This window comes from Chelonia mydas, chromosome 27 (assembly GCF_015237465.2).
Source record: "Chelonia mydas isolate rCheMyd1 chromosome 27, rCheMyd1.pri.v2, whole genome shotgun sequence".
Lineage (NCBI taxonomy): Eukaryota > Metazoa > Chordata > Testudines > Cheloniidae > Chelonia > Chelonia mydas.
This window is the reverse complement of record NC_057860.1, coordinates 14,752,922-14,878,435: the sequence shown is the minus strand read 5'-3', so window position 1 is coordinate 14,878,435 and position 125,514 is coordinate 14,752,922. Positions and strand designations below refer to the sequence as shown.

Below are 125,514 nucleotides of genomic sequence, written 5' to 3'. Positions count from 1 at the left end.
GAAGGAGAATTTGGTCTGCATGGCGCATGCCACGTTCTCTGAGTGGGCCTGGAGCAGGGAGGACTGGGAGCCAGGACTCCTGGGTTCTATTCCCAGCTAGGCTACTGAGTCACTTGGGCTGAGTCCATTCCTTGCTCTGTGCCTCAGTTTCCCCCTCAGTGAAGAGGTGCTACAGGCTCTGCCCATCTCCCAGGGGTGAGGGAGCATCTCTTCATTAATGCTGGTACCAGCTGCAGGGAGATAGATGCATCTGCTGGTGGAGGTGCTGAGCAGGGCCCAGCATCCCGGCAGGGGCCCAGGGGAAGAGGAGGAGTTAATGGTGTTTTGTAACTGCTTCCCACTGGGGTTCCCAGGAAATTCAATAACCCTCAGGGAAGGTGCCCTGGGCAGGTCCAGGTGTGCCGCAGATCAGAGAGTGAAATACCCAGAGAGGCTCCCAGCGGAGTCCGGCCCTGCTCAGCCTGGCCCATGTGCAGCACCCTCGGGGCTCGCCTGGCAGAGCTGCTGTGTGAGGCTCTGGGGTCCAGTTCAGACAGGACTCGCCGCGGGGTGGAGTTTGGGGAGGTGCTTACCCTGCCTGTGCTGACTTGTAACAAGGCCCTGGGGGAACCTCACCTCCCCCGCAGCCTCTGTGAAAATCTATTCTGTCCCCAGCCGGCTCCGGCTGGCCACACGGACAGGACTGGCGCTTGGTGCATTCTGCACCTTCCTTGGTGGCCCACGTGGCTTGAGCTGGGGGGGGCCTCATTCCAGTTTCTTGTAGACATGAGCCCACGCCCCCTGGGCTGGCTGGGCCCCGGACACTGTGCTGGGGAACCTGTCCCCGGCCCGAGGGTGCCCAGAGACCCTCCGTCTCCAGGGCTGGTAACCCAGCCCCCGCCCCCCCAGCAAAGCCCCAAATGACTCCAGCAGACTGAGGAAAGTCCGGGCAGGCCCTGGCTGGGGCGAGGCCGTTGGGTAATTAATGCTGATTAACATTGTAACGTATGGATTCTTCTCCGGTAACAATTCCCCAGGGTGGGTGCCTGCTGCTGCCCTGCTCCGGGCCTGTCTGTGGGGCCGGGAGCTGGGGCACCTGCCAAGCCAGCCAGGGCACCGTGGGGATGGCAGGGCAGCCATCGTCAGGGCAGAGCATGCTTCTCGTGGGCTCCGTGCTTCGCCCTGGGAGCGGCAAAGGCTGAAGTTACCAGCCGGGGCCGGGAAGCAGAGCGCAGGGCTCGGAAAAGCCTTGGAACACGGCCCCTTGCCACCCAGAGCAGCCGAGTCCTGGCTGGTGTCAGCCGGAGGGGCAGGATCCTCACGCAGCCTCCTCAATGCATCCAAGCCCCCTCAATCCTGACCCGCAGCCCCCTGCGATCCCAGCCCTGGGCTCCCCCCAGCTCTGCTGGTGCCCCTGAATCCCAACCCGCAGCCCCCCCTTGGCTAGCCCACACACTCCCCGCCGGTGCCCTTAACATTTGGGTTGAGGGAGACATGCCTGAATTGTTGTTTCCGCTGGGAGAAAAAGTATTTTCTAGCCTGAAGGTCCCTCCAGGGTCAGGCGGGATCCCGTTAAACCCCCAGCACAACAACCCCCACTCGTAACTCATGGCCCTTCTTGGCTGGGGTGCTCAGCGGGGCGGGGGCAAACAGCGCATCTCCTAATGCTCCGACCACAGGGCCCCTTCCAGCCAGCTGTGCCCCCTCCCACCAATTCCAGGGGTGGATGTTGCATTATGGGGGCGGCCTTGCTCCTAGGGAAGGGCGGCAGCTGGGCGGCCCATGGGAAGGCTGGCTCCAGCCCCAGGCAGCCTTGTTCCCATGACCCGGGGCCGGCCGCTCCCTCAGGTCATTCCTGGCAGGGCTCTTATCAGTTTGGCCCCCTGCCTGCTGGGAACACAAAGGCTGGGGGGCGATTGCCATCTCAGAGCTGGGCTGGGGACACTTGCAACGGCTCAGCCCCCCCCCCCCCCCGACACGCCCACCGTATCGCTCCCCAGCTCCCTGCGCTATGGTGGTGGGAAATGCACGCCCTAGAGAGGAACACTGTGACCCCCCCCCCAGCTTTACCGCCCAGGGATTGTTTCCTCTCTGAGCTGCCTTTTCCTGACTGATTTACCAGCCAGGGTGAGGTCACCTCTTCACCCAGCAGGATTGGGGAGGGAACTGGGAGGCAGGACTCCTGGGTTCTATCCCCAGCTCTCAGAGTGGGACAGGGTCTAATGGGTTAGAGCAGGGGGCCTGGGAGCCAGGACGCCTGGGTTCTATCCCTGGCTTGCGCACTGGTAAGTCAATTTCTGCCCTGGTGTAGACAGAATTCCTCCGTTGACCTGGCTCCTTCCTCCTGGGGAGGTAGGTTAGCGATGCTGATGGAGAGTCCCTCCCGGGCACAAGCCATGGCTGCATAGTAGTGCCCCTGCCCTTCAAATGCTACAGTGTCTCTGGGTCAGTCCAGAGTCAGGGCTGGGGATGGGGTGTGATTCCAGAGAGACCAGGGCCATAATGTGGCCTGTGGGCTAGTCCGGGCCCATGTCAACCCCCCTCTCTGCGTCCCTTGTTTGGAGGGTACAGGGACTGGGTGGTGGGGCCTCGAGCCAGGCTCCCGGGGGAGATTTGTGGAACCAGTCCCATTTAGGGACAAAGCAATGTGGCCCCAGGGGAGGGGGCTCCCTGGGGAGAAGGGGAGGGGGCTGTGCCGGGGGCAGAGCGGTGGGCCAGCCAGGAGCCAGTTACCACTGCACTACCCCCCCCACCCCCCGCCATAAAACATGAAAGAATTCAAGTGGAGAGGCTTTAATGAGATTTGGGGCAAGCATGCCAGGCAGGAAATGCCTAAGCATTGCCAGGGGAATGCTGGCCAGCTCTGAACCCGCCAGCTCCTTCCACATGAAGAGGGGCAGCTCAGGCCTGGGGCGCGAGACTGAGGCCAGGGCTGGCCCCGGCCCTGCTCTGGCTTTGGAGCAGGAGCTGTAATGGGCTCTGCTGGGTGCCCTGTCCCAGCACCGGCATTGCCCACTCAGACCCAGGCCCACGGGGCTGAGCCCCCATGGCAGGCAGCACTGCCTTATGCCAGCCTATTCCTGGGCACTGTGAGATGGGGCTTGCCAGGGAGTCTCTGCTCTTTGTCACCCCAAGACCCAAAGGAACCTCTTGCCCCCGGTCAAGTTACAGTCTGGGCATTTCCATCCTAGGCAAAGCCCCCCAGCTCCTTGTGCCGCACCACTGCCCGGCCGTCACCCCATGTCACTCCTGTGCCTTCACGCTGCTCCTCGTCACTTCCCGGCCATCACCCCACGCCACTGCTGTGCGGTCACACTGCACCGCGCTGTTTTGCGGATGCCGTGTCCCACCCCAGAGGCAGCTTGTGATGGGCCATCAGCCTCCAGCACACGCCCTGGTGGCCCTGCCAGTGCCAGGCCTCAGCTCCCTGCTGGGGCTGGCAGTCCGATACTCGGACTAGGGTCTAAGAACAAGAGGCCTCCTTGGTGGGGTTTCATTAGTTAACTCCTTTTACAGGGTACAACCCTCCCCCTCATTAGTCCCCCGACAAAGTGAGCTGTAGCCCATGAAAGCTTATGCGCTAATAAATGTGTTTGTCTCTAAGGTGCCACAAGTCCTCCTGTTCTTTTTGCAGATACAGACTAACACGGCTGCTGCTCTGAAACCCCTCGATATCCAGCCCTTCTTCTGGCTGGGGGCTAATGGCAACAAGTATCACCTCCCACATGCAGGCCTTAAATCCTGTCCTGCCTCCTGCAGAGCTGAGTTTCACATCAGGCCCTCTCTAGTCCTCAAGCAGCTTGTGTCCCTGCCCCTGCCCCTGCCCCTGCCCCTGCGTACTCACTTCTCTTCACCAGCCAGCAGCTCCTGCTAACGTCCCCAGAGCTCTTATCCTTGTGAGCCCCTCCTTTGGCCGCCACCTGGCAGCCTTTGCCAGCCCCAAGTCCTCATTAGGCAATGAGCTGCCAAGTGGCCCCCTGGCCAGGTCATTGCTCACAGGTGGGCCAGGATGGGCTCCAAGGGGTGGCTACATGAGACACGGCCGCATTACGTGGCAGAGGGAGCGACCCTGCATGAACACAGCCCGGGCCGACCCTCCTGGGAGGGTGAGGGCCCATCCTCTGGCCGCGGCAGGGGACCCCTCAGTGCATCACTTACCCCAGGTCAATGAAGTCATCAAGCAGCATGTAATAAACCCTTTAACGAGCCCCGTCGGAGAGCAGAGCTAAACTCCTCCAGTCCCCAGTTAACCGTCATTAAACCCACTGCCTAATCACCCCAACACGAGCTGAGGAACCCCACGGCGGTGCTGGGCCCTGATTACCGGGTCCCCACCCTTCTAAGTGATCCAGAGCGGATCCCAGCCACCAGATCCCTGGCCCCAGTGCAGGCCCCTTGGCTGGCTGTCGGCCTCCAGTCCAGATGTTTCTAGGGGACGAGGGAGCATTTGTTTCCCCATTTGGCGCTGACCTCACAGAGCCAGATTCTTTATGGAGCTTTATCCCCCTGCCAGGCCCCAGGCCATGACTCTGCCCCGTGGCTGCTATCCGAGGCTCCACGGCTAGTCCAGGGCAGAGACTCCCCCTTTTCCTTCACGGCTGGACAGGACCATGACTCTGGGGTTGGCAGGGGCCTGCTGAGCCGCCCAGTCCCTTCCCTCTCCCTGCTGCACAGGGACTGTCCTCTCCATGGCCGCGGCTCCTACCAGCTGGGCGGGGGGGTCCCCAGCTGGGATGGGCTTGGTGTCTCTTGATGGGAGCTCAGACCCAATGGAACTGGGCCTCGCAGCCTGGCAGCAAGTTCCCTGCATGGCCCAGCGCCACATGCCAGTGGGAAAAGGGGCGGGGGGGCTGGAGCACTGCGCCATATGTGAAACAAGCCCGTGGGGCTGTATTGTTCCCTTCCCTCGTCGCAAACGAGTCCAGACAGGCAGCTCCGTCTGCAGCAGCAGCCACTCACCACAGAACTGCAGGAGAATTGTACTGAGCAGCGATGCCAGCAAGTGTGCGGGGCACGGGGAGACACTGGGGTAGTGATCCCAAGGCTGCTGGCTGTCCCTAATGCTCCTGCCCACCACCATGGTGTCACGGCCCCCGCTAGCTGCTCCAGGCCCACAGCTGCTCAGTGACACCAGGTTTATCACCATCCCTGATCGGTGCATCGAGAGACAGCTCTGCTGCTGGCTCCCACCCCTCCCCCTGGGGCTACTCTCAGGACGCACGGGGACGAGTCCATACGAAGCTCTGGGTAAACCCAGAGTGTTCCTGAAATGGGTTGATCTGGCTCCACTGGTTCCTGGTGGAAACCTGTCCACATCACAAAACCACCCCACAGCTCAGCCTGACGGGCAATCTGCTTAGGGCAACCCCGGGCTGGGACAGCGGGGGGCTGTGGGTGGGGACTGGGGGACAACCAGCAGAGCTGGGGGTGGGAAGCTTGCAGAACCCTGAGCTGCATCCACCACTATCAGTCACTGATCAAGATTTGGCATTGGAAGCCGGGAGTGGCTGGTAGGGAGCTGGTGATAGGCAGGGCCCTGTGGGGCTGGGCCATGGCCCATAGCGTGGTGGGGCAAGGCTTGTGCCCTCCCTGCTGGGGGGACAATGTTCCCATCTCCGGGGCCATCCATCAGGCACCAGCACAATGCTTCTCCCATGATCCCTCCTCACTGTGGCAGGTGAACATGGGGAGCCCCTCTTCACAGCGTCCTGCCCCCTAGCAGCGGCCGTGTCGTGCCCCAGAGGTGGGAGCATTCCACTGACGGAGAAGGTGGGCGCTGTGCATGGTAGCAAAGCCCTTGGGGAGCCAGGTGTTCTAGAGATGCCAGGGTGATTCTCCACCTGCACCTCTGGTTGGCTCCTTGCTCCTCTCCAAGGCATTGCAGCCAGTCACAGCCTGAGAACCAGCCCCTCTGATTCCTGCCAACCATCCCCTGGCAGGCCTGGCACTGGGAGGCAGAAGCTCAGATGGTAACTTCCCCAGCCCCAGTGGCCTTGCTGAGGTGCTAAGCAGCAGCGTCGGTGCTGAGAGCAGGTGGGCAGGGCCCAGCCAGGTCCCAGGGAGCTCAGCCTGTCCCCAGCGGGGTGCGCTGTGGCTGGAGCTGGGCAGAGCCTCGCTGGGGACAGTTAGACCATGTGGCTGCACTTTGCTCTGATAACTTGACTCAGGGAAGCCAACGGGTGGGGCCTGGAGAACTGGAGGCAGCCGGTGGGATTGTGGTGGGAGGATGCCCCAAAGAGGAGCCAGACTAAACTCGGCCCCTTGCCTTGCCCACTGGCGCTTGGCGTGGCCTCTCTGGATCCAGATCCTCCTGCTGGGCCTCACTCTGCACTGGCCAGCTCCCCTCTGCAGCCTGGGGGCAGTGCTGACCCTGTACACTCCTGTGCGGGCTTCCCTTCCAGCAATGCTTGGCTGGGGCCGGAGGAGGGCACAGGGCTTGCATGCAGAGCTCTCACCCTGGGCACCAGACAGACGGGCCCACGAGATGCCCTATCACTCTCCCTGGGAATTGGGTAGTTACTCCGCAGGCTTCTAAGCAGCAGGAAGGCCAGGTGGATCCCAGCTGGGCCTGACCAGGGCCTCTCCGAATGGGGTCACATCTGCGGCGGATTGGCTGAAGCCACAATGACACCATGCTAGGTGGCTGAGATGGTGCCTTGCAGAATGACATCAGAGCAAAGCAATTGGAGGAGGGATAGCTCAGTGGTTTGAGCGTTGGCCTGCTAAACCCAGGGTTGTGAGTTCAACCCTTGAGGGGGCCATTTAGGGATCTGGGGCAAAAATTGGGGATTGGTCCTGCTTTGAGCAGGGGGTTGGACTAGATGACCTCCTGAGGTCCCTTCCAACCCTGATATTCTATGATTCAGGGTCTGGCTGGAGCTGGTCCCATCTGTAGCACTGCAGTTAATACATTCCTGGATTTTAAGGGCAGGAGGGACTGTTAGATTGTCTAGTCTGGCCTCCTGCATGGCACAGGCCAGAGAATCCCCCAGCTCGCCCGTCCTGAGCCCAAGAGCTGGGGTCTGACTAAAGCATCACCCAGAAAGGCACCAGTCAGGACCTGTAGACCCCAGGAGATGGGGAGCCCACCAGTGCCTTGGGGAGCTTGTTCCAGTGCTCAGTCACCCGCCCGGTTACAAACCGCTGCCGTATTTCTAACTGGAATTCGTCTGGCTTCAGCTTCCAGCCGCTGGGTCCTGTTCTGCCTTTCCCTGTTCGAGTAAAGAGCCTGTTAGCACTGGGAATTTTCTCCCCGTGAAACATGCCGTGCTCGAGTCCCCGCTCAGTCGTCTCTCGGGGACGCTAACCAGCTTGAGCTCTTTGAGTCTCTCGCCGTACCACGTTTCCTCCAAACCCCCTGAGTCATTTCGTAGCTCTTCTCTGCGCCTTCCCCAGCCGCGCGTTCGTCTCATAACCAGGCCCCCCTGCAGCTGAGCTGTCGGCATGAAAGAGCCCAGAGATCCCAGTGCTGGATGCCGGATCCCGCGACGCTGCTGCCCCAGTGCCTGTGTTTGCAGCGCTGGTCGATCGCAGGGGGTGAGGCTGTCTCTCTCACTGGCGCTGCTCCACCCACCCAGCCCCCACTCGGAGTCATTTCCTCTGTTACATCGCAGCTCAGAAGCATCCTTCTCCCTCACAGCTCTGTCTGGAGCAATCCCAGGCAGTGACAGAGCGTTATAATTATAATTGGGATGACGTCCCCACGTCCTGTAATTAACTGTGATCTACAGGGGTTCCCAAGTGTGGTGTCAGGTGCCAGTTTCCTCATGGATTAGTAACCGGGGAGGAATTCTGAGCAGACGGGGTGAAATTCACCCTGGGTGTAGGGCGGGTGGCCAGTCTCGGTTGAAATGCAGTGGCAGCTGTCCCGTGGGGGCCTGCTCCAGACCCCTGCAGCCTGTCAGGGCTTTGCACACTTGCCTCATGGGGGTTCTCTGCGGCAGCTCATTAAGCACCAGGATCGCAGAGCCAGAAACACCTGGGCAGTGCTGCAGGGGGTGGGGATGGGGGAGAACCCAATGCAAACCTTGCCCCACCTGTGCACCAACCGCTCCCTGTCCCCAAGCTCCATTAGAGCACACAGGAGAGGGAGCCTGTGTAGCTTGTCCTGGAGGAGAAGGTGAAGAGGGCGCCGGTGCTTGTTCACGGTCTGTTTGGATGCTGCTGAGGGCACCAGAATTCCTCTCTGGAGGAATGTCTGTGAAACCTCCCTTCTTACCTCTGGCTTTGTCATTCCTCTGGCATGCTAGACCGCAAGTGTCCCACGAGCCTCTGCAATGCCTGACTCTAGTGGGGCCGGGGCCGGGGCCTGTTACCGTAGTACATACTCAATAACAAGGGTTTGTTATTGTAGGGTCCACTATAACACACCTAACAAACAAGGGTTTGTTACTGTAGGGCTGCTCCTGCCTGCGGCCTTCAGGCCTGTTTCTGTTTTGTATGGAGGCAGATACCCGGTCCTGGGTTGGGGAGTGAGCTGGGGGCAGGGGCAGGTGTGGGGGGCGGGTACCGGGGGAGAGGGGGTGCTTCTGCCTCTGGCCAGTGCTGAGAACTGTTACTACCGGGGCTGCCCCCAGCTCCCTGGGGCCAAAGCAGCAGCCCCCCCCCCATTTGCTCCCCAGCCCAGGAGGGGGCGCAGAGCTGCCCCTCCCCAAGGAGGCCTCACCTGGGTGCCCACGTCCAGGGTCCCCAGGTGTGCCCCGTGGCTGGGGGGGTCTCTCGTGGGGGCCCGTCGCGTCCCACGCGCTGTCTGCAGCACGGACCCCCCCATCCCCACGAGCAGCCGCCGCCGAGGCAGGGGGAGGGACCGGGCCTAGAGCCGCCCCCGGGAGGAGGAGGCGCCGACGGGGCTGAGCGGCCCCCCCTAGCCAGACTTCGCTGCACACCAGAGCGGCCCCCGGCCTCGGGACCGACCCGTCCGGAGCCGCTTCCCCCGCCTGGGACGGGGCCAGCACCGGGACCCGCGCGCCTCGGCAGCGTCCCCTGGGCGCCCCGTCCGGCATGAGCCGCCAGGGCATGGCCGCCCCCACCCAGACCCGCATCCGCACGGAGCGCTTCGCCGACAGCTACACGCTGCTGGGCCGGGAGCTGGGCAGGTGAGCGGGGGCTGGAGGGTCCCCATGGTGCCCCCAGACTAGGGACCGCTCGCCCCGCAGTCACGGCCCGCAGCAAGGAGAGGGGGGCTGGGTCTGGCAGGTGTGTGTGTGGGGGGGTGGGTGTGTGACTGCCGGTGTGTGTGTTTCACTTTGTACGTGTGTCAGTGTGTGAGTGTGACCGCTCAGCTTGTGCTTGAGTTGGTTGAGCAGTGTGTGAATTAGTTGGGGGGGGGATGTGTTGCTGTGTGTGAATGGCACGGATGTCACTGTGTGTGTGTGTCAATGGCATAGATGTCGCTGTGTGTGTGTTGCTGTGTGTGAATGGCCCGGGTGTCACAGTGTGTGTCTCGCTGTGTGTGTGTGTGAATGGCCCGGGTGTCGCGGTGTGTGTCTCGCTGTGTGTGAATGGCCCGGGTGTCACTGTGTGTGTGTGTGTGTGAATGGCACGGATGTCGCTGTGTGTGTGTTGCTGTGTGTGAATGGCACGGATGTCGCTCTGTGTGTGTCTGTGTCAATGGCACGGATGTCGCTGTGTGTGTGTGTTACTGTGTGTGAATGGCCCGGGTGTCGCGGTGTGTGTCTCGCTGTGTGTGTCTGTGAATGGCCCGGGTGTCTCGGCCTGGGGACGCGTAGGCCAAGCGCTGTTTTGGGGCCTCGCCCCCCGGCTGCGAGCGCCCGCGGTGGAAGTTGGTAGCAGGCTCCAGGCCCCCGGGGGGGCGCGATGTGTGTGACCTCTCTTGGGGCCGCGCTGCTGGCGCCCACGTGCGGGGAGCGCTGAACAAAGCTGCCCCCGTGGGCGTCACAGCCCAGGGCCACTGAGGCAGGGGACAGGCCCTGAGCCCGGGGCCCTGCAGGTTGTGGCAGCAGCGCTTGGCTGAGAGCCGGGGACGGGAGAGGAGGTGGTGGAACCGCCAGATGCCGCCGGGCCCTTGGGGTTTCTCTCACTCTGCCGCCTGGAGCAGCGGTGGGGAGGCCTCCTTGCAGGCACCGCCAGTGTCCTCAGCTGACCCCTGAGCCAGGCTTGCAGCAGGGAGCCGGGCACAGCACGGACTGGGGGGTGGGGGAGATGCCACTGGGATCCCCCTCCCCTCTGGGGCCTGAAATAACCCGTGGGGAGCATGGAAAGGGCCTTTCCTGCCCATCTCCTCGCTTCGCTGGTGCTTCTGGCACCAACCGAAAGTGCCCAGGTCGGGCTGCGGCGTCTGGGGGAGGGGAAGGAAATACAGCAGCTTCTGGTGAAGGAAGAATCTCTTGTCGCACAAACCGCAGCCACACACGGGGGCAGAGAGCCCTCCGCTGGTCAGAGAGCCTGTAACCCTCCCCCCGCCCCCAGGCAGGGAGCCTGTAACTGTCCCTCCCCCCCCACCCACGGGACAGAGAGCCCTGCACCCCATCTCTCTGAGACCTTCCCCCTGGCGCCTGGCTTTGTTTCCCGCCGCTGAAGTGCCGTTTGGCTGTCGCTGCCCGGGGTCAGGCCGGGGGAGCTGGTTGCAGGGAGGCTCCCCAGCATTTCAGTGCTCTGCAGACTGTCGGAAGCCGAGCACGGTGCGGTTTCTTGCTCAGAGCAAGTCCCTTGCTACCTGCTGAGTTCCTGCTAGCCAAGAGGAGGCCAATCTCCCTGTGGCGTGCGGCTCCGCACAGAGCGGAGTCACTGGGTGCTGGGCAGGTGGCGTGCCCTAGGCATAGCACGAGCAGCCACCGGCATGGGGGAGCTCTCTGTGTTTAGCAGGCTGCTGGCGCTCTGAAAGCAGCCCTGGATTCCCCAGGGCTGAGGCCGGAGCCGGTACCCACCCTGGCTATCTTTAGCAGCACAGTCTGCCCGGGACAGACGGCTGCAGCTGGGTTCTTGTGGCGGAGGCTATTTCTGAGCCGGATGCCCTCGCGGCCTGGGCCAGGACTTGGCATCTCACCCTGTCTGAGCCATTGTGCCAGCCGCCTCGTGCCCTAGTCCACACTGGCTGCTGCCTGCCCTCAGCAAGGGGATGGTAGCACAGAGGCTGGCCCCCACCTTCCGACCCTGAGAACGTCACCCTGGGAGCAGCCCGCAGGGCCTCCTTTCCGTCTGTGCCTGTGGCCCGGGGGCCAGTGCGGCCCTGTTTCTGGCAGAGCCACGAGATAGGCCCAGCTGCCCCACCCCAGTGTCTGAGCCTCACAATCACTGGTGGATTGTGTCCCCCCAGCCTCCCTGCGAGGAAGGGAACAATCATCTCCATGCCACCGCCGGGGACTGAGGCCCAGAGAGATGAAGGGACGCAGCCAAGGTCACACGGGGAGTCTGTGGCAAAGATGGGAACTGAACCCAGGTCTCCAGTGTCCAGCCCAGTGCACAGTCCTTGTACCGCCGGGACGAGCCGAGAGACCCCTAGTGGGTGGCTGTGTAGCCCCTCCCCGCCCCTCAGGGAGTGGCGCCTGTTCTCCTTATGATTTTTTTAAAGAAGAATTTAAGCATGAAGTTTCGAGCTTGTGAAAGTGAGAGACAAACTGCCCATGGCTGGAGCCAGACCTGGTCCTGGGCAAGCTTCCTGCAACAGCTCTGCTGGTGCCTCTCTATCCCGACCTGCAGCCCCTGCTACTCACCCGGGCTCCCTAGACACAAGCTCTTCTGGTTTCCCACAGTCTTGACCGACAGCCCCCTCTCCCACCCCCCCAGCCATTCCTGTTCTGGGTCTCTCTCGAGTGGGGTCGGCACATCAGGCTGGCCTAGGAGGTGCATAAGGAGGAGCCAAGATGAACCAAATCCAGTCTGATGGGGAAACACCTGCCCATTGGGTGGCACCTGTGAGCCCGGAGTGCTGGGTTCAAAGCAGCTGAGCCCTGCTGGGCTGCACAGCCCCCATGCCCATCCCCTGGCACTGTCTGATCTGAGCAACACTTCGAGGACCCACCCAGGAGTCCAGCTGAGCACAGAGCTGGGAGCTTGCTGGTCCCTGCATTTCCTGGGCACAGAGGGAAGCAGAAGCGGGGGGCTCCTTTCGGGCACCTAGCCCCTGGCCTGCTCCCTGCACCATCCTCAGGAGCTCGCTGGCTGCGGCTGCCCCTCTGGCTTTGGGAGCACAAGCCATGGAAGCAGGTGGCTCATTTCCTGCAGGAGGAGAAGTGGCTCCAGGCGGAGCCTGTCTCATCTGCCCCAGCTTAGCACAGGACACCCTGGGGACGAGCCCCACAGTGTGGGTCTGCAGAGTAGGGGCTGGGGTCTCCTTCAGCTGCCCTGGCTGTGGGGTCCAGTGAGGAGCAGTTGGGGTGGGGGGGTGTCGACTCGTCAAGCTGCAGGGAGAGAGTGAGATGCTGACCCGCTGCGGCATGAAACGTTCCTGCAGCACGACGCACTCGTGTCCAATTTCCGCTCGCTCAGGGGCAATGAACAGGCTCCTGGGGACGGGAGGCCGTGAATCCTGGGTCAGCCCAGGCTGGGCACATGGGGGAGACAGCTGGCCAAGCTCCTGGGAAGGGAGCTCCTCTAGCTGGGTGGTGGCTGGAGCAAAGGGCTCTGGGGCTGCTGGGAGGGAGGCAAAGGGCATCCCCCTGGGCTGGAATTCCAGTTGCTGCTCCTGCCCCACTTCTCTGTGCACCTGACCAGGGAGGCCAGGGGCTCCCAGCTTACCCCATGGTCCCCAGGCTGCATGGCAATAAACTGGAGGGTTCATCCTGGAGGAAGGCCCCCCCGCACAACTGCTTGGCCCAGCCCAGGAGGGTGCAGAGCGGCTGCTGCCCATGCCTGCTGCAGGGCGTTAATGACCCGCAGGAGCCCCGGGCTCAGAGAGGGGAGTCCTGCCATGCTCCTGCCAGGTGCCATAGTGGCTGGGGCCAGCTGAACAGTGAATTGGACTAGCCCACGCCCCAGTGGTCCCTGGAGAGCCCTGGGACCCAGGGCAGGTTGTGTGCCAGTGGAGAGCCAGCTCCCAAAGGGGGACTCCCCGCTGGGACCGAGCTGGGGTGTGAGCAAAGGGCACCAGGGCTGGGCTGGCAGGGGACTGCGGGCAGGACTGAGGGGCCCTGGCAGAGCTGTGGGGGGGGGGGAAGCTTCCTGGCTGTGTACAAGCAGCCACCCAGAAGCTGTCAGAATCTCTCGGTTTTGGGCCAATGGTCTGAGTCGGTGCCATTTCCAAACGTTCTGGGGACGAGCGGCTGTCGCCAGAGGTGGCCCTGAGAACAGCCGAGCGGCTTGGGGCTGGGCAGGAGCCAGCTCTCCAGTTCTGTCCAATGGTGCAAACGGGGGAGCAGCCGGGTGAGGGGTCTGTCATCTCTCGCTAGCCTCACCCAGGCCACTTGTCTCTGGAGCCCGGGGACAGGGGATGGGCTGCCTGCCTGAGGGGCCAACTCCCTAAAAGGGCCTTGCTAGGACAGGCCCCAGACACTGCGTGTGGCAGGTCGGGCCTGGCTGGGTGGCCTGGCCTGTGACGCGCCGATTGACGCCCGGGGACAAGGGCTAGGTCCCTGGGTGGCTCCGGCTAATTGGGAGCAATTTGCTCTGGCTTCCTCCCACTTTTCTTCGGGGCCAACGACACGAGACAGGGAGAGACTCAGGCTGTGCCAGGGCCAAGGTGCTGGCTGATGCACGGTTTCCTGGCACGGCCCGGCACAGCGTGGGGCAGCTGGCAGGGGTGAAGGGCCATGCTGGGGGCTGCTTCGTGCCAGGAGGGGGTGGCCTCTGCCAGCCGGGAAAGCCCTGTCTCTCTCTCTCTCTCGTAGCCAAGGGGCAGTTTTGGTAGGGCTGGGCCGGGGCTTCGCCTGGAAGCTGGGTTCTGCTGGGGCTTATGGGGTGGTTGGAGCCAGAGCTGGGGGGCCAGGGTGAGGTGGCTGCGATCCTGTGCAGGGTGAGCGCTCGGCTCCTCTGGCTCGCAGGAGGGGCTGCCGCTGTCTGGTTGTGGCTGGAGCCGTGTGGGTCGGTTGGGACCCACGTGTATGGCATGAAGCAGCCTGTGGGGGAAGCGCTGGCAGGTCTCTGAGCTCCTGCTGGCTGCTGCCCCAGGGTCTCCTGAGGCCTGGTGGGCGCAGTGCAAGTGGGCCTGTGCCCGCTCTCCTTGGGGATGTGGTCGCGGTGCCCTGTGCACTGGGGTGCCCCCAGCTGCCGCTCGCTGAGGAGCGGAGTCCGGTGCCTGGGACACGTGGTTCCCCTTAGGCGAGGGGTTCCTGGAAACGGCAGCAGGGAACCTCTCTGTTTACACGGTGAGATCCCGGGATCCTGGCTCCTCCCTGCCCCGCGTGACCCTTCTGCCTGCAGGGCGGGAGCTACCCCTGCCCCTGCTTGATGGCTTCTTCCCCCCGGGTGCAAATCTGCAGGGCGCTCCCCTGGCAGGGGGATGGGGGCGTCTGAGTGACTCTGGGGCTGGCCCTGGGGGAGCTAAGCTGCAAGTCGTGCTTCCCCACAGGGAGGGGGCCCTGTGGATACCGCAGGTCCCAGAGGTCCCCAGCCAGGCTGTCACTCTCCAGCCCCAGAACGCAGCTGTGGATAATGGGGATACCGGGCCGTACCCCTGCTCAGGGGGCCACAGGGGAGCTGTAGGATCTCCGCAGTGCTGGGGGCCGGGTTGGCAGTTGGGGTGCATGACACTGGGGAGGCCTGTGCACCCTTCTCAGCAGCTGGGCTGGTGCCCTGAGTAGAGCCATCTCCGCCCTCCCTCGGACCCAGGCCCCTGTATGCCCCCCCCGCCGGGCCCCCCTGCCAGCGCCCGCCCTGGGCCTGGCACCGCCGGTGGGTGCAGGCCATGGCAGGGGAGGCTGAAGGTTCCTTCACTGGCCCGAGTGCCGCTTAAACCCTTCGGGCCAGCACCCTCAGCCTGGCTGCTCCTTCACCTCTGTGCCCCCAGCTTCCTGCGGGAAGCAGGGGCTGGGGCATTTGCACAAAGGGGGCTGCTCGGTCACAGGCGGGGCAGGGGGGTGTACCCCCATGGGGGAGAGGAGCATGGGCCCTACAGCCTGTGGGGGACGGGCAGGGGGTTGGGCCCAGGGCTGGGGGCCCAGGGCTGGGGGGAGCTGGTCCCTGAGTCGCGGAAGCTGCACCTTGTGGTGACTCTCACAGCTCAGGGGCTCGCCGGGGCGGGGGCTGGCTGCGAAGAGATGGGGAGGGAGGGCAGGGGGGCCTCGCAGCGTGGGGAGGGGGCGTGGTGATGGAGGGGCCGGGGCCAGCCCCTGCTCAGTTCCCTGATGGCTCCTCTCCGCAGGGGCAAGTTCGCGGTGGTGAAGAAGTGCCTGGAGAAGGCCACGGGCCGGGAGTTCGCAGCCAAGTTCCTGCGGAAGCGGCGCAAGGGCGAGGACTGCCGGCTCGACATCATCAACGAGATCGCCGTGCTGGAGCTGGCCGCCCGCAGCCCCCACGTGGTGGATCTGCACGAAGTCTACGAGACGCCCGCCGAGATTGTGCTGGTGCTGGAGTGGTGAGTGCCGGACGGCGGCTCGGGTCGGGGCTCCTCGCCGCCATGGGCCTGGGCAGACAGGGCCCCCTGCCCCTCACGCCTCGGCCCCACGCTGAGCCCAGCAGGGGCCTCACGTTGCCTCACCTCTTTGCTGGTCTCACGGCCCCAGCCCTTCCGTACGCGCCCCTGGCTCTGCATCGCGAAGGCTGCAGGCTGGGCCCATTCCCTGGTTCAGCCAGTGGGGTCGGTGGGGGCAGGACCCTCTACAGAGCGGGGCATGGTCTCAAGTTGCCGTGGGGGAGGTTTAGGTTGGATATTAGGAAAAACTTTTTCACTAGGAGGGTGGAGAAGCGCTGGAATGGGTTACCTAGGGAGGTGGTGGAATCTCCTTCCTTTGAGGTTTTTAAGGTCAGGCTTGACGAAGCCCTGGCTGGGATGATTTAGTGGGGATGGGTCCTGCTTCGAGCAGGGGGTTGGACTAGATGACCTCCTGAGGTCCCTTCCCACCCAGAGATTTGAGGATTCTCCTTGGTGCTGCAGGGAGGTGTGTCTGATCAGGGCCCTGCAGCCTAGAAAGTGCTTCCCAGGGTCCTAGAACAGCCTGTCCATGGAGTGCGGACCGGGGGTACCTACAGGCTGCGGTGCAGCCGTGTCAGGGCACCAGCTCCCTGCCCTGCCTGGCACCTGCGCTTGAAACCTGCTGCCTCGGCTGGCTGCATGGCTGGGGCTGAGCGCAGCAGGAAGTGACTTAACCAGAGCGTGTCTGAGAAACAGCCTCAGCCCCGTTTCTCAGCTCTTTTTCCGGGCAGCTGCTGATCTCGGGGCCGCATCCTGCCCGCATGGCTCCACCACAGGGCCCTGGCTGGGTCCCCAGAGAGCGTGGCTTCCTGTCTGGGGCCGCTGCACGAACCAGGCCAGGCTCACTTACCGGGAAAGGGACCCAGGTGGGGCCGGGACAGTGACGTAGGGACGGGAGCGGCAGGAGACAGGAGTGACACACCGCAGGGCTGAGGGGACGGAGGGGCTGATCATGGGGTGGAACGGAGCAAGGGGGACCCTGTGCTGTTGGTGGGGGAGGACTGGTTCTATGGGTCCGGCAGCCCCCTGCAATGGGAAAGGAGCTCTTGCTACTGGCAGGGCCTCTGGACGGTCCCATGCTCTGCCCTCCAAAGGCTGGTGGGTCGGGGCGGTGTGTGGAGGGGAGCCAGCCCAGCCTGCCTGGGGAGCACCCTCCCAGGGAGGAGGGAGAGCTCGACCTTCATGTCCCTGTAGGGACTGGACGGAGCAAGGCCTAGGGGGTATTCCTCACTCAGGCCGGGTCGGAACCAGTGACCCAGAGGTGCTGGGACCCTCCTAAGTACCCCCCTCACTGGTCCTGGAACAAGCGGGAGGGGCTGGGCTGGGGCTGGCTGTTGCCGGCACGATGCCATGGACCCATGAGGCAGGCTGGGCATCTGGGTAACGAGCATGTTGGGCATGGATGCTACCCTGGGCCCCTTGCCCCAGTATAAACACCAGCTAATTACACAGCCCTTGACGTGGTGCTGGCAGCAGGCACCTGCCCAGGTGGCTGGGGGACCCCATGAGACCTGGGCCTTCCTGGCAATTGCACCCCTCCCCGCTGGGCACGCAGGCGGAAACAGAAGCTTGCAGCTGCTCTGGGGATTTTCTGAAAGCACCTCGCTGGCCCTGTGGGTCTGGGGTCCACTGGAAAGGCGGATGGATTCTGCTCCCCAGCTGGCCCCTGCCCGCTGCCGGCGCGTTGTGCGGCCGCTGGGAAAGGTGTGTGGGTGGCAGTCTCTGAAACGCGGCGCTAGCTCGGCGTCGAGTTCCCAGAAGCAGCCAGTGGTTTTGTCCGTGTTTTCTGCACCCAGAACGGGGCTGTGATCTGCTCTCGCTGTAACCACAGCATGAGGTGAGCTAAGCAAACCTGCCCGTCGGCACGCTCCCTCCGCTCCTGCAGTGGGACTGACAAGCCGCATCCGAGATCAGGGCCCCCAGTGCGCAAATGCAGAGCCTAGCACAGTCCCTGCCCTACAGGTTTCAAGCTGACTAGACAAGACCGGGGGGGAGGGGACCAGAGAAGGGAAGGGACAGGCCCAAGGTCCCATGGCAAGTCAGGAGTAGAACCTAGATGTTCAGACACCCAGTCCAGGGCCCTCACCACTGGGCCTTGCTGCCTCTGATGTCCCCTAGAAAGTCCCCCCAGATTTGGGGAGCAGCTCAGCCTGGAGTGACCCCTCCGTGGCCTTGCCCACACTGGGGACTGGCCCCAGTTCCTGCAGTCACAGAACCCACGGCTCCCTGCCTGGGCCAGCTGCTACCTCGCCCCTGTGCTCAGGTGCGCCGAGCGCACAAAGCCAGGGCACCAGGGGCAGCGCCCTGCAGCCCCAGAAAGCCACGATCTGCCCCCTCCCTTCCTGGCTTCCGGCAGGGGCCACAGGGCGTGGCTACCTGCTAGCCTCCCGCGCGGCTGAGCGTGGCACGGCAGGCACTCCCGGTCTCGTGGGCTCAGCCCTCCAGCTGACTCCCTCAGAATTCAGTCCCCTTCCAGGGTAACAAACCAAGGCTGCTTTCACCCCACTTGGGCTCCCTTCGGGCCAGTCCCCTCAGAGTTACCTCCCTGCCTCCAGACTAGAGCCCCGCGTCCCAGGCACCTTCCCGGAGCCCCCGGCAACCTGCTGCAGCCCCTCACTCGGGGCCGGGGCTGGGCCCAGCCCAGCTGCTCGCTGTGGTTCCTCTGCTCAACCTGAGGTCTCAGCTCCTCCAGCGCCATCACCCCTCTGATCCCAGCCAGCTGGGGCCAGCAGCCAGCAGCTCCCTTTAAAGGGCCAGCCAGCCTGCGCTGGGGTTATCTGCCACGATGCACATCGCTGGACTCCAAAGGGGAAGTCTGGGAAGAGGATCCTGGGGTGGCAGGGCCGGGGATGGGCAAAGACCCACCCATCCCACTGGGGCACCTAGACTGGGGCCTGCTCTGAAGCCGTATCCGACCCTTCCTGCCCTCACTGGTCCCATGGGTGCAGGCTCCCCAGGGAGGTTTCTGGCTCTCCCAGTTCCTGCAGGCCAGCCCCTGGCTCCCTCCCAGCCTGTGCCTGCCTGGCACTGTGACCCCTTGCCAGGAGGCTGGGAACAGACACCCCGGGCGAGGAACCAGCCCGGCGGGAGCCCAGGAACATGTGGCATCCTGGCTGTTTGGGGGCACCTTGGGGTCAGCAGCGTGGGAACGAGCAGCTCCATGGGGACGATGCCGTGCTCCCTGCGCCCCCTGCCGGGGCTGGGCCTGGAGCCGGGCGCTGGGGCAGGCAGGGCCTTGCCAGGCTGCGTGCACGGCCCTGACCTCTGGGCGCTAGGGCTGCTGCTGCGGTGACATAACCAGCGAGTAGCAGGCTGGGTGTTGGCCCTGGCGGCTGGGCCAGGAGAGTGAGCTGCTAAGAGCCGTCTCCTGGGATCCCGGCAGGAGGGGGCCGGGGTACGGGGCCCTGGGGGCTCTGTGCTGACGCAGGGAATGGGGGTGGAGCCCTTCCCCGAGGGGTCCCCGCCTGCCTGCCATTTGTGAAACGAGCAGACAGAGTCAGGACGCCTGGGTTCGACTCCCAGCACTGGAGGGGAGCGGGGCCGAGTGCTTAGCACCAGGGGTGGAGGGGGAGGCTGGGAACCAGGTGCCAGAGCTGTGCCTGCAGTGGGGAAAAGGGGGGGGTTAGCGTGTGCTGGGGGGGGTTAGCGTGTGCTGGGGGGGTGGGGGTTAGCGTGCGCTGGGCAGGGGAGCACATGCAGGTGCTGGCGGGAGCATTTGCTGGCAGGGCTCTGTCCCCGCCTAACCTGCCGTCCCCCCCCAGCGCGGCCGGTGGGGAGATCTTCCAGCAGTGCGTGGCGGAGCAGGACGAGGCCTTCACCGAGCGGGACGTGATCCGGCTGGTGCGGCAGATCCTGCGCGGCGTCGCCTACCTGCACCAGAACAACGTCGTCCACCTGGACCTGAAGGTACCGGCGAGGCCGGGCGGGGGAGGGCGGCTGTTCCTGCCCGAGGCGGGGCTGGCACCCGCCTTGCTGGGGGCGTCCGGGAGGGCGGTGGGATGGACACAAGCTTGGAAAGGGCTGGTTCTCCCAGCAGCCTCCCCTCCTCCCCTTGCCCCGGCACCAGGGCCCCTGCCCTCGGCTCACACCCTGCCCCTGCCCCGCAGCCCCAGAACATCCTCCTGACCAGCAGCAGCCCCCTGGGCGACATCCGCATTGTGGACTTCGGGCTGTCGCGCCGGGTGGATGCCGTGCGGGAGGTGCGCGAGATTCTGGGCACGCCGGAGTACGTGGGTAAGTGGCACCACGGCTGGCAGCAGAGGCCGGGGATGGGCAGGGGGAAGGGGGCGGGGATGGGGGGACGGGACCATCCCTGTCGGGCTGCAGACAACGGCCGTGCACTCACGCGGGTGAATCTGCCCCAAGTGCCTGGGTTCTGGGCCATGTGCCCAAGGGCCCTGGCACCTCACTCCAGCAGAGACGGGCACTGGGCATGGGTCCCGCCACCCCACCCTGAGCCGGTTCAGCCCTGTGCTGAGCTCGCTGCGCAGCTGCTGCCCCCTCCAGTGCCCCCCACTGCCGGCCTGGGCGCCCTCCTCACCCTAGGGCAGAGTCGCTGGCAGAGGCTGGCACCAGCGGCAGGGCCCGTAACTCCCGCACGTTTCCCTTTGCAGCCCCTGAGGTCCTGAGCTACGAGCCCATCAGCACAGCCACCGACATGTGGTAGGTTTCTGGGGTCCCTTTGCCCTCTCCTAGGGGCACGCGTCAGCTCTGGCCCGTTGTGGGTCAGGGTGGAGGGTCTGTCCTTTCTCCTGTGGGGCGGGGGCAGGGTAACGGCACACGGGGGGGCCAGTGCTAAGAGGCGGCTGGTGGCGTCCCCCTGCCACAGGTCACCAGGTAGCTGCAGCATTTGCTTGCGGTGCATCATCGGCAGAGCTGAGTTCCTGCTTGTCCTGGCATGGGGCACCCCTGGAGAGGGCGCGAATCTCCCCTGCCCCTGCAGATACTCTCCCCCCAGAAAGCGCTCTGCCCTGCCCCAGTGTCCTCAGCCCCTCACCCAGTGGAGGGGTGCAGTGCCCACTTGTGGCATGACCAGTACTGCAGTTGGGGCCGGCTGGGGGGTGTGTACAGGGCTAGGTCCCCTCCATCGGCCCCCCCAGCTCTGGGAAGGACTCTCAGCCCATGGTTGTGAACCTGCCAGCGTCCGGCAGAGGCGTGAGGGTGCCAGGGGGCTCAGCCTGGGGAGGGGCCTGGAGGTGAGAACAGCCACCGAGTCTCATGGGTCTGGCCTCGGCTGCGGGCGGTGTGCCACCCTGTTGGCTGCCGCGTCTCCTCCCGTCACCCACAGACCAGGTGGCTAGTGCCGGTGGGAGCCAGGCCCTGGCCCGCTGGGCTCCCCGCAGGCTCTGACCCCAGGGCCTCTCCCCAGGAGTGTCGGGGTGCTGACCTACGTCATGCTGACGGGCGAGTCGCCGTTCCTGGGTGACACCAAGCAGGAGACCTTCCTGAACATCTCGCAGGTGAACGTGCAGTTCCCGCCCGACGTCTTCCAGGGCATCTCTGCCCAGGCCATCGATTTCATCCGCTCCCTGCTCGTCAAGAACCCCAGGTACCTGCCGCTGCCCCCTGGCCTTGTGTCACGGCGTCCCCGGGTGATGCTCTGGAACTGCTCCCTACGAAGCCAGGCAGGACTCTGGGGCAGTCTCCTTTCTGTGAGCAGCCTGTCTGCAGGACACACAGCTCACCCGGCTTCCACCTTCCTGGGTCTGACCTCGGAGCATTCAGCATCCTCTGCCCCTCCATGCGCTTCCCACAGCCAGTCCACCCAGGCAGGGTCCTGGGGAAGCCAGAGGGTCCTGCCCCCCAACTCCGCAGTCAGACGGGACTCTCAGCCAGCCAGTAAAACAGAAGGTTTATTAGACGACAGGAACATGGTCTAACACAGAGCTTGTAGGTGCAGAGAACAGGACCCCTCAGCCGGGTCCATTTTGGGGGGCAGTGAGCCAGACAACCCCGTCTGCCCTTCACTCCATGTCCCAGCCAGCCCCAAACTGAAACTCCCTCCAGCCCCTCCTCCTCTGGGCTTTGTTCCTTTCCCGGGCCAGGAGGTCACCTGATTCCTTTGTTCTCCAACCCTTTAGCTCTCACCTTGCAGGGGGGAAGGGCCCAGGCCATCAGTTGCCAGGAAACAGGGTGTCGGCCATTCTCTGTGTCCAGACCCCTGCACACACCTGCCCTCTAGGGCCCTGCAATGATCATACACCCTTACCCCACCACCTAGAGACTTAAGAACTGCATAGGGGAAACTGAGGCACCCCCAAAATATTCAGAGGAAACATTAAGAACAGTCCCACTTTGTCACACCTTCCCACGCCAGCCTCAGGCATGTGGCACCCGGGCCAGAGCCTCCTGCCAAGTACGCGCTCCCGGCACCTGAGGAGATCAGCCCTGGAGCTGGCCTCGCTGGTGTCCCTGGGGAGGGGGCTCGTTGCTTGGCTGTCACCCCTGATGCGAGCACGGTGCGGGAGGAAGGCTGGGCTCTCGGAGCTACGGGAAGGCAGGGCAGCCCCGGGGCAGCAATGCGGGCCGGGGGCAGTTGCAGGGGTAGGGCCGAGGACTCCTGGGCTGAGAGCACTAATCCCCTCCCTCCTGCCCGCAGGAAGCGGGCCAAGGCCGAGCAGTGCCTCCAGCACCCCTGGCTGGCCCCGGCCCCAGCCCCGGCGGTGGAGCTGGTGTCCCCGGTGCGGGCTGAGACGGAGCAGGCCCCGGCGAGCGAGGGCAGCAGTGGCCCCGAGGAGGACAAGGAGCTGGTGCTGGTGGCCTCCTACACCATGCCCTGCCCCTGCCGGCAGCTGGGGGGCCTGGAGGGGCGGGAGACAGAGCTGCCTGGGGTGCGGAAGCCGTTCCCAGCCCTGCAGGAGATTGCCCAGGAGCTGGTGTGCTGAGCCGGCCGCCCGCGCCCCCTCTGCCTGCTGCCTTGGAGAGCAGCACATTTCCGAGCCTGCCCCGGACTCGGGAGGGACGGACCCCTGGAGGGGTGGCCTCCCTGGGAGCAGGAGCAGCTTCACCTTGGTCCCGGGGGAGCCAGACGGGCACCTGGGTCGCTCTGCCCCGCAGCCGCGGCTCCTGTGTACATAGCGCTGCGGGGGAGGACGGAGCCTGCCAGACGGGATAGGTTGGGTCACTGGGGGGGAGGGGAGCCCCCCACTGTCAGTGATGGGGGACAGGAGCACCCGTTACCAGCAGGAGCTTGCTGGGGTCACTGCCCCACAGAGCTGGACCAGGCAGCGGCTGCAGGAGGAGACCGAGCCCCTGTGGCCTCTATGGGAGACAAACACCTTGGAAAAGCCCTGGGGGTCACCCCTAGATCCCCACAATTCAAACAGCAAACCGAAATCTGCGGCAGCTTCCCCCGGAGTTGGGCAGAGCAGCTGCCGGCGGGAGCACAGGGCCTGGCGGGGAAGAGGCTGCTTCAGCTCCGAACCCGGGAAGCTCCATTTGGGGGCTACAGCACAGGGATGCCCCCCGTCCTGGTGTGGGGCATGGAAGGGCCCCACGGCCTGGCCCCACCTCACCCAGCAGCAGACCCAAGCTTTGCCTCTTGTTTCTGAATTAGCAAATAATGTACTGGTCCACTTGGGCCGGGGGGAGGTCCACTGGGCCGCAGTGACTCACTGTTCTGTGCCAACGTGCTGGACACGTGGAGAGCCCTGGTGAGGGCAAGGGGCAGGTGGCACCAGGAGGTGGCAGGGCCACCAGATTTCCACTGACACTCCAGGTGCTGATTGCAGGGGAAACTGGAGCAGCCCCTGGTCTGCCTGCGTTCACACCTTGGCATCAGGCCGCCAGGCAGGGACCGAACCGGGAGCTCCTGCCAGCGGGCGCCTGGCCCAGCAGGTGGTGCCATTGGGCTCCCGCTCAGGGCAGCCCGTGGGGCAGCAGCCAGGGCCTGGCGCTCCCAGCTGCAGCCGCGCCCAGCGCTGGGCTTGGCGGATGCCGCGGCCGCCCTGCCCGGTGCTGCCGCTTGCCACGTGGTTGCTTCATGGCTTTGAAATAAAGGATTAAAGTTTCTCTCTCTAAAAATGTTACAGCTCCTCCCCCAGGGGGTTCCCATGGGCCCCGTGCCCCGCAGGGGCCCCACACACTCACCCAGGCAGGCACAGAGCCTAGCTAGGGCTGGCACAACCGGCCTCTGCCCCACGGCCACGGCCACCCCAGCAGGGCCCACTGCCTGCCTCTCCCCGCCAGATGCAAGCCCGGGCTCCATGCGAGCAGTTTGGGCAGGGCAAGGGCGGGCTGCCAGTGCAATGGGACGGGGAGGAGCAGTGTCCCAGGCCCCAGTGACCTGCTGACTCTGGCCTCGCAATCCCTGGCTTTGAAGTGAGCAGGTTGCAGGGGCTCCCCCAGCCGCTGAGGCCCCATCGGGGCTGCAGTTCCGGCCGGCACAGGTAGGCTCAGCCCCCGCGGTGCGTAGGACGGGCGGTGCGTTCCCCGGTGCGGCGAGCTCCTGGGAGCCATGGCAGAGCAGACGGCCATTGACTCGTAGCCCCCAGTGCCTGCGTGGCAGGGCTGGGCCAGGCAGCTCCTAGCCTGGAGGGCCGAGCACCTGACTCCCTGCCAGGGCCATGACAGCAGCCCAGCATCACAATCCCACCTGGGCGGCACGGTGCTGCTGGGCTCGGGAGCCACCCAGGGGAGCTCAGCACGGTTTGCTGCTCTGCCAGGTGGGCACCGGTTCACCCCTTCCCCTGGAATGCACCCAGGAAATGCCCCGTGGCTCTGAGGATGTGCACATGGCAGCACATGCCCCCGTCTCAGCCGGCGTAGCTGGCACTGGTGGTCCATGGCCTGACCCATGCCCAGCCCTGCGTGTGGCTGCACTGCACAGGAGCTGGGACCTAGGGCAGAAGGAACAAACCCGGGCACCCACCTCCCCATCCTCCCTGGGGCTGGCTCTTTCCTCCAGCTCCCCTGCCTCAGCTCCTGGGGCACGGGCTTGGTGGCCGAGCCACCTCCCCCCAGGTCGGCGGGCTTGCACAGGGCAGCTTCATCAGTCTCTGCTCCCACATAAGGGGCAGTGAGGAGCTAAGTGGCTCCAATTTCCCGGAGCCCTGCACAGCCCCGGCAGGCAAGTCCTGCTAGCACCCAGTGCCTGCCGGGCAGCCCATCTCCATGCACCCAGCCCCCGCCAGGTACATGCAGCCCAGGCACCCAGTGCCCCCCCAACAATCCAGGCTTCCTGCACGGGGGTTGTGCCCCACAAGGCTCTCATGGCCACGTGCCCTGGATGAATGGCCAGCCCCCCCGCCGCGCCTCCCTGGGGCCTGTGGCCGAGCACAGGGGCTCTGACCCACTTTGGGGCTTTCTCACCACTTGGGGGGGTTCCACATGGCACCAATTGCCCCCGAGCACTGCAGCTGCCCCTCGGGGGCACCTGTCTGTGGGAGCTCTGCTCCCGCCCCATGGACCCCAGCCGCGTGGCCACGAGCTGATTGGCTGCCTGCCCGCTCTGCCAGGAGGGAGGCTGATGCTCGAAGGGGCAGGCAGTGTGAGGCCCTCAAGCCTCCCCAAGATTTAAAAATCCAAGCGAGCGAGGACTCCCCTGCTCCAGGGAGCCAACCCCCGGGAGCTCCACTCAGCAACCCAGGCTTTGCCCAGCACTGTCTGCACTGGGTCTGGGTCCCAGCTGCCCAGTACTCCCTGGGGTGAGTCCCCAGGAGCCATTTTCCCCCCATTCCTGCCCTGCAGCCTTTGTGCTCCCGCTGTGATCTGACCCCCTGGCTGGCTGGGCTGTGAGCCCCTCAGGGCAGGTCCCCCTGACCCAGGCTGGGGCCCTGGCCCCACTGGGTGTGGGGCAGCGCTGTGCCCAAGGGCCCTTTGCCCATCCCAGCTGCAAGCACAGCCCCAGGGCGGGCAGGCGCCAGCGCTAGGCCCTGCTCTTGAAGAGGCTGCACCAGTCCCGGTCTCTGCTGTCACCTAGCGAGCGCGCGGCAGCATGCACGGGCCTGATCCCTCCCCGCGGAGCTGCTTGTCCCTCCCCGGGGCCAACAGCCCCTCGCACTCGGGCCTGGCCTAGCTCTGTCCTGCTGCCAGGGCAGCCGCGGCCCCTGGGCCCAGCCGAGGGCGAGGGGCTGCAGCCGGGGAGCCCGGTGCAGGCAGCCGGGAATGGAGGCTGGGGCTGGCCAGGAGAGGGCAGTGCGGCACCAGCGGTGGCTGGGGCCCTGGTCCAGGCTGGGATGGGGAGCAGGCAGCTCCCCCCTCTGCCCCTTTTCCTGCTGACTCTGCCCTGGGCATTTTCAGGGGCACCTGCAGGGGCAGAGCTGGCAAGGAGCCCACCCCTGCCCCCCTTCCCCCACCTGGTCTGTATGTCCCCTGGCACCCAGCCCACACCGCCCCCGAGCAGGGGAACCGCGGGCCCCAGGCAGGAGCTGGCACGGAGCGCTCTGGGCTGCCACTATTCCAGGGAGGATGCCAGGACGGTGGCCACGCCTCGGCCAGAGGAAAGGCCAGGCTCCTTGCTGTCTCCCCGCACAAAGGTCAGGGCTGGAGCCTGGGGCCCTGCTCAGGGCTGTAGGTGCATGGGCGGCCGGGTGCCATAGGGCGGGCAGGGTAAGCTAGCCGACGAGGCATGCCCGGGGGAGGGTGAGCAAAGCCCCCCCAGCTGCCCCTGCATTTACAGCCTCCTTAGCTCCATGCCACCCGCCTGCCTCCCCCTTCCCCCAGCTCAGGCCCTTCCTCCCCCCGGAGCTCAGGCTGCAAGGTGGGGCCCCGGCCCCATCATTGTTTAGCCCACAGGGGCTCTGAGGCGCTGGCCAAGGTTGCCCCAGGTCTTGTCCATCCCCCTCGCAGTGTGCAGGGTCCCCCAAGCCCTCCTCCGCCCCAGCCTGCCCCGGCTGTGCCCAGCCCGCCAAGGGGCGAGGAAAGGTGGATTGAGCAGCCGGCCCCAGGGGCCTCCCTTCATCTCCGCCTTGAGCAGCTCTCTTAGAAACGGGCCCCCAGTCGCAGGTGAGGAATGGGGTGGGGGCTTCCCCCGCTCGGCCAAACCCCTTCAAATGGCAGGGCAGGGGTTGAGGCGCAGGAAAAGCCCCTGCAGCCGTTAGGGGCTCCTGTCCCCTGTGGTACTGCGGGCAGGGCAGGGCAGGGCATGCACCCCACCCCAGCATTCGTGGGGGCAGGGGGGAAGGGATGGTGCTGTTGCCCCGTTCAGAGGAGTGGGGAGCAGGGTTGAGGGCATGACAGGGGGCAGGGTGAGATGCCAGCGCTAGTGGGCGAGGGGCACTGTGCTCCAGGGGAGGGGCCCGGGTGCAGTGTGTCCTGCCAGGGGCGGTGAGCCTCGAGAGGAGATACAGACTGTCCTGCTCTCTTCCCCGCCCCCGGGCTGCTATTTCCAAACCCTGGGCTCCAGGCCAGGGGATTCCTCGCGGTCCCAGGCCCTGGCCAGTGCCCGCACTGGGAGGAACGCGAGACCTGAGGACGGAGCAGGGTTTGGCGCAATGGCCCAAGAGGCTGCTCTCGCCCACAGCTCCTGGGCCCCAGGAAGTGGCTGAGGGGGCTGCTCACCCAGCCCCATTGCCCGGGGGCCTGGCCGGAGCAGAGCTGCACCTGGCTGCCATGAGGCTAATGCAACAGGCAGCATGCCCAGAATCGGGGCAGGAGCCAGGCTAGCCCTGCCCCCTCCCCTGGCAGCTCCCCCCATGAACACCCCAGTGCAGCGGGTCACTACGTCTCCAGCTGTGCAGGCCTGAGGGCTGGCCCGGCGATGGTGGGGTCTCGCCCAGCCCAGGAAGGGGAAGGCGCTGCCCAGGGCCAGGCCTAGACACACCCGTGCACGCAGGGCCTGCCGGCGGACGCTGTTCTACCGAACGCAGCATGTGGAGCGGGCCCAGTTGGTGTGGGGGGAAGGGCCCCCAGCAGCTGGGTGTGTTGGGGGGGGGCCACGGCCTGCACAGTACGATAAGCGATGGCCCTGCAGGGAGCTCAGCCTCTGGCTGCGTGGGGCCCGCGGTGCTGAGAACGCGGCCCAGCAAAGGCGGGGCGACCGTTGAAGACGGATGGGGGCACGCCCTAGGGTATGGGTTAATCTGGGGGCTCACAGCTGCGCTGCTCCTGCCTGCAGCCAGCAATCAGCAGCCACGAGGGCTGGTGCCCCTCAGGAGAGCAGTGGGGGAAGGGTCCCCATTTGCTCTAAGAGCAGAAAACAGCAGGAACAGAGTAAAATTAAGCAGGATCCGGCCCCGGGGAGCCGAGCACTGACCTGAGACCGCAGGATGTGGGTGAAAACCCCAGTCCCATGGGGCTAGCAAGCACCAGCCACGCTCAGCCCCACATGCTGGCCCTGCTGCGGCAGGAGGGCGAGGCAGTGGATGCAGACAGGGTTAATCAGCCTAGGGGAAGCAAGTCCCCAGAAAACTGCTTGCCCCCCTTTAGCCAACTCCCCATCTCTGGCCAGCAGAGAGGGGGTTGCCCAGGAGAGGCCCGCTGGCCAGCAGTCTCCTCAGCCAATAGCCGCGGCAGGACCTGCTGCATGTGGGACAAGAGCCGATGGGGCTGGGCTTGGAGCCCCCAGGCCCAGAGAGGAGGACACCCAAGAAACAGCAAACCTGGGGGGGAGGTCAGGGCTCCCTCGTGGTACCGATGGGCCATGTCTGGCTGCAATAACCCAGGGCGCACTCAGGACAGACTGACCCGTTCCACAGGCAGAGCCCTGGCTGGAGGCTTCCCTCTGGCTTTCTGAACAGCTGGCTGCGGGCACAGGCATTCCTTGTGGGGGCGCTTGGTTAGACGAGTGCCCTTTGATTAATTAGCTGCATCTGTCATCCCCCGCTTGGGTTCCATCGCTCACTGCGGGATGGAGGCAGAGCTACCCAACCGCACCTCATCGACCCTGCCATGGGCCAGCAAGTGCCTCCTGGCCTCTGCCCACCATGTCCAGATAGCAGAGAGCAGCTCCAGGCTGAGACGGCCTGCTCTGCTTAGGGAGGGGAAGGCCCAGCCTCAGAACCATGCTCAGTGGAAGGAATAAATGCAGACAGCTCAGGTTACACTCAACTCCAACACTGTAATGTGTACCGAGCATCACAACAAGGCCAGCAGGGTAGTTAGTGTTACTGCTTCGGCTGCAGACCAGACTTCATTTAAAACAGGATTGTAAACATACAGTAAAATCAACATGTAAACAGAATCAGGCTCAGTGACTGCAAATCCGTGTGCACATCCCACACCTCCCACAATGCAGTTCCTCCCTGTGGGATATTTACACAAGCTGTGGCTAGAAAAACCCAGCTGTACCTGTCTGCCCCACCCCAGCCTCGCTCAGACATTCGGTCTGTTCCTTTTAGTGCTTGCTGCACACTTTTCTCACACCACTTCGGAGGATCCTGCATTTTCAGGCATTTTCCCACTGGATGGCCAGTTTTAAAGGATTCCAGTCACTGTTTCATTAGTATCTATCCCACCCCCACCTCCCCATACAGTGCATCGATTACAGCTGACTGTGCAACACAGACGGCTTACGCACGCTTCGCTACTCCTGAGGCTATTTCCAACAGGGAAGGCAAGCGACTATTCACACCCTGCACAAGGGGAACAGGCACCTGCTGCCCCCGAGTGACCCTATTTCAATCCTGTTCCCACAGAGGGCATTGCAATGAGTCCCAGCCTTTGCTCCCTTCACAAGGTGACTCTTCAGACAGGCCAAGTGCGGCTGTCAGGCCAGACAGTGTAATACTGGCCGCGCTTGTGAGGTTCTCTGGGGCAATTATCTGCCGTCTAACGCTTGATCTGATGTCAGATTGCACAGGAGTTACTCAGCATGGCCAACCCTCGGAGTCCGTGGAATATCGGATTTTCCTAACTTCATTAAGCAATAGTCAGAGGTGCACAACTGATGGCTCAGCAGCCCAGAGCCTGTCCTTTAGCCACACCAAGCCGGCAGGGAGTGCGATGCCCACGTCTCGCAAAGTGGCTCCTACCACACCCCTCCACTCCACTGGGAGGGGAAGAATGGGGAGTGTCACATGGTTCTGGTAACGTTACCAGCCACCCTTGCCCTTGGTGTCCAAGTCCAAGAGACACAGCATCACACAGTCCAGCCCCAGAGGGGCGGCACTGATATAACAACAGAATTTTCTGAACAAAATGCCAGGAGTTCACTCTCCTTGGTTGCATGATTGCTAAGAATAGGACAGCGTTGGCAGAGGAAGAGATACTGACACTGACAGACACAATCACAATGGAGCCTCTGAGACCAGAAAAATTAGACAGCTTCCATGGTAGCAGATGTGGTTATCAGTGCACAGGTACATACGGGACAGAGAAGGGAGAGAAACACCTTCATGACTACAGACTGCAGCTCCAGTAGGGACCAAACACACCCAGTATGCCCCGCTTCTACCACTCCAGTCCATTATGGACTGACATCACTGACATCTGACCAGCCCTCCCACACCACACAGACCGTCACCAATTCAAAGCATGACTCTGGCACTGATCTAATCACAAGGACTCTGAATCTGGGCCTTGTTCTCTAGATCAGCCAGAGCTGGGAATTTTGTGGAAGCCCATTGTTCGGCCCTCGAGGGAACTTAATACCCAAAGGACCCTACCGGGTTCCCCACTTTGCCAGCAGCCCGAACAGCACTGACTGATTCTGTGGGGAAGGTCACCGACCCCAGTCCCAGAGAGGAAACAGAAAACACCCCCTGCCCCACTGTAATAGCTCTGGGTTTGTTTGGCTTGCATGCCTGGAGAGCACGTGGATCTCGGCTGTTGGAGAGTTACGGGGAAGCAGGTAAGTTCTCTTTGCACAGACAGCAGGGCAGACAAACTGCAGCCCCCAAGACAACACAGAAGGTGCATGTTGCAGGGTCGGGCTGTGCCAGGGTAAGCCGTTCCCGGCTGGTGGCCTCTGCAGGATGCTCCCCCAGTTACAGCTGAGGATGGCTGCTGGGTGCCATTTTAGGTAAGTTAGGTGCAGACCATGGTGGGCAAATTCTGAGCACGTGTCTCAGTGTCCAGTCTGAGAAATGCTGGGAAATTGCTGAGGAAACAAGAGACCTGACTCCATGGGCTGAGTACAGAGGCAGGGCTGGAAAGTGTGAGTGGACCCTTCCGCGAAGAGTGTCAGAACCCATCCGCCCAGCTCCCCCAGCACCAGGCAGCGGGAAGGAATGCTGCAGGCTAGAAATTGCAACTGCAGATGGAAGGAGCCTACAGTGAGTTGACAGCAGCTGGGGGAGGGAAGTGTGCTCTGTTGGCCCCCGGGAAGCACCCAGCTGTATGTGTGAAGAGAGCACCATTCACAATCCGTGAGAACAGCTCACTCAAGCACAGTAAGAACACTGCACGTGTGGAAGCAAGAGGGAACTGCTCTGGGTTGCACGTGGCCCCAGCTTTCCCCAAGACCCCTCTGTGCATCAGTGGATCTCAGTTTGTTTAAATGAGGTGGCAAAGACAGACTCTTCCCCCTAAATGCTTCCTTCTCAGATTAGCTGGGCTATGGGCAGGCCAAAGTTTGCACATCCTGTTCCTAATGCAATAGGAGGCTGTATTTGCCCCAGAGTGCTTTACGGGAATCTGCCAAGGAGTTAATTACTGTACAGTATCATAAACCAATACATGATTATATACACCAAGTCTAGACATTTCCTATGCAACCCCCACGGTAAACACGCACAGCACTAAAGCTGTTTGCTTAGGGCGGAAAGAAGTGTCTCTGAAGCGATGTCAGCTACGCTTGCAACAGTGATGTCACAGCCCTCCACTTAACAGCCTCAGACAGACACTTCGGGCAGCTGCAATGGGAGTCATTTTCGCAGAAGCAGCACATCATGGCAGGGGAGCTACACACAACTTCACAACACAAACACAGAGGGGACAAGGGCTAACCACAGCACAACACACCAGCATTCGAGTCTAACACTGCCCAGTTAGGCCGAGGGACGCTCTAATCGTCCAATTTTCCTTCACGGATGTTGTCAAATGAGAACGGGAGGAACTTGAATCCAGTGCCAACGTAGAACTTATTCTGGAACTCAACCCTGCAAAAGAGAGAGAGCGAAAACAATCATTCCTCCAACACCAGCAGCTATTTACAGTGTCAGAAACGAAGTGGGGACTGGCTACAACCTCGTTAAATCTGCATATCGGGACAGGCAGATGAAATGAAGCTTTCAGTAGCACAGTCGGGATCAGGACCCAACTGAACAATTACAGATTTCTCCTCTCCCCCAGCTCCTGGGCAGAATGGAGAAAAAACTGTCAAAATGCTGCTTTCGTGGAGAAAGATCAATTTTACATGAGCAACAAACATGGGGAGAAATCCACGAAGCTGGTGTCACATGGAACTATTTAGAGGATAATGAAAGGAACATGTGTCTCCTACAGGATATTGTTTCTATAAAAATCACATTCTACAGATTATACTTATAACTAACACATGATCATGATCTCTCATGATCTTATGCTGGTGCTTCCCATGGCAAAAAGACACCCCAAAACCCCACCAGAACGCTGAAAGAACAAACAAGTGAAAGTATCAGCATCCGCTGTGCACGTTTGCATTTCCTTGGGCTGAGGGCTGTAAGAATGCCTGCGGTCCTCATCTCTCTCACCTTAGTCATTGCATTTTTCTTGAAAAATTAAAAGGAGAGATTGGACCAACACTCGGGGGCAATCTAGAGAACCCCTCTGCTCCAGCCCTTGGGAAGGGCCAGGATGGTTCTCGGCAGAAGATTCTTGAGGGCTTTGCCCAGTTACACATTAAAACATCTTGTGCAACTGAGTTTCCACCAACTTACCTTGGAAAACTGATGGCCCACACCATTAGGATATAATCCCCAGACAAAGTGGAGATGATAAAACTCCCTCCTCACACCCTTTGCCCATCTTGGATGGAGCCCTGCGCCCAGGGGGAGCCTGCTATAGGATCAGGGCCTTAGACCAAGCCTGGCACAACGGGGCTCTGATCTCAGTTGGGGCTTGGAGGTCTTGCAGTCTTTGACCTGAACTAGTGGTTTTCCCAGAAATCTGATCTAGACCTGCCCAATTTAAGCTGCAAGCCGCTGTATTGGGAGCCCTCACAAGCTACAGGCACTGTTATCACTGAAGGCTCTGACACGGTCCCCAACCCATTATAAAATGCAGTCACGTGGAGCAAAATGGCCTTTCTGGGTTCTGACACCCTCCCGTCGGAGCATTTGGTCTCCCACAGATCGACGCCAACATTCCCTAATGCCACTAAATCCACATGACCAATGGTCGCTCTTGCTAAAGTCCTGGTCAGGATTATTTCAAAATGGTACAAATGGGGACAGGAAATATTACACAGTCCCCTTCTCCCCCAAAACTACAGAAAAAGTGTGCTACACTGAATGAAACATTTCAAGTTTTAACTTTTCTTATTAAATGCTTTAGAACTTCCCTCTCCCTCCCCTGCACGTTCTAGAGCCCCCTCAGAGTCGTCTGGGTTTAGCTGTTGAAGAACATTTTCCCTGGCCCTCACTGAGTGCTCTTGGAGAAACAGAGATATGCACATCATCTCAGAACCTCGGCATTAACTTTGCTTTTTCATTTGTTTTCCATAATAAATTAAATTGGAAAGGAATGACCCTGGACAGCTGCCTGAGGGTCAAACACTGCGAAATATGGAAAGAAAAACCATGATTCATAATAAAAACAAGTGCATGTTTCTGCGTGCCCCATGAGAAACCCTTTCCATTCTGCTGTCCGCTGGAACCAAATTGGCACTCTGAGGAACCAGGTGTCTCTCTCAGGAGCTCTAGCAGAGTAATTTTTTAGCATTATTTTAGGACACATTTTGCATTATGAATAATTTTAAAATGGAATACACTGAAAAATGTCACAAGGACACTGGGAACGTTATTTGGAAAGCGACCAAACTCGAGAAGTCCTGAGCGACTACCACGACACAGCTTGCAAAGTCACTGACAGCCCAGTCTGCAAAGATGGCACTCTCCTGACACAGCCAAAGAGTGAAGCGTTCAGACAAACAACATTCTGCTGATAGATTCTCCTGCCTGCCTGTGCACACAGGGACCGAGCTCCCTGCTAAGGAATCCCTGGGATGAGCCAGGAGTTTCCGCAAGGGAGCGAAAGCTTTATTGCCAAGGTCATGTGTTTTGCAGGAACCCTGACAATAAGCACCCTGTGACTAATTCCTACTCTGTAAGCGAGGAGAGCGAGGGGAGCATTTCAGTCCCACACATTGTAACCATGACTGCCGATCTTTCGGATCCACCCTGCTCAGGCAGCTACTATCAGGTGTGCTCACAGTCCTTGCACAACCTTAGGTACCCTAAGTCTGAGAGAAGCTGCTGCAGCATGGAAATAGCGGGGTTAAGTAGATGATGATACCAGGTCACTTTCATTTAACAGAACTCCAAAATCTAAGGAAAGAAAGTTCCTGCCATGCTTCTTCACATTTGCTCCCAGGAAGATCCAGAGCACATTGCTCTGCTTGGAGCAGTGGATGCCTGCTGCTCCCAAGAGTGCTTGCTTCACTGCATAACTTTGTAAAGTGTCTCTCATTTCTGATCAAGTGCCATGGAAGAATTCATGAAATCGTTAGCTCTGCACTTCAAGTAAACAGGGGCTTAAAAAGGATTTTTTGGTTTGTGCTAAAGCCCCGGACCTTCCCTCTCAGGGTTTTCATATTAACAGGCCTCTCCAACCCACCTCTGCTTGTTGGCACAGCACGCCTGGGGATTTTCCCATGAGATCCCCAGGAACTGCAGGGTCACAGGTAAAGTGCTTTCCCCAAACTGAGAGCATCTACAAAGTCAAAGTCAAATTTTCATGCTTGTGCATAAGCAGCAGTGCACCATCCAGGTGCCTAAGTGGGTGCTGAAGTGTTGATTTGGGAACCCAATTCAGGGCCTGCCCTTGAAAGAGGTGCCTCCTTCGCTTTGAAGTCAAGTGGCCCTTGCCTGTGGTTAGATTCTTCAGGATTATTAGGCTTCCCCAAATATTCAGCCAGGTTTTATCTTCAGCATGGCTGATCGCCCTTCCCACGCGTAAATGAAATGGCGATACCCTCGCTTATGGTCACGAGATTTGCCTGGAGCTCAGGGCCTTTTACAAACTAAAAAACAACAAATAGTTGTGAACCAGTGGGCGGGGATCTGGGTCTCACTACACCCACGTCTGCCCACTGGATTCCAAGCCCATCCATGCCTCCTAGGAAGGAATACTCCCCCTCTGGCGACAGAATGCCAAGAGCTTCACAGGGCAGTTGGTGTGCGCCTGTCCATCCATCCTGATCTTAATTCTCAGTTTACAGCTCAGAACAGCTGGCCACAAAGCAGGACATTAATATTCCTTTTTATTTGTTTTACACGGCTGTTTGCAGCTTACCACGTTTGCTGTGTATGAAGTTTATTTTGACATCACCACCCAAAACTGCAACCCTCCCCCCGGGGACCCCACCATTTGGAGTGATCCAGACATCGCGTGACTTGGAAGCAGTTGCATGCAAGAAATTAATGCTTCACAGCCAAAAGGGATATTTAAGATCCATGTCGTTGCCCTCCAATGGCCGAGCAACAGCGCATTCTATGAGCATTTGTGAATCACTGGCATACAGCTCAGACAACACAGAGCAAGAAAAAAAAAAAAAGCTCTCCACATGCCTGGAAGAGAAGCACCCTGAGCTGCAAGCATCTGCCATCGGGGTTGTCTTATGCACTCAGAAAAAAAGAATGCAGACTAAAACCTTCACCAAAGTTTAGCAACAGCTGCCAGAATGCCATAATTCACTATTAACCAGCTGACCTTCCTCAACTTGGACTAGTGTATTGTTGGGGTGATGGAAATGGATCTGGGAGTCCACCATGGAAATGAATTGCAATTAGCTGCTAAGGCAGTGTCTGGTCCTTTCACTGAGTTCCCGCAGCACTAACAATTAGGCAGGTTAAATATCACTCAGAGAAAAAGTCTGCATAGCTGACTCCATCTTTAATCGGGTTTCCTACAATAGTTGTAAGGACTTGGAACTTCCCTGCTCTGTAACTTTAACAGTATGTTTTAGATGCAGATGCATGGCAGCCGGGTAACGGACGAGGTGCACCATTCACAGGGTGCTGCGTGGGGTTAATTCACTGGAGTCAGGGATGGGTAACAGGTTAGGAAAAACTGATGCTTGAGTGACCTGAGCCAAGTCCGAATTGTACAGTTCCTCTGGAACACTTGCAGGTTGAGATTCATTAGTTCTAGTGCTTCTCACACCCTCGGCCTGAAGCTGACAGCGTGGCTGCAGAGATAATCCTCTCCCCGGCAACAAATGCCAAGCCAAACCTTTAGCCTCCATGAGCTGACCTATGTCTCCTGTCTGACACATGCTGCTACCCATCCGTTCCAAGCAGCACCCAAGGAGTGCTCCTAACCCCGGTCACAGGGAACTTCCACACATCCCTCCCAACTGGAGCACACCAGCAACCTTCAGTGACTTCCTGGCCAACTGCACAGCCACCCCTGTCATTCTAATGGGTGGGAAAGGGAAGCTCTGAGTCCCACTCAGCCCTAGAGATCTGTTTGGAGGACTGTTTCCCCCGAGAAGGCAGCTCCACAAACACTCAGAAATGCAATGCCAATTTATAAATGTCAGGTCCATGGGGGTCAGCTGATCACAGACCCGTGTCACTAGATAAGCTCTGTCTCTCTCCAAGGGGTAGGAACTGGGGTTTCAAGGAAGTGAACGACACGCCTGGCTGTGTTTAATTCAAACAGCGATGCCACAAATTGTATTAATGAAAAGCAAATACAGAGATAAAGGAGATTTTTAAAACAAGCAGGCAAGTTACTAGCCAAAGGGAAACAAAAGCCGTAGCCTGCATTTCCAGTACAGCTGGGGCTGCAGCTTTTCATCTTGCAGCAAAGATCTGTTAAGGGGGAACTAAAGATGTGCAAGGACGAGGCCACTGCCACAAGTAATGTTTCAACAGGTCGTGAAACATTTGCCAAACCCACAGTCCAGGTTACTGATGGAGGAAGCTGTATTTTCTGAAAAAGTACAAAATAAATCTTCTCCAATGGGGTGTGACAGGCAGACCTCACATTCCTCTGATTTCCACCAGCAAGGCACATGTTAAATGACTCCTCTGTTCCACGAAGACTGAGCCACCCACCCACCCCATAGCATTCCAGATTGGTGACTCCTCATCCCCAGCTACAAACAGCCAACTAATTGGACACAACCCTCTTCCAGAGCTGCTCCTCAGAGAACAGCTGCACGTGGTCCTGTTGTTCTTTTGAGTTTTCATGTTAAAAAAGACAGCACTGGAAGTGCGAGGATTTCATGGTTAGACTACAAAGAAATGCTAAGAGAAGACTGTTTGGAGACCAAAAAAACTTATAACTAACTGTTCCACAGGGATAAGAGTAACCCAAGTGACAGTCTCAGCACAGTACTTGAGATCTCATTCTATCTTGCTAAATTGCTTTTCCCATCGGCAAACTTTTATGAGCAGATTTACTCTTACGGAGTTTACAGGTTTGAGGCACTTATGTTTAGGGGAAATATGACTTCACTCTTGAGTTATGCTTCTGTAGTTTCCCAGTAAATGCTCTGCAGTTGTTCTACACAACAAGTGTGTTCCATGTTGTTACGGTCATTTCTTGGCTCAAGAAGTCCCACTGTCTTCTGTCAGCTTGCCTCCCACTGGGATGGTGCCACCTTCCCTGTAGTGTTTCCATGAGCTTAATATTTTTAAAAATTGTGCTTAAAAATCTGGCATTGTGCAAAGCTTCTCCCTAACAGTGAACGTGCACTTTCAGCTACGATGTGGACCATATAAATCACACATGGCCTGACCCACTGATTGCAGGTAGCTTTGAATCAGGCCCCTGTATATGTACGGAGGCTATGACTCTTTAGCAGAATAGGTGTATATTTTAAAATACACCTGCTTCATTTATTTCAGTCCATACTTTCAGAATATTTTTCTTGTGAAAAATCAGTTTTTTAATTTTGAAGGAAAAAATTGTAATTTTTTTTTTCACATTTTTGCAAATATGTGATGGAATGTTGCAGCTCAGACAGGAGACTTAGATGGCCAGCTACTAATTCAAAGATGCAGTTAAACATCTGAAGAGTAGGAACATCGTATACAAGTTGATGCACTGTTCACTGTCTGATGAGAGATAACTCACTACAGTGGGGGCAAGATCAAAGTTCTTTTCACTGGACTTTGCTGTTACATACCGCCAATGACCGCTGTGTGAGGACAAGGAACTCCAGCTAGAAGCAATGGGCTCTAACATAACCAATGTGAAATTTTCTAGGCTGGATGCCAGGAAAAACAGAAACACCATCCAACAGCCATTTTCAGGAGTTGCAGACAACTGTAGTAGAGATCCCCTCCCTACATAAGATGGCTACGCTTTAGAATTCCTGTATGAATCATGACTTTGTGGTTTGAATTCTGAAGATCCCGGAGCATACTGGAAAGCTTCAATATGCACCTGGAAACTGTGCCATTAGGGGGTGCAAAAGGACTAAGTTTTCATCCCAAAAAGAAATCAGAGTAAGTCCAAAAAGCTGCAGTTGTCATTACCACCACATTTTATTTCTTACTGGAAAAATATACAAAAGACTCCACAGAGTTTTATTTCTTCTCCTGGTCTCAAAGTCGCTCTGGGTTTGGCTTTCCAGCCGCAGGACTGCCAAGGCACCCAGGACAGAAAAAATGGTGCTGTTTATTTTCAACGAGCGCCTAAAAGAGCCCTGCGCTCCTACTTTCAGACTGTAACTGGCACGTTTCACAAAAGAAAACGGACAGAACCACAAGTAGGTGAGCTCAGAGCAGGACCAAACACCTCACAAGCTACATTTGCTATTTTGCTTCATGCTTTCGGCCAACCATGAAAAACTCAGAACTGACTCAATAGATTACTGGAGGAGATGGGCAAGGAGGAGAAGAGAGTTACTCACAGGCTCTCCTGCCTAGTTCTATGTGTAGTTTGAGGGGACCCAAAAGCTAGCTAAATCAATGCCTTTTTTTGTATTGTCCCTTTGATCACACCAGAGAGATAGCCAGCCACACTGGAAGTCAAAGTGGAATAACTGCTCTTTAAAAACAGGGACTAGGAACTCACTCTGGGCCTGGGTGGAGAGAAAGTGATTATGCTCCACTGAATAATCTCACTTCTCTTCACTTACTGACTCCCTGAATACACACAATCTGAACTACCAGATGAGCGGGGCTAACCAAGAACGGTGGCCAGTGGGTCTTCTTTAGACACACAGAAGAGTAACATTAAGGCTTTGTCTACACTGCGCTTTCGTTGGTAATACTTTTGTCATTCAGGGGTGTGAAAAAACGCCCCCCTGGAAGAGAAGAGTTTTACTGACAAAAAGCGCCGGTGTGAACAGCGCTTTGTTGGTGGGAGAGCTCTCCCGCCGACAGAGATACTGTCTGTCATGGGGGTGGATGTATTTGGACGTCGGGAGTGGCTACACTGCGCACCTTTTAGCGGCACAGCTGTGTCGCTAAAAGGTGCATAGTGCAGACATAGCCTTTATTTGTTCTACGCAAGTTAAATGTAAGGAAGGGTGTGACGTGAAGAACAATGGACAAATCATTTGATATCTAAACAGAGGAAACACCAAAGAGAATCTGCTACACTGGCTGTATAAAACCTCGTCACTGGGTTGGACCAATGGCCTAGAGCTCAGAGAGCTCCTAACATTAGACTTTAAAAATGCAGTTTGAGTTCCAGGAAGAAAGTTCCAGATTCTGCCTTGAAAGCCACAAGGCAGGAAGAGAGTAGTCAACACACCGAATACAAGAATAAACTTTCTTAAGACAGCCAGACCCCAGTTTAAAAAGCTACTTCACTTTCCATAAAAAAGGTTGAAGAAGCAAATCTGAAGCTAAAGGTCTCTTCCAGTCAGGGCTGACTGTGACCCACTAGTGTAGTTTGCTGCTGGGAGTAAGGTGAATATCTACGATAACCAACAAGCTCCCTGAAAGAGAGAAACTCCTCCAGGCTCTTCGGCTGCAACCCTCCGCATTTGTTAACTGCTACACAGGGATCAGTAACAGCCTTCTTCATTCCACCCACCCTCACTGGCTGCTGTCTAAGCAGGGCTTTCTTTCACTTTAAGCTGAACTGAGAGGCACATAATGAGTTACTCAAAGAATCAGGGTTTCACCGTGACCTCTGCCCAGACCACTGGTTTAATCTCTCATATCACAAAACACAGCTGTCCTTTCTGGAAACAAGTCTACTTCTCTTGCAGAATACAGACAGTTCTCTTGACCCCAGCACAAGATCTGGATCACCAGATCTCGATAACTATCACCCCAGGCTGAGGTGTAACTGCTATTGTTCTGTTCTGCTCCATTTTCCTGAGAAAGAATGGACTAACTAGATAACCGCAGTTCCATGTGCGGCCAGCAATCAGTCAATCACTATGTAACATCATTAAGGAGACAAGAGGAACAAATGCCATAATCAGGCAACACAGCAAAACAGAGAAACTGCTGAAGGGCCCAAACTTTCCATACCCCCAAAGCAGGCTCCTAGAAAGGTTTAGCTGGTTTCAGTGGAACTTTGTTGTGCATAGAACAGTTATGCCAGCTACTCTGAACGCACGCCTAGTGACTTACCTGTAGAGGATGGGAATGAGGAATATTACTGGGACCACCAAAGCAGAAAATAAAGTCCCTAACCTTCATGAGGTTTTAAAATCCTCTTGCTGCCAGCCATAGGACAAGCACCTAGTTTAGTTACACTCAGTGCACCGTCCGAGCAGCACCAGGCAATGCCGGTTTCAGCACGTGATTACCAACTCTCTGAATTTTATAACTGAAGCCTAAACTTTGCTTGGGGTGGGGTGGGACGGGACAGGACAGCAAGCACATACAGCTTTCTAGGAGACAGCATTCAGAGTGGTGGTGAATTATCTTGCTTATAATAGCTTTAAAACCTCTACATTCCAGTAAACTTACCAGTGCAAGCGGAGTGCATGAAGGAAAGCTGACAGGCCCTCCATGATCAGAAGGATTGCCACAGTCAAGGTAGCGAAAGCAGCAAATATGAAGAACAAAACAAAACCTCCAGCCAAACTTCTCACACTGAGGCCGATGTGAATCACCATGGTCCAGAGCACCTCGGAAAGCTCTGCAGGAAGAAGAGCAGGAAGAATACTGCTTATTTCAGGGTGGTTGTGGTTTATTTCACTGAGAGTGGGCTTTAGGTAACCTTCCGAAATAGCCCGTTCCCACCCTGCTGGGACTGTTTCTAGCACTGCAGGAGCTGGAAGGATGGTTCCGCTTGGGCTGCTTGTGAAGAACAAGAAGTGCTTGCAGCCGGGTAACTCAGGACCTGAAGTCCAATTCCTGGCACAGGCTTCAAGGCCAGAGCTGCCACTTACTCAGTGCTTTAAATTCCATCCTCTTCTCCTGAGCCCAGGATGCTCTTCATAAACACAGCCTGCATAAGCAGACCCTGGGCAGCAACCACTCCTGCCTCTTACTCCAGACACAGTCACCCACACCAGAATGGAGCAACACTGCAGCTGCCGCACTACATGAGAGCGGCAAAGAACTTACCAAAAAAAAAAAAAAACCAAAAAATCCTTGGCCAAGTTTAATGGGTAAGCTGAACAATTCTAGTCTACGAAAACTAACACATGAAACTGATTCTTCACACACAGACCATAACACAGGTTGGCCAAAGCACAGCCCATGAGCCAAAGGTGGCTGCACAGCGATCTGCAATGGATTCCACTCATCCAGCGTGCAATACTCCATCCTGGTCTGTGTAGTCTAAAGAGATTGCAACTCTGCGTTAATGGCGAAGGCAGCTGCAAGCTGCTCCATGTTATGCAGATTCCTTTGGGCTCCTGACAAGTTACTACTGCAGCTCCCACCGCTGAGCTAAACTTGGGTGCCATTGTCACAAGCTACCACCAGTCTATACACACTCTTTATGACACATTGAGGGTCAATGACAAGCAAAGGCTAAAATCCTGATTACCCCAGTCAATACTCCCTGCCAACCCTGAGCCCAGCACAGCCTGACCCTACCACACTGACCAAACGCACTCCTGTACACTCACCCTCCATACGAGTGTAATGGTCTTTGTACAAAATATGCCTTGTGAGGGATCATTTGAAAAACTTCTATCATGATGAAACATACACAGCAATATTACAGATAAAGTCATGAAGATGAGCTGAAATGACTGAAATATGTTTACCAGACAAATCTGGGGAAGGGGTAAAACTGGTTTCTCAAAGACAAAATACAAGGTGACGCCTCTCGCCAGGTGTCAAAGTTGATTAGACATCACCAGGCAAGTGGCCTTGCTTTGGCAGTAAAGTGGGGCAGGAACCAATCAATTTTCATTGTAACAAATGACATGAGACTCCATGCCTCCATCCTTGCAGCTGGAAAGAACTAGGGACTTTGTGAAAGATCCTGACTTGAAAATTTGCAGGGAACGTGGTAAGGGTTTTACCTTGAACCAAGTCTAGTTTGTCAAGTCTTAGCTACTAGGAAGCAGAGTAACAGCTGTGTTAGTCTGTATTCGCAAAAAGAAAAAGGAGTAGTTGTGGCACCTTAAAGACTAACCAATTTATTTGAGCATAAGCTTTCGTGAGCTACAGCTCACTTCATCGGATGCATACTGTGGAAAGCACAGATCTTTTTATAAGATCTTCTGTGCTTTCCACAGTATGCATCCGATGAAGTGAGCTGTAGCTCACGAAAGCTTAAGCTCAAATAAATTGGTTAGTCTCTAAGGTGCCACAAGTACTCCTTTTTCTTTCTACTAGGAAGCGTTATCTTTCTTTCTCTATTTCTGACTTTAGCACCTAATACTTGTACTCACTTAAACCATCTCTTTGTAGTTACATAAACTTGTTTTTATTCTTTAATCAAAATGAATTCAGTGTTGTGTTTAAATAGACTGTTTGGTAACTCCGATCAGAGCAGCAGACTGTTGTACACTGACCCCTGACAGGGGCAATGGACCTCCAATATCTGAGATCTCCAGAAGGCTGGGCAATGCAGAACACATTTTGGGGAAAATCTGGGACTGAGAGGGTGGGGAGATCACCCTACAGGTAGTAACCAAGGCTGCCGGAAGCCAGAGAGTAGCTGGTGTTTGCTGACAGGCTGCTGGGGTCAGAGTGGCTGGACCAGGACTGCAGCTATACACAGACACTCAGGGTGTGACCTGCATGCTGTCTGGCTGTTTGTGAGTAGACCACACCGGGGGCTACATCAGCAAGTCACTGCGAGGCACCTAACGTTGCAAGGCATGTGGTGACAACCCCTCACTGGTCTGGGACTGCACCCCAGAATACATGACACACACACCAGGGTAGTTTCTCTCTGTGGCACATACACACATGCCTAGGCCACCTCCCCAGGACCTTTTTGTCCAGGTTGATCTTGAGATGCTGATCAAACCTCCAGCTTTGGGAAAGATACTTACGTGCATGAGCCAGGCTGAGAGCCCAAAGCCGCAGGTAGGACGCTGTGTTGGAAATGCACCCCAGACAATACTCAATGGTATGGATGGCCTGATGTACCACCGTATCCCCAAAATCAAACTGCAGAAAGAACAACAGAGCAAAGAGAAATTGAGACCATCTGCAAAGTAGTTGCAATGAGCAAGGGTTGGCAGATTAGGGAAGCGGCACCACTGTCTGGGGCTATTACAAGGGCACCGTGTTTGTAGTTTGGGCTCTTACTGATCATTTCTTCTACTGGCCCTTTGGACATAGACCATTTAGGAAGACTATACCAAATATAATTTCACAATTGCAGTGAAAGTTGACACTTTTTGCTAAATCTGAGAAACTAATCAGAAATAATCATTCAACACTGTAATTTGTAGGCTTAAAAAACGTCTACTTTCACATGACAGGCAATGAAAACAGTTATGATTGGACCCAGGATTTTACCAGGAAAAGACTGTTCAGTAAGAAGCGATTCCGTATGAACACACGGGTAAGGGGTATCTATTTCTACAAAAGAGGAGAGGGATTACAAGTACAGTTTTCCCTCTCCACAGGAATGAGATAAATGTATGAAAAAAAATCAGAAAAAGCCCGAGACAATACTGCATCTTCTGCACTGCTGTGGGAACAATGGAAGCAATCTCTCTGTGAAAGAAGAAATAATGCACAAAAAGTTATTTTGAAAATCTCATCTCTGCTTCACTTTTCCATCTGCAGAGTCTCTATGCCTTCCAAACATTTGGGCAATCAGTTCAAAATGATTTCAGAATAAATGTAGGAAAGTTTGCCACATTGCAGCTTGGAAAAGAGAGTCCGATGTTTCTGCATCTTGGAGTTAATCCATGCTCTGTGAACTTCTCCAAAGCACGTTATTAAAGGGGATGCAGAATTTTATGACACTGAGTGATCGGTGTTCCGAAAGGAGTATAGAATGCTATTTTTATTCTTGTTCCCCCCTTAAATAGCCAAAGCAATAAACATTTCAAACAACTATGTCAAACTAGCTGTTGAGAGCCCAGATCTCTCTTCACAGGAACATAAACTGCAAGAATTCCTCAGTAAAACCTGCTCTGTTTACCAGTCCTCTGTTCAGCACACACAGCAAGTCAGCGTAAAACAAACTGAATCCGACAAATATTTAAACAAGAAGGACAGCGCTTGGCAGAGTTAGTGAATAACTGCCAGGGAGACGACCACTCCTGTGCTTCAACCCAAAGACGCTCATGGGACGGCTTTAGCAGAGTTCTTGTAGCCTGATGGGTTATTTTTCACTCTGCTTAATTTAAAAAAAAAAAGAAGAAGTGTTTATGGGCCTGCATAGCATTCAAACGCAGCCAGACTGATCTGCATTACACCTATTTCACCAGCTCTAGGGCTCATCCCTAAGGGCAACAGCTCTCCTAAAAGATTCATGTTCAGGAAAATTTACAGAAGCAAAAAAGTGTCTCATGGCAATGTTTCCGCAATTCCATGGCCTCTATGCACGCTGACCGTGGTTTCAGAATTATGCATTCCAAGTTCACCATCACACAGCTGTTCCAGTTCTGAGGTGCTACCCTCATGTGGCACTACATTAAAAGCAGCAACTTGATAAAGGGGAGATTTGAGAGTACACCATGGTGGTATGTTTAAAATGTCACCACACTTTGGTCTCGGAGACTTCGCTCCACTCAACACATTAAAAATTCACCTCAGTGATGCACCTGAGATGGATAGGACAATATTCTGCTTCTAGTTACATGTGTGAACTGCACTGACATTACTGGGGTTACACACGGGGAACTAGAAGCTGAAATCTGACCCTCTAGGTCAACTCTTGAAACAAGCCCAAAAGTGCTAGAGTCGGGGGAGGTTACCCACTGAGGCTTCTCTGCTGTATCGTTTGGCTGAACTGAACATCCTTCTTCTTGAGGATTGAGAAGACCTCTACAGTTATTTCACCATCAGACCAACTTTTATCATTGTATCAACACAGTTCCCAGAGCCGCAAACACTACAGGGCTAAATAAAAATGTAACGATCTAAAGGCCTTCTGGGAACTGGAATGGAATAGGAATTTGTATTTTTCTTAGCTGTGTGGAGACAATGGAGCTACACTAGCGCATGCTATCATCATTTGTTGCCATGAAGACCATGAGGAAAATCGCCTCGATTGTGAAGCAACCTATATCTTTATCAGTGTACGGATCAGCTTTCTTGTTTCACTTAAAGGTAAAACAAGGACAAACAAAGCACCTGGTACACCAACAGCACAGACCCGCGAACAGAACAACTGCTCTTAAGGTTAACATACGGCCTCCAGAGATATGATCTGTTACCTTGGCACTGCTAGAGTCTAGAGAGAGACCCACCCGAAGAGAATAACTTACACCACCAACTCTAGGACCCCAGGAGGTAGGAAAAACATGATGAATAATGGTCTTTTGGTAGGAAGAAGAGCAGAGAGGCTGGTTAGATTTCACAGTCTGTTCCAAAATGGTATTTTATACTTCTCCAACTCTCAGAGAATCTAACTATTTGTGTCTGAATATGAGCAATTCTCACCAATAAACGCCCCCTTTTAAAGAGAAAAATATTGATTCTCTGGTCATCAGCTAGTCCAATTTTGTATGTTCCAATATTTGGCTGCATTTGTTTCGGGCAACATTCAGTCAATAGAATACCTAGCTCTGGATGACAGCTAGGGAAAAAAAAAAAAAATCTATAAAGTAGTTTGCAAAAAACCCCAGACGTTCCCAGAGACTGTTGTATCTGTTTTGCAAAGTGTTAACAAAGACAGAGTCTTGCTTCTCCAGCAACTCTATATTATAAACATTTAGAAGCCCCTTGTAGATCTTTTGATCGACAGCTGTGCAGGTCAACTGAGAAGCATTTGCAATCTAAAAATCAAGGGAGATAAGAAAGCAAAGCACAATTTAAAGAGATGAAGCAATTCAAACAAAGGTTTTTTAAACGGAGAGGATATTGTATGGAGTATTAGAAATGGCTCATGACACGTAAATAGCTACAGCTAATGGGAAAACAAGTCACATGGCACGGAAAAAAGGAAATCATGTGTTAATTCAGCAGGTGATTTCCATCAATGGGAAATGGTGCAGATACAGATGAATGCAAAGCCGGCTGTCATCTTACCGCCTCATCCTCTGCAGGCTTGTAAACATAAATTTACATTTAGTGCAGAGTCCCACAGTCATAACATTAGTCACGAACACAAGGTTAATAAATCCCTTATTAACAGGGCACATTTAAGTGGTAGCACTTAGCACACATTGTGCAGGCAGCGTAACGCAGAGGAACAGCAGTCCACTACCTGTCCAAACAGGCAGCAGAATGTCCCCAAGCTGATCAATACTATCACTTTCTCTTTTTCTCCCCAGGTGTGGTAGGAAAGGCAGGGCAGTTCGGAAAACATGTTAAAGTGAATTTGAAACAAGAGTTGAGTACTCAAGTACTACGGCACAGGCTTATAATGCCAGACAGATAAATAGAGTAACTCAAATAACAAAACACACAATTACCATCTCAACTGGAGAGTAAACTGGGTAAAATGTGTCTGTGGCAACTGCCTAGATTTTACTGTTCAGCCTAAGGGGGGTGGGGGGGAGCTTGCCTGTCAGGTGCCCATTCTTTGGGATAAGAATTCAGAAAAGGCCACATATGTTCCTTGACCTGTGCAGAGAACTTTCACTGATGTTAATAGTCATGAGGATGAGTGGAAGGCAGCATGAGGAAGCAGGAAATTAGAACGGATCTTAATTTCTGCTGTTCCCGCTCCACTGGCAAGGTTGGTACCGAGTTAGGATCCTCGTAACTAGTAAATATATTAAGCAGGAAATAACCCTTTTCACTGCCAACTTTACAGTGGGGAAGTGAAGGACGATCAGCAGCTCACCTCATCGCCGTCTTCAGAATGGGTGGAAAGCTGGTCATGCTGAATGATCTCTGCATCCTCCTCAGTTGGTCCATTGCCCACCCGGATCCCACCGAAGTTGTGAGTTCCCTAAAACGTGCACAAAGAGAAAGAGCCAAGTGTTGCTGCGGTTTAGTGCGACATTTGCGGAGGGGGTCAGAGACTGCATTTCGGACACCTCCAGAAAGAAGCAGCAGCTCAAAGAAAACCACACACTAAATGTTCAGAGTCAAGGCACAATCGTGTTTCACAAATGGAGTACACTGCTCTTCCTGACTGAGTGGAAAACACGTGCGTATAACTGCTGGGTCTGAAAAACAGTGAAACCAATTTTGAATTCATTTTTGATGTTATAAAGCTTTACACAAAATAATTTCACCTTTGACCAAGAGCCACGTTCTCTCAAAGTGACACACAGGCTGAAATTGATGGGTTTTGTGCAATGATTTGTTAAAAGTTTCCAAGAGTTTTCGGAACTCCTGGAATCTTTGACAGAAAGGCAAGTACTGGTGTATATTAAATACACCACTTACCGGCAAACAGCAAAGCAGCATTATCCCACATGCTAACAACAAATATATATGCTTGCTCTGCACCAGTCTGTACCAGGCATGCCCACACCACACATTGGCAGGGATGGGGTTGGGGTGGGAACCAGACCTTCTCTTACATGGAAGTTCTGAATTCTGCAAATGATTCCTTTTATAGGCATTTGTTTAGACATTCAGTACTTAAGACACAACTGTCCTTTGGTTCCTCCTCAAATATTAAAGGTCATACTTGGACTCTGTTCTAACTTCACTTGGTCTTAACTGATCAAATGAGTAAAGTTAGGGTTGCTTCATTTTGCAAGTAAAGTGTAATCATTGTTCAGTTACATTAAACCTGCTACAGGCTTCATACTCCAAGTAAACAGCTAACACCATCAATAATGACATATCGAACCTGTCAAGCAGTGAATGGGCTCTTACAATAGAGCTTTCATGCATTGTAAGTGAAATTTAGAAAGACAATGAAAATCTAATTTGCACTTAACCTTATTTTCAGGATTCTAAACTGCCAGCAACCAACCTTTGCACACTGTAGGCAGATTTCTCTTATTTTCATTCAAGAACACTCAATAACATGGAGTAAAATACTTATTGGCTATCTGAGACTCTACTTTATATGCTCAGAACTTTAAAACCTGACAGACCTAAAGGGTGCAAATCTAAAATGCAGTGAATATATGGTGTGACCTACAACATTAGCATCTGCCCTTAGATAATGATGCATTTAGCAGTTAGAGGTGTGCATATAGTAAAGGTGATTTTGGAAAATTCCCATAGAACAGATAACAGGAAAAGTCAGTTGAACAGGACTTATTTAGCTGCCTCTCTCTATAATACCTAGGTGTCAGAAGCATTTCAGTGTTACCCCAAAAATATTTGTTTGTGTCATGGAATGTAAACATGGCTTTTAAATTCAAAACTTTAAAACATTATAATTTAAGGATTAATATGAAAAACAAAGAAGATCAAACTTAGTGTCCGCCATCTCTGCTTTCATAGTTCATCAGGATTCTGGTGATACAGAGCAATAGTCTAACATGCTTGCTTTTCTCACATTAATGCACTGATTATTAGAATAATGCATTTATAAACAACAGGCTGGTTTTCAAAGCCTTGTTTTTGTCTTGATATAATTTATTGTTAGGCCAGGCGTCAAACTTGGAACGGATTTATTTAATGCTTGTCAGATTAGCTCCAAATACACTCCAGACATCTTACTTTAATAAAAACATAACACAGAAAAAAGTGACATACATTAAGATAGTAAGAAGTATACTTCTAGGTAAGAGCGATAAGGCTAGTGTTTGGATTCTGTTTTTGAAACTGGTGTCAAAGTGGACCAAAACTGGGAGTGTTCGGTGGTGTTCTGCTAGTCACATTCTAGTCACTGGAGATTTGTGGTCATGAGTTATTTTATCAAACACATGATTAGCATACAGCTTTTTCTCATGCACTTGGCTAATGTATATTCTCTTTGGGCTGGTGTCAATTGCTTTAGCTCAACTCATATCAGTAGAGCCATGACATTTTCCATCACATGGGGATCTGGCCCTCCGCTGTGCGTTGGATAGGATTGTGTTAGAAGAGGTGTGTAAACAGCCTCATTCACAGCTGGCCTTTTTACACGCTTAATACATTTGATGGATCACACACGCGCACACACACACAAAAATGCAATTTGCCAGATGTTTCTTAACACTCCTGAAAGCTTTTTGTAAGGCTATTAAAGATTTGTTATGGAAATGTTTAATATCTAAATACTAAAGCTGATTTTCAGTTGGTCACTTAGTAATAAGACTGAGTGCAAAATCCAATTCAGATAATTTATTTGCATGATTTAGTCTCTTTGGAGAAAGAGGCCACATTTCATGAGTGTGACAACAATTTGAAATATGTCCTTCTGGTGAAGCAAGCCATGAAGGCTGCTTCACTCACTAGCTGGCAGTGGACTCTGGACATGGATGGTAGTTCATAGATTTACACACAGCTCTGTTTGGACACAGCCATTTCACTGTAACATCGGGTTCTGCAAGTCCCCATAAAGAAGCAGGCAAAAAATCCATTAACTGTTGAGGTGAAGCCACAGGGTTAGTGTTGCTGAGAGGACCACACATACATATGACTTTTTGGAATATGGAATGTAAACAGAAAGGTTTCAAATAAAAGAGGTCAAATCTAGTTTATAAAAACAAATACGCGAGAACGTAAAACAAGGGGGTTTTATCTTGGAGGTCTGAAGACCAGGCATTCTTGTGGGCTAGGATCTCCCCAGCACTTTTCAGCATTACAGGGTCACTTTTAGTTATTCTCCTTTATTTGTGTGCATGGCTATTTAGGAATGCTTCACAATTATATTGTGGCTACTGGAATTTATCTTGCCGAGACAGAGACTGCTTCACCACAGGGGGATCTTATTACCCACTTAGGAAGTGCAGATCTGTATATATAATATTCCAGAGGTTATGGAGTGTAATTCCAACGCCTCGTCTTTATCTCCGTCACGTGATTTTAAAGCCGCTCACTGTTGCAGCCGCTGCTGCCCCAGTGCCTGCTCGTTCTGGACTGTGCTGCCTTGGCCCTCCAGGGGTTGCCCTTCCTGATCGGGAATGGAAGAAAGAAGGGGAAAGAGGAAGAAAAAAAAAAAAAAAGAGAAAGGGAGACGAATGGAGGGGACATGGGAGGATGGAAGATGGTCAGAGAAGGGAGAGGGAGTGTCTTTAACTGAACTGTGCTTTGACAGACTGTAACATCCTAACCGTTGTCTGCCATACATGCAAGGAGAATTTTCAAGTAGCCTCAGTGCATGTATGGCAGTGCATTATATATATATATTTAGGTACAATTGCATAGCCACAAAAGACAAAGATACCCTAAGAGATAAGCTCCCATATTCACAAGCAAAGATTAGTCTCATTTTTAGATCCAAACTCCTTTAATCAGGTTGATGATATTACTGTCGACCAATTCACTATTAATTACATCTCTGCTTCTGCGCTTTGGCCACCAAGGAAAGGCACAGAAACAAATCCAATAATCGATAGCTTCTGTGCTCTTACACGGTCTGACAGTACCCTGCAGGGTCCTGCACTTAGGACGGAAGAATCCAATGCACCGCTACAGACTAGGGACCGAATGGCTAGGCAGCAGTTCTGCGGAAAAGGACCTAGGGGTGACAGTGGACGACAAGCTGGATATGAGTCAGCAGTGTGCCCTTGTTGCCAAAAAGGCCAATGGCATTTTGGGATGTATAAGTAGGGGCATAGCGAGCAGATCGAGGGACGTGATCGTTCCCCTCTATTCGACATTGGTGAGGCCTCATCTGGAGTACTGTGTCCAGTTTTGGGCCCCACACTACAAGAAGGATGTGGAAAAATTGGAGAGAGTCCAGCGAAGGGCAACAAAAATGATTAGGGGTCTAGAACACATGACTTATGAGGAGAGGCTGAGGGAGCTGGGATTGTTTAGTCTACAGAAGAGAAGAATGAGGGGGGATTTGATAGCTGCTTTCAACTACCTGAAAGGGGGTTCCAAAGAGGATGGCTCTAGACTGTTCTCAATGGTAGCAGATGACAGAACGAGGAGTAATGGTCTCAAGTTGCAATGGGGGAGGTTTAGATTGGATATTAGGAAAAACTTTTTCACTAAGAGGGTGGTGAAACACTGGAATGCGTTACCTAGGGAGGTGGTGGAATCTCCTTCCTTAGAGGTTTTTAAGGTCAGGCTTGACAAAGCCCTGGCTGGGATGATTTAACTGGGACTTGGTCCTGCTTCGAGCAGGGGGTTGGACTAGATGACCTTCTGAGGTCCCTTCCAACCCTGATATTCTATGATTCTACCCAAGCAGGATGTATTTATTTTACAATGGTATCTACACGTTTTCTAATGCAGAATCAGAGCTAGATCCAGATCTCAGACGCAAGCAGGCATCACCTCGTGTCCAGTAAAACCCACTTGTCTTTCTGTGTGCACTCACACAAAGGGGTTTCAGAGGTCATGTCCCAGTGTGAACCGATGTATCCAAGATCAAGATAGAGCCTTTTGAACTACTAATAGTTGTAATCAGAAATACCAAAAACAGTCACCCACCAAATGCTTTCTCCTTAAATACTGATGGCGAAGGACCAAGGGTTTAACAACCAGCATCCATGGCACACACAGCAGCGCAACCACCACCAGGAAGCACTGAAGCCCTAGCTGTGGAAAAAACAGAGACACGGTACGAGGTGATGCAGTGCATGTTCCATTCCTGCTAAGGTGCTTCACAGAACAGGTCTCATGCACATTGAAACTTTCAGCTGTGAATAACCCCCACATACAAGTGTTTCCCTGATATGACAGGATCTGAAGGAACTGTGTAACTATAACTTCCCAAACCAGCAGACTGAACTGTTCTTATTGTTTGTCTAAAGCTGCATCACCTCAGGCTGTGTTCGCATCAGATTGTACACCCTAAGCAAGGGGAGATGTGATCACTCGAGTTAGAGACCTCTAAGGGAAACCTAAGTGGATTTGCAGGAAGAGGCCGTTTGGCAGGTGGCACTCTCTCCTGAGTCTGTCCTGGACAAGTGTCTTAGAACAGAGTTAGATGGCACTATGCTACTAAAGTGGACATAAAAAAGGAAGTCCTAACCACTTCTGGTTCCTTAAGAACCCATAGTACTTTGTGACAAATAGGATAGGGTATTTGGTGTCTTGATCATGCCCAAGATCTGATAGTTACTTTCAGGAAGACCTGGACTCCTCCTGGAGAGGTTACTCTTTGCTTCCCTTCTTGAGAACATTGTGTAATGTTTTGGTTCAAAACTGTTTTTGTGGCGATTGTTTTCACTCCCAGGGTAGGAACACAAAGAGCCTCTCTAACACCTCAGGATGCTTCAGGATAAAGTGTGCTACCCTAAATCACGAGGTTCTTGTTTCGTGTTTTATTTCCTCTGCCATATTTAAGCTCTTTGGAGTGAAAGCCTCTCTCATATATTACAAACCATCATTCACCCTGTACCACTGTAGCGAGACCACATACCTGTCCTTTATAAAGCATCTTGTTACTGGGATCGGCATAGGAGAAAAGAAACATGTTGATAAAATGGATTAGAAGGCTTGGCGCATCCTTTGAAGTGTGAGCATCATAGGCCGACCACTTGTAGAAAATGAGGATAACAAGGTAGCCAAACAATGACGACATGAAAATCATTTCAGGAATAAACCCAAGATAGATGTTCAGTGGTTTCTTGAAATATCTGCAGAGAAAGAATCATTAGAGAGTTTGACATATATGTTAGAGCATCACCACATCTGACTGGAGTTAGATAAACTTAATGCAGGCTAAGACAGTGAAATTAACTTTTAATGGATAATACAAGAGGAAGAGTCTTTTAAAACAAAGGAATTGTGAGTTTCTGCATTTCTAACCATCTGTAGAGCTAATTTTTGAGAAGAAATATTTGATAGGCAAATATAGTCTCACAGGATGAGAAACCACCATAATGAAATGTTTCCTGACTAATGAAATAACTCATGTTGAATTCTCTCCATCTTAAAAGCTGCTGCAAGATCCAGGGTGTTAGAGGCATACAGAGTTAGATGCGAAAACCGACAGGCATGGCTACACAGGAAACTTCAAAGCGCGGTCGTGAGAACGCTCCCGCGGCAGCGCTTTGAAGTGTGAGTGTGGTCGCGCGCGAGTGCTGGGAGAGCGCTCTCCCAGCGCTCCTGGAAATCCATCTCCACGAGGAGATTAGCTCCCAGCGCTGGGAGCCTGTCTACACTAGCGCTTTAAAGCACTCAGACTTGCTGCGCTCAGGGGGGTGATTTTTCACACCCCTGAGCCAGAAAGTTGGAGCGCTATAAAATGTAAGTGTGGACAAGCCCTAAGAATCTAATCTCATCCTGATAAATCTGATACAGACATTCTGCACTAGTATAAGTGTGTCCTGGTAAAAATGGAACACAGAGCACTCACATGTGGTTGAGAAGGCTCAGTGTGACACCAAAAAGCATGTGGATGATGCCAAGAATCACAGACATCTTCATCTTAAAGGAGTTAAGGAAGTTCAGCTTGTTGCTGGCAATATTCCAAATCTGTCACAAACAACATGGATTCAATCCGAATTAAAGAGCAAAAGGAAGACAGATGAACCAAAGAAGCATTTACCTATGTTACACTGCACAGCACAAGATAGCTAACCAGGAACAGAAAGTAGGCACAGACAAACACTATAAATTTTACAAACACATTTTAAAATAAAACATTCAATCATCTCTTGTTTCTTCACTTACCAGCCAACCTCAAATTCAGGGATTGTGGTTTCCCTTGTAACAGCTGATTTTAACAGTACCTAAGCAGAGCAAGGTCTGAGCCTTGCTCACTTTCAAGGTGGCCAGCTGTGGCAGGAGAAAAACTGAGAACTCCCATCTGTAATGTTGCCTGAGAAAGAATCTTGCAGCTCCCTTTTTGAATAAAGGGTCTTCTGGCCCTTAACACCAGCATACCCCTCTAATGTCAAACACAGGATAAGTTCAAAAGCAAATCAACTCTTCAAGGCAGTTTTCTGAATCTAGGTAGCTTATAAAGAGATAAGTCAAATGGTGTTACCCAGAAATACACATTTCCAAGGCATGTGGGTGGCTTTTAACAGAAGAAGATATAACAAGTTTACTAGGAAATGTATGACAGGCTCTCAAGCCTAATGCCAAACCTAAGTCCAGTGCTGTGGGACACTGCAGCTCTAAATAGCTAGGTAAAGGGGGTCGACAAAAGAGATCTTCAGAACTCCTACTGGTCACCATTTCAGTACCCAGAAGCCATTACACTAATAGGTGACATATCAGAGATAAGTAATGGAACCCACTTCACCATCCATCTCCGTGTTTTCCTCAACAGTTACTGCCCCACGTTTGCTAAGAGAACACATACACCTTTAGCTTGTTTAACCATGCACCAGAAAGTTAGTTACATAAGCCAGAAAAGTGTCTAAGGCCACGTGTATCGGAAGGGACAACACTTACTGGGTCGATGCCAAATGGATATGGTCCACCAAAGACCCCTGCAACGGCAGGGTCCAACTGCAGGACAGGGGTGTTCTGAAGCAACTCTTCTCTGTTTGGTTACATATAGATATAAAGCTTTACAAACTGTAAAAATTGTACTCAACAAAAAATATGAGAACACAGAACAGCTTCCTCCTGATCCGTGAAGGGGAAGCGCATCTCAGTACAATGAACGGGCGCGTTAGTTATCCTTGTCCCACTTGGGAACCTGCCTAACGAACCAACGTTTCAGCCTCCATGTGCAGTTCAATGCCCATGTGAGACTCAGGGGAGGACCTTCCTGCATGAATCTGAATAACCAGGCTCTTTGGCAAGGCAGCTAAATAACTATTTTGGGCGGAAGGGGATCACCGGTGAAGTGCACATACAGGAGGAAGGGAGGAAAACTACAGACAATTAGCTTCTTTCCATGCATTTTAATAGTGCGTCTAAGGCTCTGTTGGGGGAGCTAGACCAGGAAGACCCAACTGACACCCAGTTTATCCAAAGGCATTTGCACTTAAACATCTGCCGCACTTTGTATTTCTTTACATCGCATGTGGCTTCGCCCCCCCAGGAAACGTTTCCTAAAGAAACAACACTGCTGAGGTTCCTGCCCTGCATACATTCCTATGCAATTACAAACTCTGAAAAACAGATTCAGGAACTCAGCCCTGTAGTTTTACTTCTCAAGCACCTAATTACTTACGTCCAGTTGCCTCTGAAGAACATCGGCCGCACGCTCCATGATGAGCCGAACATATTAAGTGCTTTGGAGAAGCAGTCATTGTAGATAAGGCCGGTGTACATGGAGAACACTCCCATTAGCAGAATGATGTACCGACCACTAAAAATGGTGTTGAACATCTGTTTAATAAAAAAGGCAGTGAGGACAAGCACACACAAAAACAGAGGCTGAAAACACCCAATTCTAGGGCCCAGGCTGCCAGTCCTGGACTAAAGCCACTGAGCCTTTATCATTCGATGGCAAGAATTAAGGATGTAGGGTTTACAACCGCAAAGAGGACGCAAACTGAGCCTGGAGAACAGATGGCCAGCCTACCAGAGTGGATTAGGTGGGACTGTCTCACTTTCCAGCTCAGGGGACGTACAGAAAATATCACATTTGATGAAATTTTCTTAAAATTTCAGTGTGACCAGGTGCCGGGGAGATAGTCAGAGCCTGGACAGGTGCTGTAACAGCTTCCCCCATGCTCTGCAACGTGTTTCAGTCCTGAGTTATATCTGTTCATCAATCCAAGACCTTAGCAAGCACAACCAATTTAACCAAGCTGCAGGGAGGTTTAGGACGGTGGGCCGTGAGCGAGAAGACGTTTGATTGCAGCTTAGTCTCTGGTTTACAACAACCTATCACGGGAACTGGCACCCCCCGCGGTGAAAACCTCACAGATTAACCATCAAACCACCGTCTGTCTGAATCATTGTTTCAGACACAAACTGCAAACCAAAGGAATCCCCACAATTCTGAGAAAGGACATTACTCATCATCTTGTGGTCTATGGACTTTTGTTTGCTCTTAGTTTGTTCACGTTCTCGACAAACTGTACGTGAAAACAATAGTTGTACTATCGGCAGTTGGGGGGGGGGAGAAATCAATTTAGAGTTCTTTGCTTTAATACAAAACTGAGCTTGACCTAGCACGTTACCTCATTGTCATTCTTCTGTGACAGAATGCGACTTTCCCGAACCACCATCCACACGGCAATTAACGTCATCAGGGTTCCATGACCAAAGTCTCCAAACATCACAGCAAACAGGAATGGGAAAGTGATAATCGTGTACGGAGCTAGAAGGGAGGGGAAAACCGATCAGACCTCTCTCTGTTTGGCGCTCTACTTCCACTTATTCTATTAGCAATACAATTCATATATTCATTCCCATCTTCCAAACAGGATCAACCTCCACTGGAGAAACTGGAAAAAACTACATCACCATCATGAGACTTATAAAAGCAGCTCTGTTCATGTGTGGAAATAAGCTTCCAGCAACATTTAACTAAATTGAAAAGGAAAGACATTTATATCCCCTCTGATGTTGGCAACTGCTAGCCAATCTCTCATCCTCCTCAAATCTCAGTCAGCATGGGCACAGATCCGCTTCTTCTCTCCCAACACATCCATGATTTTTCACCTTAATAATCTTCCCTGTGGAATCAGTGGATACACTGACGGTGTAGCAAGTAGTAAGACTTAAGACAGGCACTAGAAAACCCGTCTGGAACAGCTGTGTACTGATCCCTAGCCTGGGCTACGCAAGAGAGAGACTGGACTGTGTGTAACCTCAATCATCTTTGCCTTCCTCTCAATGGTAAGAAACGCTTTTCTCTACTCTCTGGTCCAACTGCTTCCCAGATGACCTGACTGCAAGGCCTCATTTTGAAGCCTTTTACTTCTTTAAACCTGATGCATTAACAAGTGTAGTCAGTTGCTAGAAAAACTAGGTGTGCTACTTCTAGGAGATCATGGAAACAGATCGAAATTGCCACCTTCACACAAGCCTGCAGCAGCTTAATGGGATGCAGTTGCTCAAGTGCACAGAAGCTACAAGGTACTAAAGCTTTCAATCTAAAACACAAAATATGACTACAGGACATAAGAAATTAAGTCATTCACACCTTTAATTTATAAATTACGACAGATTACTTTTTTGGAATACCTTTAACTATCAGGAATGCAAATTTAAAATTATTAAACTTTAATTTTTTTTAAGTGCTCCAACGAGCCCTATCAGCCAGTGCAAAAGGCCAAGCACCTATTTATACTCTATCATGTCTCTGATGATAAGAGCAGGTTAGACAAACACCTGTCAGGGATGGTCTAGACAATGATCAGTCCTGCCATGAGTGCAGGGGGGCTGGACTAGATGACCTCTTGAGGTCCCTTCCAGTCCTACGATTCTATGACCTATTTCTACCTACTGTTATATTCTGATCTGCTAAATCCACACCTGCCTTGAGTCTGCATTTTGTGGCCTAGTACTCTCGTAAAGTGACCTGCTGTGACGAAGCGGGACTGTTCTTAATGTTTCCTCTGAATATTGTGGGGGTGCCTCAGTTTCCCCTAGGCAGTTCTTAAGTATCTAGGTGGTGGGATAAGGGTGTACGATCATTGCAGAGCCCTAGAGGGCAGGTGTGTGCAGGGGGGTCTGGACACAGAGAATGGCCAACACCCTGCTTCCTGGCAACTGATGGCCTGGACCCTTCCCCCCCTGCAAGGTGAGAGCTAAAGGGTTGGAGAACAAAGGAATCAGGTGCCCTCCTGGCCCAGGAAAGGGACAAAGCCCAGAGGAGGGGGGGCTGGAGAGAGTTTCAGTTTGGGGCTGGCTGGGGATGTGGAGTGAAGTGCAGATGTGGTTGTCTGGCTCACTGCCCCCCAAAATGGACCCAGCTGAGGAGTCCTGTTCTCTGCACCCACAAGCTCTGGTTTAGACCATGTTCCTATCGTCTAATGAACCTCTGTTTTACTGGCTGGCTGAGAGTCATGTCTGACTACAAAGTTGGGGGGCAGGACCCTCTGGCTTGCCCAGGACCCCGCCTGGCAAGCGCACGGAGGGGGAGAAAGGATGCTGAATGCTCCGAGGTCAGACCCAGGAAGGTGGAAGCTGTGTGTCCTGAAGACCGTCTGCTCACAGAAAGGAGACTTCCCCAGAGTCCTGACTGGCTTCATAGGGCGCAGTTCCTGAGCATCGCCTGGGGACTCCGTGACAACTGGTGGCAACGGTGGGATGTACTGCACCCCGTGGATGGCACTTCCTGCAGTAAGTGACTGGGGAACAGTAAAACGAAGGGGGATTGACGGGGACCAGGCATGCTGAAAGCTCAGAGAGGAGCGGTTTCGGGGGACGGTTAACCCCTGGGAGTGTGTGACCAGCAAGAAGGACTGTGCAGTAATGGGGTCCCCCTGGGGACTGCGGTGAGCAGTCTCAGGGGCGGAGGAGCCTGCGGCTTGGCCCTGGGAGAGAGAAGGACTTTCGCAGTAACAGGGTTCCCCTGGGGATTGCAGCGAGAGGTCCCAGGGGTGGAGGAGTCTGCAGCTCGACCCTGACAAAGAGGTGGAGACCTCGAGAAGGACTGGCACACTAGGGGTTCTCCCTGGAAACCGTGGGGAGCTGAGAGCACACAGGCCTGTGAGTCCACAACAACTTGGGAACAGCGTAGTGATGGCCTATCACCATCTCCTTAAGAAGGACATTGTAACCCTGTGCAGAAAGAGAGGGTTGTGCATTGGGAAGTTCACCAAAGCACAGTTCATCGTGTGGCTGGAGGAGGACGACCGCTCTAAGGAACAGATTCCAGACCCAAATGGGGCTATAGCAGGATCTGGGAGCAGCTGGACTAATAGCCAGGCATCGCCAAGACTCCTGTCCCCGACCAGACGGGGGTCTTCACGATCGGGTTCCCCATCCGGGGATCGGAGACAGACGGGATTGGAGCTGAGTCCAAGAGGACTGTGAGAGACAGCGAGAGCCTGAGAAAGAGCTGCAGAAGCAGCAGCAGCATGAACTGGCGGTGGTGGAGCGGAGAGGCCTAGGGGACCTCCCCGGGGTGAGTGGGGATAGACCGCGGAGTGCCAGTTCGGCAGGGAACCTCGAGACTAAATTGCTGCCCCTGGTTAAGGACGGGGGGGATGTGGATGCCCACCTCACTGCCTTTGAGCAGTCTGGTGATTTGAACGAGGGGGATCCTGCGGTGTCTGGCCAGCTTGTTGGGGAGTCAAGGTTGTTGAGAAAGGAATGTCTCCATGCTAGTTCTGTAAGTGAACAGTACGTGGCCCAGGTCAAGATGGGGGCTCTTACCCAAGAGAGCCCAAATTGCAGCCCTCCAGACTGGAGCGCTGGGAGAAGACCCGATCCCAGTTTGACCCCTGGGGGTTTTGGGGTGGCAAAGGGGCACGGGCTGCATAAACCTTCCCACACGCGGCATGCGAGTGCATTCGACCACCCCGACCTAAGGGAGGGCATGAAACTGGAAGGGCCTGGTGTAACTCCCACCAAGGAACGGGAGAGATGCTGGGGCATCCATGGGAACGTTGGTGACTTCGAACTTCCCCAGGTCACTGGCTAAAGTGACCCCACTCAGTTTGGTCTCGAAGGGGAGAGAGATGTGACAAAGCGGGACTGTTCTTAATGTTTCCTCTGAATATTGTGGGGGTGCCTCAGTTTCCCCTAGGCAGTTCTTAAGTATCCAGGTGGTGGGATAAGGGTGCATGATCATTGCAGAGCTCTAGAGGGCAGGTGTGTGCAGGGGGGTCTGGACACAGAGAATAGCCAACACCCTGTTTCCTGGCAACTGATGACCTGGGCCCTTCCCCCCTGCAAGGTGAGAGCTAAAGGGTTGGAGAACAAAGGAATCCGGTGCCCTCCTGGCCCGGGAAAGGGACAAAGCCCGGGGGGGGGCTGGAGAGAGTTTCAGTTTGGAGCTGGCTGGGGACATGGAGTGAAGGGCAGACGTGGTTGTCTGGCTCACTGCCCCCCCCAAAATGGATCCAACTGAAGGGTCCTGTTCTCTGCACCTACAAGCTCTGTTTTAGACCATGTTCCTGTCGTCTAATAAACCTTCTGTTTTACTGGATGGCTGAGAGTCACGTCTGACTGTGAAGTTGGGGGGCAGGACCCTCTGGCTTCCCCAGGAGCCCGCCTGGGCCGACTGGCTGTAGGAAGCGCACGGAAGGGCAGAGGATGCTGAATGCTCCGAGGTCAGACCCAGGAAGGTGGAAGCTGTGTGAGTTGATTGCCCTGCAGACAGCCTGCTCCCAGAGAGGAGACTTCCCCAGAGTCCTGCCTGGCTTCGTAGGGAGCAGTTCCAGAGCATCGCCCGGGGACTCCGTGACACCTGCCTGCATAAAGCAGACTACCATCGTGACAATTTAGCCTGAAATCAAAGCTTTCTGATAAGACTGATCTCTCAGAGCGCTTCTGCATTTGCCACTCAAGGAAATGCATTTTACAGGTGATAGGGAGTCGTCCTTGCTTTGAAATCTACCTATCTTGGTTTAGTGCCCAGAAAATAGCTCTTTGCCGGCAAGAGTTTATCATTAAGACACTTTTGAGCGTAACGGGGGAGATTCTGCATCTCCCAGAACACGCACTCAGTCAGTACACACTGATTTTGCAGCACTGGTTTGTCATCAAGATGACATCATCAGAAGACTCTGTGAAAGTTTCGGAAAGATCACACTCCTCCTACCCAGCACCACTTGCAACATGCTGCGAAGGGAAAGTGGTGTGTTGTGCAGCGTAACCATCAAAACTTGAAAAGGAAAAGCGAAACATTCCTACTATTCACTCTTCCTACAAAAAACACAGTCAGTGCGGAAGTGTCAGCTAAGATCAGCTGGCCTGTATGCAGAGCTTTGGGAAACTGTAAACAAAGTGAAGCAAGCAGTAAGTACTGGGGGGAATTTCAGCACGAGAAAGAATTTTACATTACATGGGGGTTATTACAACTGATCTAGGTAAGTCTAAACCAAACAGCTGGGTGTAACATTCTTGCTCAACAAGACTCTCTCGATCTCTACTAAAACATGAACAAAACGTAATGCAGGGTGTATGCTAATAAGTCAAAGAGTCAGATATAATTTCGTGAGCAATGAAATGCAGGCCCAGCTTTCCTCTTCAGTCCCTTTGGGCTAAGATCCTGATTTCCCATGCAAAGTACCTGTCACCTGCAAGCAACGCGCCAAGGAATTAATGTACAGATGACTGGGCCTCTGCATTTTCAAAAATAGCCAGCAATAATGTTTGTTTTACAATTCACGGTAACACAGGATACACTCGCTCAGATAACTGGGTCAATCCTGTGCAATGGCTTTGAATATCAGGAGAGAGACCAGGCCACCCAGTCACTAGATCAGAGGGATGAACAGGTAGATTGCGTGTTTACCTGGATTTATCTCCCGATAAGTTCCAATGCCATATGCGTCTACTATATTCTGAAAGCCAGAAGTGAACTTGTTGGTTTTGTTGTAAGTTGGCGGGGTCTGATTGGTTTGCATCCTATTCAGGATGGATGGAACGGTGGATCCGCTGTGCTCCTGTTTTAAAAACAAGCAGACAAACTGAGGTTAGAGACTCCTCCTTCCCAAGGCAAGCGAAGTACAGAGGGGCAGGTTTGCCTCTCATTGGCATCAGGAAAGCTGCAGGGAACTTGCATGTTTGTGGTCCACTTGCACAATGCAGGAACACACTGCAGCCCTAGGATAAAAGTTCCCCCTGCCTTTGTGAGCCCCCTGTGTGCCCCCACTCCAATATTCTCCCCCATTCTGATTTCTCCTGTCTGGGACATAAGTTACAGGTGTTAACATTTAGGAACTGCACTGGGAGGATGGGCAGGGCTGAGGTGGGGGCATATGCAGGAATCTATTAATGACACCCATCAATTAGTTCTTTGATCTGTAGCCAATTACAGAGGTGGCTGCAGCTGCTGGCTCTGCTAACCAGATGCCAGGGACTCTGTGTGTTCCCCATTTCCCCCTTCTGGTTTTCCAATTTTCCCCAAAACCAATAAGGTTCTCTCCACTGATGCCTAGAACATTGCCTGAAATTTTGGAATTGATTGGATGGACAGTCAAAAGTTATTGCATAGCAGAGCAAGAGAAATGCTGTAAGAATGGAGCTTGGCCAGACAGGTCTGTAGGAGAGTAAGTGTGCTACTATGCCTGACACGCCACTCATCATGTCTCATCAGCTGGGAGTCGAGCACACGGGTCCCAGTTTTCACCACTCAGACATGGCAACTACACAACATCTGACTTGCTTAAGAGGCAGATCTGACGGACGAGCCATTATTTGAGGCTCAGTGCCTGCTGCTAAGAAGCATAAAAGCATCACTTCAAAACTGTGTCTAGCTGAGATAACAATGGAAAAGCATGTCTATATTGGAAAATGATTTTGCGCAGAGGGTGTGTTCCTGTTTTATCATGAATCGAGGCAAGTACTCTAGTCATATGAGCACAGAGAATACAGGAATCTAGATTAAAGATCTTGTTTACTTTTATGGTTGAAGGACTTCAGATCAAGGAAAGACGGTGTGAGTATGGGGGAAGGATTCAGACCAAGGGGAGCCAATCATTCAGGGCCTGATCCTCAAGGAGTTCAGAACCCAAAAGCGTGTTACGGTTTTGCAGGAGGGAGACCTATAGGTTAGCAAGCAGTTCAGCAACTTATGGGGAAGGTGGGTTTCATAAAAATCTGACGAAAGGAATCGTATTTCACAGGTGGACTTTGTATCTCCAAGGAGGGACGTGCCTACTGTGCCAGCTGCCAAGTTCCCTCCAAGCATTTCTGGAGGGCAGTTGGTAGGTAGGCTCCTTATTGGCTGGGCTTGCCAACTTGCAGAGCTCTAGTCACCTCTGTCCAATGAGCAGCGTCAACCAGAGCTGCAAGCAGATCAGCAGACTTGCCCAATCAAAGGAACAAGTGCAGATATTGTTCTGGACAAGTTATCTCCATTTTTGACTTTATGGCATTACATGCCCCAGGCAAGCAACCAACTCTGAAGTATCGCCAACGTTTGTTCAGTCCATCTCTCCAACAACCCGTATTTTCTGGAGCTCTGGGGGAGTGCTTTTCTGGTAACCATAGTTTTTACAGTTTAAATAAAAGTATTCCTTATGAAGGTTGCCATTTTTATATACAGCCTAAGGGATGCCTTTCAAAACTCCACAGTCCAGTCTGGCTCCTCAGGTGCAATGATCAGTCAGGGTTCAGCTGGCTGAAGGAGGCTGGTCTGTTGAGATTTGCATGGGAGGTAAGTGTTAGTGACAATTGCTACAGTTCAAAAGCGAGGAGATACTCACGGTGCCTCTTCTGAGAGCAAACTGGATGGAATCGAGGTCCGCGACAGGACACCAGACTTCAGCAATCAAGCACTTCTGGGTCACGTCAATGTTACACAGGTTCAGGGTATGGTAGATAGCCTTCATCTTCCGCACTTTGATGAACCAGACGCGGATATTTTTAGCAGCTGCCTGCAGGACTCGCTGGCGATGGTCCTCCGTTTGGTTCAGCACCTTGCATGGAAAAGTGGGACCAGGACAGCAGTGAGGTATTCGGTTGCAAAGTGTAGCGGGCAGTAGGGCACAACACAAGAGCGGCTAGTGGTCAGGGCATACAGACAAGCCTGAGTCAGTGGGGGACTGAGAGCCCAACACCCCCATGTTCAGAATTTGCTCTTCAGTCTCCTCACATGCACTCTAGTTTAGCCAAAACCGACTCTTGGAAAGAAACAGCCTAGAGCTGTGTTGTGTATCTTCCTCCCCGCCCCCCCTCGCCCCCAGCAGAGGAATCCAAGGGAGACAGGGAATCGTCCAGATGCTCAAGTGGAGATTTTTCTCTCCACCCAGCTTTACCTGACAATTGCAGAGAAATGACTGCAGACTGTGCAGTGCCAGAGCTCCACTTTGGTGGTAGGGGACACAGGGAGCTTATGTTTAAAGGGTCAGAATTCATTCACATTTGGCTTTCAGAACTGGCTGAGCAGAGGGAAAAAGAGAGAGAGTTTTCTGGCGGGGTCTGACTGGAATGTGCCTCCAGATCCGGCCAAGACCGTTTCAGAGACTGTAAAGCCTCTCAGGTTCAAGTGGAAATGGCGGTATGTGACAAAGCGATCATGTGTAGCTTGGAACGAGCTCCTGCATTCTTGACCATTTTCTGATTGCTAAGCAACTGTTCTCAGCAGCTTCATGCTACAGAGTTGGCGTCTGTAAAAGCAGTGCCCTGCATTCAACGCCTTTCGTTGCAGCTTTTGCATCTGATTCCTCTCTTGACATTTTATTTCCATAAATCTCTCTCTCCATTAAATCCCTTTCAGTCTTCCTGAAATGCATCTTGCTTCCCTTTCTCTGGATTTAGCATTGACAGAGCTGGCACCAGGCAGCTTCACAGGTTGCCGATTCAGCTCACTGCTAGCCACTCGTTTATTCATTGCTTTCACTGACACCCAGAGCTGCACCATAAGAGATCAGTTTTTAATACAGCAGACCTCCAGGGCACCATGCTGTGAAAGTTCACAGACAGGCAGAAAACCTCTGGCAGCATGAACTAATACTGGCCTTTTAATCAATCTGTGAACACAGATTTGACCATTTTCATCTTCAAAGACCCTAAAGAAGAAAGCCTCAGATCATCAGGCTTCTAGCTTTGAAGACAGACACTCCTCTTACTCCCTTGCTTGCCAGTGTGAATTTCAATACCAATGCCAATATTTACACATAGAGGGTTATTCACTCAGCCGCCTGGAAAAATTAAACCTCCCTAACTAGGCAGCTGAATGGAACCAAGTAGAGAAACAAAATTATTCTCTGATCTTGCAATTGTTTAATCTCATAGCAGATTCTCTACCTCGTTTAACTGGAAACTGTTAGCACAAGCCATATCTACATCTAGCCTAGCCAATTAGTCTCAGACAAATGGGATCCACCCTTCAGTTCATGTAAGCCACTTAGCATTCCATAGGCTAAAGCAGCATTGACCCCGTTTGTTCTTTATTATTACCATTTGAAGATCATCAATCCTGGTATTGACTCCAGAAGCCATTTCCTTCCTCTCCTGAGGTGTCTCTGGGCAAGGGTAGAGGGAGGCACGGAACCTGAATGGTTTAAGACGAAAAGTCAAATTGATACATAATGCTCAGTAAAGGAGTGTTTTAAGATTATGGGCTTTGCTAGTGAAAATGTTTAGCCATCATTCACCAAGTCAGATGGCTAAAACTCAAGTTTGCTCAAGGCCAAACCATTATCTGACCACACTGACTTCCATATCCAAGTCAAGCCCTTGACATTAACATAGTACATTCTGCAGGTGTAAAATTCATTCTGAGCAAGAGAAAAGACAACAAAACTGTCAAAAAATATGTTGAGAACTTAGGCAACAAAACAAGTCTCAACAGCATCTTTAACTAGTAATCAACAGTGCATTCGACTGACAACTATTACACCAACGTAGCTGCCGTTCAGAAGCACTGGCCTCCACCAGCAGGAAATCTTTCATGTTTCTGATGAGAAGCATGAGTTAATTTCAGCATGTGATAACTTGATTGCTTTCACATTTTTTCTATAACAGCAAAAGCAGTTCACCCCCTTTAAGGATTAAAAACTGGGGGTGGTTAATTTGGTTGTCCAACAAACTTCTGTAACACATACCATGTGATGTTTATTAGTGTTACTATGTCAAGGTCAACTAAGGATTTCTATTATGCTATTCTTTGCCTCATCACAGATTTTCTGATTAATACAGGCTCAAGGAACTGTAAAAGTACATATTAAGACACTCAATTTGTATTTCAAGCTGCATTACAAATATATTATATGAACGACCTGATTTTCAGAAGTGCTAAGCACGGCTGAAAAATCAAGCCACAGGTGTTTTAAAGTCTGATTTCTTCTTACCCTTCACAGATTTTCTTGACTCTATTTTTTAGCTGATCACCTTGGAAAAAAATAATAAACACCGACTTGTGCACGTAGTCTCCCTAGAACAGAGAAAACCAGATGCAGTGTAAGACCCAAGTACTATATAGGAACTAGCTATTCTAGTACATTATAACACAGCTCCTTATTCTTCCTCTTGCATATATGAATATACAGGAAATTATAGCTGCACATTGAGTCAAGAACATACCCTATCACTGTCACAAAAAACTCACGGTGAAAGGAACTTTCTCTTAGTTTAGTGGTCTCTTCGTACTGTAGCTAAATGCTCTATTTGCTTATCAGATCTATAAAACCTGTACAAGAATAAATTGAAAAATCATGGGGAAATTAGAAGTTTCTATTGCTTAACATTTGGCTGCAGTTAGGTGTGTATCACTATCTCTTCCAGCCAGCCCCACTCTGGCTTAAAGCAGCAAGTAAATGAATGAATGGAAATAAAGGTGATGTATGTGGTATATTTAATTAAAGGAATGCCCAGAGCCTAAAAACCTGGAATTCTCCAGGGAGGTCCACAGCACATTCTTTGTGCAGCTGTTTGGATTTAGATATCTAACTCCCCTTTCCTGCATTTGTTAATAAGATGTTGTTCTACCTTACATAGGAAATTTAGCTTAAAGTTTCTGAGAATAATTACACTAGGTGTAACCTCATTGTCGAACACTTCCTTAAATTAAGGATATAGTCCCTCTCTGGCAGACAGCTGGTGTTCAGTTCAGTTACCAGCAACCAGTAGAGCAACACAGCAACCAAATTCATAGGGAAAATAGGAAGTAACAACTGAATGAAGTTTCAAATCTTTATTTCACTGCAGCCCACAGTCCTCCTTTTGCTAATTCTTAACTGAAGCAGCTATGGAGTTGCAGAGTTTCCAATGTTTGGGTGCTATACATCGGTGTATACCATTAACAAAATAAAATAAGCATCCCTCCTAGTCAGAATGTTTACCACAGGGGTCAGCAACCTTTCGGTGTGCTGAGTCTTCATTGATTCACTCTAATTTAAGGGTTTGCGTGCTAGTGATACATTTCAACCTTTTTAGAAGGTCTCTTTCTATAAGTCTTTAATATATAACTAAACTATTGTTGTATGTAAAGTAAATAAGGTTTTTAAAATGTTTAAGAAGCTTCGTTTAAAATTAAATTAAAATGCAGAGCCCCCCGGGCCAGTGGCCAGGACCCAGGCAGTGTGAGTGCCACTGAAAATCAGCTCGCATGTTGCCTTTGGCACACGTGCCATAGGTTGCCTCCCCTGGTTTACCATTTAGATTGTAAGGAAGGCCAATGGAACTAAGAGCTACTATAAAGGCCTTGAAGCTCACATGTGGTGACCAACTTTAAAAGATTAAAAGGAAAGATTTTTTTTAAAAATAGTGCAAAAGACTCCAAAAGAGTAACAGATTCTATACAGAGACTTCCAAACTGGCCACCGCTACCACCCAAATAAGGCAAGAGGTGCTCAGCCTCGGCTGCAGATAGGAGTAATACTTACACAGTACCGTAGATGGACATGGCACTTTACAAAAGAAGGAGTCCCTATCCTAAAGAGGTTACAAGTGAAGGGCCTGATCCTGCAACTCTAGCCCGAAGGCAAGAGGGGATGACTAACCCAGGGAGCGGCCAGGGAGGACCACAGTGAAGACAGTGCAGTCATGCAGGTTTCAAGAACATGGAATGTCAGTGAACATGCAATGCAGGTGAAAAACAACTCTGAACTCAGGCTGTATCAGGAAGAAACCATTTCTCAGGAACAAATGCCTTTGTTATTTCAGGACCCGATCCTGCAATGAACTCCATGCAGGTAAAATGGGGTGAAGAGCTCACAGAGCTCATTGCAGGATCACGGCCCGAGTCTGACTGTCACTCATTTGGGATCTCCTAGTATTTTGCCTCCATGAAAAGCAATTCATTTTACCGTCACAGGATCCTCCAGGGGGTTTTCAATTTCAGCCTGACGCAGGAATACGTTTCCTCGACACACTCGCCACAGCATGCGCTCAAAGGTAGGGATTCGCTCACGGTTGATCACGCCGGCCACAAATCTGCATGAGGCGGAAAAAACTGTGGATTAGGATGCTGCCTCTGGTATTTGTAGAGCACAGGCACAAAGAACCTGGAGCTGCAAGAGGTTAACTGGAGGCTAGCTAATAAATCAAGGTTTTAAGCTACAAAATCCAGCTGACTTGTTTTGGTTAGTTCTATAATCAAAATGGGACACACACACACACACACAAAGAGGAAACAGCTGGAACATGCCAAAGGCTATACCCTCCATCCCCTTTGACAGCAAGCCTTACTGTCCGCAGATTAAGTAAAAAGCACTTTAACGCATTCAAACAGTAGTTTCCCCTTCAGTCATATGACTTCCACGCCTGTTGCTGTCAGTTTCACGCTGCTCCTGTTACTTCCACGCCAAGGACTGTACAAGGCAGGAAGGGCAGCAACAGGCTACATGGCTTTCAAAGACCATAGGCATTTGCTTTAGAGGAGAGCACTGGTGCAAACTCCTAGGTCCAGTTAAAGTGGTACGACAAAAGTGCTTATGGCTTCTACATTTCTGTTTCAAAGGTGACCTGGAATCAACTAATGAAAAGGGATAAAAATAAGTGGCCTTATTGTCAAAGATGCTATACTCCTATAGACTAATGGAAGCTATGAATTTTCTGTAAGTTTGAAAATCAGGCCTCAAATGCTTAAGGAATAGACTAGCTCTAGCTTTCTGTGCTGGTATGCAAGGCACCAGAGAATGACTTCCTCCTTCAGTTACTTTCTCCCTGGGCTAGCAGGGGCTGGAACGTTAGCAGATGCGGGGGCAGGGAAGGATGGAGACCCTTATTAGTTGATTGTGGATTGACACTGATAGGCCTAAGGTCCCAGTGTGGAGGTCCTCAGGACTGTGTTTGAAGCCCTCTGGATTCCAGATGGGAGTGAACAATTAAAGCAGACAAAATAGAAAGCATAAATGTTGCTGTTACCCAAGTCGTAGAGGGGCCCCTCTTCCAATCTCACTCGGCTCCAGGAGCGAAGAGGATTCCTCCAGCAGGTCTGGATCCGCCATCTGCTGATGATGCAATTCAGCCTGAATTCACAAATCAATTAATATCTAATGAAACTAGTTAGTGGCATGCAGGGAAGAGGAACCAGGAGACAGTTTCCGGGGGTGGGTGGGGAGGACACACAAAAACATCCCCAAAGGATACAAAAAAAGGATGATGAAATAACAGAGACCAAGGGTCACACAAGGGAGGAGAAAAACAAGAGGTAAGCAGAATGGCTCAGCAAAGTTTCTAGACAAAAGGGTCTGGAGATTGCAAAAGAAAAACAAGATGCTTGTGGGATATATAATTCTGCAGATGGGTGGAAGTTAGATTTTACCCAAAGTTATGTTCCCAAAGAATGTTCTTAACTTTTTGAAGATGGCATAGAGCAGGGATCGGCAACCTCTGGCACGTGGCCCGTCAGGGAAATCTGCTGGCAGGCCAGGATGGTTTGTTTACCTGCAGCGTCTGCGGGTTTGGCCGATCACAGCTCCCACTGGCTGCGGTTCGCTGTTCCAGGCTAATGGGGGCTGCAGGAAGCGGCGTGGGCCGAAGGATGTGCTGGACGCCGCTTCCCGCAGCCCCCATTGGCCTGGAACAGCGAACCACAGCCAGAGGGAGCTGTGATCGGCCAAACCCGCAGATGCTGCAGGTAAACAAACCTTCCCGGCCTGCCAGCAGATTTCCCTGACGAGCCACGTGCCAAAGGTTGCCGATCCCTGCTGTAGAGTGACCCAACATGCTTCCATCACTACTTTCTGAACTTAGGGGAAATGGATGAAGAGTGGTACAAATAAATATTCATTTATGTACCACATGACTGCTGCATTTCTGTGCATTTTCTATATATTTACCAGTGGCCACAGGTGTTGCAAACATAGGTTGCCTTTTTAAGTGGCACAGCAGTCAGGATTCTTTCACTCTCAAATTCAGTCCACTTGAGCCAGGTTCATAAGAATGCTACCCAGGCAAGACTTCTGTAGTAGGTGCAGCTGACTAAAACATAAGGAAAGTTTGCACTTCTTCTGCACCCAAAAACTGGATGCTTTACAGATCTTTACACCTCACAATATCCCACTGAGGAGCACAGATAGTGTCATTTCATTCTAAAGTTGGGTGACCTTAGCCTAGTCCCTTCACCTCTCAATGCTAAGTTCATACATTAAGTCAGTGGCAAAGCCAGTAATAAAACCGGAGAGTCCTGGCTGCTAGATGTCCTGTCTATCCAGGACTCGGACTCTCCCTCCATGAATGCACAATGTCTATGACCTGAAGAATGCATTTTTGAGAGTGAAGATATTCAGCACCTAGATAAATACCTACATGGCAGTGATGTACATAGACCTAATACCACCAACTATGCCAGTCCCACCAATTTAAAACAAGCACATGACTTGACTTGCTGGGGTCATCATGGAAAAGGCCACCCAAATACAGGAGAACCTGCTTCAACACAGGAAAAAGAAACTCATTGACCGCACACCTTGAGTTGTCACCTACCATTTCACAATGGAACCCATGCGGTGTATCATCAAACAACTACAACCCACACCTGAAGGGGGCCACATTTGAAAATAATTCTTTCCCAAACTCCTCCTTCTGGCCTTTGAATAACCCCTCAACTTCACCATGCTCATCGTCAGAAGACAGCTCCCCAGAAACCAAGACATACCAACTCAAAGAGGCACTAGACACTATCAGAGTAACAGATACAAAACCTGCAGACGTATCCCCACTGCTACAATGATCAATACCCGTCCCCCCAACACACCTTTCAAGATTCATGGGTCCCAGACATGCCTGCCACAACATACAGCGTATCTCATCAAGTGCATCGAGTGCCCCAACGACAACAACTATGTGGGTGAAACCAGACAATCGCTATGCTCTCAAATTAACTCCCGCAGAACAATGATCGAAGACACCACCACCATATCAGTGGTGGGTGAACACTCTTCACAAAGCGATCACTCCATATCTGATCTTTCAGTACTTTTCCTCAAGGGAAACCTGCACAATACCTTCCAAAGGTAAGCCTGGGAACTCAAATTCATAAGTCTGCTAGACACCAAAAACCCAGGGACTTAACAGGGACAATAGTTCTATGGCTCATTACAACAATCTGTAAATACACCACACTTCCTACTGCCCTTAATGCATAACAACCTACCGTCCAACTGTCCGCTTCATTTCAAATGACCATCTCCAACATTCTTTACCCCCTCTGCTTGTCCCACCTTGTATTTAGCTCAGTCACTCTGCTTCTTTCCCGAGACCTAAAGTGCTCTGAGTAGCTTGAAAACTTGTACCTTGCAGCACCACAAGTTGGTCCAGTATAAGATATATTATTACCTCACCTACCTTCTCTCTCATATTAAAATGGAAAACTGTAAATTACTTTCTATTTATTGTGACTAATTTACAGGCTGAAATTCCTGGGAACATAACTTGTAAATATTAGTGATTCAAATTAGGAAGGATGTTAATACCACATCCTCTCACAGAGCATTAACACAATGCATCACTGGGAACTCTGTCCCAAAATTTCCACCCCTGCAGTTTATAAAATGAAATGGAGAAACTAAGGAACTCCTCTGTGCCAAAAAGGATCAAATGTTACCCTGAGATGTGCATGGGGTTTCCCACTGATTTCAGTGGGTGCTCCTTGCACAGATATGAAGGCAGAATTTGGCCCTAAAGATGTAAATTGTGTGTACACTACAGCCTTGTAAAAATGTTATGCAAGTTTACCAGTGAAGGCACAAAATCCACATGCCCACATATTCTCATAATGAAAAACCCCAGAAAGATATTATACTTGCCAATCAAAAAAGGCCACTTGTTCTGGGAGAGAATTTTGCCAGGCTGATGTACCACACACAGGATACAGCTCAACTGCCCGCTCATGAATACTTAGCTACAGTTTACAAACAGTAAAAATAAATAACAAAATTAAGGTAACCATTAGTGTACTTTTGAAGAGTGATAAAGAAATGTTTTCCCTTATAAGCCAATCCATTCCACCATTTTAGGCATTTAATCCAAATAAAAGTAAACTGCATGGAAACCTTAATGTTTCATAGAGGAAAATAACTAAAATAGTCAAGGGCCCCAAACCAACACCCCCCACCCCCCCACAAACTGAATTACTTTAAATTACTTTTTAAAATTAAAATGGCAGAATTCCTAGATCTAACAAAATTATGGAAAATAAGATCAATTCTACCAAAGGGGCTTGTATTGCATTTGTTGTAAGACAATATTTACTGTTGCTACATTTTTGTAAGGTGCGTGTTAGCCTAGATGAGGCATGCCTCATTTTTGCCAACACAATTTATATTTCAGAGTATTTGTCAAGGCAGAAAGATAGTTTCTTGCTTAAACACATCTGTGGAAACAGCTCTATTAGCTAGGGTAGTCGGGGATGCAACCCCATGCTTTGGTGTCCCTGAGCCTCTGACTGCCAGAAACTGGGACACAATGACGGGGATGGATCACTTGATAATTGCCCTGTTCTGTTAATCTTGGTAACAAATTCGTCTTCTGGCAGGGTCGGTTATTACAACAAATATTACTATGAAATGTAACTGTAGCAGGACTATTCAGACTCCTGGGAGTTTGTTGGGGAAGGTGAGAGCTGTTCAGACACAATGTAGGAAGACGGAGGACTGGCCATCCCATAAGGTCTCTTCGGATCATAATTTTCACCAGCTTGCAATGGAGTATCACAGAGCATCAGAACTGCAAAGGAGGATTTTATCTTATTCTGCATAACAAACACCCAAGTCTATACCCTCCTATGTATACAACTCTATACATGATGGGAATGACACCAAAGAATCATTTAAAGCAATTTTGGAGCATCAGTCACACAGATTAGGAGTCCCTTAATTTCAAGGCCCGAAATTAGAGATTTAGCCATCTTCCTTCCCTTGATTAGTGAGAAAACCAAATCTTGAATGAGAAACAGCAAGAAACAAGAAGTTCTGCTATGCAAATGCTCTCAACAGGTGTAAGTAGCACATACAATTCAAGCCCCTTCACCTTCATTTTCACAAGAAATGAAAGGGATTCAATTCACCATCTAATTTATTAATCCAGAGCCCAGAGGGGGATGACAGATGCAACACAAACTAAAGAAAGCAGACTGTGAGAGGAGTTAGAGGAAAGGGAGACAGGGGACTGCATGCCATTAACCATTACTTTTCCAGTCTTCTTTACGCGCTCATATTCTAGGATGCTTATGGTAAAAGATTCAGAGAAATCTCTCCAGCTCATACTGCTCTTCATAAGCAAAGACAAGAAGACTGAGAAAAGGATCATCATATCGACAATATATATATACATATGTGTATGTGAATGTTATGTAATGGACAAGAAATGGCTACATTGGAGACGTGTCATTTCATTCTTTTATGACTAATATTCTATTCATTCTCCCTCTCCCACTGCACATTCTAGAAAAACAGTAAAGATTGAGTAGAAAGTCATTTCAATTGAGCCATTTCTTGTGTAACTAATTACTATGAATAACTGAGAATACACAGACTTTTAGTTACAGATGAAAAATGTCTTCAAGTGTTGAAGGCACTGTGCAAAGATGGTATTTTCAGTGAAGAAATAAAACAGTGATTAGTGATAATAGCTGGACTGCACAATCTTAAGAGTCTCAAGAAGTCTTCCCAGAGGCAGATATCAACCACTGGACCTAGTCAATGTGCCTGTGGCATCAAGTTACGAACACTGAAAATGGAAGTAGTCAGCTCTAAATGTAACACATTCAGTGGAAGGTTACTCAGTGAGTATTTATCCTGAGACCGTATTACAAATCTCAACGGGTTAGGAGGGACAAATATTGATATTAATCTTGCCTGGTTGAGAATGTGAGCCTCATGGGAACACTTGTTACAAATGCCTTTAAAATGGGCAGAATGACCCACAGTTTTTGTTTCAACATTACATGGATTTTGATCAGATTAAATTGAAATATGTTAATACCGTACCTGAAGAAAAGCATTAGCTAGGTGTTATTTACTATATACTTTGTAAGTGTAAGTACCCTGAAAAGAGGTGCATTAGTAATGATTTTATACAACACTAATTGTACTTGCTCTGTTTTTTTCTATGTTCAATTAGAATAGGCAGGAAATAACCCTTGTTACTTACTGCAGTCAAGCAGTAGATCATCAGGTTGTCACTGTTTGTCCAAACAGACTCACCTAATGGAATCAGCAACTTGCAAACCTACATTCAACACCTGAAGAGGAGATAATCATACAGTACCCAGCCCGTTGGCTGATCACAGCCAGTAGCACCCATGTTATCAGTCATGATGCATGTGAGAGTCTAGGCAGGACAACCTTAATGGTAACTCTTTTGCTCATATAAAAACCATGCTTGCACCAGAGGAGAATAAAGTTTTCAGGAGGCCAGCTCTGCAGGACTATACACTTCATGCCTTTACAATCAGCAGGGCTCAAAGCTCTTCAGCACTCCATAGCCAACTCTGGGCTGGCATGGAATGCAACACATACTATGCAAAATATTTCCCTCCCAGTCTAAGAAGGTACATGGCCAATTTCCTCTCCTGAGAGAGAGAGATTGTAAGGTGCTTCTATATATTTTAATACAACTGAAAGGCATTTTGTAAAGATCACCTGGGCTCTTTATCTGCAAGTCTCAGTTTTGCTTTGCTGCTGAACCCTAGGTGACAGCAGGGCAGCATTTCATTGTTCTGGAGAAAACGCTTGCAATGCTGCTGTCAAGAACTGGTCAAAATGAACACTAACCAAAAAGCCCAACTGTTAGGTATCTAAATGGTAATTCTGCTCCTGAACTTGCCAGTGAGCATTTCAGAGCTTGATCAAAAACTCACTAAATCTGACAGGAGTCTTGCTATTAACAGCAAAGGATTTTGGATCAGGCCTACAGAATCTACAGAATCCAAGTTTTATATTCATCCCTCATAACAGAGGATTTCTGGTGTTTACTTACATACTTGCACCAAGCAGAAAAATGCATATTGGAGGGGGAAACAGCCTTAGCCTCGCAGTGATGCTGTCATCTATTGACCTGCTTAGGTTTTTCAGAAGCCAGGAAATAATGATTTATTCAGCACCTGTCTCCACACAATTAATTCTATGTTTTTACTGGGAACACGCACAGTAAATATAAATAATCAGAAAACGTAAAACCATGATTGGCTGTGTGCGCATTGCATGAAAAACAGAAAATGATTTGAGAAAGTTTCTTAAACCAAAAAAAAGTATAGAAACGAGTCATCTAAAATAGCAAATGAAAGACAACACTCTTGAGAATAAAAATGGCAATTTGTGACAATAAACCACCAGCTGATTCAGTGCTAAACTCCCCTGATAGTCTGACCTCATCAAAAAACTGCTGAGTTTTGCGCAGTATAAATTTTAATTCTGTCAGCTCTAGGAAGTTTCTCTTCAGAGCTTCCTGGTTTGTGTTGATCTCTTTAAGCTCATTTTCAATTTTCTCAAAGTTTGCCTGGGGAAGAAAAGAAGAGGAAAAAAATGTAAAGTGAACCTAAAAATAAATGCAATTTAGCTCTAATTAATCACCCAGTTCAAAGTGTGCTGTGCAAGATCTTTTCCTAACGGCATTCAGGTTACCCATAACTACTAGATGCTGCCTGCATCCTGTTTTCTTCACAATGCATCTTAAAACATTAGCATCAGATTATTATAATGCTACTCTATATAAAGATTAATAATTAGAGTTGTACCAGTTTACATGAACTCTAAATTTGGTCCTTCGTTTTTAAAAATAAGTATTCACTTGCATCTTATACATACATACACTGAAGTTACAGCAAACTATGCACAATGTTTATGGGTTGGATCCTCAGCTGGTGTAAATCAGTGCAGCTACACTGAAGACAATAGAGCTTTGTTCATTAAACCAGCTGGGGATCTGACCCTGTATATTCTTACTACTAAATTCCAAAGAACTCAATTATTGAAACTAATTAGCAGAACTTCGGCTATCTAGACTCAGATACTAGTTCAGCCTTAATGAAACACTATTACCTCTAAATCGATCATGTCCCGTGGGAAAGGCACCTCTGGGTTCTCACCGGTGTCCAGGATTGGGATGTTCGCTTTTTTAATCTCCTTCTCAACAAACCCTAAAGACAGAAAAAGTTTCACGGGTAAGAATCACTATGAGAAACAAAAGCAAGAAACTGCAGCATCAGTCTCTCTGCACCTTCACATTCCCCATCACCTCACCTGACCGGCAGCTGTGTATCCCACCCCCACAACCATCCATCCTATCTGTAGCAGAACTCCACCAGAATACAGCTCATGTGGCTGCTTTAAAAGATCCACAAGTTCTCTTCTCCACATGAAACAAATCTTTCCAAAAGTAGCCTAGCCTACTGGGAAACGAATGTTACCTTACCACTAACACAACACTTAGCTATGACACATTATTTCAAAAGTTTAGGCTGCTTTCTTCCCTTAAAGCTAGTATAGAATTAGAGGCATGCATCAAAGTAAAGCAAGGACATACTGAGTTTCCGGTCCATCTCCTCACATCTCCTGACTTCGTTAACAAATTTACGCTGGAACACATTCACATCAGGGTTCAACTGCAAACAGAAACACACATTTCCTTAGGAACGTTTAAATGTGAAGGATCATGATTACTAATTTATCAGGGTTGTGTGTGGGTTTTTTGGTGAGTGGTGGTTTGTTTTTAAAGAATGATGCAAGGAAAGTGTATAGCAGATATGATTGCTGTGTAGCATGACCCTCCTTACGGATAAGTAACAACTAGCTGGAATATATGTGCTTGTGGCACAAGTGGGCACTGAGATAGCAAAGATTAATTATGACCCTTGACCATATAAACAGCAGCCAGGATCTTAATGATCTGATGCATTTTACTGACACCGGAAAGCAGCCACTTACATCACGAAACTGAACCTTCCCAAGCTCTCCTAACTCGCTGACACAACAGTATGCAGCTTCCGACTGGAGGAAAAGCTGAGCCAGGGTCATCTCCTCACTTCGGAAAAGCTCCCCCATGATGAAAGGCAAGTGTCGGCCAAACCAGGAGTGGAATTTTAACCCTAAAATAAAAAGGTTGTAGGCCTGAGAATGTACAGCAGAGTCTGAATCCCACATTCTCCCCTGTACAGGCACATTTGTGAAAGGACAATTTGTCTCCGATAGTCAGAGGAGAAAAAGTATAAAACACAGTCCCATGGAATAACCCTACACGCTGCATGCAAATATTTTGACTTAAAAATAATACAAGAGGAAGTGATGATCCTTTCATAAGATGTCTGAGAGGTCAAGTAGTTCTTCGGCACCTTCTGAAGAAAGACTATTTCATAACTTTCTAAGGAAACACCTTGGTGAATCACGACAGATCTTACTCATTGACCCCGTGGTACCAGGGAGGGGAACCCTGCCACATCACATGGTCTGCAAAGCACCATGGAGAGTTAACCCACTACAGACAATTCTTTCTTCTTCTTCAGCAACCTAAGAACTCTGCTCTTCCAGGGCTGTCTCTTCCTGCTCTAAGCCTTGTACTTCGAGTGATGCTCTCAGAGGCAAACCAACTCACGTGGTAGCTAAAGGCCGCCTACTGAAATGTCATCTTGGAAGCAGTCCATTTTCAGCTGACAGCATCCCTGAACTGGCAGGGAAGAGCTCCCCCAGGAAGAGAAGAGCATTGCCATCATACAACACTAGTGCAGTTCAGAAAATGCACCACACTGCATATTGCGCTATGGTGCATCCCTGTTGGGGCAGAGAACACATTCTTTGCTCTTCTCTTCATTCAGCTGCTATATTTTATATTTCCACCCTGCCCCACCTTAAAACTACAGCCCATTTGGAGGGCTGTCAAATTATCATCACAAGCAGGGTAGTGCTTCACTCAACACAGGTTTTAAAACACAAGAAATACCACACAAGAGAAGCTGGCACTATCAGTGGTCCTGAATTTTTACTAGCTCAAACTAACTGAGCCTATGAGACCAGAATCAAAACGAATGACACTTTAGTTCAGTTCTGGCCACACTGATTTCTGACTTCACATTGCTGAGTGGAATTTAGCTGCTGGTATGACACATTCTGTCTGGGTGGCCCCAGGTGTTGTTTTAATTATTGTATCTATGCCCAGATGCCGTGTGAACATGCGCATGCAGTTAAAAATCCATCCACACACGCACTGTATTTCCATTTTGAAATCTACCGAACAACGAGCCTTGAAACCGACTGGATGGCTTGTTTGCTTCTGGGTTTATTCAAAATACACGGTTTTTAAGTGGAAAAATATCCCTTCCCACACGCTTAGGCAAACCAGGATGATAAAATATGCACTCAGAGCAAAGTGAAGTGAAAACCCGACACAGCAGCACGGTGCGACCGCCAGGCTGAAGCCCCCACGGTTCGGCACAAACGCCGCCGGCTTGGGAGGCTATTCCCGTGGGGGGTGCCCGGCACACCCTGGCGCAGCAAGAGGGAGCCTGGCGAGGCACAGGCGGAACCAGCGGCGCCGGGCAGGCGGCCAGTGCCCAGCCCGGGCACCGAGCGTGCAGCACCCTGGGGTGCAGGGGCGGGCGCTTCAGGGACAGGGACGCAGGGGCTCGGAGGAGACCAGGCCAAGGGGACAGCGACAGGCACAGGGCAATTAGCAGACCCCCCCCCCCAGCAGGGCACACGGGAAATGAAGGGGGGGGGCAGCCTGAGGGCTGAGCTCCACCACAACCCCCCCCCCCAACTGGGGGCTCCCCGTGGCCTCTCCTAGAGGGGACCCCGCCCCCCAAGCGCCCTGCAGAGCGGGACGCCAGCCACCCCCACCCCCGGCTCAGCCACCAGGGGGCGCCCCCCGCCTGCCCCCCCCTTACCTGCAGCCCACCCCGGCCCCTGCAGCGGCCGCCGCAGCCTTACCTGCGCCGCCCCGGCCCCCCTGACGTCACCGCGCACGCGAACGTCGTCCCCCCCCGCCGCAGCGCCGGATCACGCGAGGGCGTCTCCTAGCGACGGCCCGGCGGCCATCTTGTTCCCCTTTGGCCGGCTGGGCCCCTCCGCCCGGAAGTGCCCGGAACGGGGGGAGGGGCCGTGGCTGCCGGGGGGCGGGGGGGAGGGGCAGAGGGCCAGCGTCGCCCGGCGCCGTGGCCCAAAACACGACGTCACAGCATGAGCCGATGACATCACGGCACAACCGGCTGATGTCGCCATGGAGCGCAGCGGTGTTTTGCTGCACTAGGATGACGTCATGACAGAGCAGGTCGTGCCCGTCCGTGGGTTGGACTCAAATATTGCAGGGGGAGCCCTGTCCCCTCTCGCAGTGCGACACCGCGGCAGGGCCGGGCGTGAGCGCCTCACCGCCTCGCACCAACGTGCGACATCGCGCCCACCTAGCACCACCTCGCACCAACCTAGCACCACCTCGCACCAACGTGCGACATCACACCAACCTAGCGCCACCTCGCACCAACCTAGCGCCGCCTCGCACCAACCTAGCGCCGCCTCGCGCCAACGTGCGACATCACACCAACCTAGCATCACCTCGCACCAACCTAGCGCCACCTCGCACCAACCTAGCACCACCTCGCACCAACGTGCGACATCGCGCCCACCTAGCGCCACCTCGCACCAACCTAGCGCCACCTCGCACCAACGTGCGATATCACACCAACCTAGCACCACCTCGCACCAACCTAGCACCGCCTCGCACCAACGTGCAACATCACACCAACCTAGCGCCGCCTCGCACCAACCTAGCGCCGCCTCGCACCAACGTGCGACATCGCGCCCACCTAGCGCCACCTCGCACCAACCTAGCGCCACCTCGCACCAACCTAGCGCTGCCTCGCACCAACGTGCAACATCGCGACCACCTCGCACCAACCTAGCACCACCTCACACCAACATAGCGCCACGTTGCACCAACCTAGCGCCACCTCACACCAACCTAGCACCACCTTGCACCAACGTGCGACATCGCGCCCACCTAGCACCACCTCGCACCAAACTAGCACCACCTCGCGCCAACCTAGCGCCACGTTGCACCAACCTAGCGCCACCTCACACCAGCCTAGCACCACCTTGCACCAAGGTGCGACATCGCGCCCACCTAGCACCACCTCGCACCAAACTAGCACCACCTCGCGCCAACCTAGCGCCACGTTGCACCAACCTAGCGCCACCTCACACCAGCCTAGCACCACCTTGCACCAAGGTGCGACATCACACCAACCTAGCATCACCTCGCACCCACCTAGCGCCACCTCGCACCAACGTGCAACATCACACCAACCTAGCGCCGCCTCGCACCCACCTAGCGCCACCTCGCACCAACGTGCGAGATCGCGCCAACCTAGTACCACCTCGCACCAACCTAGCACCACCTCGCACCAACCTAGCGCCACCTCACACCAACGTGCAACATCGCGCCAACCTAGTACCACCTCGCACCAAACTAGCACCACCTCGCGCCAACCTAGCGCCACCTTGCACCAACCTAGCACCACCTCGCACCAACCTAGCACCACCTCGCACCAACGTGCGACATCACACCAACCTAGCATCACCTCGCACCCACCTAGCGCCACCTCGCACCAACGTGCGACATCGCGCCAACCTAGCGCCACCTCGCACCAACCTAGCGCCACCTCGCACCAACCTAACACTACGTTGCACCAACCTAGCACCATGTCACACCAACGTGCAACATCATGCCAACCTAGCACCACATCACACCAACCTAGCACCACCTCGCACCAACACAGCACCATGTCGCACCAACGTGCAATGTCACGCCAACCTAGCACCACCTCGCACCAACCTAGCGCCACCTCGCACCAACCTAGCACCACGTCGCACCAGCATACAATGTCACGCCAACCTAGCACCACGTCGCCCCGTGATAGGATTTTACACCAAAATATCATGACGTTGCATCACGACAGGATGTCACACCAACATATCATGTTACAGCAATATATCACATCACACCACAATACATCACGCCAACATATCACGTTGCACCAACATATTACCACATCGCAACAACATATCTTCACAGCACCACTGCATCATGCCAAAAGCTAGCGTGGTAAGTTAGAAATGTCATCGTACTTTTATGTGTTGCCATGTTGTCATCACGTTGGATCAGAACTCCAGTGTGTTGTTTGAAAAGTTCACGAGGAGCAGTACTCTGCAGTTCTGCACAGATATGGCACCACATGTACACAGAGGAGAAGGAGACCGCCAGCTGGAAGAGGCATGTGTTAATGGTCAAGCAATGCTTGGCTGGCGGGACTGGCTTATGGCTAGGCTGCAGTGGAGTCTCGCACAGGTCCTGTATGGTAACATAGCTGGACCTACCCCTGCCACGTGTCTCTCCTCCTTCTCTTCTTACACCGCCTCCTCACTGTTCATGGCAGGATTTTCTGTCTCGGGCTCATCGGAGGCATCCACAGTGGTCGGTGGGTTACTGGTGGGGGTCTCTGCCAAGTATGGCATGCAATTTCCTGGAAACGTGGCAGGTCTGTGGCTCAGCACAAGACCGACTGCTGCCCTTCCTGGCCTTGTGGTATGCCCACCACAGCTCCTTCGCTTTCATGCAGCACTGCCGTGGATCCTTGTCATACCCCTTTGCCTGCATCCCCGGGCAAGCTTTTTGGAGATGTCCACTTTTCTACAACTGGTCCATAGCTGTGCCAGCACAGCTTCTTCTCTGCCACAGGCCCCGGAGATCTAACGCCTCCTGTCCACTCCAGACAGGAGCGTGGTTAGTGCGTGGGATTGGCGTCGTCGCTAGGACAGTTGCACACAACAAGGGAGAGCTGCCAGGTGTACTCACCAAGGTGGGCAACCAGGAAAAGGCATTTCAAACATACACAGGGGTTTTAAAACGGGGGGGTGGGGGGGCTTCTGAGCTGCAGGTGGCCGTGCCTGCAGACGGTCGATGTAAACAAACTGGCTCGCGGCCCGCCAGCGGATTGCCATGATGGGCCGCAGGTTGCCCACCACTGCCCTAGCCCCTTTGACTGACGCAAGAATAAAACCCAGTACAGCAACTTCATACCCTCTAGGTCTGCTTCTCTTCTCACGCACAGTGATATCAAACCGGTGTCATTCTGCTGCAGTCAATGAAGCCGCACTGGTGACAGTGAGAGGACAATCAGGCTTGTTGCTTTGAATCCAAGCGATAAAGAGAGTGTGTTTCAGTGGAGACGCAATTCCACCCCGCAACAGCCAGATTAATCTCCACACAGAGATTGGCATAATGTGGAAATCTGACATACAAGAAACCTCCCTCCAAGTAAGAGTTCATAATTTCCTCTGCTATTAGATTGTTAAATGGAAACACGATTTCCTAGGAAGGAAGCCAAGCCCCACAGATGAAATGAACTTAGTTAAAATACACTTAACTGCTAAGTACATATTCTGCTTATTGACAGTCTTTTGGTAAACATTGGCTCTTTATTCCAGTTTAAAAGTTTAAGTTTAAAGAGGGGCTTTTGCACTATGGAAAATTGGAAAATATGTCAGATCTAATCATGGAACTGTTAACTCTTTACCTGCTTTTGTTCATTCCTTGTCATTTATGCTAATTGCCATAGAAAGTAATTGATTCCAGTGGTGCACACTTCATCCTGAAAGGTTTCAGAGTAACAGCCGTGTTAGTCTGTATTCGCAAAAAGAAAAGGAGGACTTGTGGCACCTTAGAGACTAACCAATTTATTTGAGCATAAGCTTATGTGAGCTACAGCATCCGATGAAGTGAGCTGTAGCTCACGAAAGCTTATGATCAAATAAATTAGTTAGTCTCTAAGGTGCCACAAGTCCTCCTTTTCTTTTTACTTCATCCTGAAGCAATTCACAGAATATGCAAAGCACTACTTATATGCAGCCACTCTGGGGAGGAAAGCACGAGTTGCCACACTCTGCAACAGTAGGGGTAGAAAGGAGTATAGGCAGCTGTGGGGAAGTCAAACATTACTGGAGGCCGGAAAGAGGTGGAACTCAATAGACATTGTGGAGGGATATATCATCTCCTCGCAGCTGCTTTCCTGACCCCCGGAAGATATACTGGAGCAAACTCCAGCTTCTCTAGTTAGAGTTCAGTGCCCAGATACCAGATCAGTCCTTCCCTGTTATCCTGTGCTTGTAGCTGACTCTGTATGAAGGGGAGCCTTGGGAATATTGTAGCCCCTTGTTTTGCCTCAGGTTGCACGCTGTACGGTGCAACGTCTCCACTTCTAACTTTTTAGCAATACCTCTCTTTGAAATCGCCTGACAGGGTTGTGCACAGCAAAGCGGAACTGTACATCTCCCCAGGCAGCCTGTCAAGGTGCCGAGCTCTGTGTCGGGGAGACAAATTATACTCTTATTAATTATTACTTAAATGATGGTAGTGCCTAGGAGCCCTAGGCATGGCCCGGGACCCCAGCGTACTAAGAGTTGCACAAACAGAACAAAAAGCTGATTCCTGCCCCAAAGAGCTGCCGATCTACGTGTGAAACAAGAGACAACAAATGGCTGCACAAGGAAACAATGAGATAATATTGGTCAGCCTGATAGGCTGTGGTCTCAGCCCACCAGCAACCTAACCTAATAAATACAGCACGTGATGAGACTGGGGGCTTCGTTTGATAGAAAAGGCAGAAGCATTACAATGGCAAGACTCTAGTTTTCATTTTTATTGAGGTATCTGACATAATCCCTCCAATTGCCCTGGGAAGATGGAGAGAGCTGGGAGAATTGAATACTATAATGGACCAATTTGCTATTGAAATATACCATGCTGATGGCAGCCCAGGAGACAGGACTGCATGTTTCCATGCAACAGAGACATGAGCAGCTGCAGAAGTCTGTGTCCCTTCCACCCCCAGTTACTGCCTGCCAATTTACCTCCCCACTTAATCCAGAGGCTCTCCTGGGGAGGAAAGGGTAATTTATTATCCACTGTCCACTCAGTCCTTAGCCTTGTTACTTCAGCTACCAAAAAGAGGGGCAAATGTGCCAACTGCAATTGTTTTTTTTGTGCGGCCACTTGTCTTGTACAAAGAAGACACCAATGCTATAAAATTAACAGGTGGGCTATAGAGAGAATCGGTCAAATCCAGTGAGAGGTGGAAACTTCAAAGAACAAATTACATTCAGGTCCAAAAGGGGAAGACTCAGGTTGCCACCTACTGGGCCATCCAGGTATGTCCCTCTGAGAGGAAGTGGGACATACCTGTGTTCCAGGCAGCCATTCATCACATTTCAGCTCATCAGGGCGTGACAGCTCTGTGCAGAGCAAGTTTAGAACAGCCCACTTAGCCTGTTGTAGAAAACAGGCAGACCAAAAATATAGACCTGTACCTTTATCTTCTTGAGAGCCTTCCACTCAGCTTTACAAGTTAAACCCGCCTTGAGTTCAGAATTGCTATTCCCTTATTACAGACAGGAAAACTGAGGCACAGAGAGGAGAAGTCACTTGGCCAAAGTCACGTCGTGAATTAATAGCAGAACTAGAGAGAGAACAAAGATCTGCTGACTTCCAGTGCTGTGTGTTCGCCACCACACCGAGCATCCTAGAGAGCAGCTCTGCTCTGAAATGGATCTCACGTCAATAACAGCTGCAGAGCCACAGTGTGTTGGGGCCGAAATTAATTGTGCGTGTCTGTGTGCGTGTGCATGGAGCACTGGCTCATCAGCTGCAAACACTGGAAATGGGGGGGGTGTTAATCCTCAGGGGGGAAAAGCCAATGCTCTGAGAAACGCCAGTGTATAACAAATTACACTATTTTTAACCTGTGACATAAAAAGTGTGTTGTGGGCTTCAGATGGGGCACCCAAATCTAAATCAATACCCTGGTGTGGGTCCAGCACGGTTAACAAGCAAGTCTGTCACATGACTGGGAGCATGGGGGCAGGGAAGTGCTGACAGTTGCCGGAGATATCCTTGTGGATGGCGGGGTCCCCAGCTGGTACATAATGTAGCAGCCAAGACTGTCCTAAAGTGGGTTCGAGACCAACTGCCTGGAACACTGTAAGGGGCCCGTCTTGTTTGCCAACCTGTGGCCAGATACAGGGCTGACCCCCAGCTGCAGGATCCCCTCTCCTGTGACAAGAGAAGCTGAGAGCGCGTCCCGATAGTCCAAGACCCTCGATGAGACTCCAGCTGTGACCCTCGAGGTCTGGCAGCAGCTCTTCCAGCTGAGCCTAAAACCAGCTCCTCCTGGCCAAGCACTTGGGTTGTTGCTGTTGGGGGTTGCTTCCCTTTGGCTGAGCCAGCAGGACCAAGGGTGAGCAGGTCTCAGCTGGGAATCATCCATGTACGTCTTAAGCCTTCCTCCTTCGCATCAGCCTCTTGGCCGGTAGCGGGCATGCTTCAACCCCTGCTCTCAAACATTCTACCCCAGCGATCTTGCAGATGATCCTATGGCCATAAACAAAAGCCAAGGCAATAAACAGGCCTGTGAACCGTTTTCAATTAATATTTAACTCGAAAGCTCCTCAGGACAGGGGCTGCCCCTCCTCTGTCTTCAGCCCAGCAATGAGCATGATACCTGCGTGATGTGATTCATCATTACCACTAACAATCAGCAGTGTGGAATGCACTATCTTCCCTTTGGGCAGTGCTTTCGGCACGTGTACCCTGGCGTGTGCTGAGAGCCTGTGCTACGCTTAGAAAGCTAGTAACTCGAGCCCGTTGATGAATAGGGGCCTGCAGAGCTGAGCTGGGCGCTCTCCAGTGGGAGTGCCCAGCCATATATCTGCATGCTCCTGGGTTTAGATTTACTCCTTTTATTTAAATCTGCATACAGATACGAGCACAAACACAGAAGTAACATGTCAACACCAATCTCACATATGCACTTGCATGTGTGTCCCCCACATGTATGTAAATATACATAGACAGGTGTGTGCAATTCAGTCTCATGAATGATCCAAAGGGACATGCCACAGCTAGTCAATAGGGAGTATAAGCCTCTCTTTAAAATGTCGACAACCCGCCTGACACAGACCTGCAAAGCAATACTAACGGGAGGCAGAGGGGTTTGAATGTTCCAGCTGAGTTTCTGTGCTGCTATGTGCAGTTGTTTCAGCCGTCCTTTCATGTACACAGCTGTGCCCAGAAGGGGCTTGTTTCTGTCTAGCAGCTTCCCAGGCAGCTTCCAGCAGAGTTTTGTTTTTTCCTCTCGCCCAGATTCCTTGCAGTTTTGCACAGAATGCCTTTGAACGTATGGCACAGAAGAGGCTGTTGGGAGCTCTGGAGCTTCACATTCCTCCGTGAGCCGTGCCTGGGCTCGCATGCAAAAGCCATCGCCTCCCCTCCACTCCAACTATTTTAATCATTTCAAAAAGGGTGGGTCATCAGGCATTTGGCAGTGGCTCCTTTTATATAGCTAAGGTGGAGTCAGCCAATGGCCTGCAAGCCTGGAAAATTTTGCAGGGCAGTTTCCCTGGACAGCTTTGCAGAGCTGTGCCATTTGAATTTAAGCTCGCACATACACACACACACACAGCCACGCACTGTGCTCTCCATTTCTGGCTTGCCTCCCAGCACAGAGTTGAGCTAGAGCTCGGGTTAAGTTTTTTCTTCTCACTCTGCTCCCTGCAGCGACAGCTTCTCCAGGCTCTGCTAGTCGGGACTCCCAAGCAAGCATGGCGGACACCCCTTTGCAAATTATTGAGCAGCCCGCTCCTTCCGAGACCTCCGAGGAGCAAGCAGCTGAGGAGCCGATTAAATCAGACCAGATCAATGGCGTGATGGTGCTCACCCTTCTGGACAAGATCATCGGGGCAGTGGATCAGATCCAGCTGACCCAGACGCAGCTGGAGGAGAGGCAACAAGAGATGGATAGCGCAGTGGCCAGCATCCAGGGGGAACTGACCAAGCTCACCAAAGCACACACCACCACCAGCAACACCGTGAACAAGATGCTGGAGAAAGTACGCAAGGTGAGCGTCAATGTGAAAACCGTCCGGCAGAACCTGGAGAAGCAAGCCGGGCAGATCAAGAAGCTGGAGGTCAACGAGGCGGAGCTGTTGAAGCGAAGGAACTTCAAAGTCATGATCTACCAGGTAAGGAGATGTCCTGCAGCTCCTCAGGCACCGTCAGTGAGTGTTTTCAGTGTTGACCGCATCACCATCCTGGGTTAGAAGGACGGCACGTTGCCTCACATGCCTCCTCTAGACTCATCCAGCATCCAGTGCTGAAGTGCGCCATAAATAGGGCCTTCCGAATCTAACAGCACTGATTTCTTCATAAGGCAGAAGGTTTAATGTAATAATTTATTGCACTTAAAAAAATGAGTACAGGAAATTTCATAAAGATACTGAGACTGGCCCCAAGCACCCCACTGCAAAAGGCCAGCAGAATTTGGTTACCTAGCAGAGACTGCTGTTTAACCAAAGGAGGAACAAAAGTCTACTAGGAACTGGAGAGAGGTATTTTAAATCAGTTATTTCAGACAGAGGATTTACTGTGAGGGATGAAGTCCTTAGTGCGACAGAAAATACGGTCCGGTCCATTGAATTCATTAGCACACCCTTTCCCCGGGATCTGCCTTTGCCACATTGCTTGTAAAATTAAATATGATCCAATGTATGTTACAGATTCCTTCATCTACAGCCTGCAGGTCCTGGGCATTCCAGTCGCTCAGTTTCAGCGACAGGGGCTTCACTCTGCCGGAGGCTCAGCACTCCCACTAGGAGCTGGACTTGCCTTTAATCTTTTAATACCAAACAGGCAAACAAGCAAAACAAACGCAGCCACAGGCTTCCGCCTCCCCTTCCGCTGCCTGTCTGGGTTTAGCTTCACTTTGCAGAGCAGACCCCCAGAGGGGAAAGCTGGAGAAAAACCGAATGGGCCAGTTAATGAGATGAGGATAGTTCGAAGCATCCGGGTTAATAATAGACTGTGTGAGGGATAAATAGAAAAACACCCAGTGCAGCTCACAGGGAAAAGGGGGAAGAAAAACCCCACAAAATGCACGGCACCTTTTACTAGCATAGTGGGAAAGGAGATCTAGTCAGGCCAGACTGTGGAATCTAGCAAGTGGCAGGACTGATATAGTTCTCTGATTCACAGCTTAAGCATTTATAGTTCTATCATGGAGGCTGAAACACTCACGTATATTAGGAGCACGTCAGCCACCTAAACAGATTTATAAATACATTGATCGGAAGCTCTGGGGACTGGGCCTGCACAGAGGACTAGAGCCAGCTGTGGAAAATGGAGACACCTAAACAAACCAACAGCGGTGGAAACAACCCCTGGGAAGGGAGCGAAAGGGGAGGCTCAGGCAGAACATCCCCGGCAGGTATTTCAAAGTGGTAGGGAAATGGCCAGGTCCTGGTTCCCGGCGGACTGGCACTGTGAGAGCCTGCTCTTTATTGTGTGCTGTTGGTCTTGAGCATTGAGAGTCCGTGTGCAAAATAAACAAATCATCGCTCTCCCCTTTCCTGTGGGACAAAACTTTCATACAGGACCCGATCCTGCTTCCACGGCCGGCAAAACTCGCATTGATTTCAATGGGCGCAGGCTCGGCCCCTGAGTTAGAATCAGCTGAGAAAGGCCCTGAGGTGAGATTTTCTGCAGTTCAAAGTTGTTTTGGAGAAAAAGGGGAGAAGGTTTTGAAATCCAGACTGAATTATCCTGTGTGGATTTCAGCGTGGAAACCCCCCCCCCCCCCCCCCCAAGCATTAAAGCCCGAGGGAGACACTGAAGGGCTGCTTCATGGAAAATACAGCCGTGCATGGACTTACGAAAGCCAGGCAGGGCCTTTCATCACACAGCAGAGTTGTACAACTCTGTCCCCATGCCCAGAGGAAGCTGCAAGAGTAAGTGAGTGAAGGAGGTCTTGGGGCAAGGGTGTGGCCTTGTGCCCATACACCACTGCGCGAATGGAGCTCCTTTGTGGAGGAGAAGCCAGGCACAGTGTCCTGATTTGAAGCATGGACTGGAGACCGAAATCCAGGGGAGTCCCTGACTTGCAGTGGCTGAGAGCTAGGATGGGATGGGCAGCAGTAATAAGTCTGTATTAGCTCAACAAAGATGCCCCTCTCTATTCCTCCGCTGCTGTGTTAGCTAAGTCAAAGATGATCCTGTGCAACGAGCATTCTGACTGCTACTAACAGAGCACAGGGAACCCCATGGAAGGGTTGGGTGTATTTTTCCAGTCCACTTTCCCCTGCATACAATGGAAAAATAGCTTTGCAGTCAAGAGAGAAATTTTCACACTGGTGTCAGCCCTTACTGTCTTTCTGGATGCTTCTGCTGTCCCGTGGGGCTAGCTCTGAGCCATTCGCAAGGCAAGAACTATTGTTGTTTCACACAGGGACTGATTGGTTGTTAAGGAGCATCATTATTCTGTGCTTTGCCCTGCACTAATCATGTACCATCCACTGGGCAGTAACCGGGGCTGTGCGGTGCTGAAGCTGTGGTTAACGGGCGGTGTTAACAACATATAGGAATGTCTCTTGTTCGTGTACTTGGAAAGTTTGCTCCAGAAATGTGGGGAGAGACGATCTTGGGCTGGTTTCGGCTGGGCAGGTTTCTGTTTTAGGAGGTTGTGTTGCTGTGTAATTATCCAGGTATGGGGCTGAGGGTCTTCAGCAGGCTGCTTGCATGAAGGAGACTGTATATTTAGGGTCCAATCCTGTTTACTCCTTTAAGTAGCCCTATCAAAGTCAGTGGTTCTACTCCTTTGAGTAAAGGGAGTGGGATTTGGCCCAGGGTGTATGCTCGGCATGCCAGGATTAACACTTTTAGTAAATAAATAAAAGGATGAATGAGCATCTCGGTATCTCAGCTCCAGAGGCATTTCTAACAAATCATGGAGCAGATTCCGCCCCTTCCCCTGTGCGGAGACATGCCGTTCTTGTCAGGAGCCCTGTGGATTCCAGTGGGTTTACTCATGGACTAGGTACTTCTTCGGCTATTTAGTAACAATTATTGTGTATTATTTGCTAAGTGCCAACAATGTGTAAAACACAAACATCCCGATGATAATCCCTGTCCTGGGGAGTTGACAATGGGGAACCTCTCTCCCAGGCCTGGCTGTAGAAAACCAGTAGCAAACAGTTCCAAAACAGTCCCCTAGTTCTACAACTCATGCTCAGCGCTTTCCAGACTGAACACTCAACGGAGGGTCAGTCTAGACGCTGCCTTGGCTAGTTTTGTTCTTCTCGTGTCTATGAACAATTCCAATATCAACCTTTAACTGCATTTGTGCTTTAAGAAACTGTGATGAACTTTCCTGCTCCCTTGTGACTTCAGTAGCCAGGGGAAAGATTTCGGAGTTTGTTTTATTGTGGGGGGCAAATGTGCCTAATACACCTGCAGGATTAGCCGAGAGGAGGAATGGCCTCTTTCCAGGGGGGATTGCCAAGCAGGGAAGGGGCTGCTCCCCAGGTGGATTTAGTATGGAAGGATGCTGTGCCTTGGAGAAGCAAAAGGACAAAGACGAGAAGTCTGTTTTAATAGGTGAAGGATGCCTGGTTGGCTCTTCCAGTGCATTTCGAGAAGTTAAGGAAGGAATGACACTCAGGGTGCAAGCGAGATCCCTGGGACTGCTTGTTGGGGGAGGTCAGACTAAATGCAAGCACGCTACTTCGGTATTTTACGTATCGTAGGAGCACAGAGAAAATCCAAGTGGGTTCCTCCGTGTCTTGGCAGCTGAATTTTGGTCTGGAGAGTTGAGCATCAAGTACGTCTGTCTTGTCCGCCTCAAAACTAGGGAGAAAACGGGCAGTACTAAAAAGCAGCCACACCCAGGAGGATATGTACAGTGACTTTGACGGGAGTTGAATCAGGCCCCAAGAGCAATGTGAAAAAAAGCCAGCCCCCACTGAAGCCGCCCAGGAGAAGACTTGATTCTTTGCCAAAGAGCCGTGTGGACAGAGCGTTAACCTCCGTGTCACAGAGGGGAACGTTCATGCCCAAGAAGCTGGAGGGCAGAGGGCTGGGCTCTTATTTGCTGCTCGTATCCCCAGAGCTGCTGTTAGTGCATCCTCTCTGCTGCGCCCTTCCCCTCAGGCCGGGGTCAGAGCTAGGTGAACCAATCTTGTACCCAGTTGCCTCATCCCAAAACTCCTGAATGTCGGGGGTGGGAAATCGGGGGCTGGATTCACTTGGGGCCCATCCCTACAACAGCGGGAGTCCTAATCCAGTTATAAACACAACTCACCTGGCACAGGACAGCTGGAGAACCGCAAGTAGCTACAGTTCCATTAACGCGCCTCGTTCCTCCAAACATTTGACAAGCGAATTCATCCTTCAGAATGACACGGACCTGCTTTTTGTAGGGTCAGAGTTTGAAAAGCGCAGGCCCAGCACCCAACTCTGCCCACGTCCCATGGTGCCCAGCCCATGCTGCACGGTGCCCCCTGTGTCTGAGTTAGGGGGGCTCAGGGAAGGGACCCAACACTGATAGATGCAGACCCAGCCCCCCCAAATGGGTGCTTTCAATGGACATTCTGGCCACACGGGCACGGTGGGGACTGTTTTTCAAAGCTTTCGGCAGTGCCGGGGAGGCGTCTGGCCCGTTCCTTTGTGTGCAGGGTCTGGTCTGTTATACTGGGGAGGGCAGTTGTTTGGGAGGCCCCCGCAGAACTTTGTCTGCCTTGCCGATGAATCCGAACAGCCGCTCCAAGCCCATCAAGGGGCTGAGCCGCCCCGAAAAAGGCCAGGTGGCCACGGGCTGGAAAACAGATCCAGCTCCACAATGTGTAGGGTAGGTGGGGCTGTGTGAGGAGTATAAATAGCAAGCTTGGCGGCTGTGCCTCCAGTGGGCCTTATAGGGCTCCAAGCGGCCAAACGCCTGCAGCAGGGAGGGGCGGACTCCCTGCGAACCCACGTCTCACTGTGGTGGGTCTGGAAGTTGGACCCAAAGCGGCCATTACGGGGCTCGTGCTCTGCGAACGACCGTGTGAAAAGGAGCCCAAGTGTGTGTATGTGGGGGGAGGAGAATGCACCGATCACACTGGGGTGGGAAACGGAGCAGAAAGCAGGGCAGAGTGGGAGCCAAACCCCCAAAGAGAGAACACGAAGTGCAGCCCGGGCGCTGGAGAAGGAGCACCCGTTCTGCCCAGCTGAGCTGCAAGGTGTCGTCCCCTTCTGCCCCGAGCTCGGACTCAGGGGTTTAATGACAAGAAGAGACTTGGGACCGCCAAGGAGATTTGCAAACTCAAAACCAGCTTGCAAGGGGCACAAGCCCGGGGACCCCACAAAGTTTGCCCAGCTGCAAGCTTGGAGGGTGAAGAGCAGGGTCCCAGTGCAGGAGATCAGCAGGAGCACTAGGTGCTGCATTTATGCCTTTCTTACAAGGCTGCACATTGTGGCCAAGAAACTCAGTGTTTGCGACTGGGGACCCGGGCTGGAGCTAGGAGCACTGGTGTATGTGGCAGGAGCATTTCCTGGGGCCCGCTGGAGGGACGGTCCTTCCCCACCCATTGTTTTCGGTATTTCTTTTTATCGCCATACATAACAAAGCAATGACTCCGTGCTGCCCTGGATCCACTCACACGCAGCTCCCCGACAGCCCTGGGGGTTCTGCACACAGCCTCAGGGCAGTGTATTAGGGTTGCGAGTTGTCCCCAGAGTCCCAGGATAATCTCTGTTTCCAAGGGCGTGTCCCATGTTGCAGGAGACTGATTTCTGGGGCGGTTAAGAGCCCTGGGTTTACTGCACAGCACCTTGCTGGGCTGTAACGGCGTATAGCAATGAGAGGACACATCAGCATAACCGGGTCATGCAGCTTCCCAGCACAAGACGACTTCCCTGCAGGAGAAATCCAAATTCCCTGTACAGCGAAGTTGAATGCCAGGCCTGACTGATTACAGCGCTGCAGTGTTTGGTCCGATGCCCCACTTGAAGTGAGTTCTCCTGCATCAAGAACATCTCGGCCCCAGAATGGGATTCAGTTTTGAGATACGCCTTGGAATGGGATTTGGCATGAGCGATCCTGCTCCGGCCACGTACAGGGGCCTTGGAATGGGCAGGATGATTATTTAAACTCTCTGTACAAATAAGATTCAGGCCTGTTCTACACTTAACGTTTAGGTCAATATTGCTACGATGCCCAGGGCTGTGAAGACCCCATGCCCCAGCGTGCTGCGGCTACGCGAACCCCCGTGGTGGGGCTGCAGCCAGGTGGATGGGAAAGATGCTGTTGACTTAACTCCCCTGGCCCGGGGAGGTGGCATTCCTACAGCGACGGAAAAACCCTTTCCGTCCCTGTCGGCTGTGTCCGCACTGTGGGGTTACGCCGGCAGAGCTCCGGTGCTGGACCTGCACCTCTGCCATTTGCATGGCCTGCGGTCGGGACGCTCTCCACGGTGTCATTATTCCTGCGGACTGCTCCCGAGAGGAGGCAGCTACCTGGTCCGAAAAGTCTCTAGCACGAGCCTGCGGTTCAGCGTTAACGCTGACCTGAATGTTACCCCTCCCAGCATGCTCACGCCCCCGGAACACTTGCCTCTTTCTGCAAAGGAAAAACGAGTTTCAAAGAAACCCTTGTGAGTCAGAGGCCTTTACAGTCGTGGTGTGCGCATGCAGCTTGCCTTACAGCCCCTGGGGGTGACAGTGTCTCTGAAAAGGGCCTCAACATTGATTAGCATCAGGCTAGACTGACTGGTTTGGGTAAAATGAGAGCCGGCTTAGCGTTTGCTCAGTGTTCAGCCCCGAATCTAGGCTTTCCCATTGCTGAGAGATATATGTGTGTGTGTGTGTGTGTGTGTGTGTGTGTGTTCTGGTTGCACAAGTATGTACATATTGTGCATATATATTCACTGTTCTACGTGTGTATTTGAATGTTGAATATAATATCAGACATCTGTGGACTAAGCATCAAAGGATTAGCAAGACAGGGGGTGCTACGCAGAATCAGACCCCGCATTAAAAAACTGCATTTCTGTCTATAGATGTCTGAATTGATGAGGTCGTAAACAGTTCCGTATCATGTTTTCTATAAGCTAGGGCTCATCCTTTGCCAAAGTTATCCCACTAGCTCCTAAATATTAGCCTGTCACATAGGAGTTAGGAGAGAAGGTAAACAAGGGATTGCTTTAACTAAAATTAGTCAGTAAAATATTACACACTGCCCCTCTGGGGTGAGGCCCTGAGTGTCATCACTAAAATATGCAATGGTCTCAAGAGGTTAATTTGGACTAAGTGTTTTCTTTCCCTGTTTGGATAAGAAAGCCCCAGCCTGACTGATAAGATCGCTGCTTTCCCCTTTGATGTGAGAGCAGCGGTGGAGAATAGCTCTCCAGCACAGCTGCACAGGGAGGGGTGCCCTGGAGGAGGTTGTTTTCCATGCACTGGTTTGATTTTACTTGTCCCACCCCATAGCTCACATTAACATGTGGTTCCCACCCCATAGCTCACATTAACATGTGGTTTGAATGGATAAAATCCCCGCCCCCCCCCTTTCCTTTCCCAGTGCCTGTGTCCCAGGCAGGAATTCAGGGAGCGATTCAGGGAACCAGCTGGTCACCCCCGGCTACTCCAAGTAGAAATGCAAACAGTCCATGTGAGACATGGGAAGACAAGCATACAAGTTAACCCGCTGCGGTGGGGAGCCCACTTCTGATGCAGGATAGTGCGAGACCCTGGGTGACTTGTAGCAGCTTGGCCAGAGGAAGGGGCCTCACAGCTGAGACCAGCTCAGAGGACTTGCTCATTGCTATGCAATTCAGCGGGGCATCCCCCTCCTCTAGCCCAGCCGCTCAGGGTGACAATGGTGATGTGGCCTGGGCTCAGAGTCATCTCCATCTAATCTCTAAGCTCACCCACGTGCTAAGGGAGGCACGAGCAATACCCTGCGAAGCCCAGATAGCATCTGATCCACTCCCACGCTGCTAGACCCAGTGGAAATTCATTGGTTTCACACAGTAAGTTTGGCTGAGTCGGGTTCTCCACTGGCCCCCAGGACTGTGCTGTTCCCAGTGTGTCCATGGTCCCACACACTCCTCACTCCAGGGTTTTGCAGAGAAGGACCGTCTGGGCCCCTAGCAGCTACATTCATACATCAACATGCGGGGTTTTCACCAGGCAAAATCCCAGTAAATGCCTGATCCAGTGACGAGCTTGGTTTGTGACAACGAGGGACCAGAGCAATCCCACGGGAACTGGGACAGGTCCCGAGACCCCTCAGGCCCAGCATACTCTTGAGGACAAGCCGTTAGCTCAGGGTTTTCATACTATCTTTAAGAGCAATAATGAGGAGTATTAAATGCAAAATCGTGGTTAAAACGCCGCACACGAACTCTGCAGACTGAAGTCCAGGAACCAAAAGCTGGCACTGCTCTGTTCTGCGCCTTTGGCTTCGCTGCTGAAGTACGGGAGCTTGGTCAGCAGGATGGCCGCGGAGTCTCTAAACGAGTCCTGCTTCCACTCTGACCCTCCTGCCTTTGGCCAGAGAACCGTCGAAGTGAGAGATGGACAAGGCGCCATTAGGTCATGTCTGGCCCATCCCCTGGGAGCCAGGGCAGGCTGGCCACTCAGACTACTCTCGGTTTCACTCAGACCCTCCGGGATGCAGTTCCACAGAAGCGCACAGAGAATTCAGCTGCACGATTCCCATCCACGGCAAAGGGCACAAGGCTGCCAGCCCCCATGCACAAGGAGCCTCTACCACTCCCTGCACGGCCGTTCACGGCCGAGTCTCAGGCTAGTCACCCATAGCAGAGCGCGGCCCCAGAACAAGTCCAAGGGGATTACTTAGCGCCCAAGACATTTCCTTGGTGCACGCTCTCAGTTCTTCCACCCAGAGCCTCTTCTGAAGTGTGGCTCTTGCTAGGCCCCAATGCACCAATGTTTCACGGCTCAGCTCTGAGTTATGAGCTGCCAGTGTCAGGGCAGTTTGTTTTGCTGAAGTGCTTTTGTATTCTACGGACATGCTGAGCTGTGGAGTGCCAAACTCCCCCCGTGCAAAGAGGAAAACAAAAGGCCCCGAATAAAAAGAAATGCGAGATGGCTGGTGAACCTCAAGCCAAAGGGGTGAGTCACTTTCAGCTCACCCTCTGGATCTCTTAGGCATCTCTCATGTGCCCAACCCCTAGTAGCTAAGCAGGAAATGTCTGCCCTGTGCAATGCCAATGAAGTCACTGCACCAGAGGGGGTAACTGAGGGCAGAATTTGGTCCTGTGACTCTCCAGGCCAGGCAGCCAGCTGGTTTGTTCTCATTTCCAGGGCTTCTCTGTCCAATGCACAAGGCCTGATTCCGCTGATGTTAATGGGGGTTTGAAGTGGATTGAAAGGAAATTCTAGCACAAGATCACAGGCCAAACTCCCTGCTGGCATGCCCCAGGTTTGAGTTTGGTCCCATTGTCTTTATTTAAATAAGGAACACAAATCCGTGCAAATGCACCCCTGCGGTATAAATATGACCATGGCCAAGCCAGAGCCTCAATCAGCCCTGTACGCGCTCAGCACGGTTAGTCCTGTTGAACTGCACAGCACCTGGCTATTGTCTTCTTGACTACACAGTAAATTCCACAGGTTAAAAGAATTCCTGGGCCCCCATCCGGCTGCATTCTAGGATGAAGCCCAGAGCCAGAGGGGAGAGCTGTTGATTGGAGAAAGACAATCCAACCAAACATTTCCAATAAAACGCCCCCGGATGTTTAGTCTGCACCTTCCGGATGCTGCTGCTAATGTCAATTAATGCCAGTCACTGATCTCCCTGCGTAGCATCTGCAGTGCAATCTCTGTCTTTGTAAGTCTGCTGTTCAGAAATAGCCCTGAGGGTTATTAATCAGACATGGCAGGGTAGCCGGGAGGGCAGTTCTGAGAGTCAAACTAGATACACAAACAGGCTGCTAATGGGATTAAAACATTCTTTCTGTCAGAGAAAAAAAAAGTGATTTTCCCCCTTGCAATCTGCTTACTTACCCATTTCCTAGGGACCTGCCTTTCATCTTCTTGTTCTTCCAAACATAGCTTCACTGTTTATATTCAGCCTCACCCCTTGCCAGGTTCCCGTGCTCTTCTTCATCAGGTCCAGATTAGCACCAGTACATTTCACAGGGGGTTTAAAGCACCAATCTCCTTGTTCCCATCAGCCTATTAAAGAGGGAAACACCTTTTAAGGGCACAGTTCCCAGGACAGGGAGAAGCTAGAAACCTTTGGGAGACTCCCAGTCTCAATGAGAGTTTCAGAGTAGCAGCCGTGTTAGTCTGTATCCGCAAAAAGAACAGGAGTACTTGTGGCACCTTAGAGACCAACAAATTTACAGTGAGGTTGTACATTAAGGGTAGGGGGACCAGATGTCCCGATTTTATAGGGACAGTCCCGATTTTGGGACTTTTTCTTATATATGCACCTATTGCCTGCCACCCCCATCCCGATTTTTCACACTTGCTATCTGGTCACCCCAATTAAGGGAAGTTATTTGAGGATGGAAGGAATTTTGCTGGATGTGGAAAGGTCACGTGCGATCCAACAAGCCCTTTAATGTTTATCTGCATCTCACTCCCTGCTTTTGCACTAGGGTCTTCAAGACCCTTTCTTTCCATCTCATGGAGACAGGACCAATAACCTCTTGGTACAATTTTTTACTGTGTTCTACAATGAGCTGCTGCTTCTCTTATTCTGAGCCTCCTCATTTTAGCTGATAACCTTGGAGGTGGAGACTTATACCGAACTTTCTGAAAATTTAGGCATGAAACCTGGTTTATGTGGCACTCCTAAAGGGGTTAATTTGTAACACCTGCTGCTCTCCGGATTTGCCACGTAGCAGAGGCTTGGCCTCAGGGTACGCTCAGTGGGCCTCTCTTGTGTTTCTTTGGCTGAGGGTGTTGTCTGGATCCTCCTGGGAGAGTTGCATGGATGTAGGTCTGGAATGAGCCCTAACATTCCTGATCCACCTTGCTCCCGTAGTTGAGTTTAGCTCTCAATGAATGTTGCTATTATTTTTCTGCGCACACTCCCTGAAACTCTTAGAGACTTTGAGAGCCTGATTCCGCTTTCAATTACACTGGTGTAAATTGGGAACAACTCCACTGAGTGAAGTGGTGTCACTGGAGATTTACATCAGTGAAAATGAGAGCTGAATCTGGCCCTATGCCTAAATACAACACAAACATACATTATTCCAGAGCAGGGACATTGTATCCTCCAAGCCTTGCAGGCAGTTAGAGAAGCTAGACTCCCATCCTTCTTGTCTGTCTCTGTACGCGATATCGCCACTCACTAAATCATTCTGATAGCATTCCCCCGCCCGTTATCACCCTAACCCGCTCTATATCTGGGCCATGTCCTTGTTTACAGCAGTTAATGGGGGAGAGGAAATTCTTCCACTCAGATTCCTTTTTGCTGGCCATTGAAATTCCTTTTCCTCATCTCAGCCTGAGAAGACCCTGAGTGTGCCCTCTGCCCCTGCCCCTGCGAATCCGCCCTGGCCCCAACCAGCAGTGGACGTGAAGGGAGGCAGCAGATTTAGGGCATCAGAAGCGTCACCCGAAGACTGTGTTAAGCCTCTTCTCCTGAAACTCTGAAAGCTGCCGCGGCCAGTGCCACGTGCCGGTGCTGCCCACTTCTTGGTGGCTTCACTCGGCAGTACGGCTAGTAAGGCAGATATTTATAATTGGCATAAATGCCTCAGCAGATGGAATAGTCTGTTTGCTGCAGGATGATGGTGCTGTTGTTTTGGGGCTGTGCAAGAAACTGTGATCTCCTCTCCAGGCTGCAGGGAGATGCCTTGTTCCTCCCCATGGGAGGGAAGGGTGGTCAGATGGCTAAAGCACAGGGGCACCGGGGGCCTATTCCTAGAGATTCATTGTGTGACCTTGGGCAAGCCACTGGCCTTCCCCAGGCCTCAGTTTCTCCATCTGTAAAATGGGGGTGCTGCTGCTGACCTCCCGGGAGTAGTTGTGAAGTTTAAGTCACCTCTGTTCAGACAGTGGTGTGAGCCCCTCCAACGGAGCTCGGCGGAGGCTCATCTCAGACAGCGTAAGGGGAAGGCAGCAAGGCAAGTGGCTTGGTTAGAAAAGGCAGATCAGGTTCAGATCAGCAGGTTGCATTTCTGCCTCTACGCTGCAGAGGGTGGTGCATCTGGCTTCTTGTACGCCCAGTGCTCACCCCGGCCCTTGAGACGCCTAGCCACAGTCTGGCAACAAGATGCCTTCCCCTGGCTAAGATGCAGCGAAATCCCAGCCCGCCTGCTTTGCAGAGGAATTTCTCTGCACTGCTCCCGCAACGCCAAAGTGCTCCAAGGAGCCTTACCAGGCAGCGGGCCCGATTCTCGCCTCACCAGTGTGAGCTCGGAGCCAGGCCCCTGGGGATTGTGCTCTGGAGCCCACCTCCCTGACAGCAGCAGCCAGGGCCTTGTCCTGCATGCACCACGTGCAGATCCTGCTAATGTAAGTGTTCAAACTTAGCAATGTGGGGGGACTGTTGGGGGGGGGGGGTTGTCCCCTAGGCTCCAGCAGTGCTAAGTCCCGGAAACCCCCTGCACAGCAGGGCAACCCTCGGAAGGTGCAGGGAGGTTCAGAACGAGGGTTCAGATTGGTCTGTATTTTGTCCAGAATGGCTCCCCACAACCCTGCAGCAGAGACGGGGTTACTGCGACCCCCGAACCTCACCGAGCCGGTACCCAACAGGGAGCCATCCGCAGCACCCAGCGGGTACCGGCGTGGCTCAGAGTTAGCAGAGCGGGGCTGCCATGTGGGCATCAGAAAGAACACGCTATGGGCACGCAGCCCCCGTCATCCCAAGCACTTTACAGCGACAGGCACAGAGCACAGCTGAAATGCAGCCACCCTGGGAGCTGAGGGGGAGATGGGCGGGGGGGTGGGACGGGGACTTTCACCAAGGACCTGGGGTCAAGCCCTGACTCTTATGAAAAGTACCCACAAGATCTTTACTCACCAGCCCAAGCCTGGGTTCGAAGGTCTTGGTGGAGAAAGGCAGCCTCAGCGACACAGCCTTGCCCTAGTCCTTGGCGGCAGTGAAATCCCCCGGTGCAGACCAGGTGAGGATCCCGAGTACCTGGGTCGGGCAGGAGGATGGTCGCTGGTCCCTGGACACGGCGATTGCCGCACTGGTTGAGCGCCACCCTTAGGCGCTGAACGAGACAGACCCACTGTCCGGGCGAGAAGGGCCGCAGAGCAAGGAGAGCGGCAGACCGCTTCCGTTAGCGACAGGCCAGGAAGGTTGTTAATTACACGCTCCCTGCCACCTGTGCACAGCAGGCTGCCCATGGGGCGGGCAAAGGGGGCAATCGCTCAGGGGCCTGGGCGATGTAAAAGGGGGCCCCCGGCCACGCAGCAGGGCGAAGGTAGGCTTCCTGCCCGTCCTCGCTCCGCGCTGCTCCTGGAAGTGGCCGGCACGTCCCTGGGGAGGGGATCTCCACACATTGCCCCTGCCCCGAGTGCCAACTCCGCAGCTCCCATTGGCCGGGAACTGCAGCCAATGGGAGCTGCGGGGGTGGTGCCTGCGGGCAGCGGCACGCGGAGACCCCCTAGGCCCCCTGCCTAAGAGCCACTTTCTGGAGCCCCCCGAGGTGAGCGCTGACCCCCTGCCACCCAACCCCCTGCTCCAGCCCGGAGCCCGCACCCAAACTCCCTCCCAGAGCCCGCACCCGGCACCCCCTCCCACACCCAAACTCCCTCCCAGAGCCCCCACCCGGCACCCCCTCCCGCACCCAAACTCCCTCCCAGAGCCCCCACCCCTCACCTCCTCCCACACCCAAACTCCCTCCAAGAGCCCCCACCCCTCACCCCCTCCTACACCCAAACTCCCTCCCAGAGCCCCCACCCCTCACCTCCTCCCGCACCCAAACTCCCTCCCAGAGCCCCCACCCCTCACCCCCTCCCACACCCAAACTCCCTCCCAGAGCCCCCACCCCTCACCTCCTCCCACACCCAAACTCCCTCCCAGAGCCCCCACCCCTCACCCCCTCCCACACCCAAACTCCCTCCCAGAGCCCCCACCCCTCACCCCTTCCCGCACCCAAACTCCCTCCCAGAGCCCCCACCCCTCACCCCCTCCCACACCCAAACTCCCTCCCAGAGCCCCCACCCCTCACCCCCTCCCGCACCCAAACTCCCTCCCAGAGCCCCCACCCCGCACCCCCTCCCGCACCCAAACTCCCTCCCAGAGCCCGCACCCCTCACCCCCTCCCACACCCAAACTCCCTCCCAGAGCCCCCACCCCTCACCTCCTCCCACACCCAAACTCCCTCCCAGAGCCCCCACCCCTCACCCCCTCCCACACCCAAACTCCCTCCCAGAGCCCCCACCCCTCACCTCCTCCCACACCCAAACTCCCTCCCAGAGCCCCCACCCCTCACCCCCTCCCACACCCAAACTCCCTCCCAGAGCCCCCACCCCTCACCTCCTCCCACACCCAAACTCCCTCCCAGAGCCCCCACCCCTCACCCCCCCCACACCCAAACTCCCTCCCAGAGCCCCCACCCCTCACCCCCTCCCCCTCCCGCACCCAAACTCCCTCCCAGAGCCCCCACCCCTCACCCCCTCCCACACCCAAACTCCCTCCCAGAGCCCCCACCCCTCACCTCCTCCTACACGCAAACTCCCTCCCAGAGCCCCCACCCCTCACCTCCTCCCACACCCAAACTCCCTCCCAGAGCCCCCACCCCTCACCCCCTCCCACACCCAAACTCCCTCCCAGAGCCCCCACCCCGCACCCCCTCCCGCACCCAAACTCCCTCCAAGAGCCCCCACCCCTCACCTCCTCCCGCACCCAAACTCCCTCCCAGAGCCCGCACCCCTCACCCCCTCCCACACCCAAACTCCCTCCCAGAGCCCCCACCCCTCACCTCCTCCCGCACCCAAACTCCCTCCCAGAGCCCCCACCCCTCACCCCCTCCCGCACCCAAACTCCCTCCCAGAGCCCCCACCCCGCACCCCCTCCCGCACCCAAACTCCCTCCCAGAGCCCCCACCCCTCACCTCCTCCCACACCCAAACTCCCTCCAAGAGCCCCCACCCCTCACCTCCTCCCACACCCAAACTCCCTCCCAGAGCCCCCACCCCTCACCCCCTCCCGCACCCAAACTCCCTCCCAGAGCCCGCACCCCTCACCCCCTCCCACACCCAAACTCCCTCCCAGAGCCCCCACCCCTCAACCCCTCCCACACCCAAACTCCCTCCAAGAGCCCCCACCCCTCACCCCCTCCCACACCCAAACTCCCTCCCAGAGCCCGCACCCCTCACCCCTTCCCGCACCCAAACTCCCTCCCAGAGCCCCCACCCCTCACCCCCTCCCGCACCCAAACTCCCTCCCAGAGCCCCCACCTCTCACCTCCTCCTACACCAAACTCCCTCCCAGAGCCCCCACCCCTCACCCCCTCCCGCACCCAAACTCCCTCCCAGAGCCCCCACCCCTCACCCCCTCCCGCACCCAAACTCCCTCCCAGAGCCCCCACCCCTCACCTCCTCCCGCACCCAAACTCCCTCCCAGAGCCCCCACCCCTCACCTCCTCCCGCACCCAAACTCCCTCCCAGAGCCCCCACCCCTCACCTCCTCCCACACCCAAACTCCCTCCCAGAGCCCCCACCCCGCACCCCCTCCCACACCCAAACTCCCTCCCAGAGCCCCCACCCCTCACCCCCTCCCACACCCAAACTCCCTCCCAGAGCCCCCACCCCCCACCCCTCCCACACCCAAACTCCCTCCCAGAGCCCCCACCCCTCACCCCCTCCTACACCCAAACTCCCTCCCAGAGGCCGCACCCCTCACCTCCTCCCACACCCAAACTCCCTCCCAGAGCCCACACCCCTCACCCCCTCCCACACCCAAACTCCCTCCCAGAGCCCCCACCCCGCACCCCCTCCCGCACCCAAACTCCCTCCCAGAGCCCCCACCCCTCACCTCCTCCCACACCCAAACTCCCTCCCAGAGCCCCCACCCCTCACCCCCTCCCACACCCAAACTCCCTCCCAGAGCCCCCACCCCGCACCCCCTCCCACACCCAAACTCCCTCCCAGAGCCCGCACCCCTCACCTCCTCCCGCACCCAAACTCCCTCCCAGAGCCCGCACCCCTCACCCCCTCCCACACCCAAACTCCCTCCCAGAGCCCCCACCCCTCACCCCCTCCCACACCCAAACTCCCTCCCAGAGCCCCCACCCCTCACCTCCTCCCGCACCCAAACTCCCTCCCAGAGCCCGCACCCCTCACCCCCTCCCACACCCAAAATCCCTCCGAGAGCCCCCCCACCCCCTCCCACACCCAAACTCCCTCCCAGAGCCCGCACCCCTCACCCCTTCCCGCACCCAAACTCCCTCCCAGAGCCCCCACCCCTCACCTCCTCCCACACCCAAACTCCCTCCCAGAGCCCCCACACCTCACCTCCTCCCACACCCAAACTCCCTCCCAGAGCCCCCACCCCGCACCCCCTCCCACACCCAAACTCCCTCCCAGAGCCCCCACCCCTCACCCCCTCCTACACGCAAACTCCCTCCCAGAGCCCTCACCCCCTCCCACACCCAAACTCCCTCCCAGAGCCCGCACCCCTCACCCCCTCCCACACCCAAACTCCCTCCCAGAGCCCCCACCCCCCACCCCTCCCACACCCAAACTCCCTCCCAGAGCCCCCACCCCTCACCCCCTCCTACACCCAAACTCCCTCCCAGAGGCCGCACCTCTCACCTCCTCCCACACCCAAACTCCCTCCCAGAGCCCACACCCCTCACCCCCTCCCACACCCAAACTCCCTCCCAGAGCCCCCACCCCGCACCCCCTCCCGCACCCAAACTCCCTCCCAGAGCCCCCACCCCTCACCTCCTCCCACACCCAAACTCCCTCCCAGAGCCCCCACCCCTCACCCCCTCCCACACCCAAACTCCCTCCCAGAGCCCCCACCCCGCACCCCCTCCCACACCCAAACTCCCTCCCAGAGCCCGCACCCCTCACCTCCTCCCGCACCCAAACTCCCTCCCAGAGCCCGCACCCCTCACCCCCTCCCACACCCAAACTCCCTCCCAGAGCCCCCACCCCTCACCCCCTCCCGCACCCAAACTCCCTCCCAGAGCCCGCACCCCTCACCCCCTCCCATACCCAAAATCCCTCCGAGAGCCCCCCCAACCCCTCCCACACCCAAACTCCCTCCCAGAGCCCGCACCCCTCACCCCTTCCTGCACCCAAACTCCCTCCCAGAGCCCGCACCCCTCACCTCCTCCCACACCCAAACTCCCTCCCAGAGCCCCCACCCCGCACCCCTTCCTGCACCCAAACTCCCTCCCAGAGCCCGCACCTCTCACCTCCTCCCGCACCCAAACTCCCTCCCAGAGCCCCCACCCCTCACCTCCTCCCGCACCCAAACTCCCTCCCAGAGCCCCCACCCCTCACCCCCTCCCACACCCAAACTCCCTCCCAGAGCCCCCACCCCTCACCCCCTCCCACACCCAAACTCCCTCCCAGAGCCCCCACCCCTCACCTCCTCCCGCACCCAAACTCCCTCCCAGAGCCCGCACCCCTCACCCCCTCCCCCTCCCGCACCCAAACTCCCTCCCAGAGCCTGCACCCCTCACCCCCTCCCACACCCAAACTCCCTCCCAGAGCCCCCACCCCGCACCCCCTCCCACACCCAAACTCCCTCCCAGAGCCCCACCCCTCACCCCCTCCCACACCCAAACTCCCTCCCAGAGCCCCCACCCCTCACCTCCTCCCACACCCAAACTCCCTCCCAGAGCCCGCACCCCGCACCCCCTCCCACACCCAAACTCCCTCCCAGAGCCTGCACCCCTCACCCCCTCCCACACCCAAACTCCCTCCCAGAGCCCCCACCCCGCACCCCCTCCCACACCCAAACTCCCTCCCAGAGCCCGCACCCCTCACCTCCTCCCGCACCCAAACTCCCTCCCAGAGCCCGCACCCCGCACCCCCTCCCACACCCAAACTCCCTCCCAGAGCCCCCACCCCTCACCTCCTCCCACACCCAAACTCCCTCCCAGAGCCCCCACCCCTCACCTCCTCCCGCACCCAAACTCCCTTCCAGAGCCCCCACCTCTCACCTCCTCCTACACGCAAACTCCCTCCCAGAGCCCCCACCCCTCACCTCCTCCCACACCCAAAGTCCCTCCCAGAGCCCCCACCCCTCACCCCCTCCCGCACCCAAACTCCCTCCCAGAGCCCCCACCCCGCACCCCCTCCCGCACCCAAACTCCCTTCCAGAGCCCCCACCTCTCACCTCCTCCTACACGCAAACTCCCTCCCAGAGCCCCCACCCCTCACCTCCTCCCGCACCCAAACTCCCTCCCAGAGCCCCCACCCCTCACCCCCTCCCACACCCAAAGTCCCTCCCAGAGCCCCCACCCCTCACCTCCTCCCGCACCCAAACTCCCTCCCAGAGCCCCCACCCCTCACCCCCTCCCACACCCAAACTCCCTCCCAGAGCCCCCACCCCTCACCCCCTCCCACACCCAAACTCCCTCCCAAAGCCCCCCCCCACACCCAAACTCCCTCCGAGAGCCCGCACCCCGCACCCCTTTCCGCACCCAAACTCCCTCCCAGAGCCCCCACCCCTCACCCCCTCCCACACCCAAACTCCCTCCCAGAGCCCCCACCCCTCACCTCCTCCCGCACCCAAACTCCCTCCCAGAGCCCGCACCCCTCACCCCCTCCCCCTCCCGCACCCAAACTCCCTCCCAGAGCCTGCACCCCTCACCCCCTCCCACACCCAAACTCCCTCCCAGAGCCCCCACCCCGCACCCCTTCCCACACCCAAACTCCCTCCCAGAGCCCCCACCCCGCACCCCCTCCCGCACCCAAACTCCCTCCCAGAGCCCCCACCCCTCACCCCCTCCCACACCCAAACTCCCTCCCAGAGCCCCCACCCCTCACCTCCTCCCGCACCCAAACTCCCTCCCAGAGCCCCCACCCCTCACCCCCTCCCACACCCAAACTCCCTCCCAGAGCCCCCACCCCTCACCTCCTCCCGCACCCAAACTCCCTCCCAGAGGCCGCACCCCTCACCCCCTCCCACACCCAAACTCCCTCCCAGAGCCCCCACCCCTCACCCCCTCCCACACCCAAACTCCCTCCCAGAGCCCGCACCCCTCACCCCCTCCCGCACCCAATCTCCCTCCCAGAGCCCCCACCCCGCACCCCCTCCCACATCCAAACTCCCTCCCAGAGCCCGCACCCCTCACCCCCTCCCACACCCAAACTCCCTCCCAGAGCCCCCACCCCGCACCCCCTCCCACACCCAAACTCCCTCCCAGAGCCCCCACCCCTCACCTCCTCCCGCACCCAAACTCCCTCCCAGAGCCCCCACCCCTCACCTCCTCCCGCACCCAAACTCCCTCCCAGAGCCCGCACCCCTCACCCCCTCCCACACCCAAACTCCCTCCCAGAGCCCGCACCCCTCACCCCCTCCCGCACCCAAACTCCCTCCCAGAGCCCGCACCCCTCACCCCCTCCCGCACCCAAACTCCCTCCCAGAGCCCCCACCCCTCACCCCCTCCCGCACCCAAACTCCCTCCCAGAGCCCCCACCCCTCACCCCCTCCCGCACCCAAACTCCCTCCCAGAGCCCCCACCCTGCACCCCCTCCCGCACCCAAACTCCCTCCCAGAGCCCGCACCCCTCACCCCCTCCCACACCCAAACTCCCTCCCAGAGCCCCCACCCCTCACCCCCTCCTACACCCAAACTCCCTCCCAGAGCCCCCACCCCTCACCCCCTCCCGCACCCAAACTCCCTCCCAGAGCCCGCACCCCGCACCCCCTCCCACATCCAAACTCCCTCCCAGAGCCCCCACCCCTCACCTCCTCCCGCACCCAAACTCCCTCCCAGAGCCCCCACCCCGCACCCCCTCCCACACCCAAACTCCCTCCCAGAGCCCCCACCCCGCACCCCCTCCCACACCGAAACTCCCTCCCAGAGCCCCCACCCCTCACCTCCTCCCGCACCCAAACTCCCTCCCAGAGCCCCCACCCCTCACCCCCTCCCACACCCAAACTCCCTCCCAGAGCCCCCACCCCGCACCCCCTCCCGCACCCAAACTCCCTCCCAGAGCCCCCACCCCTCACCCCCTCCCGCACCCAAACTCCCTCCCAGAGCCCCCACCCCTCACCCCCTCCCGCACCCAAACTCCCTCCCAGAGCCCAGCCTGGTGAAAGGGAGTGAGGGTGGGGGAGAGTGAGCGAGGGAGGGTGGGGGGATGGAGTGAGCAGGGGGCGGGGCCTCAGAGAAGGGGCGGGGCGGGGGCATGGTCTCGGGGAAAGGGCGGGGTGGGGGGTTGCGCGATTAGACAGTTGGCGACCCTACCGGGTGGGCATGGGGATCCCTGGCCATGCCGGAACAGCTCGCAGCCGGCAGCTCGCTGGGCACCAGCCAGCGCGGGTGCAGCACGGCCCGAATTCAGGCGGTCCGCGTGGGTGCAGCTCGTGTGTGCCCCAGGGCCCGGGATTGCTGTCGGCGGGCCTGGCGCACAGTCTCGTCATTTCTGATATGCTAAACAATTGCGCGAGTGCGGGCGTCTCTTTGTGTCTCGGCTCTTGGCACAAGGAAGCCTGGGGGATGCCGTGAACCACGCACAGAACAGGCCAGGAAGCTGAAACAGACACAGACTCAGTGAACTTGTTAACCGGGTGGTTACTGGGGGAAATATCTGAAATTCCCTGCAAAGGGCCCGAGGGACCATTGCCCTGGCACTCAAGGAATCGCCCACCCCAGGGCAGTGTGGGTGTAAAATGCTGGCAAATCAAAACGGCAACGCTCCAGGCTGGTAAAGGGTAAAGGGTTCCACCAGGAGCGGGACATTGGTGAAGTGGATCCAGACAATTCAGCACTTGGGGAAATTGCCCCTGTGGCCTTTGCGGTGGGTAAGGGAGGTGGAAAGGGGGGTCGAGATTAGTATTATTTCCTCTTCCTTTTACCCCACAAGTTTTAGGAATGTCAAGCCAGGTTTTTCCAAAGACCCGAGCCTCGCACCTGAATCAATGCGGACAGGGCACCGCATGCATGTGGATCTCCACTGGGCCCCAGCTGCATGGATCCAGGTCCAGGATCAGGGGCCCAGGTTTGCGGGAAGACTCTTTGCAGGCCTTACATTTGGAGTGGAAGTTTTCTCAGTTTGAAGAAGGGGAGCTGAATCTTTAACACAGATATCTGGTCTGCCAAGAGTGACAGGCGCCTTTCAGATCAGCAGGGGCTGGGGAGGCCAGACCTGTATTTCTAATGTGAAGAGGGAAACCCACTTAAGCCTTCTCCAACATGGAGCAGGTAAAAAGCACGACCCCCATTTTCTCTGTGCAGATCACCTGAAATCCAGGAGTTTGCGCCTTCTGCGGTTGCTTCTCCGGTTTTCTGCCCTTAGTCTGTGGAATGAAAGGGAACCGAGGGGTGTAGGAGGGGCCCCAGCCCTGGGGCGCTGAAAGCTCAAGCCACAGCAGTGGGCACTCAGCACCTGTCAGGATTGGGCCCTTGGTGGTGGTGGGGAGTTGGTCGTGTTCTGTGTCTTACAATCGCATGTGAAACAAGCCCCTGCTCTCTCCCCCCACCAGAGACTGGTGGTGATGCAATGATGTAAAAGCAACTGCACCAAATGAACTGCAGATGTGGTCAGCATGTGTGCGAGCCAGGCTTCATGAAACATTCAAACCGGAGAGCAGATCGCTTGGGAGTTTTGCTTTCTTAAATAAACTGAAGATTTTTTTTTAAAAAAAACCCCTAAACAACAATCCAGGAGCTCTTCGGAGTTCCTGGGGCATTTTGCTCCTAGACCTTTGGGAACCTTCCCCGCTTTGGCAGTGAGTCTGGAGAACTTGAACAGTTCCAGGCCTGGCCCCGGTGGGAAGGCAGCTCAGCTGTGCAGTTCACGGGCCTTTTATACAATGAGGAAAGTGTTTACATGTGTTGTAGCAACCAGGCAGTATGTACATGGCCATAAACGGCACGGATCCAGTGACTCACTGGAAGGGAACTCAGGCTCCAAAATATAATCAGATAAAAAACACACGTAGTGGAGGAGAACCGGGGCAAGTCAATCCAAGGGACCTACCAGCACTGGGTCATTTGAAATAGAAAAAATAGAGATGTCAAACCCCCCTCAATCAGTCTGCCAGTTCTGGGTTTCACAGCTCCACGAAAGTGACCCAGGTCTCCTGGTGGCTCCCCGAGATCTGCTGGACAGAGGGCTTTTCCCTGGTCACGGAGGGCCCTTCACACAGTCTTTGCAGCTCAGTTTGCTCCTCCTGGGGGGTTCTGTGCAGCAGGGGGCAATGTGGATCGCAGGACAAGGATGGACACTGTCCAGTAAGGTCACCCCATCCAGTATGTGGGCTCAGGGGCAGGAAAACCAGATCATTCACGGAACCCTTCTGAAAAGCTCAGCAGAGAACTCCCCTGCCTGCACCCTCCCCCCCCAAAAAACAACCCACCACACTTCCCATGGATACTCGTCCTCTGTGCTTCCGGCATGTGGCAGGGGCCGGGACAGAAATCCAGTGGGAATGCCTGTCCCCCCACTGTCTGCGCCAGCTGGATTGAGGCAGTGCTGGAGCACACAACCACAATTTGGGAATCACAGTTTGAAGACCCCCAAGTTCAGGGACGCGGAGAGCCAGGGTTTTTGGGACAGGCCCATCTGGGCAGCTGGACTCACCCGTCACCAGACTTGGTGCGTTTCCCAGTAAAAAGTAGTGTGCTTCAAATGCCCAGGGCTAAACCTTGTGGTTCCTGTGAGAGCTGGGAGCGAGCCGCAGCCTTCCCGGGGCTCATGCTCTGCGTGTGAACGGGGATTTGTGTAACAGCCAGCCAGCCTGCGCCTCCATGATTCCTGGCTGTTCCCACGGGCTCCCGTTGTCTTTTCACTGCACCCAGACTATGGCTGCATTTGCAGCCACATTCCCGCCATCCAGGGCCCTGCCGCAGCAGACTGCCCGTCCTACACATGCGCGTCGCAGGCAGGAGGCGACCCTTCCACTGGGCAGCTCCCCCATCTGCCACGGGGCCAAGCAGCTCTCGTGGAACAGGGCGGAGATCCTTGATGTCCCACGGCAGGGAGCTGAGCCCTCCTCCCTACCAAGGCTGCTCCGGCACCACCCTCCTGACCCCCTGTGGAAACAGAGTGGCTTTGTTCTTGCATTGCCTGCTGCAGCCCAGCGAAGCCAGGGGAAGGCCCCCTCTCGGCTGGTGGGCTCCCTCAGAGCCCCTTGCAGGACGCGCGGCCTTGCTCTGGTCTCTGGCAGGCCCTTCCCTCAGGGCACAGCGTATTCACTCGAACACAAACAGCTCCTCTGCCCACCGCAGGCTGCAGCTCCCGGAGGCTCTGCCCCTCGCCTGGCTCAGTGCTGAGCCGAGGGTACGCCCCGCAGCCCCCTGCTTCGGGGCCTCTGGAGCCACTCCTCCCGCTGAAAAGGGGGTCAACCCCGCCCCAGCTGGCTCTGATAATCCAACAGGGCAGCTGGGGCCGTACAGACGCAGACCAGCCTGGAACACTCCCCTTGCCTCTGGGGGAGGACTCAGGCTCCCCACGGCCCGTCCCAGCGGGCTGTAGCCAGGCAGAGGGGCAGACGCTGCAGTTCCACGGTTCTAGGGCGAAAGGCTGGGGGAGAGCCAGGGGGCTGGGGCCCGCTCTGGGGGTAGACTGTGCTAGGCCGAAAGGTTACACGAGCGATCCCTCGGGATTAGCTGCTCAAATGAGTAAAAACCCCACATATGGCCCAGGCTGGGCAAACGCAATTCCTGGGGTTCAGTGCCCTGCAGACGTGCACGCCTTTCCCAGAGAGACCGTCCGGGCTCCCAGCTTGCAGTGCTCCAAACAGCCCCGCTGCTTTGTCTGCCGGGAGCAGCACTGGCCCCGTCGATAGCACAGAGGAGGGTGGGTGCAAGCTGCTGCATTTTATGTCAAGAGTCATGGAGAGCAGCAGCCCCCTCCGCTCCCACGCTGGAGGGGGGTAGGGGACAGCTCACGTGGAGCTGGAGGCTTTGAACAGGTCTCTGCTCTGTGCACAAACCTTCTGGAGTCAACAAGGGCTGATAAGTATCTGAGCCCGCAGGATATGGCCCCTTTCCAGCACAGCCAGGCCAGGCCGAGATGGGGAATGCCTTTGTTCTTGCTGATGGTGTTGACTCAGAGGGAAGGAAGTAGCTGGAGTTCCTGCTGTTCAGGGTCCCCGGGAGATGAGGCATTGCTTGGGCAGGTGCTGTTGTGGAGAGGATGAGCAGTCTTCATGGGGGCTGTGGACTTGCTCTGGGCTGTCGTGATCCCCCGGGACAGCGTCGGTGGTTTTGTTCTATGTGTTGCTAATCATAGTAGCAAAGCAGATGTTGGCTTCTCCAGAAAGCCGCACAGCAAGGGCTCCTCGTGCATGGCTCTCTGGTCCAAAGACCAGGAACAACCCCTCAGCCCCTCCTGCAAGCTGCAAACCTGTCCTTTGTGCCAGGTATTTCCGGAGCCCGGTGCTGGGTGGAAGCACACACGGCTGCATTGTCAGGAGCTGTGAGATGAGAGGGGATTTGGGGCAGATGCCGTCACTTCCCTCAAGAGCGAGAGTTTTCTTGGGCTGAAAGCAGGGGGAGGAGCGGGCAGGACGTCCTGCGCTGGCCCTGGCCGAAGCTGGACTGACATGGCGGGAAGCTGGATCAACTGAATCAGCCACTTCTCCCTTGGGGGCAAGGGAGGAGAAATGGAGGGGAAACCACACTGGCAGTCCCGCTGCACGGCTGTGTCCCGTCCTTCCGCGGCGTGCGGCTGCGCTGCGGGAAGGGCCGCGCTGGAGGTGACGGTTGTGTCCCTGTTGTCTGGAACAGCCGGGACGATCGTGCCATCAGCTGTACCGTGGGTCGTCGTGAGCCCGTAACAGGGACGCTCTCCCCCACTGCACTGGAGGGACGGGAACGGTCTGGGCCCAGGACCTGCTCCTCCTGGCTGCCTGGGCAGTTTTGGAGCTGATGGCTGTTCCTTTGGGCCCCGGGCCGAAGAGGCAAGCACCTTGACTGGCAAGAGGGGCCTAGGCCTTGTACCTGCTTCGCTCGTTAGCTTGGGGCTGGGCTGGTTCAGCAGCTCCGGACACGTGTCTCTGGGGTAACAGGCAGAACCCAGACGTCACAAGTGAGCTGGTGGCCTGGACACGTGGCCTCTGGCTTCCCAGAACACTGAGCTTGTTGCTGGGCAAATCAAGTCCCTGAGCCCTCCTGCGGTCCACGTGGGACTGAGGGAAACCGGCTGCCAGGAGGAGCAGGCAGGCTTTGTTCTTCATTTCAGACTTTTTCAGAGTGAACGTAAGCCTGGACTAGCACCCTGGGAACGGCCATCCTGACTCACTCCCAGAGCTGGGAGCAGAACCCAGGAGTCCTGGCATCCAGGCCCTGTTATTCTAACCCTGGGTCCCCTCTCTCCTCCCAGAGCCGGGAGCAGAGTCCTTGTGCCCAGACCAGCCCCTCCCTGCTTTAAATCAGTACGCAGAACTGCTTTCAAAATGAACTTGTGAAAGGGAGGCTTTTCCAGGTCTCTTCACCGCCTGGTTCATGAAAGACAAAAGCTGAGCCGTCTCCACCTGCTGCTGCCCCCGGCTTGGGGCTCTCAGAGAGCTCCCACTTCCTACTTTATGGACTTTCACAGGCTTTTGATGGGAGGTCAAATGGGCAGAGCCTTGGCCAGGCGAGTGCTGGGGATCAGGCCTAGCTTAGCTGGGACGTTGCTTGTTTCCAGGGAGGTGCATGCAGGGTCGGTGCCTGTTTTCCTGGGTGTGGCGGCTGTTGGCTGGGTGTGGCTGGCTGGGCCATGGTGCTGGGGGAGAGGCAGATCCTGAGTCACGCAGCCCTTGCGACGCAGGCCCAGGGGCCGACGGAGCCCTGCTGGCCCTGCCTAGCTCTCCTATCAAACCCATTCACGGCTCCCTGGCGGGCGGCTCATCCCAGGAGCTCCACATCTCCCCCTCCCAGCTCCTGAGATTAAAACCACTCGAGTAATAAATCCCTGAGCTGCAGGTTGCGGCCCGGCAGCTGTGACGCTTCGTACAGTGCAGGGCTATTTCCAGCCTGGGCTGGGAACGCGGAGAGGATTCATCGCACGCGATGTGCTGCTCAGCTGAAAACCAATCTCATGCCAGCCTCTTCTCCCTCCCGCCCACGTGTTTCCCTCTGCGGGGGACTGCAGGCCTGGCTGTCCTGAATGAGTCTCTCTCTGCTCCATGGGGACGCAGAGTGACTGGGACACTGAGCACAGGGGGTCAGGACTCCAGGGGTCTGTCCCAGGCTCTGAATTCCCGGGGGAGGAGGGTCAAGGCAGCAGGAGAATCTGGGGGGCAGAGGGGAAAACGCAACCATGATCAAACATCCCCAAAGGGGAAAGAGTTTAAATGCTGGGGGGTCGCATTGAATTGGAGGGGAAAGTGCCCAGGGCAGTGCAGCGACTGACTGGACCTGGGAGCTGAGCCACAGGGCCTGCGCTATCGGGAGGGACGCCAGGGGCCAAATCCAACCTGAGTGCCAGGGATCACAAGGCCACTCCAGCTCAGAGTCCCTCCTCCTGCCGCGAAGCGCAGATCCGGCTGCAGCTGCCCACGCCCAGGGAGAAGGTGATTTCCCACCTTTCCGTGCGCTGCAGAGCCTGTCGCCCAGCAAGGCAGCTGCTGCCCCGAGACTGGCTCTGTCTGGCGGCAGGAACCGATACCAACATGTGCTCATCAGGAGAAGGGCTGGCTGGGCGTCGCAGCGCTGCTGAGCCTCCAGCCCAGCACAAGCTGGGTTTCAGGCTGGGCTGCGTTCCGGCCCCATGGAGAGAAGCAATTGGGGGGAATATGGAGTAACAGATGGGGAAGAGCAGGGCCCCTGGTTTCTGAGCCTCTAAGGGTCACGTCTCCCAACTCCCCACGCCAGCTGCAAGGGTTAAAAACTTCCATTTTCCTTTACATGAAAAACGGAGCATCTCATAATCACCTGACTCCTGGAGCTGGGGCTGGAAACATCAAATGTCACAAGACGCATGGCACGGTTGTGAGAGCTGGCAGCATTGAGCTGGGACAGCAGCGCCCTGAGCCCCCTGCCGGTGCCTCGTGCTGCTCTGGGCACAGAACGGGGGCTGAGAACTCTGATTCGGGCACATGTCGCACCGGGGGAAGGTGCCAGGGCAGGCAGTCAGCCCCGCGGGGAGGGCAAAGCCCCCGCCAAATGCCACAGAGGGAGCATCGTCTCCTTCTCTCTCCTCCTGGCACCAGCAGCCCAGGCTCCACCCTTGCTCTAACCCTGGTGGCTTGTTGCGCAGGGCCGTTCCAGCCGGGGAAAGAATGTGAAACCAGGGCCCGAGGCTAATTGTGCTTGGCCGGGAGAACAACAATAGGAAAGTTCTGATTGTCTAAAAAGATGTTGACAGAGCCTATGGTGGGGCAGGAGCCAGGGGAGCCATTCCGGCCTCTGGCAAACAAAGGCAGGATGGCCATGCTCCAGGGTACACGGTGAAAATGAGGTAATGCCCCTGGCTGGCCCAGGAGGCTAGGGGAGGGCCCTGGGCCCCCGGCCAGGCCCACAGCCCTGGCGGGGAACCAACCAGGCAGAACAGGGTCTGGGGGAGCATGTGAGGCAGGGGCCTGTCAGGTCGGCCAGGCTATGGGTAAACCAGGGGAGATGGGCAGGTACTGCTTGCCCCTTCTCTGCCCCCGTGCCCCACGCACGGCGCTGGATGCAAAGGTCCATCTGCAGGGTAAGAAGCTACACCCCACACGCTGACTGCCTGGCCCCTGCAGGCAGCTTAAGACACGCTCATGCAGAGACCGGAGCGTCTGTCTGTCCTGGACCCGGCTGAGGGGAGGGTGCAGGGGAGCCATCCCATCTTCACTCCGGCCGGGGCACGTCAATGGCCCCCTAAGAACCTGCCGCTACTCCGTCTGCTTGCGGTTCCCCGCTGGCCCTGAGCATTGCAAGGTCCTGCTCCCTGGCTGGAGTCACTGGGGACTGTGAACTCGCATCCTAGGCTGGTGATGGAGGAATCGACCAAAAAGCTGTTTGAAGCAACCTGCCCTTGGCCAGTTCCCTGCTTGAAAACAGGATAGGGTGGGTTATTTTTGTTATGGATTTGGGGTGTATTCAGGCTGTGAACAGACATGGGCCAGGCTAGTTGGGCAGCCCAAAAGAGAAAAAGGCCGGGGGGGAGGGGGGGGACGACCCGAACCCTGAACTCCTGGGTCCTATTCCTGGCACTGATGCTTGCTTGCTGAGGGACCTTGGGTAAGTCACGCTGGGATTTCATGCCTCAGTTTCCCCAAAGAAGCTGACCCACTTCACAGGTGTATTAGCTCATCAGTGTGCACAGCCCTTTCCCAGAGGATGGGAAGGTCGTAGGGCTAGTTTGTCCTTAAGCACATTTTGGGGTTACAAATCGGTCACAGCCTCCTGCCGCCTGCCCGCTCGCTGCCGGGTGTAACTATGCCCATGTCTGGGGGAAGCAGGAGTTAATTCTGGCTGGGGAACGCAGAGCAGAGGGCTCCTCGCAGGCTTGGCCCTTCAATAAAAAGGGGACTAACTAGGGATGGACCGACTCCAGCTGCCTTCCCCCTGGCCAACTAGCTAAGCACAGGTCCCACTTGACAGATGAAGAAACCGAGGCACAGAGAGGGGAAGTGATTTGCCCAAGGTCACGCAGGAAGCCAGTGGCAGGGCTGAGGATAGAACCCAGGAGTCCTGGCTCCCAGTCACCCTCGCTCTAAACCCCACTCCCCCCCTGGAGCTGGGAATAAAACCCAGGAGTCCGGGCCCCCAATCTCCTTTCTAACCTCCCTGGACAACACACTGCTTGTGGGCCTTTGCTGTTACAGCCGCGGTTTGACTGCCGTGGGCTGGGGCATCTGCTGGGGCGTCGGCTGCTGGGGACAGGGAAACACGTGGCACGGGGCACCCTCCTCAGCGCCCGCCGGCTGCTCTGTGCTGTTGGGATGCCCCTCGCCTCGCACCAGGGGGCGCTTGGAATCTTTCTCTGTAACTCGAAACAAGCCCCACGGAAGGCAGCTGTCTCTGGCTGGGCTGGGAGGCCGGGCACAGGTCACTTCTTTCGGGGAAGTGGGGGAAATCTCCCTGGCTAACTTCCCCTTCCTCCACGAGCCCCGGGGCCAGTGCCCAGGTGCAAGGGGAAGGGCTCCTGTGCATCTGCGTTGTGAGAACAGGGCGGAACGCAAGCCTTGGGGGGCAGGAGCCCTCTGCTCCCAGTCCAGCTGCTGCAGGCACGAGGCCATACGAGGGGCTTTCCCACGCTCAGAGGAGCGGCCTCGCCCCAGGGGAAGGCCCAGCAGATGCCCTCAATGACAGATCACGGGTGATTTCTAGGGGGACCTGAATTCCTGTGCTCCCGGGGGAGCTGATCTCAGTGGTCAGCCAGTGACTCACTGCTGTGAGAGCACTGGGAAATCGAGCGAGGCCTCTGCCCCTTCCCAGGGGGAGGGCCAGTGCTGGCAGGCTCTGTTCACACCGCTCGGGGGAATGCACAGACACCGCCTCGAGCGGCATGGGGCAGGGATGTTACTTCACCAGCAGCCTCGGGAGGAATCTGCTTGGGAGGTAGTTTCCCCAGCAGTACCAGGGAACAAGCAAGCGGCTGGGTGTGGTCCTGCCACGGGGGTGGTATGCGATAGGGCGAAGGGCAGGCAGGGGACACATAACTAGCAGAAACAACCTTTCCTCCAGGGCAGCTCCCCCACACCAAGGCAACAAGGCCACGGGTTTAAACTCTCGCACCTGGTGTTTTGTCCTGTTTCTTCTGCAATGAGCAGTTCGGCGGGTGAGGATCCCAGACCCTCTCGCGCTGCAGAACCAGCCAGAAACCTGGGCGGCTCTCGCAGAGGGGACAAGATGCCAGCTCTGCTCCTCTGCAGCACCAAGCCCCCTGCTGCTGCCTGGCTCTGTTTGCGGTGTGATGTACCAGGCCGGGGAAGCACGGCCTCCCAGTCTGTGCTGCAGAGGTTAGACACCAGCCTTGCAGCCAGGAGTGGGAGGCAAACATGGGAGCTTTGTGGTGTGTCTTTTGCTCTTTGCGCAACAAGAAACCACCAGGGCATGGCTGAGTGCAAATAACTCTGTGCAGACCTGGCACTGCTGTCCTGGCTGGGTTGTGAAACATACAACATGGTGAGCGCCACGAGAGGGCTCACAAGCTATTTAAAGGGATACGACCCAATTCCTATACATCACTGTTTGCATGGGCTGGAATCAGTCAGACCCCTAGTTCGTCTCTGAGGCCGGTGTGAATCAGGAGTGGCTGCCCTGGCATCAGGGAGGCTGTCCATGGGTGAGTGAGAGGGTGGGGCCTGTGCCTTGAGTCGTGTGACTGTAGTGAACCCCGCGCTGTGAAAAGCTGGGCTCGGTGCCGAATGAGGTGCCAGCAGCACACAGGATGCCCCAGCGGGGAACGGGGAGAGAGGGGTTGGGGGCAGTCCCCGGACTGCTCAGCAGGGAGCTCAGGGCTGCGCGGAGGGAGGGAGCCAGCCAGGGGAGATGAGCTCCGAGGGCCGGAGGGGAGAGTCCGCTGGCAGCTTTGCCTGGCGGGAGGGTGAGTGGTACAAGCAGTTCTGGGATGAAGAGGATGCTAGTGAAGGGCTTGGAAGATGAGGGGTGGGAGGAGCCAGGATAGAGGGGACAGAGCCCCTGTTCCAGCACCTGCAGGTCTCTCCTGTGCTGTTAAGGCCACGGTGGGTTTGTCACCCAGGCCGGAGTGTGCAGGGCAGATAAGGCTCAGCTTGAATTTAGCAAGGGCCCCAAGCTGCTGTGGGCGAGAGCCGCATCCTACCGGGGTAATTTACCAGGGGGAGTGAAAAAGGGGGTGAGGAGTCCAAGCCGGGTGCTGGCCACTGAAGGCTGGATTTGTCCCCAAGGTCAGACTAGCTGTGAATCTTAGTCCCCGTAAGTGCGGTTAGCTGGGCAGCGACTCCGAGAGCTGCTCAGCCCAGGTTAGATGGCCGGGAGCCGCAGGGGCAGAGTGGGCCAAGGGTCAGAGCAGGGGCAGGGCTGAGGCTGGGGGTAGCCGAGGAGTTCGTGGTCAGTTCCAGGCTGGGGTTGATACCAAGGGTCAGAGACCGAGTCAGGAGGCGAAGCCCAAAACAAGCCGACGTCAAGCCAGGGGGTCAAGTGCATGAGACAGGAACAGCCCTGGCAACACCAGAGATGCACCACGCTGTGGCCCAGATGGTTCCTGGACTGCCCGCTGGGTTTATATAGGGCAGGGAGCCTATCAGGAGCCATGGGGCTGCTGCCTGACAAACCCCTGAGGCCGAATGTCCCATGGGCTGTGTCCACAGAGGGTTGTGGGAAGTGGGGCACAAGCTGCCTACACGTGCTGCTGGGTGGCCGCCAGGCGCTGTAGCTCTGCCAGGCTGGGTCCTAGGGCCGTGGGTCCTTATAGTGCACGTGTCTTACCGATTCCATCTCACTGTTGGCAGGATGAAGTGAAGCTCCCGGCCAAGCTGAGCATCAGCAAGTCTTTGAAGGAGACCGAGAGGGAAGAGAAGGAAGAGGAGGGCGTGGAGGTGCCTGTGGACGAGGACCGCGCCGATGAGGACCGAATCCAGCTCTCCTCAGATGAGGAGGTGGAGGTTGAAGAGACCATCGAGGAGTCCCGAGCAGAGCGGATCAAGAGAAGTGGCATGAAGAGGGTGGATGACTTCAAGAAGGCTTTCTCCAAGGAGAAGATGGAGAAGACCAAGCTAAAGACCAAGGAGAATTTGGAGAGGACCAAACACAACTTGGAGAAGACCCGGCACAACCTGGAGAAGAGGATGAACAAGCTGGGCACCAAGATCGTAACCACTGAGAGGAGGGAGAAGATGAAAACCTCTCGAGACAAGCTGAAGAAATCCTTCACTCCCGACCACCCCATCTACACCAGGTCCAAGACAGCAGTCTACAAGGTGCCACCCTTCACCTTCTACGTCAAGAAGATCAGAGAGGGCGAGGTGGAGGTGAAAGCCACGGAGATGGTGGAGGTGGGAGGAGAAGAGGCCGAGAACACGGAGCTGCTGAGGGAGGAGAGCCCTGAGATGCACACGCTGCTGGAGATCACGGAGGAGTCGGACGCAGTGCTGGTGGACAAGAGCGACAGTGAGTAGGATGGGTGGCGGCACGGGATGGACGGCTGAACACATAACCTTTCACACTGCAAAATCTCTCTTCGCCCCACGCGTCCTGGGGAACGTGTACCCGTCGTATCATTATTCCTCTGGACGTCCAAGCCGACCCCCCGCCATCCCAGACGAGGTGTCGTTTATATTTTAGTTTTAGCACACGGAGGAGTTAGGAACACCGGACTGTTTTCCTTACACTCGTTGTGGAGACCATTCCTGCTGGCAGCCCTGTGAGAGCTTGCTAGCCACCAGGGACCCCGCTGAGTGGAAGCGTGCTAAAACCAAGATAACTGCTGTACACCTGGGAACATCCCTCTTTGCAGCTCTCCAAGACCTGATGTCTAGAATGCTTCTTGCCCGGCAAACTGCCCAGTGCTGGAGACCCCCCAGTCTGTCAGCCCGAGCAGCCATCCCCCCAGGCAGATGGAGGGGAACGCAGGAGCCCAGCTGGCTAGCAAGAGCAGAGAGATGTTTCCCCCCCCGCCCGAATGCCAGTTCCCGGGGCCGGGTGGTCTGGAAGATCTCCAGCGGAAGGTGGATCTCTGACATGTCTTAGCATGTGGCGAGGGAAGGGTTAAGCCGATCCCACAGGCGAGTAGAGCACGTGTGAGGATGGGCAATGCCACATGGGGCTGGGAAGGGCTCCCTGCCACTTCCTGACCCCAGAGGTTCAAAGAGTTAATGGGCCAGTTCTGGAGAACCCAGCATTGTGTAACACTTGGACAACATGGGCTCCACATTGCCTGGGTGGCAGCGAGAGCCCCTGGCAACGCGGGCATCCTACACACACACACAGGACCCTGTCACTGCTGCCGGCTACACCGGGGCCACCCCAGGCCTTACCGGGACTGCCCCACAGGAACGGAGAGCTGAGCATGTGCCTCACGCTCCTGTGTGTGTGTCTACAGTGCCCACGGCACAGGGGCGTAACCGTCCGCCGGCTGGGGCCCGCAACCACTTTGCTCCAGGAGGCTCGCTGTCACCCGCAGGGAGCTGCGTCGAGTCGGGTGTCCCACCCCGTCACCGGAGAGCGAGCCCTGTACCATGTGGCATCAGCAGCCGGGAGGTGCACGGTCGCTGGCCGGGGGAGGGTGCAGGCCGGGGGTGCTGCACGGTCACTGGCCGGGGGAGGGTGCAGGCCGGGGGTGCTGCACGGTCGCTGGCCGGGGGAGGGTGCAGGCCAGGGGTGCTGCACGGTCGCTGGCCGGGGGAGTGCAGGCCGGGGGAGCTGCACGGTCACTGGCCGGGGGAGTGCAGGCCAGGGGAGGGTGCAGGCCGGGGGAGCTGCACGATCACTGGTTGGGGGAGGGTGCAGGCCGGGGGAGGGTGCAGGCCGGGGGAGCTGCACGGTCACTGGCTGGGGGAGGGTGCATGCCGGGGGAGCTGCATGGTCACTGGCCGGGGGAGTGCAGGCCAGGGGAGGGTGCAGGCCGGGGGAGCTGCACGGTCACTGGCCGGGGGAGGGTGCAGGCCGGGGGAGGGTGCAGGCCAGGGGAGCTGCATGGTCGCTGGCCGGGGGAGGGTGCAGGCCGGTGGAGCTGCACGGTCACTGGTTGGGGGAGGGTGCAGGCCGGTGGAGCTGCACGGTCACTGGCCGGGGGAGGGTGCAGGCCAGGGGAGCTGCACGGTCACTGGCTGGGGGAGCGTGCAGGCCGGGAGAGCTGCACGGTCACTGGCCGGGGGAGGGTGCAGGCCGGGGGAGCTGCACGGTCGCTGGCCGGGGGAGGGTGCAGGCCGGGGGAGGGTGCAGGCCGGGGGTGCTGCACGATCACTGGCCGGGGGAGGGTGCAGGCCGGGGGAGGGTGCAGGCCGATGGAGCTGCACGGTCACTGGCCGGGGGAGGGTGCAGGCCGGGAGAGCTACACGGTCACTGGCCGGGGGAGGGTGCAGGCCAGGGGAGCTGCACGGTCACTGGCCGGGGGAGGGTGCAGGCCGGGAGAGCTGCACGGTCACTGGCCGGGGGAGGGTGCAGGCCAGGGGAGCTGCACGGTCGCTGGCCGGGGGAGGGTGCAGGTGGGGGTGCTGCACGGTCACTGGCCGGGGGAGGGTGCAGGCCGGGGGTGCTGCACGGTCGCTGGCCGGGGGAGGGTGCAGGTGGGGGTGCTGGAGGGCCCAGGGTGCGGCTGTGACTCATTTCCAGGAGGGCTAGAGAACGTGCTGATGCCACAGAAAGGGGACAGAGCAAGGAGCGCTCTTGGCCAGCCAGAGAGAAGTCTTGACACGAGTCTGTGGGCCTGATCCTGAGCAGCTGAGTCTCTGCAGGGAGTCCCGGCACGGCTCAGGCTCAGGGCCCTACATATCCCCCCAGCCTCCCCGCTTGCTGCCATGCTCACTTTCATAGTTGATGTCAGATGCCCAGCGCAGTTCTAGGATGCTTGAGCGCCAAGCGCCTGCTCCAGCTTTCCTATCCGCACGCACCGCAGCTGCTTAGCGGGCTCCCTGCAGCCCTGGCAGCACGGAGGGAGGGGCCGCGTGTGCTGGGACACGGTGTGTCTCCTGACCAGCCGACGTCGGCTTTGGGGCTGGCAATTCCCAACCCCCACCCTGCCCCTTTGCAGCCCCTCAGGTGGCAGGGGACACAGGGTGGTTTGGCTTGTGTTTGTGCCCATCCTTCCCTTAGTTCAGACCCGCTGGGCACAGCCCAGCCCCTGGCACACGCGGCCGCCGTCCTGACTGCCATATGACACACAGGAGAGCAGAGTTTTGTTGTTAACGTAGCCACAATATATAAACTTGCTTCTTTGTTAAGAGCATTTTCTTTCTTATTGCCCGTCCCACTCCCACCCCCGGGGTCCTTCCCCTGCAGCAAAGCTCACGGCCTGCCCAGCCATGCCCAGGCCAAAGTGGGCACGGCCGCAGCCCCTGGGCTCTGTGCCAGGCTCCCTGGTGGGTTCTCGCTAAGCCACGAGAAGGCATCTCTGGACCCCTGTGCTGCCCCCACGGATGGGCAGGAAGAGATGGGGTTGGATGGGTCTTTGCCATGCTCTGCCCTTCCCTGCCAACCCCATGATGGCACCACCACTGGGGGGGGATGCCAGGCCCCAGGCAGTGGCAGTCCCCGGGGGGCAGGGGAGCCTTGCTTGCCCTCGGTTGGGATCTTTGCTCACTGCCGGAGCTGCCCTTCGCTGTTCGCCACGGGCACCCCCCGCAGCTGGCGGAGAAACCAGATGTTCTGCAGCCCCCCAGCCCAGGGCAGGCCGAGTCTTCGCCCCTCTGCCTAGGGCCATTCCTTCAGCATGTGCGTGGGGACCCAGTGACTGGCTGTGCCCCGCACCCCCCCGTGCAGCCCAGCCCATGGCAGGGGAGGTGCCAGCTGGTGAAGGAGTGGCCAGGGCAGGGGGCTGTTCACCCTCTGTCTGTTTCCAGGGGCCCATCTATTGTTTTTTACAGATATATTTTTCTTACCGAGAAGCAGAGTAAGCAACTCCCAGGGCACAGACGGGCGCTTGGCTCGAGCGGCCCAAGGCCACCAGGGTTTGGTACCGCACTAAGCAGCTCTGACCCCGGAGGGAGGGAGCCGAGCGGGTCCACGGGGCAGAGCGCGAGTCCTGGGCCCTCCCGAGCCCAAGGTGATGAGCTGGGGGCCATGGGAGGCGGGCGGAGCTTTATCCATTTTCTATGACTGCATCCTGGTGAGCAGCCCGACCAATAAAGTTTCTTTTCTAAAAGGCCAAGCGTGGAGTGTGTTTCCCACGGACGGACTGGGGCGAAGGGCACCGGCCCGGGGGCGCCAGCTGCTGCTGGCTGGCAGGGAGCCTGGGCTCTGCCCCACATGCAGGGCGGGGGGATCCAGCCCCTGGGGGCAGCATCCACCCCTCACCTACGTGAAATTGGTGCCCCAGCACAATGGGGGGAAACTTTCTCCTTGTCAGAGGAACAAAGACCTGCGGAAAACAGGCGGGGGGCGGAGGGGCATAGGTCCTGGAGCTGGGGGGGCTGCGGCACCTCCTGGCTTGAAGTAGTTTCCTTCATATCCAGGGTTTCCAGTTTGGTTCAATGGCTCTCAGCCCCCCCACTATACACCTAGGCTGGCCCAGGCTGGCACCAAGCGAGCCCAGCCCCCACGTGGCATCAGGGAACGAGGCCATGCTGGGCAGTGACTCGCCAACGATAAGCGAGCGTCTGCGATCTTGGCAGCAGGGACTAGGAGTCTGCTGGTGTCCAAATAGCCCTAGCGAGCCCTCCCACCCCCTCCCCACACCTGGCTCCTCCCCGCTCCGGGGACAGGGTTGCTGCTCCCGAGGGGGCCTGGGACATCACTCAGTGCCACTCCCACATTCTGCCAGGCTGTGCCCCCCGCCCCCGAGCGACTGCCCCCAGGCTCCAGCTGCAGGGACAGAGGCCAGGGAGGGCCAGCGACTGCCAGAAGCCCCCCAGCGAGGTAGTGGCAGCGTCAGGACCCGACCCATATTCTGGTTCCAGCTTGTGGGAGGCAGACGCGGCCAGGGAAGGAGGCGGGAGCCGAGCACGCTCCCCATATGTGCCAGCTCCATGTGTGGGCTGCGGTTTAAAAAAGGCTGAATCAAAGTTTGCCAGAGAGCGTCGGGGGCCCCTGGGAACAGGCAACAAAATGCACCTGCTCATTGTGATTTCGCTCCCAATAACGTAGGTCCTACATAAAACCAGGGAGTGTTTTGTTTTGCTTTCTCAGGAAGCGGGCTGGACATTTAGAACATGGCAGAAGCTCAGAAACCCCACTAGAGGAAGGTGGCTCACTGCGAACCCCGACTCCCTTTGTCATTCCCCCCACGTCTGTGTACCCAGCTCCCCCATTCCTGTACCCAGACCCCAGCAGTGACCCACCCCAGGCTGGCTGGACACCCATCTCCATGCCCCGCCCTGAGCCTCACACACATTTGTGGATTTACCCTCCCTAATGGGGCAGGTAAGCTCCATCACTCCCATGTTACGGGGGAAACTGAGGCACACGGCAATCACATGTCCCTCCCCAGCCTGGCCCCTGGGGAATCACAGCTACCAGCACAGTGAGTGCCCACTGCCCCTCCACTAGGGGTGGGGGATTCAGAGTTGGGAACGCTGGGACCGGGGGTAGCCTGTCAAACTGTACCGACCCAGTGGGTTCAGTCCTGGCCCCAGCTGAGGGAACCGTGGCTTGGCATCCCCTCCCTGCCCTCTCCCTGTTTACCCAGCGCATCCACCGTCCAGCACACGGGCCTGGGGGGTCGAAACAGGCTGGCCTGGCCCAGCTCCTCCCAGCACCACTTCCCCCCAACAGTCCCCGACAGGCAAACACCCTAAAGCCCGCGGAAGGGGGAGAAGGAACCGGCGCCAGCCCAGAACGGGGGGCTCTTACTGCCATGCTGGGGAACAGCTGGATCCCCTGTGGGTCTGAGATCCCCTGGGGAGCCCATAGCCCCAAACTCTGGAACAGGAGAGGCCTTGGCCACTGGCGGGAACTGCCCCATCCCGGCCAGGCCTCTCTACCCTGCCAGGGCCGCACTTGCCAGCCCTCTGCAACTCCCAGCCCAAGCGCTGATCGCGGGGACACCTGGGGGAGCAGGCTGGGCTGGTGGGAGGGCCCCAGGGAAACCCCCCCGTGCTCCCCCGCCCGGCGCTGAACGCTGGTGCAGGCAGGGGGTTCCCCTGGGAGGGCTCTGCATGCAGCGAGGCCTGGGGAGCGGGGAGGAGGGCGGCTCAGCCTTGAGGTTTCCTCCCAGCGCTGACAGTGCAGCTGTGCACAGCCCCGCACACGAACGAACGGGGGCAAGAGACAAAGCCGCTGCAGTCCCAGCTGGGGACGCTGCCAGAGAACCAGGGCGGGGGGGAGCCGCATGGGGCAGAGAGGAGCTGCCAGCCTGGGGCCCCGCGGCCTGTCTGGCCCCGCACCAGCTGCTGCCAGAGGGGAGCTGGAAACCCCGCGTCTGGACGCAGCTCCACCAGGAAGCTCCACCCTGCCTGTCAGGCACTGGCTCACGGTGTCTGTTCCTTCCTCGGGCTCTGGCTGGCATAGGCTGGGGTGAGGAGCATCCCCTACATGCCCTGTGCCAGACTCCAGCCCTCCAGCCCCATCTCCTGGCCGCGCCAGGGCCGGCTCCCAGCAGGGGCAGGCGTTTTCAGGAACCTTGCAGCCTTTTCTGGGTCTTGTTCAACCCTAGGGAGTGTCTGCAAGGGGATGGGGCAGGGACAGCCCAGGGCTCGGCTCCCAGCAAGCCCTGGCTGGGTGGGTTTTCCTGTGACATCACCAGCCAGCATGCTGCAGCCCACGGGGAGTCTCCTCAGAGCCTGCTAGGAAAGCCCAGGGCACAGGGGAGCGAAGGGCACCCAGTCGGCGGGCCCCTCAAGGCCTAAGTGTTAGCTGGGAAAATACATCTGCAGCCCTGCAGGGCCCGTCTGAGCTGGGTCCCAGGCACAGAGCGCTCTCCACACGACTCACACCATCAGCCACACAAACAATCCCAACTCTGTTCCCCGCGTGCACCCAGCCACCCCACTGCAGAGCAGCAGCAGTTGCTGGGTTGCCTGTGAGGTTAGTGGGTACATGCGTCCGAAGGGCCAGGTCAGCGGGGGGCTGCCCCTAAGGATCAAGGGGCATCGGCAGAGCTGGGCGGTGGTGCCAAGGGCTGGGGTGCCGTAG

The 125,514-nt window shown here is 54.8% G+C and overlaps 3 protein-coding genes across 18 annotated transcripts; 2 read left to right on the top strand and 1 right to left on the bottom strand.

Moving 5' to 3' along the window:
• The first annotated feature begins 8,103 nt into the window (after positions 1 to 8,103).
• On the top strand, positions 8,104 to 23,527 carry LOC114022659 (serine/threonine-protein kinase 17A). 2 transcript variants are annotated; one of them, XM_043536788.1, is made up of 7 exons: positions 8,104 to 8,231; positions 15,236 to 15,448; positions 19,267 to 19,411; positions 19,612 to 19,738; positions 20,119 to 20,167; positions 20,874 to 21,053; positions 22,104 to 23,527. In XM_043536788.1, the coding sequence occupies exons 1-7, from the start codon at positions 8,137 to 8,139 to the stop codon at positions 22,387 to 22,389; spliced, it is 1,095 nt and encodes a 364-aa protein (XP_043392723.1). In that variant the 5' UTR covers positions 8,104 to 8,136; the 3' UTR covers positions 22,390 to 23,527. The 2 variants fall into 2 exon arrangements, with proteins under 2 accessions (XP_043392723.1, XP_037743015.1); XM_037887087.2 differs by lacking the exon at positions 8,104 to 8,231 and adding an exon at positions 8,786 to 9,074.
• A 4,955-nt stretch (positions 23,528 to 28,482) lies between these two features.
• ATP6V0A1 (ATPase H+ transporting V0 subunit a1) lies at positions 28,483 to 96,940 on the bottom strand. Of its 15 annotated transcripts, none has more exons than XM_043536586.1 (22): positions 96,799 to 96,940; positions 76,848 to 77,008; positions 76,447 to 76,525; positions 75,963 to 76,060; positions 75,292 to 75,420; positions 68,845 to 68,927; positions 67,785 to 67,911; positions 65,829 to 65,911; positions 64,936 to 65,029; positions 63,240 to 63,452; positions 61,325 to 61,475; positions 56,091 to 56,230; positions 55,133 to 55,290; positions 54,403 to 54,493; positions 53,357 to 53,475; positions 52,418 to 52,634; positions 51,484 to 51,591; positions 46,829 to 46,936; positions 46,069 to 46,086; positions 42,909 to 43,026; positions 40,414 to 40,585; positions 28,483 to 31,482 (listed from the first exon to the last, which is right to left on the bottom strand). In XM_043536586.1, the coding sequence occupies exons 1-22, from the start codon at positions 96,800 to 96,802 to the stop codon at positions 31,389 to 31,391; spliced, it is 2,565 nt and encodes an 854-aa protein (XP_043392521.1). In that variant the 5' UTR covers positions 96,803 to 96,940; the 3' UTR covers positions 28,483 to 31,388. The 15 variants fall into 15 exon arrangements, with proteins under 15 accessions (XP_043392521.1, XP_043392520.1, XP_037742533.1 ...); XM_043536585.1 differs by lacking the exon at positions 96,799 to 96,940 and adding an exon at positions 81,036 to 82,094; XM_037886605.2 differs by lacking the exon at positions 96,799 to 96,940 and adding an exon at positions 78,843 to 78,981 and having other exon boundaries at positions 68,845 to 68,948.
• Positions 86,363 to 122,587, top strand: CAVIN1 (caveolae associated protein 1). The gene is made up of 2 exons (XM_007054729.4): positions 86,363 to 86,981; positions 118,239 to 122,587. Exons 1-2 carry the CDS (start codon positions 86,562 to 86,564, stop codon positions 118,902 to 118,904), a joined length of 1,086 nt encoding a protein of 361 aa, XP_007054791.2. The 5' UTR covers positions 86,363 to 86,561; the 3' UTR covers positions 118,905 to 122,587.
• Positions 122,588 to 125,514: the final 2,927 nt, after the last annotated feature.

Coding starts and splice junctions, on each gene's coding strand:
- LOC114022659 (XM_043536788.1), top strand. CDS start 8,137: ATGCTGCTGAGGGCACCAGAATTCCTCTCTGGAGGAATGTCTGTGAAA. Junction 19,739..20,118: donor GGGCACGCCGGAGTACGTGG/GTAAGTGGCACC, acceptor TTCCCTTTGCAG/CCCCTGAGGTCCTGAGCTAC. Junction 20,168..20,873: donor AGCACAGCCACCGACATGTG/GTAGGTTTCTGG, acceptor GCCTCTCCCCAG/GAGTGTCGGGGTGCTGACCT.
- ATP6V0A1 (XM_043536585.1), bottom strand. CDS start 81,144: ATGTGGTGCCATATCTGTGCAGAACTGCAGAGTACTGCTCCTCGTGAA. Junction 76,061..76,446: donor GGAGATGGACCGGAAACTCA/GTATGTCCTTGC, acceptor TTCTGTCTTTAG/GGTTTGTTGAGAAGGAGATT. Junction 51,592..52,417: donor AGATGCTTTATAAAGGACAG/GTATGTGGTCTC, acceptor TTTTTTCCACAG/CTAGGGCTTCAGTGCTTCCT.
- CAVIN1 (XM_007054729.4), top strand. CDS start 86,562: ATGGCGGACACCCCTTTGCAAATTATTGAGCAGCCCGCTCCTTCCGAG. Junction 86,982..118,238: donor TCAAAGTCATGATCTACCAG/GTAAGGAGATGT, acceptor CACTGTTGGCAG/GATGAAGTGAAGCTCCCGGC.